At 47.7% G+C, this 144,179-nt stretch overlaps 1 long non-coding RNA gene across 3 annotated transcripts; it reads right to left on the minus strand.

Annotated features, from left to right (window-relative positions):
- Nucleotides 1–69,543: 69,543 nt before the first annotated feature.
- Nucleotides 69,544–72,877, minus strand: LOC119268192. Of its 3 annotated transcripts, none has more exons than XR_005132987.1 (4): nt 72,481–72,877; nt 70,657–72,358; nt 70,453–70,540; nt 69,544–69,722 (listed from the first exon to the last, which is right to left on the minus strand). It is a non-coding gene; the product is annotated as an uncharacterized LOC119268192 (long non-coding RNA). The 3 variants fall into 3 exon arrangements; XR_005132986.1 differs by having other exon boundaries at nt 70,453–70,905; nt 71,662–72,358; nt 72,481–72,876; XR_005132985.1 differs by having other exon boundaries at nt 70,453–72,358.
- Between the last annotated feature and the right edge of the window lie 71,302 nt (nt 72,878–144,179).

The raw sequence follows: 144,179 nt of genomic DNA on the forward strand, positions 1-144,179 counted from the left end.
CCGACTGGTGGGCCCCACCGACTGGTCTGGTACGGAGCCGCTAGGCCGTACCCGCCACTGGCGGGTCTTGCCGGCTGCCGATTACTGTAGCCATGCCTCTAACGACGTAGGCTTGGTCATGGGGTCGTGGCTACAGCTCTGCCACCTGGCGGGCGATTACTATAGCCAATCCCCGTCTCGTCTGGTTAATGGCGTGTTGGACCCGTGGGAGGAGCAGGCCGACTTCTGGGGGCCGGCTCCCTTCGGGTCCGACTGGTGGTGCTCTTGCCATCTTATGGACTCTCGCTGTCCGGTAGGGCCCATCATCCGTGGACCGTACCGACAGGACCGTCGTGGGTGCAGGACTCCACCCACTGTTGCTGATGTCAGGGATGGAACGACAATAGTGCCTCACCAGACGGAGATCTTCATTGGTACGGCGCACTGTGGCCTAACCATCCCATAAGAAGGGGAGAGAGTGGGCTTTACTGTTGCCACTCCCCATCCCATCCCCCCCTGATGAGGGCATGGGCTTTGTTGGTGTCGTGGGCCGACTCCCCATGGCCGGCTTCTCTGGGAGCCGCCAGGCGGGAGTCGGCCCGTCTTGACCTCGCCTACAGGACTCGGCCACATGCGGGCAGTCGACTGTTCCTTTAGCCGGCCTCTGGAAGGCGGCTCTCCATTCTGGTGTCTTGAGGGGCGCAGTCAGCCCCGATGTCTTGAAAGGTTCCGGGCCTCGGGATAGCCTACCCGTGGCCCATTACTCCGACACATGGGCATCATCCTTCATAGGCTTGGATTGGGGCATCTTCTTCCTAGGTTCAGACATGGGCATAGCTTGGAGAATGGGCTTGAAGCCATCCCTCTTAGCAGAACATGGAGTACAACGACGAAGAGTAGAATCAACAATTGGCGGGGCTGCATGCTTGGAAGCTCGCTTCTGCTTGGTACTAGGAGCAGAGAAAGAGAACTGCTTGATTACGTCATTGCCATTCAACAAAGCATTTTCATGCAAATACTCTTGCTGACTAGCAGGGAATAACACACGATCAACATCCGTTGGAGATGGCGAGTCGGACAAAGAAGCAGCCTACCTGTCAGAGTCCACAGTAATAACTTCAGAAAGCCAGTTAACATGGACCAAGATCGCTTGGAAAGGACAAGCGGCTCAAACGGAGACTAATCAATAGACTTGGGCACTTGGGTGGCATAATAGCTGCTGAGCAGGGTATCAAAAGTTTTCTTCCAAGCCATTTCCGGGGGCAGAGGTGGGCCATACACAACATGCACGCGTCCAACTAATAAATCCTGCTGAGGAACCACAATAGGCTGATAAGGTACAATAGCCAGAGCTTCATCATCTTCATGCAACGCATCCTCCTGGGGAACAACCAGCTGCTCAATAGCCATTGCCAGATCAGCAAAATTCTGAACTTCAAAAGCATGTAGGGCATCATCAGCTACTGTTAGAGCATCCTCCTGGAAAACAGCAACCTGCTAAATTGGCAATGTTGGGTTAGCATCAACCTCAGCTTTCAAAGCAGGCTTGACAATCACCTGGTGTAACACAATAGCCTCAACATGCAACTAAACATGCAGAGGAAAAGTAGGCTGAACATGACTGTCAGACTGGTTGATAGAGCCAGAGAAATCTTGCTGGTCAATGACCATTGACTCCTGATCTTGCACCACATCATTCTGAGGCGGATCATCCTGAGCAGCGTTATCATCAGCATGCCATCACCATCCGCCTCCCTACTCATCATTATTCGTAGGAGGTGGCAGTGGGGGGACATCATTTCACCTAAGAGCTGGGTATGGTGGGAGAGCAAAAATATTATCCTCATGGATCAACTGACTAGACATCGGGTGAGGATTGCCGTCAATTGGCATGGGATCTTCGTCTTGTGGCATCTGCTCAGCAAAGTTGGCATCTAAGATGTAACAAGGAGCTGTCCAAGAGACTTTTGCTCCACCCCAATCTGCATAGTCAGACAAAACCACATCCCTAGGAACAAGAATATCCTCTGGGGAGGAAGCAAAAACAATAGATCTTACAAGATACGGATCATCCCAAAAGTGTTGCCTCCTGATCTTCCCAAAAGTGTTAACAGCAGCCCGCAAATTCTCAGTATTGCGGAGGTCAAGAGGGACCCCCAAGAACATCAGACATCCCTCATGAAAACCTTGGACTCCATGGAAACCCTCACCATCACCATGCTTCATAAAATGAACAAATCTATCATGTCCTAGATCCTGTGGTGGCAACTGAATAAAAGCAAAGCCCTCCCCAGCATCTCGAACTTAAAATAAACCCACTCTAGAAATCCAAGGCTGAGCAGACCTATCATGAAAACCCATATGGTTGATGAGCTCGACCACTTGTTCACGTACCTGACCCATCTGAGCCAGAGGAGGGGCCGGCATGACTTCAGCTATCATGAAGCTCTCATGCAAGCGAACAATGGGGGACGCCGGTGTGATGAAGGTGTGGGGAAGACGATGAACTCCACCATTGATGATGTGGTGGCTGAGGCACATAGCGCTCTGGATCGAGAGCAAAGTTGGCCATGGGAGACGGCGAAGCTAGAAACGGGGGCGTCTGAGGAGGCAGACTAGTAGGGGTTTGCAGAGTAGAAATCAGAGAGCTGGTTAATGGTGATGTGATAGGGGAGGGTTGTGGAGGCGGCAGCGCGTGTTTCCTAATGCGGGTAGGAGAGACCGGTCTAACCGGGATAGCGGGACGCTTCCGTTTCCAACATAGACCTTTTTGAATCGCAATATACGCACAATCTTTCCTTGAATGACCACTATCCCCACAAGCCAAACAGCCAACATTAGACGGGCAGCTCACTAACAGGTGGCCCACCATAGAGCAGATGGGACACGTAAGAATTTGTTCCACCATGTCATCAACCATTGACTCAAAAGCATCATTAGCCTCCTGCATTGAAGGAATCTGCAGCAAGGGGGGCTAGCCAGTCCAACCAGAGGAGAGGCCACGGGGGGAATGACCCAGCAGAGTTTGGGCCATCCCGAGTGGGAGAAAAGCTGGGCCTGCGTAGGCGAGTGGGGGAGGGGCCGGTAATCACATATTCCGAGGGGCCCAACATCGCAGCATTTTAAACTCCAACAATCCCGCCAGATGACTACAGCGGAGATGGGTGTGGACGAGTGGGAGACAACTATCGAAGAGGAGCAACCATACCAAACGTGATCGACGGCGAGGTCGCCGTCCACTGGTGCTCCACTGGCGGCGGCAGGTGGATGACAACACGCTCCTTAGGAGGGAGATCATAACTAGACAAAAAAACTAGATCAATACAATTCTGAGAAGCCGGATACCGATAACCTTTACAAACTTCATAATTTTGGAATGTGGCAAAAGATAGCTTCTTCTGAGTAGAAAGATCAGATCTAATAGTAGATTTAGTGGGAGGCTTATGCATGGCCAACATGCCAAGAGCCGCCCGACGTTTACCAGGGCTAACAAGAATCCACTCAACATCGCCCTCCTTTTTCCAGATCTTAAACTCATGCCAGCAATTAGGCCTGCCATTACCCCAAATATGACAATAACACTTGAACTGAGGGCGGGCATAAGAACGTGAATCCACAATATGAAAACCAACCTCTTTGCAAGAAACAACAAAGGAATAGACTTTGTCCTTGACATGATTTACCATTAGATCAATAGCCGAGCCTCCAAGGGCAGCCTCAAGTGCCACAGCTATAGAGTCCACATCCGGACTGAATTCATATCGACTGAAGGAAACAACCAGAATGAAGAAACGAGATCCATCCATAGGATGGATTATCAAATTAGAAGATCTAAAAACCTTATCAGCAAAAGCTAGGTTGACAATGCATATGTATGTTACACCACACTTCAAGCCAATGACGGGGATTCATGCATGCATGCATGCATAGTATATGCGCTCAAACTTAAGGTCTGAATCTCACCATGACCTATACTACGATAACACGAACCAAATGAAGAATTCGTCATGGTAACCTATCTTGTTGTTGGTCAAGGTGATCATGGATGTCCACGTAGGCCCACAAATATATAGGCTTGTTGCCGATAACCACGCGAGGGACTGCACCGTTCGAAGGCAACCACTACATGCATATGTATGCAGGTGATGCATGCATGCATGTTTGAATACACAACATTGATGTGGCACGCGCGTCAAAAATCATACACTAGCTCCCCACACAGAGCGAGATCGGCTCATGATGTGTCATTATACTAGCCACTTTGACTCGACGGGAGGGATTCATGCGGACACATGCATGTGTGTGTGCTCAAATTGTATCATGCATGTCATACCAGAGCAAAAACAATAATCCCCTCCTAAGTCAAATTAACCTCTCTTGTTGTCAAGCAAAATGTAGTGATGGACCAAGCGGGCCCACAGATGGAAAGCATCGACATCGCTGATAACCGCTTAAGTGGGTGCGAAAGGACAACCACCACCGCTTTGCATGTGGGCCAAACATATATTTGTTGAATACCCAAAATGCACAACTTTGATGTGCCACAGAGTGAGGTTCATCAAGCGTACTACATATGATGGCCCCCTTCCCCCTCTTCACCGCATACTATATGATCCTGCCGCAACATATGTACAACCCAAAAGAATCCTCATCGATGGTGAAATTAATTAACCTCTCCCGATGTAGGTCAAAGTGATGCATGCATGCATCGACGATGGCCTCGTGGGCCCATAGATGGAAGTGTCACACGTGAGTGTCCTAGCTAGGCTATGCGTGTGGCCCAAAAGGTGTTGTGTGATGTCTGAAGAGCCAATTTCACAATTTTGATGTGGCAGGTGCCTCGGAAACCAAAAAGTCCCGACACTGAGTGAGGCGTACTTGTTCATGGACGCGCACATATAGTAAATATGCTAGTCCCCTCCCACCTCTTCGATGCATACTATATACCACCATAACACAAAAAAATGATTCTACCTTGCTGGTCAAATTAACCTCACTGTCGGCTGTTCGTCAAAGTGATGGACGACGACCTCATGGGCCCAGAGAAAGCGTCACACGCGAGTATCAAGTGTCGTGTAGGACAACTATCGACTGCATGTGGCCAAAACATGTATGTATGAAAGGGTTCTGTAATATTTTAAATAACGATTTCAGGACTCTGATGTGGCACCGGCTTGCCTAAAAAAAGGCCAACCCACACGGTGGCTCACAACTCGTAGTGTACTACGAGCCACCCGCCATCCCCAGACGCACACACCCACACACACACACACACCGTGAATCCACCACGACTACGATGCATGTTAAATTATTTATCCCGCGGTGAACATATATGTTACCAAAGGAGGGGCGTTTTAATTTCAAAAAAATCATAGAGATCATTAAGATGGTTTAGTACATTAATTTTTTGATTTTCTACGGGTATAATGTGCAAAAATCAAATTTGAGCTACATGCACACGTGACAGTGCACCAAAATGGATTGGAAAAACACATGTGTCTCACTGGGTGCATGCTTACTCCCCCTGCAACAAATTTCAAACATTGAAAATCTTGATTTTCAAATTCTAGTACACCCAAAACTTATTTGAAGTTCATGAAACTTATCGTGTTGTCATAGGGACACCAATACAAAAGTGGCATTATACATTTTTTTGTCGAATTTGAGATCAGTATTGATGTAATCTTTATCTAATTGCAGATGGGAGATTATTAATAATTGGGAACCAATATCCCAAACGGATTATTTATTTGAACCGTGAGTGTTAGACCAACAATGGATACGTGCCATGCTTCGGTTAAGCAATAAAGTGGCAGCATTATAATCATCCAAATAGAAAAACAATATACATGCCGCCGCGCGACCCGTCTACCATGCGAGCAGGCCTGAGTTGACGGGACGCATGCGAGTAGTCCGCTGCGCAGGCAGACGGGGAGGCGTGCGTGTAGGTGTGTGCATTGATGGAGGCGTGCTCACTGCGCAGTGTCATCAGGAGGCGTGCGAGTAGCTGTGTGAAACTTTGGTAGGCATGCTAGCAGTCCGATGCGCAGGCTCACCGGGAGGTGAGCCATTGGTTTGACCGCCACCTGCCTCTCTCCCACAACTCCATATTAATGGTGCGCCTGAGCGGCCGCACCCCCCATCCTCGTCACTGATAACCCACAAGTATAGGGGATCAATTGTAGCCTCTTTCGATAAGTAAGAGTGTCGAACCCAACGAGGTGCTAAAGGTAGAACAAATATTCCCTCAAGTTCTGTCGACCACCGATACAACTCTATGCACGCTTAACGTTCTCTTTACCTAGAACAAGTATGAAACTAGAAGTACTTTGCAGGGGTTGTTCGATAGGTTTGCAAGATCATAAACAGCACATAAATAAAAAGTAGGGGCGGTTTAGATGAAGACACAACTAAGTTAGTTTTAGTAGAGATCTTGTTGTCACACAAGAAAGTTATTTGTCCCTAGGCAATCGATAACTAGACCGGTAATCATTATTGCAATTTTATTTGAGGGAGAGGCATAAGCTAACATACTTTCTCTTCTTGGATCATATGCACTTATGATTGGAACTCCAGCAAGAATCTGCAACTACTAAAGATCATTAAGGTAAAACCCAACCATAGCATTAAAGTATCAAGTCCTCTTTATTCCCATACGCCATGACCCACTTATCCGTGTTTGTGTTTCAGTCACTCACGCAAGGCAGAAAATAAGCAAACCATGAACATATTGCAAACCCTACAACGGGGATCCCTCGCGCTTGCGTGACATGGAGAGCACCATAGGACAGCACCAATAATGAAACATGCAACTCAAAACCGTCACGATCATCAATTAACACATAGGACAAAACAGATCTACTCAAACATCATAGGATAGCCATACATCATTTGGAAATAACATATAGCGCTGAGCACCAAGTTTAAGTAGAGATTACTACGGCTGAAAGAGGGGTTACACTGCTGCATAGAGGGGGAGAGAGTTGGTGATGACGGCGGTGAAGTTGTTGGTGTAGATTGTTGTGATGATGATGGCCCCGACGGTGTTCTGGTGCCACCGGGAGAGAGGGGGAGAGAGCCCCCCTCCTTCTTCTTCTTCCTTGACCTTCTCCCTAGATGGGAGAAGGGTTTCCCCTCTGGTCCATGGTCTCCATGGCGTGGGAGGGGCGAGAGCCCCTCTGAGATCGTATCTGTCTCTCTGTCTCATTCTGTTTCTGCCTTCCCGATTCTGGCCTTTCACCATTTTTTAAATTCGTGGAGATCCGTAACTCCGATTGGGCTGAAATATTAACATGATCTCTATCCGGATATTGGATTTCTTGCGGCGAAAGAAGGGCACCAACTGCCTTATGGGGTGGCCACGAGGGCCCAGGGCACGCCTGACCCCCTTGGGCGCATCCCCTGCCTCGTGGCCCCCTTGGGCATCGTCTCGTGTTGATTCTTCTTCCCAAAAATCACATATATTCCAAAACAATCTTCATCAGTTTTTATCCCGTTTGGACTCCGTTTGATATGGATTTACTGCGAAACAAAAAACATGCAACGAACAGGAACTGGCACTGGGCACTGGATCAATATGTTAGTCCCAAAAAATAGTATAAAAGGTTGCCAAAAGTATATGAAAGTTGTATAATATTGGCATGGAACAATCAAAAATTATAGATACGACGGAGACATATCAGCCACACACACACACAATCGTCTCTCTCCTCTTGCATCCTCGACACCACTCTTAGTACTCAAAGACGCCAGTGTATGAGGATGTCGCCGAAGCGCCCCATCGGAGGGAGTGGTGACACCAGGGCTGCTAAAGCACCGGAGCATGGCATGGAGATGGAGACAGAGGTTGTCGTCACCGCCTGAGAGTTATCGCTGCACCCTCACATCGTCGACAATGTCGAGCTTCCACAGCCAGAGGCAGAGTTCCACACCGACTCCGACGACCACTCTGGCGACGACTCCGACGACCACTCCGGCAACGATTCCGATGACGACGGACAGCTGGTTAGTCATCTATACCCATTTATGTGTCAAATAGATCAGAGGGTTTCTCTGGTTACTCCTGCCTCCCCCTTTTTGGAATAGAAATCCTATGGTTATGTACTCCCAATCCATGAAATTTGAGTAAGTTTCATTAGATCCATGTAGTGTATTGATTGTTTGAATGGTACAGGTGATAAGTGATTAGTTGTTTCATCTGTGCAAATGATTTCTGCTAGTAATCTGACTAGGGTTAGGGTTCATGCAAATAATTCCTAGCCAGGACTTGACAATTGATTTTGAATGACCTACATATGTTTGTGCCATTATTTTCTTCAAAATTGGTCTGTACATAGACGACTGTGCTTAAAAATTGAACCATAATCTCTGGATATGTATAAATAAATAGCCATAAATTCCTAATCCTACTTCACGGCATGTAATCATTGATTTGATGCCAAATTTGTTGTACTATTTGTATAGGTGTGGTCTGGCGATGTGGACAGCGAGGATGAAGATGGCCAGAGGAGGTACAAGAGGTACATCTCAAGGGAGCTTTATGCAGGAATGCATAACAGGCGTATTAGGACCAGGAACGGCGACTATGGATGACCATTTTGCAACCAGAAGCTTCATGACGCGTATCTAATTGTTCTGGCACATGCAAGAGGATGGGCCGTTGTCTCCTTCAAGCAGATGTATTCTCGCAGGGTGGCACACGATGCGTACGCTGAGTACCTAGAGAATCTTCAGGATCGTGTCGGCATGTGAGATGAGATGTGGGATGGACCGAACTATGTACGCTTGAGTATGCTTAATGACGGTTGAACTATGTACTTATTGTTGAACTATGCTGATGTACGTGTACGCTTATGTTAAATATTTGGTCGAAATTTGGTAAAAATTACAAAGGGGGACCAATAAACCAGGACAGAGGTAGTACGTCAATCACACACGGTTGCCAAAATTGGAACCGTGTGCTATGACTTTCATTTTGCCTATTGCGTCAATCACACGCGGTTCGCTCTAGCAAACCGTCACCCCAAAAATTCTTTGTGGGACAGAAAACCCTCACCACCTAATTCAAAAAAGAAAAAAGAAAACCCTCACCATCCCCATGTAACAAAAACCCTCACCCCGCCCGCCACCCCCTCTGGTACGTTCCCCATTCACACCTGCACAAGCTCCTCCGCGTCTATGCCATGGCACCGCCTATCGCGGCGGTAAACACTTAGTTGGACGCCTGCCGCCGCTGCTAGGGTGCCGGCAAAGCCAACCGCATTTTGCCACTTCCACTTGCCGCCGCCTATCGCCATCGACTTTCTCAACACTGCTCGTCGTCGACCCAGCTCCGCTCGATTGAGGAATCTGCCGTACTAAGGGTTCTTTCTCATGGACGACAAGGTAACTAATTTAATGAGATATTATGTCATCTCTTATCCTAGTTCATCAACCTCCTTTAATCACCCGTCGGAAATCACCGTGAATTCATTTTTATTCGAGCTGATTTGAGGGTTTTCTTTCATTCATAGCATGTACAGTGCGCCGACACTTCAGGACTTTGCGACCTCCGCCAGAGATTCCATCTCACCATACCAGATAACTTGAGGACGCGCGTGGCATGTTCAATCTCACCCTAAATCGGTTGGCATGGCCTACTTTCCTGAACATATTCTAAATATTGCTACATTTGGATAAAAGGTGCCACATGCACCATATACGTCAAAGGGTATTTTCCACTCTTCTTTCTATATTAGGCAAATTAATGGTATATTGTTCTTTCGATTACTCTCATATTTCCATGACATCATGTTTACCCTATCTTTCTAATTATAGATTTTTGTCCTTTGATTTCAACTACTGTACAGTTCTTTCAATTTGGGCCCATATTTGCATGTTACCATATTTTCTTTAACAATCCTACCATTTTCTGCAGAACATCCCTTGCTATGCAACAGATTTTGTAGTGCACAATTTTTCCCTTTACATATATCAAGGCTCCACGGATGTCATAATTCACACAAACCTTACAATCATTGCTACTGTAAGACTTGATGAACATGGTGACTCCTATTTTGGCACTAGCTTTTGGAAAGAAATTGCAAAGTTTTATGTACTGAAAGTTGGCACTAAAATTGCACTGCACATAAAAGGGCCTGGTCATGAGATATATGCTAACTTCCCTGACAAAATCATCCGTCTAGACTTTGTTTGAAGTAAGTTTTCTTTTCAACTATCTGCATGTTGACTTACCTGGAGCAAGTTGTCAATTTCCTGAGATGCTTTGCGTGCCCGGAGAAGTTATATATCGAGGTGATGTTCATTTCCTATTAAATGTTAACCATAAGGGAGTTCAATTTATGACACCTTTTTCCATGTTTACAATGACAAATTACTATGATTTCTGAAGGTTCTTTTGGAGGATTTCAGTACATACATGTCCCCCCATATTGGTTGCTTGATCCATATGGTTACAATCAATAACCATTTCTCCTTTGGATTCATCTGTACTAGTTTTCTTAGGGAACTTTTCATCCACTCCAACCTCTTGTGAAGAAGGCTAAAATTTTCTAGAATGTAATCAAATGCCCATGTTAATCATGTCAGATCGAAGATGGCATGTTAGTGCATTTTACAAATCCTGCAAACCAAATAGGCCTGTAGTAATGTTCAAAAATGCATGCAGGCACTAACACATTTTCTTTTTTTGCAGATAAGATTAGGCCTAGTGGTGGATAATGTGATTCAATATAACAATCACGTCAAATGCCTAGATCTGCATCTCTCAAAAATTACTTTGAACTCCTACCGAGGGACCTTACCGGATATTATATTCACCAGGTTCTTTATTCTCGGAGCAAGGGTGCTGAAGGAAATGAGGTTTTCCCTACATTTATTTTGCAAAAATGAATGGTTTGTTGATCAGCGCCGGCACCTGTGGCAGAATGGAGTAGGCTCCAAAAATGCTGAATTTTATTGTGGAACTTCAGATGATAGAGTAATCGGAAGTCATCGTGTCAACCCCATACATGACTTCTCAGTGGCTGAGCCCTTTGCAAAAATTGTGAGGTTTCGAAACCAGACATAGAAGCGATGATAATAGTTTGAACCTCTCTGATATCCATTTTCAATGGATCAGTGCGAGCGTTTGCAGCTGATGAGCTAAATTTCCTTTCTAATATCAGTTTGAACCTTGTAATCTTCGAATTTGAGCCATATAACTCTGGAATTTGAACCTTGTAACATTTCGAGCTTTTGTGGTACAATCGTTGAAATGGCATCGTATGAGACTCGTATATTGCTAGCACTATTTTCACCTAAATACGCAATGGTCTTAGATTTTATTAACCATTCATAAATCAGTTTACCTTGTTGATCTCACAGCACACGATCTGTATAGCTAAATCGACTGCGACCTTTGACATTATTGCACACAGTTGGTTTCTTCCACCGTGTGCACTATAGAGCGCAAAATTAATTATCGCACTTGAGTGTCCATCATCACCCTTTTGTGTAACTTTGACCTCATCACCCATGGGTAAACTTATGATCGAAGTCATTCCACACACTTCATTTTTACAAAGCTTTTTGCCAATAAACGCCCATGATTTGTCGCTCTTCTAGCCGACGCATGGCCAAACTAGCCGGACGGGAAGCTTTCATGGTAAACAGCACGGTAGCGCGGGAACAGGCTCACTGACGATACATTTGACGCCTCTTCGAGCCCACGCATGTGGTGCGGTGTTGTCAAGCGTGTACTGGAATCCGCCGCTATGAACACTGTGACAAGACGTGACGATTACAGGCCGGTCGACCCCCATTTATTACAGCATGCATTTAACCCTTGTGTCTCTTCAACATTTTGATCGCTCCCCACCATTGCAAGAAGCACCCACCACGAGAAATTCTTAGAGGGTACCCTACGCGGCTCCATAGGCGTTCCGAGCGGCTGCCAATGACGAGCAGCAGTTCACCATGCATTACGTGGTGGACACCCACAGAAGGTTCATGGACCTCTCGGTGGTGTACACCAACGACGCGGTCTGGGTGGAGCACTCCATCCACATCATGGAGTTATTGCTTACTGCGGAGAAGTACAAGGTGGTCAGGTTCGACCTCGAGTACACCCGCGCCCGTGCCGGATCTCGTCCCAAGGTCACCGTCTCCCAAATGTGCGTGCGCCACCACGTCCTCGTCTACCACTACTGCCTGGCCACAAGGCCTTGCGAGCATTTCGCCAGGTTTGTCAACAACCCCCACTACATGTGTGCTATGGTGGACATCACCAATGATGTAAAGGCGCTTGAGAATTCGGGAGCCGCGTGCCAGAATCTTGTCGACGTCCAGGGCCAATACAAGATCTAGGGCAACAAGGAGCATGAGAAGGACTCACTAGTTCACCTTGCCGAGGCCATCATCTACCCCTACCACAGAGACATGAAGGATTTGTGCAACAAGGACAAGCGTGCCTGGCACTCGGCCTAGATGGAGAAACTCGACAAAGCTCATGTCGTGTACGTGACCAAGGAGACGTACATGAGTAACGACATGTACAGGCGGATCCTTGACATGAGGAAGTGCCTCCTTCCCCAAAACGGCCAGGGATCCAGCCGGAAGCAGAGCAATGCCAAGCATCATCGCAACAATAAGTAGATGATTAGATCCTCGTTTCTACTACTATAGTATGCATGTAATTGCTTACTTTGGTGTGTGGAAATGTTATGTGTGTAGTCACTTGTGTAATTGTATGCTTAATTTGGTTATGCAATGCTGTCTTTTTAAGTATATATGTTGATTCTCTGTAGATAGAGCATAGATGTTGTGCGGACAAAGAAAATCACATCGCACATGGAATAAACAATGGAACCCGTCAGTGATATTTTCATCAATCACTCACAATTGTATACCAACAATCGTTTGCTCACAACACACACGGATTGTTAGCAGTAATCGTCTATGTTGTTATCGGTCTTCGCACAAATTTCCAATTACAAACCTGTTGGCCTCGTGTCACACACATCTTGTTCATTTGAACCGTTTCTGCTCTCATGTCTCAACGCAAACATTTCAACCAAGTGAACCGCATGCCGTATATCGCACACACCATTCATCTGGTTAGCCATTTCTTTTGTGTTCCCTAATGACAAATAGTTCATCCGAGTGAACCATATGCTGTACATCGCACACACCTTCATCTGGCTGCCCGTTTCTTTTGTTCATCCTCATCGCAAACAGTTAATTGAGCTGAACCGTATGCCCTGCATCGCGCACACAACTAAAATCTGAACCATGTTTGATGCATCCTCCATCGCAAATGTTTTGCACCTTTTTTGATGGGTTTTTTACACCACCGTTTGTGATTATGGCATCGCACACTGTTTTGTCGAAGGGTCTCTGATCGTAGTGTCGCGTTAGCAGCATCCTGTAGTAGTGCCAGTTCAGCACTCGAAGACTCAGCACATCCAGATTCGTCATCATTTTCTTTGAAATCATGTGTTGAAGGGCGACATCTCCATCGACCACGTGAAAACTAAATAACAGCTGGCAGATATCTTTACAAATCCCTTGGATGACAAGAGATTTAGCAAGTTGTGGTGTGAGCTAAATATCTTAGAATCTTTGAATGCTCTTTGAAAGGACGTACATCCTAACACATATGCAAAATTGATGACTTAGATGTGCACAACACAAAGTAACATTTTTCTTCAATCAATGAACATTAACCCTCTAAGTGTGAAGAAATTAATAAAGAAATTGATTCTCAGAGCCCGACGACAACTCTACACGGTCTCTGAAATCATCATTCTTATAGGATGGGTCAGGCCACCGACAAAAGTTGAAATCTTAAAAAAAATGAGTTTTTCTTTATTTTGCAAATTCTTCAAATTTTCAAATTCCTCAAATTTGCAATTTGTTCAACTATTTTGTCTGGTGTTCTTCATTGACTATATATATTTGAGTTTTTCAATGTCCTCAACAATATTCACTTATTGCTAATTCTTCAAGTTGATTTTCATCTAAGTGAATGTGACCGGACCTGTTCCTCCTCCATGCTAAACTCAACCAGTCTGTTCACAAATTCTTCATGTGCATTCTATTTGAAACCCGTTAAAAGTCTTCACTGTGTCCTTGACAGCTGAAGAATTTGCGAACGAAACTTTAATATTTTTTCTATCCAAATTTTGGTTGTTGCCGCTCAAACCGTTCCAATCCCCACGATGGATTAAAATACTCAACCACAATCTCCACCTCTCAGTACATGGGTTACACATGTCGATAGGATAGCAAGGGTTAGGGGCATGTTCGTCCAAAATCTTTGGGCGTGCAGTTTTTCACTGCGGCTATAAATACCCCTTCCCTTCCTCAGACCTCATTTACTCCGCTTGACCTGTAATGCCCACGACGCGGCTATATCTCCCACGTGTCGAGGCATGACTTAGAGGCATAACTGCATTGTGGTTTTGTCACAAGAAGGGTCATCTTAACACAATCCTATGTAATGAACAAGGAAGGGATAAAGAGAGTTGGCTTACAATCGCCACTTCACACAATACTTAAATAAATCATACATCATCCAAAATACACACATAGACCGACTACGGTCAAATCCAAATGAAAAGAAGATAACCCCAAATGCTAGATCCTCGATCGTTCCAACTGGGCTCGACTACTGATCATCAGCAAATGGCACATAGTAACAACCAAGGTCCTCGTCGAAGTCCCACTTGAGTTCGGTAGCATCACCTGCACTGGTCATCGGCACCTGCAACTGTTTTGGAAGTATCCGCGAGTCACAAGGACTCAACAATCTCACACCCGCGATATCAAGACTATTTAAGCTTATGGGTAGGATAACGTAAAGAGGCGGTGCTGCAGCAAGCGCCAAGCAAATATGGTGGCTAACATAGGCACATAAGAGTAAGATGAGAAGCTACGCAACGGTCGTGAAGCTAGAAGTGATCAAGAAGTGGTCCTGAAACTACTTACATTCATACATAACCCAAATCGTGTTCACTTCCCGGACTCCACCGATGTCAGGACCCCGATTCCAAGTCACATCGATCTAGCTGGTAACTCCTCATATCACATTGCGGCATCACACACGGTATCCCCACGGGTGTCGCCTTACCATGGCCCGGGACCGTTTGCGCCTTTTGGCTCAGGTATATGAGAGTGTCGCTAGCATCCATATGACAGAGAACCTGAGCCGACATGGATAGTCGTGAGCCCAAAGCGGCGAAGACCTATGGAGACAGGCATAAATAAATCACATCGAGCATGTCGGTCATCAGCGAGTGAATCCGGGCTGTAGCACCGGGCTAACAGGACTCTGGGAAAACCGGGCTGTAGTAGGCTAGGCAGGACTCCGGATGTCACCGCGTGACATTTCCCCGAAGGGACAGACATAGGAACGAAGTGAAACACATGCCGGCCAGTCAAGTGTCCTGAGCAGTAGTGCTGGGCTAGCAGGACTCCAGTGAACCGGGCTGTAGCGGACTACTATGGCTCGAGGAACACTAGACTACATTTCCCCATAAGAAAGGCTGCCAAGGATAAACAACTAGATTGTCGGATCCCACTCATACCAAGCATTTCAATCATACACACAATATGCCCGATATGAGTACATACAACATGGCATCACAACAAAACTCTACAACTCAAGTACTTTATTTAAAAGCTCCAGAGAGCCATACATAACATGTTCATATAGATAGGGGTCACATGACCCGACACTCAAGTCATACAAGCATACAAGCACATATGGAAGCAAATAGTCTAAGTACAGACACTAGAAAGCAAGAAGGCTTCTCGAAGCCTGTCTATCTACATAGGGCCCTCCATGGCCAGGATCACCACCTGGGTGGCTAGTCACTCGTCGACATCAAGGTCTACATAAAACCCATCGGAGGGGGCGGTGTTGTCGTCTGAAAACAGTAATTAAGCAAACATGAGTACAAAGGTACTCAGCAAGTCTTACATCAAAACCTACTATAAATGCTCATTCTCAAGAAGGTGGTGGAGTTATTGCAGCAAGCCAGCTTTGACTCTTGGCTAAGCTATCCTACGGAACTCCACTAGTAAAATAGTTTTCGCACACGAGTCCACTACTCACCAACACAATACTCCACCAGGGATCCTCCCTCGTCATCCTACGAGAGGCCATCCTCGGTACTCACACTTATCTTGAGTCTTTTAGTAGTATCCATTAGCTTGTCTATGAACTATATAAGCAACCAAGTAGTCCTTTACCGCGAACGCGGCTATTCGAATAGTTTTATACCCTGCAGGGGTGTACTTCTTCATACACGCTTGCACCACTTACCGCCGTTTACACGACATGTACTCGGCAACCTTCAAGCGGAAGCCCAACGAGGGTGTCAGCCACGGCCTACCTAAACACTCAAGCCTCTAGTCCAGGTTTATCGCCTATTCAGGTTCCATCCGTAGGGAGTCCGGACGAGGTTTCCACATAAGGCCCCGAACGATGTGAACAGGGTTCCCGAGACACCAAATGGGTGACTCGGTACACCGTGCCACGGTGTATCTACCGCAACATAGCCCACCCCTAGGGTCAGCGCTACGCACGGCCGCCAACACATAACCTACAAACACTAGACACTAATTGCAACTCCTGGACAGAGTACTAGGGTAAGCCGAGAGGGTCCATTGGTTTCGGGCCCAATTTATGGTAGTAACTGAATCTTAAATCACACATACAAATCTTAGTTCTTATGGACGGCCTCAATGAAACAACCCACCATGTACTCCTACATGGCCTCTCATCGATACCTTTACCAAATCATGTTCAACACACCCCTCACATTACCGACATAATCATTTCACTCTAGCCCATCACCCAGATGAACCAGACCTGACACAACTCTAAGCATAGCAGGCATAGCAAGGTAGGAAACACAAACATGGCTCAATCAACTCCTACACATGCTAGTGGGTTTCATCTAGTTACTGTGGCAATGACAGGTCATGCAGAGGATAAGGGTTCAACTACCGTAGCACACAGCAGTTTGAATCGTGTTGTCTTAATGCAGTAAACAAGAGCAGAAGCGAGAACATGGGTTTGTATCAGAATGATCAATGGGTTGCTTGCCTGTTGTAGTGGTAGTAGGGTACTGCCCTTCAGACGGATACTCGGGGTTATCCTCGGAGGCAGAACCTACCACGAAAGACACACCGAACATAATCAACACATGACAATATGCAACAATATGATGCATGCTATGACATGGCAAAATGAAAGTGTCTTGGCCTAATGCAAGCTAAAACAGAAAGGAATGAGCTCATTTGAATCAAAGATTCAAATGTTAGCTCATTTAACATGGCCTTATTAGTGCATTCTCTTATTCTACTTAAACAGCAAGGTTAACTTGTTTTGTCATGCATGAAACCATTACAGATGGATAGGTTGAATTTTTCTGATCATTTTTCATATATAAATTTTTTGATTTGGAGCTATGGTTGATTTTCTATGATTTTTAGAAGTTTTGGCTATTTTATGGAATTTCCTATTCAAGAATAAATCCAGAAAAGGATTTACCGCGTCAGCCTGACGTCAGTGTGACGTCAGCGGTCAACTGAGACGGTCCAGGGCAACCCTGACCTGTGGGTCCCATCTGTCAGTGTCAACTAACTAACTAAATTTAGTTAGTGTTAAACTAATACTAATCTAGTTTAATTAGTGGCCTCGGGCCCACACGTCAGTGAGTCATGGGAATTCAAACTGGGGTCAACCCGGGTCAAACTCGCCGGAGTTGACCCAGAGACACACAAGTTGATCCACATGATCATATTCTTAGCCGTGTGCGGCGCCCCCTTCCACCATAGTCCTCGATAATATTGTAGCGGTGCTTAGGCGAAGCCCTGCGACAGTAGTACATCAAGATCGTCACCACGCTGTCGTGCTGACGGAACTCTTCCCCGACACTTTGCTGGATCGGAGTCTGGGGATCGTCATCGAGCTGAACGTGTGCTAGAACTCGGAGGTGCCGTAGTTTCGGTGCTTGATCGGTCGGGCCATGGAGACGTACTACTACATCAACCAAACGCTTTCGCTATCGATCGACAAGGTATGTAGATCACACTCTCCCCTCGTTGCTATGCATCATCATGATCTTGCGTGTGCGTAGGAATTTTTTTGAAATTACTACGTTCCCCAACAGTGGCATCCGAGCCTAGGTTTTATATGTTGATGTTATATGCACGAGTAGAACACAAGTGAGTTGTGGGCGATATAAGTCATACATCTTACCAGCATGTCATACTTTGGTTCGGCGGTATTGTTGGACGAAGCGGCCCAGACTAACATTACGCGTACGCTTACGCGAGACCGGTTCTCCCGATGTGCTTTGCACAGAGGTGGCTTGCGGGTGACAGTTTCTCCAACTTTAGTTGAACCAAGTGTGGCTACGCCCGGTCCTTGCGAAGGTTAAAACAGCACCAACTTGACAAACTATCGTTGTGGTTTTGATGCGTAGGTAAGATTAGTTCTTGCTTAAGCCCGTAGCAGCCACGTAAAACTTGCAACAACAAAGTAGAGGACGTCTAACTTGTTTTTGCAGGGCATGTTGTGATGTGATATGGTCAAGACATGATGCTGAATTTTATTGTATGAGATGATCATGTTTTGTAACCGAGTTATCAGCAACTGGCAGGAGCCATATGGTTGTCGCTTTATTGTATGCAATGCAATCGTGATGTAATGCTTTACTTTATCACTAAGCGGTAGCGATAGTTGTGGAAGCACAAGCTTGGCAAGACGACAACGATGCTACGATGGAGATCAAGGTGTCATGCCGGTGATGATGGTGATCACGACGGTGCTTCGGAGATGGAGGCCACAAGCACAAGATGATGATGGCCATATCATATCACTTATATTGATTGCATGTGATGTTTATCTTTTATGCATCTTATCTTGCTTTGATTGACGGTAGCATTATAAGATGATCTCTCACTAAATATCAAGAAGTGTTCTCCCTGAGTATGCACCATTGCGAAAGTTCTTCGTGCTGAGACACCATGTGATGATCGGGTGTGATAGGCTCTACGTTCAAATACAACGGGTGCAAAACAGTTGCACACGCGGAATACTCAGGTTATACTTGATGAGCCAAGCATATACAGATATGGCCTCGGAACACGAAGATCGAAAGGTCGAGCGTGAATCATATAGTAGATATGATCAACATAGTGATGTTCACCAATGAAACTACTCCATCTCACGTGATGATCGGACATGGTTTAGTTGATTTGGATCACGTAATCACTTAGAGGATTAGAGGGATGTCTATCTAAGTGGGAGTTCTTTAAGTAAATTAAATGAACTTAAATTTATCATGAAACTTAGTACCGGATAAGTATCTTGCTTGTTTATGCTTGATTGTAGATAGATGGCTCGTGCTGTTGTTTCTTTGAATTTTAATGTGTTCCTTGAGAAAGCAAAGTTGAAAGATGATGGTAGCAATTACACGGACTGGGTCCGTAACTTGAGGATTATCCTCATTGCTGCACAGAAGAATTACGTCCTGGAAGCGCCGCTGGGTGCCAGGCCTGCTGCTGGAGAAACACCAGATGTTGTGAACGTCTAGCAGAGCAAAGCTGATGACTACTCGATAGTTCAGTGTGCCATGCTTTACGGCTTAGAACCGGGACTTCAACGACGTTTTGAACGTCATGGAGCATATGAGATGTTCCAGGAGTTGAAGTTAATATTTCAAGCAAATGCCCGGATTGAGAGATATGAAGTCTCCAATAAGTTCTATAGCTGCAAAATGGAGGAGAACAATTCTGTCAGTGAGCATATACTCAAAATGTCTGGGTATAATAATCACTTGATTCAAATGGGAGTTAATCTTCCAGATGATTGCGTCATTGACAGAATTCTCCAATCACTGCCATCAAGCTACAAGAGCTTTGTGATGAACTATAATATGCAAGGGATTAATAAGACTATTCCCGAGCTCTTCGCAATGCTGAAAGCTGCGGAGGTAGAAATCAAGAAGGAGCATCAAGTGTTGATGGTCAACAAGACCACTAGTTTCAAGAAAAAAGGCAAATGGAAGAAGAAGGGAAACTTCAAAAAGAACAGCAAGCAAGTTGCTACTCAAGAGAAGAAACCCAAACCTGGACCTAAGCCTGAAACTGAGTGCTTCTACTGCAAGCAGACTGGTCACTGGAAGCGGAACTGCCCCTAGTATTTGGCGGATAAGAAGGATGGCAAGGTGAACAAAGGTATATGTGATATACATGTTATTGATGTGTACCTTACTAATGCTTGCAGTAGCACCTGGGTATTTGATACTGGTTCTGTTGCTAATATTTGCAACTCGAAACAGGGACTATGGATTAAGCGAAGATTGGCTAAGGACGAGGTGACGATGCGCGTGGGAAACGATTCCAAAGTCGATGTGATCGCAGTCGGCACGCTACCTCTACATCTACCTTCGGGATTAATATTAGACCTAAATAATTGTTATTTGGTGCCAGCGTTAATCATGAACATTATATCTGGATCTTGTTTGATGCGAGACGGTTATTCGTTTAAATCAGAGAATAATGGTTGTTCTATTTATATGAGTAATATCTTTTATGGTCATGCACCCTTGAAGAGTGGTCTATTCTTATTGAATCTCGATAGTAGTAACACACATATTCATAATGTGAAACCAAAAGATGCAGAGTTGATAATGATAGTACAACATATTTGTGGCACTGCCGTTTAGGTCATATCGGTGTAAAGCGCATGAAGAAACTCCATACTGATGGATTTTTGGAACCACTTGATTATGAATCACTTGGTACTTGCGAACCGTGCCTCATGGGCAAGATGACAAAAACACCGTTCTCCGGTACTATGGAGAGAGCAACAGATTTGTTGGAAATCATACATACAGATGTATGTGGTCCTATGAATATTGAGGCTCGTGGCGGATATCGTTATTTTCTCACCTTCACAGATGACTTAAGCAGATATGGGTATATCTACTTAATGAAACATAAGTCTGAAACGTTTGAAAAGTTCAAAGAATTTCAGAGTGAAGTTGAAAATCATCATAACAAGAAAATAAAGTTTCTACGATCTGATCGTGGAGGAGAATATTTGAGTTACGAGTTTGGTGTACATTTGAAAAATTGTGGAATAGTTTCGCAACTCACGCCACCCGGAACACCACAGCGTAATGGTGTGTCCGAACGTCGTTATCGTACTTTACTAGATATGGTGCGATCTATGATGTCTTTTACTGATTTACCGCTATCGTTTTGGGGATACGCTCTAGAGACGGCCGCATTCACGTTAAATAGGGCACCATCAAAATCCGTTGAGACGACGCCTTATGAACTGTGGTTTGGAAAGAAACCAAAGTTGTCGTTTCTGAAAGTTTGGGGCTGCCATGCTTATGTGAAAAAGCTTCAACCTGATAAGCTCGAACCCAAATCGGAGAAATGTGTCTTCATAGGATATCCAAAGGAGACTATTGGATACACCTTCTATCATAGATCTGAAGGCAAGACTTTTGTTGCTAAATTCGGAAACTTTCTGGAGAAGGAGTTTCTCTCGAAAGAAGTGAGTGGGAGGAAAGTAGAACTTGACGAGGTAACTGTACCTGCTCCCTTATTGGAAAGTAGTACATCACAGAAAACTGTTTCTGTGACACCTACACCAGTTAGTGAGGAAGCTAATGATGATGATCATGAAACTTCAGAACAAGATACTACTGAACCTCATAGATCAACCAGAGTAAGATCTGCGCCAGAGTGGTACGGTAATCCCGTTCTGCAAGTCATGCTACTAGATCATGATGAACCTACGAACTATGAAGAAGCGATGGTGAGCCCAGATTCCGCAAAATGGCTTGAGGCCATGAAATCTGAGATGGGATCCATGTATGAGAACAAAGTATGGACTTTGGTTGACTTGCCCGATGATCGGCAAGCAATTGAGAATAAATGGATCTTCAAGAAGAAGACTGACGCTGACGGTAATATTACTGTCTACAAAGCTCGACTTGTCGCAAAAGGTTTTCGGCAAGTTCAAGGGATTGACTACGATGAGACCTTCTCACCCGTAGCGATGCTTAAGTCTGTCCAAATCATGTTAGCAATTGCCGCATTTTATGATTATGAAATTTGGCAGATGGATGTCAAAACTGCATTCCTGAATGGATTTCTGGAAGAAGAGTTGTATATGATGCAACCAGAAGGTTTTGTTGATCCAAAGGGAGCTAACAAAGTGTGCAAGCTCCAGCGATCCATTTATGGACTAGTGCAAGCCTCTCGGAGTTGGAATAAACGCTTTGATAGTGTGATCAAAGCATTTGGTTTTATACAGACTTTTGGAGAAGCATGTATTTACAAGAAAGTGAGTGGGAGCTCTATAGCATTTCTGATATTATATGTAGATGACATATTACTAATTGGGAATGATATAGAATTTCTAGATAGCATAAAGGGATACTTGAATAAAAGTTTTTCAATGAAAGACCTCGGTGAAGCTGCTTACATATTAGGCATTAAGATCTATAGAGATAGATCAAGACGCTTAATTGGACTTTCACAAAGCACATACCTTGACAAAGTTTTGAAGAAGTTCAAAATGGATCAAGCAAAGAAAGGGTTCTTGCCTGTGTTACAAGGTGTGAAGTTGAGTAAGACTCAATGCCCGACCACTGCAGAAGATAGAGAGAATATGAAAGATGTTCCCTATGCTTCAGCCATAGGCTCTATCATGTATGCAATGCTGTGTACCAGACCTGATGTGTGGCTTGCTATAAGTCTAGCAGGGAGGTACCAAAGTAATCCAGGAGTGGATCACTGGACAGCGGTCAAGAACATCCTGAAGTACCTGAAAAGGAGTAAGGATATGTTTCTCGTATATGGAGGTGACAAAGAGCTCATCGTAAATGGTTACGTTGATGCAAGCTTTGACACTGATCCGGACGATTCTAAATCGCAAACCGGATACGTGTTTACATTAAACGGTGGAGCTGTCAGTTGGTGCAGTTCTAAACAAAGCGTCGTGGCGGGATCTACGTGTGAAGCGGAATACATAGCTGCTTCGGAAGCAGCAAATGAAGGAGTCTGGATGAAGGAGTTCATATCCGATCTAGGTGTCATACGTAGTGCATCGGGTCCAATGAAAATCTTTTGTGACAATACTGGTGCAATTGCCTTGGCAAAGGAATCCAGATTTCACAAGAGAACCAAGCACATCAAGAGACGCTTCAATTCCATCCGGGATCTAGTCCAGGTGGGAGACATAGAGATTTGCAAGATACATACGGATCTGAATGTTGCAGACCCATTGACTAAGCCTGTTCCACGAGCAAAACATGATCAGCACCAAGGCTCCATGGGTGTTAGAATCATTACTGTGTAATCTAGATTATTGACTCTAGTGCAAGTGGGAGACTGAAGGAAATATGCCCTAGAGGCAATAATAAAGTTATTATTTATTTCCTTATATCATGATAAATGTTTATTATTCATGCTAGAATTGTATTAACCGAAAACATAATACATGTGTGAATACATAGACAAACAAAGTGTCACTAGTGTGCCTCTACTTGACTAGCTCGTTAATCAAAGATGGTTATGTTTCCTAACCATGAACAATGAGTTGTTATTTGATTAACGGGATCACATCATTAAGTGAATGATCTGATTGACATGACCCATTCCATTAGCTTAGCACCCGATCGTTTAGTATGTTGCTATTGCTTTCTTCATGACTTATACATGTTCCTATGACTATGAGATCATGCAACTCCCGTTTGCCGGAGGAACACTTTGTGTGCTACCAAACGTCACAACATAACTGGGTGATTATAAAGGAGCTCTACAAGCGTCTCCAAAGGTACATGTTGGGTTGGCGTATTTCGAGATTAGGATTTGTCACTCCGATTGTCGGAGAGGTATCTCTGGGCCCTCTCGGTAATGCACATCACTTAAGCCTTGCAAGCATTGCAACTAATGAGTTAGTTGCGGGATGATGTATTACAGAACGAGTAAAGAGACTTGCCGGTAACGAGATTGAACTAGGTATTGAGATACCGACGATCGAATCTCGGGTAAGTAACATACCGATGACAAAGGGAACAACGTATGTTGTTATGTGGTCTGACCGATAAAGATCTTCGTAGAATATGTAGGAGCCAATATGAGCATCCAGGTTCCGCTATTGGTTATTGACCGGAGACATGTCTTGGTCATGTCTACATTGTTCTCGAACCCGTAGGGTCCGCACGCTTAAGGTTACGATGACAATTATATTATGAGTTTATGCATTTTGATGTACCGAAGGTTGTTCGGAGTCCCGGATGTGATCACGGACATGACGAGGAGTCTCGAAATGGTCGAGACATAAAGATTTACATATTGGAAGCCTATTTTTGGATATCGGAAGTGTTCCGGGTGAAATCGGGATTTTACCGGAGTACCGGGAGGTTACCGGAACCCCCCGGGAGCTATATGGGCCATAGTGGGCCTTGGTGGAAAAGAGAAGGGGCAGCCCAAGATGGGCCGCGTGCCCCTCCCCTCCCTTGGTCCGAATAGGACAAGGAGAGGGGCCGGGCCCCCTCTCTCTTTTCCCCCCTCCGCTAATCCTATTCCAACTAGGATTGGGGGGGGATCCTACTCCCAGAGGGAGTAGGACTCTCCTGGCGCGCCTCTCCTAGGCCGGCCGCACCCCCCCCCCCTTTAGTCCTTTATATACGGAGGCAGGGGCACCCCAGAGACACACAAGTTGATCCACGTGATCATATTCTTAGCCGTGTGCGGCGCCCCCTTCCACCATAGTCCTTGATAATATTGTAGCGGTGCTTAGGCGAAGCCCTGCGACAGTAGTACATCAAGATCGTCACCACGCCGTCGTGCTGACGGAACTCTTCCCCGACACTTTGCTGGATCGGAGTCCGGGGATCGTCATCGAGCTGAACGTGTGCTAGAACTCGGAGGTTTCCGTAGTTTTGGTGCTTGATCGGTCGGGCCATGGAGACGTACGACTACATCAACCAAACACTTCCGTTATCGATCTACAAGGTATGTAGATCACACTCTCCCCTCGTTGCTATGCATCATCATGATCTTGCGTGTGTGTAGGAAATTTTTTGAAATTACTACGTTCCCCAATAGTTTAAACTTGTGTTTGGCGTCGTGAAACAATCTATGGCTTGTAATACTTGCTTTGAATTTCCTGGAATTTGCATTTTTCTCTCCTACTTGCTCGCGCTCTACATCGGCAGGGCCTGGCCCCGCGCATGCCTCACCCAGCGTTAGCCCCGACCAGAAACTAGGACGGGACTAAGGGGTGAGGGGCTACGTGGCAAGTTAGGCTCCTGAGTCGCGATGCTCAAGAGTCCCCCTTGACGCGCAAGCAACAAGTAGGAAAGGGGGGAACAAGGAGTGGATTCGTCATTCTGCATCGGCAGGGCCCGGCCCCGCGCATACCTCACCCAGCGTTAGCCCCGACCGGAAACCAGGACGGGACTAAGGAGTGAGGGGCTACGTGGCAAGTTAGGCTCCTGAGTCGCGATGCTTAGGAGTCCCCCTTGACGTTCATATGGGTTTCCATACCTTGGCTCCGCTCAGGGGGGCACGTGACGACCAGATCCGAGGGACCTGGTTGGGTGGTGTGCGCTCGGGCAAGGCCCGGGTGTAGCCCCCGTGTCTAGCCCCCTCGCACGGCGCTCCCGAGGGGAGGCGTTGCGATGGTGCCCGACACTGAGCTCTGAGCTCCCTGAGATTGGTACGGCCGTAGGCCGCCCTCAGTTGTTTATCACCAGCGCGAAGCATAGCGCTGCTGTATGTGTATGGGCATATCCGCTCCTCGGCAATGTCGTCAGCCAGCGTGGAGCATGGTGCTTCCACTGGTACGTGGGAGGGGGCTCCCCTCCGGGAGGAGGCCCCGGGGCATGTACAGCCCCGCCCTGACACGTGGCTGGCATGGTAGGGCTAGGAGAGGTGTATCTGGGCACTCGTGAGCCAGCGCAGGACTCACGAGGCCCTACATCGAGGCGGGTTGCGCCTGGCTGTGGGCCTTTATCAATGGTGTGTTCCCGCAGGGTGGTTAGAATGCAAATGCTCTGCGTCCTCAGGTCCCGGCCCTCGAGCGAGCTCAGCCGCCGCTGGTATGACAGGTCGCGATGCCGTGGGTCAAGGCCAGGGGGTGAGGGCTAGAGAGCCAGTAGGAGCCCATGAGTCGCGATGCTCAGGTACCCCCCCCCCTTTTAACGTGCAAGCGCTTTGCATGAAAGCGGAGAAGTCCACGATAAGCAGCAGGTGACGATTAAGCGCGAAAGAGCAAATTCATTTTAAGTAGACGCGAGAAAAGCAAACGCCGCCGGGCCAGGCCCGAGCAGCTCGGGGACGATGCAGCCCGAGGGGCGCCCCGAACAAGTTAAGTAAAGAGCATAAGCAAAACGGATACATGCCGCAGGGACAAACCCATGTGACCTGGGAACGATGCGGCCTTGTGGGCGCTCCCAGCTAAAAACGGAACTTAGAAAGATGTTACCTGGTGCCGTTGAAGATGAAGTGATGTTGAAGAAGCGGGCGATGCGCGATGAAGACGTCGACCCTCACGAGCCCCTAGGCCTAGGAGCCTCGGGAGGCTCCAGGGGCACAGGTGGGTCTCCGAGGGCCATCTTCATCCCCGCCAGGACTGCACAATGCCTGACCTCTTGGGCCTCCAGAATGCTCCTCGGCAGGCGCTGATGAGCAGCTACCGCATTCGGCTGGCCGAAAGGCATGCGAACATTGTTGTGAGGTGGACCCTCACAACACCCCACGCGCGAAGGCCAGAGGCACTCCTGAGATGCGGCTCGGTTGAGCCCTGGCACGTCAACGTAGACACGCAGCCCACCATCCTCGCCTGGATGTGGGGCTATGGTGGGCAAGCGGCGGCTGCCACGCATGACTCTCGACTCCTGTAGCTCCTAGGTGTTTCTTGCGATGAACTCCTGAGGGTTTGGTCTTCCTTGCCTTGTACCTTCCTGAGGGAAATGTGCCTGGAAGCACCCCTCCAACTGGTGCCCGAGCGCCTCCCTCGTGACCTTGGCAAAGTCGGTGGCTCCCCAAGAAAGAGACCCCGAGCCCTGCCTGAGGAGGGCGCCAGGCACGCCTTCCTATGCGAGAGAGGGTGGCGCTCCCTGATTGGGCGCAGATCCTGACGCAACACCTCCGGAGGCGCATGCCTCCTTATGGCTTGGGCCAGACGAAACCTTCTTCTTCTTAAGGGTCGCCTCGGGAAGTCTTCCGTTCCTGTGGTCCGGGTCTTCGATTGCTGCGGCTTGGAACGCGCGCTCAAGTGAGCACACTGCGTCCCTTTCTTCACAAGGGACGGTGATGACTCCACCGCTTCCTGGCATCTTGAGGACATTGTATCCATGGTGAGTCACTGTCATGAACTTGGCCAGGGCTGGGTACCCGAGGATGGCGTTGTATGGCAGACGGATGTGGGCGACGTCAAAGTCGATGAGCTCGGTGCGGTAGTTGTTGCGCTGCCTGAAGGTGACTGGAAGGCGAACCTGCCCTATTGGAACAGTGGAACCATCAGTGACTCCTGAGAAGGGCTTGGTCGGCTGAAGCTGATCGTATGCCACCTGGAGATTGTCGAACGTCTCGACGGACAGGACGTTGAGTCCTGCTCTGCCATCAATGAGGGTCCTGGTGACCTACACGTTGCTGATGACTAGGGAGCAAACCATCGGGAGGACTCCGGCCGTTGCCGCGCACTTGAGCTGATCCGCTGAGCTGAACGTGATAGCGCACCAGACCACCTGAGAGGACACGTGGCCTCAAGCTTGGGGAGGACTGCATTCACCTCGTGAGCAAACTACTTGAAGATGCGTTGTGTGGCTGGGGCTGCGCGCCACCCAAGATGCAAGCGATTGCGCGCAGCTCCTGGAAGCCCTGAGCCCCCTCGTCTTGATGTTGGCCGTTGTTCCTCCTTGGCGGTGGCGGCAGAGGAGGAAGGCATGTGTTGCCGCGCGGGCGATCCTCATGAGGCTGATCTCTCCAGCCTTCCTCGCGAGGCTGGTCCTGCCAGCGATCTTCGCGAGGTCGGTCATGCCACCCTTAGTGAGGGCCACTGTCTTCCCATCATCCGCCACCTCTTCCTCCTCCTCGGCCATAGCCCCTGTCGTTGCGCTCGGGGCGTCGGCCGACATGTCCATCTCTCACGGCCCTGAGCTCTTGACATTCGTTGGTGTTGTGGGTGTGGAGGTCATGGTAGACGCAGTAACGGCTGCCCTTGGATGACTCAGGCTGATCCCTGCCTCGCTTGGTGTCCGGTTCCGCTGCAACCACGGCAGCCTCCTTGCGCTTCACGTCCTTGGCCTTGGACTTCTTCTCTTCTGGGTCGACACTCGGGGGTTCGAGGAGGGAAAGGCGCCCTTCCTCAGCCCTGGCGCACTTGGTCGCCAAGTTGAACAGCTCTAGGGATGTGCACAAGTCTTCATGGATTGCTAGCTCCTCCTTCATCTTGATGTCGCGTACGCCATCGGAGAAGGCCGAGATGATGGATTCTTCAGTCACCTTGGGGATCTTGAGGCGAGCGTTGTTGAAGCGCTGGATGTATTTCTGCAGGGTTTCCCCTTGCTGCTGCTTGATGCGGCGCAGATCGCTCACGGCCGGGGGCCGGTCGCGAGTTCCCTGGAAGTTGGCGATGAAGCGAGTGCGCATCTCGTCCCAGGAGGAGATCGTGGCAGGAGCCAGGTGCGGGCCCCGTCCTTGAGCGCCATGGGAAACCAGTTCGCCATCACCCTTTCGTCTCTGTTGGCAGCTTTGATGCATAGCTCGTAGAGCTGTAGGAACTCCGCGGGGTCCGCCGTGCCATCGTAGCGAGGGGGCAGGTCAGGCTTGAACTTGCCTGGCCATGCGACGCCGCGTGGCTTGGGGGTGAGGGCGCGGCAGCCTGCTGTGGCCACCGGTGCCTTTTGCTGGTGCTGGGCTTGTTCCTGGGGTTACCGCGTGCCGCCGCTTGGAGCAGCGCAGGGTCTTGGCATGGAGGTGCAGGGACGCGATCATGGTGCGCCGATGCTGGGAGCGCGCGAGCACCTTCTTGGGGACGGGGGATCTCTTGGCAGCTCCTTTCTTGCTGCGCAAGCGCCGGACGCGGAGTGTCTCGCCCTGGGGCTACGCGCCTTGGAGCCAGGGCGCCTTCTTGGGGAGGAGGTGGCGGAGGCACCTCCTGATCCCCGCCTCCTGCGCGGAATGGTGGGTGAGGAAGTGAGAGGGACGGTAAGGGGGAGCCCCCTGCGGCGCTGACGAGCTCGGTGATGCGGGTGAGCCAGTCCTCGTGGAGGTCATCGACGGGGTGGTAGTGCAAGAGCTCTCTTGCCAGGAGCAGCGCGGCGTGCGCGTTCGTGGGGGCGCGACGGGCGTGGGACGACGAAGCGGCTGGAGTTAGTGACGGTGTGGCGGTGCGGCCCTCCTGCCGCGCCGAAGGATGCTGGGACAAGGCCTGCTGCTTGTTCCCCGCAGAGACGGTGGCGGTGTTGGCGGCAGGCGACGGGGAACGACGAGGGCGTCCGCCGACGGGCGCTGTCTAGGCGACGCGGGTGGCGAGAGCAGCCCGGCGCTCGGTGCAAGCCCGACGAGCTTCAGCCATGGACACGACAGAAGAACACACGCGAACAGCGAAAGAAAGATCCCGGCGCACCCCTACCTGGCGTGCCAAATGTCGGATTTCGGGTTCCGGCAGACCCTTGAGGTTCGAACACTGGGGTGCGCGCGGAGATCTCTCCCCTACCGATCTACGTCCAATCTCCTCGCGTGATCTAAGCTGGAAACATTGAACAACACAAGGGACACGAGGTTTATACTGGTTCGGGCCACCGTTGTGGTGTAACACAAGGGACACGAGGTTTATACTGGTTCGGGCCACCATTGTGGTGTAACACAAGGGACACGAGGTTTATACTAGTTCGGGCCACCATTCTAGGTTTATACTGTTGGTCTTGGTCTCGTTGCACCGGAATGGTAACCTTTGCCAGATGCATTGGCATGTTCTTGCCCCCTTTGCACCAAAGGGGAAACAAGGACACTGCCCAGGCCGGCGCTCGCCTGGCGCCCGCCTGGTCTCGATCGTCATGGCTTGCGTCATGGGCTCCTCGCGAGGTACCCCTGCCTTGATCTCTCTACCTCCTCGCGAGCCTGCCTGATGAGGCTGCCTCTAAGGAAGCTTTCTGTCGTCCTCACCACGAGGCTTGGCCCCTCGCGAGGGTCTTGAGCTTGAGCTGATGAAGATGGGCCACACTGGGCCCCAACTTGAGCCACGCCGTAGGCCGCAGGCAGGCAAGTCTGGGGACACCCGTTCCCAGAATGCCGACACATAACTCCAACACCGTGTTCACTTCCCGGACTCCACCGAGAAGATACCATCACGGCGACACACGCGGTTGATGCATTTTAGTTAAGTTAAGTTTCAGGTTTTCTACAACCGGACATTAACAAATTCCCATCTGCCCATAACTGCGGGCACAGCTTTCGAAAGTTCAAATCCCTGCAGGGGTGTCCCAACTTAGCCCATCACAAGCTCTCACGGTCAACGAAGGATATTCCTTCTCCCAGGAAGACCCGATCAGGCTCGGAATCCCGGTTACAAGACATTTCGACAATGGTAAAACAAGACCAGCAAAGCCACCCGAATGTGCGACAAATCCCGATAGGAGCTGCACATATCTCGTTCTCAGGGCACACCGGATTGTCCAAGGTTCCGGTAGGCCAGCCCAGAGTTGCCCCTGGTGGCCACCAGCAGCTGACAGGTTGGACCAACACTCAGAGGAGCACTGGCCCGGGGGGTTTAATAAAGATGACCCTTGAGTCCGCGGAACCCAAGGGAAAAAGAGGCTAGGTGGTAAATGGTAACACCAATGTTGGGCATTGTTGGAGGAGTTTTATTCCAGGCGAACTGTCAAGGGGTTCCTATTATAACCCAACCGTGTAAGGAACGCAAAATCAAGGAACATAACACCATTATGATGGAAACTAGGGCGACAAGAGTGGAACAAAACACCAGGCATAAGGCCGAGCCTTCCACCCGTTACCAAGTATATAGGTGCATTAAGATAAACAAGATAATATTATGATATCCCAACAATAAACATGTTCCAAACAATGAATGATCTCCAATCTTCACATGCAACTAGCAACGCTATAAGAGGGGCTGAGCAAAGCGGTAACATAGCCAAACAACGGTTTGCTAGCACAAGGTGGGTTAGAGGTTTGACATGGCAATATGGGAGGCATGATAAGCAAGTGGTAGGAATCATAGCATAGGCATAGCAAAAGAGCGAGCATCCAGCAAGCAAAGATAGAAGTGATTTCGAGGGTATGGTCATCTTGCCTGAGATCCCGCAAGGAAGAAGAATGAGTCCATCAAGAGGACAAACAGACGTAGTCGAACGGATCCTCACAAACGCGATGTTATCGGAACTAACCCAAAGAAGAAACACCGGAAAGAAGCAAACAACATAGTAAACAACCATCACATAACATGGCATGATGCACAGCCAAGTATGATGCATGTCCGCTTTAAATATGCATGGCATGGCAAAGTGCACAAACAATACTACAAATTAAGTGGAGCTCAATATGCAAAGAGTTGCATGTTGAAGAAACACCACATTCAAGTTATTTAGTTTGATCTCGTTTATGTACCCAACAATATTAAATGTTGATTAACATGGAAACGGGTGAAGCACAACAAAACTACCTAACTAGGCAAGTTTAAATGAGCCCGGAACAATAAGCAACAAGTCCGGAAAATCCTCATGTGCATATTTATGGATTTGGTACTGTTCTGCCCTAAACCAAATTTTATACTTGTTAAACATGCAAGATGAGTGCACCATGTTAAACTAGGCATTTTTCCACCCCATTTACATATAAAGTTTATTAAATTCGGAGTTACGGTTATTTAGTTATGAATTAAAGCATTCCAACATGGCATAGGAGTAAATTTAACCAAACAGCATTTTAAGCATTTCAAACATGGATAAAAGTGGCATATTATGAAACTACACAAAATTCTAGGCATTTTACATATATAAGTTGTTTTAATCCGATGCACGGCTGTGGAGATATTAAATGCATGAAGTTTAGGGGCTTTTCTGTAAAACTGTAATCTCTGGAAAAATGACTAAATTCGTCCAGGAAAAAAACACGTCCATGGGCTGAAACTACCTAGCCCAACAAACACAGGATAGGGGCTTGGCGCTGCTCACATGGGCCAAGGCCCGTTCAGTGGAAAAGAGGCCTCGCAAGGGGCTCCTGGGCCTTGGATGGATCTGGCCCACGGCGGGGCCTACGAGCGGAGCGAGCAGCTCCTTCTCGTCGTCCTCGTGCCTCCGCACAAGCAGGGAGGAGGACGCAACAGTGGAGGCGGACGACGGCGGCTCGCCGACGGGGAGGCGCGGAGGAGGACCTGGAACGGGGCGAAGAAGGCCGGGATCCGCCAGATCCGGTGATGTGGGGGTCGCTGGAGCTTCCAGGGTCGCGACGGGACAATCCTGCGGGAGAGAGAGAGAGAGGAAGCTCATGAGGGAGAGGGAGCAGAGAGGAATCGAGGGCGAAACGGCAGCGCTGATGACCTGGGGCGGCAGCAGATGGCAGGGAAGAAGGACGAGGAGAGCGCGGGGTCGCCTGATCCGAGGTGGTCGCCGGAAGCGACTCCGGCGAGCCGGCGGGAAGGATCGGATGGTGTGGCTGGGGTCGAGGGGCTCCTCCCCTCGATCCAATCGAGAGCGAGGGAGTAGAGAGTGCGGGCCAGCGACCGTCCAGGCCTGGGTGGTGCTGGTTGGCTTGGTGGGTGGATCGAGAAGGCAGGGGGCTTCGGCTTTGCAGTGGTTGGGCGGGCACGGAAATGGAGATGGTGGTTGGATTGGGTGGAGATGGATCCCGAGGTGGGAGATGCTGGCGGCGGGGATTGGACAGGGAGGATCCCTAGAAAATAGGGTTTTGTCCAGATTTAGACTAGGGACTATATATAAGGAAAGAGGGAGAGTTTAGGGGCTAATCCGTCTCTCCAATTAAAATCGAGCGGTCGAGAAAAATACACTAGGAAGTCAAAAAAAGAAAATGGTGATGTTTTGTAGATGTTTGGGGATGATCCGGAACCAAAGGTGACGACTCCACGGTCGGGTTCGGGACAACTTCCGGACGTGCGCGAGGGGTTCGATGCACTGAGCATAGAGGGGTAGGATGGGTCTAGGTGGACTGTGGAGAGCGGGTTGGTCTGAGAGAAGAGGGGAGAGATGCAGCCCGGCACGGTTTCCAGAGACCGAAAACGTCCAACGTTTTGACCCACTATAATGCCGCTATAGTTATCCGTTGGGGCGTCAAACAGACTCCAAATGCAATGAAACTCGATAGGCGGTCTATCTACACTATAATAAGACCACACGCCAACTTTCAACCCAATCCGAGAACATTTTCCGGCCACTTATAAAATACTATTACGGACATGCCGCGGGCGCGTGCAAGTGTGTTTGGGCTCAGAACGGACAACAAAGAGAACTGGAAGATCCGGAAAGATGCAAGTTTTGAAAACATGATGATGCAATGTGGATGATGACATGGCAAGATGCAACACGCAAGCAAAAGACACGACAACAACGGCGAATAACTGGAAGACACCTCGCGCATCGGTCTCGGGGCGTCACATAAGTGGAGCTCAACATGTAACAAGATGCATGTTGACGAAACACCACATTCGATTATTTAGTTCACTCCTGGTTAGGTACTCAACAATATTAAATGTTGGTTAACATGGCAAGAGGTGAGGTATATGCAAACTACACATCCATACAAGTTTAAATGAGGCCGGAACAAGAAACAACAATTTTGGAAGATCCCCATATGCATATTTTAGAGTTGGTATTGTTCTGCCCCAAACCATACTTTAGAGTTGTTAAACGTACAAAATAATTTCACCATGTTAAACTATGCATTTCTACCCCATTTACATAACAAGTTTATTAAATTCGGAGCTACAGTTATTTAGTTATGAAATAAATCATTTTAACATGGCAATATGCAAATTAAATGCAAAAGCATTTTAAACATGGATGAAAATTGCATATTATGAAACTAGATGAAATTCTAAGCATATCACATATAAAGTTTAATTAATTCCGATGCATGGTTATTTAATTATGAGCAATGCAAGAAAATGGCATTTTTCTATAATTATGCAATTCAGTGGAAGAAGACAAATTCACATAGATGGGAAAAACATAGCGGGCCAAATCTGGTGCAAGTTGGGCCAACTAAAAAAAGAAAGGAGGCGTCGTTGGGGGTCTCACCATGGGCCAAGGCCCAGGTCGGTGGGGAGGAGGCGCGTTGGGCCTCGCGATCTGGCATGGGAGGCCGAGTTGACGAAGCGGTCAACATGGGCGACCGGGCGCGTAGTCTACCTCCTTCGAAAGAAGCAGAGGCAAGGCAGAGGGACATGGTACGGAGGCTTCAGGCGAGGGAACGGTAAGGAGGTGGCTCCGGTCAGTGATTTGAGGGACTTGGCCGGCGGCGCGGCTTGTCGTTCGATCTGGAGCAGGGAAGACAAGGGGCAGCGCGATGCAGAGGATGCAGGGTAGGTAGCAGCAGGGACTTGCACGGGGTCTCCGGCGACAAGGGCCATGGGGACGCCGAGCTCCAGGGTGCAGGAGATGGATCCGATGAGGCTCGCCGGATCTAGCATGGGAGGAGCTCGGGCAGCGCTGCAGCGACATTGTTCCTGTCTACAGAGAGAGCCCGAGGTGAGTTGAGAGAGAGAGGGGGGGAAAAGAAGGACGGAGAAGGAGAGTTGTGCGCGACACAACTGCCTGGTGTCGTCGGGTTGGTGGCCGACGTGAGGAGACAGGGAGTTGGGAGCCTTGGGTGCTGATGTTGTTGTCACCGACGGCGGTGGGCTCCAGCTCGAGGAGAAGGCCGAGGCGCCAGTGCTCCTGTGGACGTGAGGAGGCAGAGGGAATTGGGGGAGTGAGAGGAAAAGAGGGAAGGCAGGGGCGCAGGAGAGAGCAGTGGGCGGCCTGGTCCTACGGCGGTGCTGGAGCGGAGCCCCGGCGAGGTGGCTGTGGCGATGAGCGATGGTGGGGACAAGGTGCTTGGGAAAGAAGAGGGTGGAGGAAGGAGCTCTGGTGGCTTTGCTTGCTACTGGTGGTGGTAGCCGGTGGAGCTCCGGCGAGGTCCGTCGAGGCGGCTAGGTGGTGTTGCGATCGATGGAGGTGAATCGGGAGGGGAGTTGGAGGCTGCCATTTGGGTGGATGGGGAAAAATTAGGTGGATCTGGCGATGATCCCGAGAGGATTTGGAGTGGCAGCGGCGAGGAGGAGGATGGGACTGCTCCCCTAAAATTTAGGGTTGCTCTCTTTATATATGTTATTGGATTAGGTTAGGGGGTATTCGGTCCATCCGATCGTAATCGGGCGGTCGAGAATAAATAGGCTAGGGCATCCAATTATGAAAACGAAGATGTTTTAGGGATGTTTGGGGATGATCCGGACCCAACGGTGATGACGGAGCGGGTCGGGTTCAGGCGAGTTTCGGACACACACGCGAGGGGGTTTGTGCACTGTGCAGAAAGACTCCGGTTTAGGCAAGACGGAAAACGAAAAACAAGGGTGGTCTCGGAACAGTCACGAAAGCAAGGGGAGAATAGCTCATGCTCGAAGAAATTGATGGGTTTAACTATCTCATTCTTGACAACTGTTGAATCATGACACACGAAGGGAAATTGTGAGGAGTGACATAACACCACCTCAAAAGATAAGAGAGAAATAATTGCACTTTGAAATGCAAGATGAAGAATGCTTGAACTCCTCAAAACAAAACATGTGTTGAGCACCCTATTTAATTTTTGAGAATAGCTCGGCGGATCATAACTTCGAGAGAAATCTTCAATAACAATTGAAGAATGAAAGGAACCCTTGGCGACCCACCATGTAGAGCCTCCATGAAGAACTCCGATAATAAAGGATGATAGAAAGAAAGAGAAGTTGAAAACACAAGGTGAATCCTCGTAATGATTTAGATGGATCTTCGCGACGAGATAATGCGAAAAACTTGGAACTTCGGATAAGAAAAGATGAAGCATCTCGAACTGAGAATGTGACATAATGAACAACTCTGGAAAGAAGACATTAGATCACTTGGATGAAACCATAAGAATTAAGTTATGTATATCCTTCACCAATTTAGATTGATGGCAAGTAACGGATTTGGCATACTACTTATTCTCGTAGAAAGGATTAAGATAGATATAGCGCAAACTTGAGAAGGTATTGATGGAACCACCGGTGGGATTTGGAAACAACGAATGAGTGGATATGATAAAGAAGGAAGAAGAATCTTGAACAAACCACCATAAGAATTGAAAACAATTGAAGAAAAGAGAATGGCTCTTCGGGAAGCATTAAAAATGCACGAAGATACTTGAGTGAATTTAGATACAAGATGACGAATAGATCACGAACTGATTAGAGAGTACTTGAATAATGCACTGGAAGAAATTGGAGATTAATGAAGAAATAACATTTTAGGAGAATTGGGGAACAAGAGCTGAACGTTGAGAGCAATTAAATCTTTGGAATGATGGCCTCCAGAGAATCAAAATGAAAACACTCTCGAATTGCTTCGGATGGATGAAAAGAATATCTCACAATTAAAATAATTGCGAGGATGGCACGAAGCTTGAACTAGGCATCTTCAAGAGAAATGATAAGATTTGGAGGAAACTCTTCCTCGGTCTTTAAAATCTGACAATGACGATGAGATACGCCACCATGAATTGTTGAGGCACTCCGGAATGAAGAATAGAAAGGTTGCAACAACGATGAAAAGAATTTGAAAGCGATCTTGGAGAAGTCATCTATCTGATGATGATTTATTCTTACGTCAAACTTTGAAAAGATTTTGAGATTAACTCTGAAAAAATTTGAAGAGTCAGGTAAGATCCTGGGAAAAGACTTGTGGGTTAGGGCCCACTCAAAAGATACACCATTGAACGATTTAAAAGAGAGATTGCGCCGGTTGAATTAAATGGCTCAAAGAGATTACAACCTCGAGATATCTTGAACGGATTAGGAATGGAAACACAAATCTCCTGAGATATCTTCAGTACTCCAAAACAAATGAATGGCGAGAAGTGGATGATTAAGAGGTGCACCGGCATGAGAAAACATTTGAAACGAGGAGAAGATATGATCAATAAAGCTTGAATAGAATACACCGGAGAAGAAAAGAGAACGCAGAATGATAAACATGAAGCTCCGTTAGTATCTTCTTGAGAATCACCAGATAAGAATATTGAAAGAAAAAGAATGAAGAGAGTTCACATCAATAAAAAGGATATTTGGCTAAGAAATTTGAGTCCTTGAAGAAAAGGGTGGGAGGGCAAGAACAACAAAGACAACTTGGGACGGACGAAACAAACACCGTTGAGAAAACTTAGAATTGATCCTGCGTATGGGGAGAATGATGGGATCATCTCGAACAGAAGTGCACCAGATGGAAATAGAATTGGGATGACAATCTCGATAGATAAGAAGGATTAGTACTCACATAGGAATATGAGAACACCGTTTAGGAAAAGGTATGGAATCAACACTTGACTTCGAAGCAACTCGAATACCACAACTCCAAACAAAACAAATATTGGAACAAACATATGATAGACCCCATATCGTATCAGGTCTCTGTTGGAAGGATATCCTACGTGATACTTGAATTCCCACCTATAAATTCTCGAAACTTTTCTGGTTATGCAATCTGCTGTTGGGGATATAGGGAGGCACAATATATTTCACACAACTAACAAGCCGTACGCTCCAACTGTATCCATCCGTCAACACATAACCAAGAAAACTCTGAAAATCGTGTACCTCATCCTTTCAAAAGCATCTGTTATACGAGTTATGGCAATTCTCCCGAACTCCCGCCCCAGTACTGGGTGGCGTCGAGGTTATCTCACCAACAAATGCATAAAAGATATTTTCGATGTTGGCGAACTCAGGTATTCCAGAAACTGCAACTATAAAATTGCGACGACAACACCTCAGAGCTCAACTCCCCGGGACACTGCCACAACCCCTAAATGTCAGGAGGCACCAAGAACATTGTTCTCGTCACAAGAATATCGGAACAATCCCAAGATAGCCGCGTGATCCTAAATTTTTTTCGTGAAATTTGAGGAGAGGAAAGTCAAAACATCTACCTCAGGAGGCCTCACCAGAGCGACGAAGGGACCAAGAAGTAAAAAGAATCCTACTCTCCGCTATATATATATAATCCTAAGATTCAAAACTTTTTTGTTTTAGACTCAACAACGTCAGCGATTCGATCAAGCAGGGGGCTCCAAAGTCGGGGATGGCTCTGATACCAACTTGTAGCACCCACGATGCGGCTATATCTCCCACATGTCGAGGCATGACTTAGAGGCATAATCGCATTGTGGTTTCGTCGCAAGAAGGGTCATCTTCACACAATCCAATGTAATGAACAAGAAAGGGATAAAGAGAGAGTTGGCTTACAATCGCCACTTCACACAATACTTAAATAAATCATACATCATCCAAAATACACACATAGACCGACTACGGTCAAATCCAAATGAAAAGAAGATAACCTCAAATGCTAGATCCCCGATCATTCCAACTGGGCTCCACTACTGATCATCAGGAAACTGCACATAGTAACGACCAAGGTCCTCGTCGAACTCCCACTTGACTTCGATAACATCACCCGCACTGTTATTATTGACACCTGCAACAGTTTTGGAAGTATCCGTGAGTCACGAGGACTCAGCAATCTCGCACCCACGAGATCAAGACTATTTAAGATTATGATTACGATAGGATAATGAGGTGGAGCTGCAGCAAGCACTAAGAATATATGATGGCTAACATATGCAAATGAGAGTGAGAAGAGAAGCAACGCAGCGGTCGAGAAGCTAGAAATGATCAAGAAGTCATCCTGAAACTACTTGCACACAAACATAACACAAGAACCGTGTTCACTTCCCGGACTCCGCCGAAAAGAGACCATCACAGCTACACACGCGGTTGATGCATTTTAATTATGTCGAGTGTCAAGTTCTCTACAACCGAATATTAACAAATTCCTGTCTGCCACATAAACGCAGGCACGGCTCTCGAAAGTTTATACCCTACACGGGTGTCCCAACTTAGCCCACCAAAAGCTCTCACGATCAATGAAGGATATTCCTTCTCCCAAAAGACCCGATCAGTCTCGGAATCCCGGTTACAAGACATTTCGACAATGGTAAAACAAGAATAGCAGGACCGCCCGAATGTGCCGACAAATCTTGATAGGAGCTGCACATATCTCGTCCTTAGGGCACACCGGATGGGCAAGTTGTCGGGTTGGCATAGACCCTGGTTTCCCAGAGGGCGCCGGACATCGCCCAGTTCGGACCAACACTCAGAGGAGCACTGGCCTGGGGGGGTTAGAAGAAAGATGACCCTTGGGTTTGCAACCCCGAGGGAAAGGTTATAGGTTGTTAGGCAAATGTAAAACCAAGGTTGGGCCTTGCTGGAGGAGTTTTATTCAAAGCAAACTGTCAAGGAGGTCCCATAACCCCAACTGCATAAGGAACGCAAAATCAAGGAACATAACACCGGTATGACGGAAACTAAGGAGGCAAGAGTGGAACAAAACACCGAGTAAAGGGCCAAGCCTTCCACCCTTTGCCAAGTATATTGTGATATCCCGACATATCCATGATCCAACATGGACCAACCTGCAAGGCACCTGCAACTAGCAACGCTATAAGAGGGGCTGAGCAAAAGTGGTAACTTAGTCAAACAATGGTTTGCTAGGAAGGTGGGTTAGAGGCTTGACATGGCAATATGGGAGGCATGTTAAACAAGTGTAGGTAATACGACATAGCGATATAACGAACAACTAGCAAGCAAAGATAGAAGTGATATCGGGGGTACTGGTCATCTTGCTTGAGATCCCGCAAGGAAGAAGAACGAGTCCATGAAGAAGACAAACAGACGTAGTCGAACGAATCCTCACAACTCCGGAAGGAAATCGAAGCTAACGAGAGAAGCAAACCGGAAAGAAGCAAGCAACATGGTAAACACACAAGCATAAACATGGCATGATGCACAACCAAGGATGATGCTTGTCTGGTTTAAATATGCATGGCATGGAAGAGTGCACAAACAAAAGTACAAGTTAAGTGGAGCCTCAACGTGTAACAAGATGCATGTTGATGAAACACCAAATTTGATTATTTAGTTCACTTCCGGTTAGGTACTCAACAGTATTAAATGTTGGTTAACATGGCAAGAGGTGAGGCATATGCAAACTACACATCTAGGAAAGTTTAAATGACGCTGGAATAACAAACAACAATTCCGGAACATCCCCATATGCATATTTTAGAGTTGATACTGTTCTGCCAAAAACCATATTTTAGAGTTGTTAAACATGCAAAATAATGTCACCATGTTAAACTATGCATTTCTACCCCATTTATATAACAACTTTATTAAATTCGGAGCTATGGTTATCTACTTATGAAATAAATCAGTTTAACATGGCAATATACAATTTAAATGCAAACAGCATTTTAAACATTTTAAACATCGATGAAAATTGCATATTATGAAACTAGATGAAATTCTAAGTGTATTACATATAAAGTTTAATTAATTCCGATGCATGGTAATTTAATTATGAGCAATGCAAGAAAATGGCATTTTTCTGTAATTATGCGTTTCAGTGGAAAAAGACAAATTCGCACAGATGGAAAAATAACGTAGCGGGCCGAATCTAGTGCAAGTTTGGCCAACTGAAAAAAACAAAGGAGTTGCCGCTGGGGGTCTCACCATGGGCCAAGGCCCAGTTCGGTGGGGAGGAGGCGCGCTGGCCCTCACGATCTGGCACGAGAGGCCGAGTTGACGAAGCGGTCAACGTGGGCGACCGGGCGCGTCATCTACCTCCTTCGAAAGACGCAAAGGCGAGGCAGAGGGACATGGCACGACGTCTTCAGGTGAGGGAACGACAAGGAGGTGGCTCCGGTCGGTGAGTTGAAGGACTTGGCCGGCGGTGCGGCTTGGCGTTCGATCTGGAGCAGGGAAGACAGGGGGCGCAATGCAGAGGACGCAGGGGAGGCAGCGGCAGGGACTTGCACGGGGTCTCTGGCGACAAGGGGCACGGGGATGCCAAGTTCTAGTGTGAAGGAGATGGATCCGGTGAGGCCCGCCCGATCTAGTGCTGGAGGAGCTCGGGCAGCGCTGCAGCAACATCATTCCTGTCCACAGAGAGAGACCGAGGTGAGTTGAGAGAGAGAGAGAGGGAAAAGAGAGGACAGAGAAGGAGAGCTGGGGCGCAACAGAGCAGCCTGGTGTCATCGGGTCGGTCGCCGACGTGAGGAGACATGGAGCGGGGAGCCTCGGGTGTTGTTGCTATTGACACCGACGGTGGCGAGCTCTAGCTCGAGGAGAAGGCCGAGGCGCTGGTGCTCCTGTGGACGCGAGGAGGCAGAGGGAATTAGGGAGAGTGAGAGGAAAAGAGGGAAGGCAGGGGCGCAGGAGAGAGCAGTGGGCGGCCTGGTCCTGCAGCGGCATGCTGGAGCTGAGCCCTGGCGAGGTGGTTCTGGCGACGAGCAGCGATGGGGACGAGGTTCTCGAGGAAGAAGAGGGTGGAGGAAGGAGGTCCGGTGGCTCTGCTTGCTGCTGTTGGTGGTAGCCGGTGGAGCTCCAGCGAGGTCCATCGAGGTGGCTAGGTGGTGTTGGGATCGATGGAGGTGACTCGGGAGGGGAGGTGGAGGATGCCATTTGGGTGAATGGGGTAAATGAGGTGGATCTGGTGATGATCCCGAGAGGATTTGGAGTGGCGGCGGCGAGGAGGAGGATGGGACAGCTCCTCTAAAATTTAGGGTTGCTATCTTTATATATGTTATTGGATTAGGTTAGGGGGTATTCGTCCGTCCGATTGTAATCGGGCGGTCAAGAATAAATAGGCTAGGGCGCCCAATTAAGAAAACGGAGATGTTTTAAGGATGTTTGTGGATGATCCGGACCCAACGGTGATGACGGAGCGGGTCGGGTTTGGATGAGTTTCGGACACGCACGCAAGGGGTTTGTGCACTATGCAGAAAGACTCTGCTTTAGGCAAGAGGGAAAAGAAGAACAAGGGTGGTCTCTGAACGGTTACGAAAGCAAGGGGGGACGTGACAACTACGAGCAGATGCAAGTTTTAAAAACAATGACGGCAACGAGTGCCGATGCAATGCAAATGATGACATGATGAATGCAACAAACAAATAAATCACACAACAACAATGAAATAACTGGAAGGCGTCTGGAGCATCGGTCTCGGGGTGTCACATGACCTCAACTCCCCTCACTCAAGCTCTGACCTAGTGCCGCCACTACGCTCCATCATCACTGGTGAGGAAGAGCTTCACTACCTCGAGCTCGTCGCCATCTTACTCTAGACATATATGGTCAAGAGTAATTAAAATATGATTTTACTGCCCCACTTTGATTCTTATGATTTTCACAAAATCCTCAAAAGGTGTTTATTCTTCAACAATCTACTCCTTAAAACACCTCAATGCTTCTTTCCCTTGATTTGTTTCTCTAAGCCATGATTTTCTTCAAGATTCCTCAATTGTGTAGATTTTATAATCTTTACAACTCTGGCACCGGAGTCAAGAACACTTAGTGAAATTCCTCTAGACATATATGGTCAAATTCCTCAAACTTGATACTTTTTGAAAAAAATCTGAGAACGCATATGGCCTCTCCAAGTTCTTCGCACCTATACTCTATTCACAGTTACAAAATGTCCACTGATGAATCACTAGGTTCTCATCAACATAACTCATTTGCAGCGTTCCTTGAAGAAAAATTGTATACTTCCTCAGAATCATCAAAAGTTCAAAATCCTTAAGTGAGGAAAATGGCAAATGGGAAGAGACCTCAGGAAGGAGGAAAGAGACCAGAGACAAACACTGCATTTGAAATACTTGAGGATATCTATGCTGAATATTGCACACCAGATGAAGAAACTTATGGGAAAGAAAACAAGAATCAGCGCAAGGTGCATATTTAGAGGATTGAAAGGAGATGGGCAAAGGAATGGAGGGAATATCGCTATGTTAGTCCGAAGTACATGACAAATTTTGCTGTAAACCCTCCTTGCTCAAGACCACCACTAGCTGCTGGCCAACATGCTGATCCTACCAGCATCAGGCGTGGTGAGGAATTTATTTTTTAGAGAAGAGGCTAGAGCCTGACTTTATAAATAAAGCCACCAGGCAGAGTTAAAACAAACAACACAGGCTAACAACACATCAAGATCAGAGTATCAACAGCAACAAGACCAAGCTAAAGTATAACGTACATGGCTCCTAGGCAAGTACACGACGCGCATGCCGGAAATCGAAAAGATAGCAAAATCAGGGCCAACAACTCCTAACCGCCCGCTTGAGCCGAAGAAAGGGAGATAGCAGTATCCCGAATCTTGGACATCCTGACATCAAAAGCATCCCGGCCCTCCTCCTTAGTCAATAATCTAAATGGCTGCAAGAATATGCAAATTTTAAATAAGCAATCAGCATGTTTAACAAGAAAGACATGTTCAATGGTAAACTTGTTCCTTGTCATCCATAGAGTCCAACACACCGCTGCCAATCCCACCCAAAATAATCTTCTCTGGGCCCCAACCAGGATGGAGGCCAAAAGACGAAGGTCTGGGAAGGAAGTGGGTCTCCAAGAAACATGCAACCACGATCTGCTACAATGTCATAAAAGTTTAGCCAAAATAGAGTTAAAGAAGATATGGGTCATGTCCTCACGCTGCCCGGAAAGGGAGCAGCAGTCAAAGCCAGGACCATTACGTTTGCGAATCTGGTCACCAGCTGGCAACCTCCCACGGGAGGCCTGCCATAAGAAAATCTTGATTTTAGGAGGAATGTTGGCCCTCCAAATCCACTTGAATTTGGAAGTGTTCGATCCAGAGATCAGCTTTCCATACTGGGATTTAATAGAGAAACGACCAAACGAGTAGTGGGGTCAGGCCACCGAGTCCTCCTCCTCCAAGAGCGTAGGGAAGAAGGCAACGAGGCGCTGCCAGTCGACCAACTCTTCAGGAGATAGAGAACGCCGTAGCTGAAGGTCCGAGTTATTGGCAGAGAGCTCAGAGATCAAGATCTCGGGGTCAGGACAGTAAGAGAAAAGGACAGGAAAATAAGCTGCAAGTGTGGTCATACCGCACCACCAGTCGAGGCAAAACCTAGTGGATTTTCCATTATGCACAATAAATTTGACTAGGCCATGGAAAATAGGCCTAAGTTTGACAAGGTCTCTCCAGAACTGAGAGGCGCCTGTGGCATGGGCAAACATGGGGCTAGAGGAAGGGAAGTATTTGGCTTTGAGAATATTGTACCAGAGGGGCTTGTCCGTGGTAGTGGACATGATCTTCCACCACCATTTGATTATTAGGCACTTGTTCATGTCTAGAGTATTAATAATGGCTAGCCCCCCAAGGCTTTTGGGTCTGCAAATGTGTTCCCATTTGACCATGCGATACTTTCGCTTGTTATCAACCGCATTCCAATAGAAGGAACCTCTATGTTTATCAAAACCAGTCACAAACATAGGGAGGGATGAGAAACAAGCGTTAATCGGAGCAACTTTTCCAGCTTGAGTATTGTATCTGCCCCTCCAGGGCATGACACGATTGCCAACTTTGGCCACCGTAGGTGCAGAACTCTTTTGCCAGAAGTTTGTTAGCAGAGATAGGAAGGCCAAGGTACTTGAGGGGAAGTAGCCTACAGAGTAGTTAAGCAAGTGGGCTACACGCAAGGCCTCGGTCTCCAAAACACCAGTGACGATCACTTCACTTTTGGAAAAGTTAATTTTCAAGCATGACAGAGCCTCGAAGTAGAGAAGAAGAAACTTGAGATGGGAGAGGCAAGCATAATTAAGTTCCACCATAATAATCATATCATCGGCATACTGTAGATGAGTGATCCCTTCAGGGATGAGAAGTGGGCTCACCAGCGAGATGTGTCCAGCCACCACGGCTGTCGGTGTCAAAACTGGCGGATCTCGGGTAGTGGGTCCCGAACTGTGCGTCTAGGGCGGATGGTAACAGGAGGCAGGGAACACGATGTTTTACCGAGGTTCGGGCCCTCTTGATGGAGGTAAAACCCTACGTCCTGCTTGATTAATATTGATGATATGGGTAGTACAAGAGTAGATCTACCACGAGATCAAGGAGGCTAAACCCTAGAAGCTAGCCTATGGTATGATTGTTGTATATGGAGTTGATTGCCTACGGACTACAACCCTCTGGTTTATATAGACACCAGATAGGGTTAGGGTTACATAGAGTCGGTTACAATGGTAGGAGATCTTGAATATCCGCATCGCCAAGCTTGCTTTCCACGCCAAGGAAAGTCCCATCCGGACATGGGACGAAGTCTTCAATCTTGTATCTTCATAGTACAGGAGTCCGGCTGAAGGTATAGTCCGGCTACCCGAACACCCCCTAATCCAGGACTCCCTCAGTAGCCCCTGAACCAGGATTCAATGACGACGAGTCCAGCGCGCAAATTGTCTTCGGCATTGCAAGGCGGGTTCCTCCTCCAAGTCCTTCATAGAAGATTCTAAACACCAAGAGTAGTGTTCGGCTCTGCAAAATAAGCTTCCACATATTGCCATAGAGAGAATAATATTAACACAAATCAAATCTGCTGACGTATTCCGCAATGCGTCATCACACTACAGCCAAGACCTTTACTCGAATCGTTTTCACTTTTCCACCTCAGCGTGTTTTGCGAGGCGGTTTCCTTGGCACGTCTTGTCAAAGCAGAGATCGTGTACCCCCCTTTTACGGGATTCTCATCAATACGGACGTGGGTAACCCAACCGCGCCACTTATCACGGCGCTCGGGAGGCAAGCGAGTTTTACTAGGCAGGTGGGGACGCACAACCGCATCCGCCCATATAAGGGGACAAGGATCCACCTTTTTACCTACGCCTTCTTCCTCCTTTGCCTATCCATCTCCTGCGCACCCGAGCTCTAGCGCCCAAGCCCGCACTTCCCACCTCAACCTTCTCCAGCAATGTCCGGAGCGGGAGGCAAGTGGATGGTCTCCTCCGCCACGGAGGGCCAAGTCAAGAAGCTAAGGAAGGCCGGATACCTGTCCAAGGACATCGTGCACCGGCTTCCCGAAAAGGGGCAGCTTCTCCCCACCCCGAGGCTCCATGAGAGGGTAGTATTTCTCCCCCACTTCCTCCGCGGACTGGGTTTTCCACTCCACCCATTTGTCTGGGGGCTCATGTTCTACTACGGCCTGGATTTCCACGATCTAGCCCCGAACTTCATCCTCAACATCTCGGCGTTTATCGACGTGTACGAGGCTTTTCTCCGCGTCCGCCCTCATTTCGGCCTCTGGCTCAAGACCTTCAACGTCAAGCCCAAGGTGGTGCGCGGCAGCCAGGTGGAGTGCGGAGGCGCCATGGCGGGCAAGATGGCCAACGTCCTATGGTTCGAGGGCTCTTTCGTGGAGATCCTAAAGGGATGGCAATCCGGGTGGTTTTATATCACCGAGCCGCGCGATCCGAAATGGACCGCAGCCCCCGAGTTCCGATCCGGACCCCCCACGCGGCTTATGTCCTGGAAAGAGACGGGCCTGTCATGGGGTGACGAAAAAGAGGTGACCGGATTGCGAACATGCATCCAGTCCCTGGTGAACAAGCCAGTCCGGCTTGTTAATGTAATCCAGGTTATGCTCGTCCACCGGATCCTCCCGTGCCAACAACGGGATTTTAATCTGTGGGAGTTCGACCCGGCGCAGCATCAAACCCTCAGCAGGCTCTTCGACACGACGTACGAAGACGCCTGGAAGATGCTATTCAAGGGCGCCGAGGCTCCCGCATCCGCTTCCGAGGACCGCGGATACAGCTCACAGCGTCATGCTAGCAAGGTAAGCCATCTACACCTTTTACAGGATGTTAAGCTTTTTTTCATAGTTTGACTCTATGCGGGATCTAAACTCCCTTACCTTTGACAGGCTTGGCGGGTGATATCCGGACCGATTAACTGTCCGGCTCCGCTGCCCGAAGACCCAGCGCCAGCTCTACTAGTGAAGTTGCTGGTTCCGGCGCCTTATGTGGTGCCGGAGAAGAAGGCCAAGAAGAAGAAGACCACGGGGACTCGAAAGAGTTCCCGCAATGTGGTGGTGTCGGACTCGTCATCTGACCAGTCCGAGACGCCCTCCTCCCGCAAAAACGAGGAGGAGGAAGAAGAAAACTCCCCCCCCCAGCGGAGGGAGGAGAGAAGAGGAAGGTCGCCCCAACGGGGGAGGCCGAGGGGTCTAGGAAAAGGAAGACACCTCCGCCAGACTACGCCCCCAACGCCGAAGAGGGCAAAGAGGAGTGGCCAAACAGGGCCAAGCGTCTGGCGAAATCGTAAGTTCGGATATTAGAGTAACTCATGATGTTCCTTTGTTGCACAGCTTTCCCTAATGTCGAATGTAATTATGCAGTCCGCCCCGGGCCGAATTCGACGAATCGTCGGGTGGCTCCCTGGACACATCGGACGTGAACTCAGTTCCACCCGCTGTCTCCCCCCGCACTGCAGACAACACCGAAGTGGCGCCACAACAAGCTCCGGGGAAGGAGGAGGTGGTCCCGGAGGAGCCGCAAGGCAACCTCCCGGACTCCAGGAGTGAAGGGGATAAGGCTCCCCAGGGTTCTAAGTCCGGCTTTGTGCCGGACACCGCGCTGGAATCAGTTCCGGACCACGGGAGGCGAACTCCTTCCAAGAGGAGCAAGCCTTCTGAGTCGGCGGCCTCCGTCCAACAGGAGGTGCCGGACAATCTGCTGGAGGTGCTTGACGACGCCTCCATCGACGAGGGGCACCGTACTATTATGAGTACGGTGATCCAGAAGGTTCAGTCCGCCAAGAGAGGACTGACTGAAGCTTGCGCTAGCCTTCTAACAGGCTTCGAGGTAAGTAAAAATATGTAAAAATATTACCGCATAGACAGTAGCCCCCGATGCTCTGTGGCGTTCGGTAAGAAAAGCCGAATAGAGGATCTATTAAATTTCGCAGGAGTCTAAAAAAAGAGTCAATATGCGTATGCAGGCTTCGCTGCTATCCACCGCCGCACTGACTGCGGAGGTGGGTGTCCTGAAGCAGGACCTCGAGCGGACCGAGCAAGAGCTCGGCCTTGCCAAGCGGCGGCTCGAGGAGGAAGAAGGTAAGAAATACCTTACAGAAAAAGTGCCTATAAAAAGGCTTGATTGCAAAAAGAGTAACAGGATTGACTGCTTATTGTAGGGGCCACGACTGAGGTGGCGACCCTTAAGCAGGCGCTGTCTGAGGCCGAAAAGAAAACGGCCGCGGAGCGCACCGAGCGAGACAGACTTGGGGCTCAGGTCGGCGAGGTGCAACAAGAGCTTCAGGCTCTCATGAAAAAACATGAGAGTTTGGAGCTGGAGTCGAAGGCGCAAGCATCCGAGCTTGCAACGGCCCTAGAGGCTGCCAAGTCTGCCAAGGTCGAAGCCCAAAAGGCCCTCCAAGAGTTGGAGGAGATGAGAAAGATAGCAGCGGGTAAGGCATTCTTTATGCAAAGCAGAAATATAAAAGTGAACTACCTGTTACTTACCCGAATCCGGAGCTCTCCAGGGGCATTCGCAGATCTTCCCCGCAGCGTATCCGACGCTTCCGCATTCTACCGAGCTGAAGAGGGTAGCTCGACAGAGAAGGTGTTCTGGTCTCAGTATTCTGAGGCCGGATACCCTGTGCCCTTGAGCGACCAGCTGAAACAGTTGGTCGAGCTCCACAAGGCGTCCGAGCAGGCCATGAAGGGCTTCATAGTTCGGCTGTGGCCCGGAGAGGCCCTGCCTGGGAGCTATTTTGGGCTGGTGCGGCGGCTGGTGGAGGCCTGTCCGAGGCTCGAGGTCATCAAGCGCTCCGTCTGCATCGAAGGTGCCCGTCGGGCCCTTGCCCGTGCAAAGGTGCACTGGGGTAAGCTGGACGGTGAGAAGCTTGTGAAGGACGGGCCGCCGCCGGGGAAGGAGCATCGCAAGCCCGAGAACTACTACAAGGATGTTCTTGCAGGTGCCCGCCTTGTGGCGGATGAATGTACCAAGGATGTGATTTTTGAATGAACTCGCTCGTGTTTATCCTGTGCGCTGAAAACTTGTTCATATGCGCTAAGCAATGCTTATTGAATTTAAAATATTACTTTCTGTGCGGCCATTTATCAAAAATTGAGAGATGGCCAGTCGTCGGCTTCTGCCCCCATGCCACTAGTGCTGGGGTGTTCGGGATAAACCTGAGCGCTCTTTTTCCCATAGTTGGGTCCTTCGAGGGAGGCGCTCAGGACAACGAACCAGGCAATCGGACTATAATGCTTGAACACTCTCACTTAGCCATAGAACTCTATAATTTTAAATTTCGGCGAAGCCCCTAGTTCGGAAGACCGAGTTTGGGGCACTATCCACGCCTTGGCCGGACAAAGCCAGCTCGAACAACGACCGGTCTCTCGCCACATCATGACAGTCAGTTTTAGCTTTCTCCACTGAGGTGCTTAACCCAGCTGAACTGGGGCACAATCGTAGTGGTTCTCCTAGTGCTACCTTAGCCGATAGAGCGGAACGTAAGGCACCAAAACATAGGAGCCGGGCAAACCCAACTATTGACCCAAATCATGATTCGGAGCCAATGCATATAGTGCTATAAGTTCGGGGTGCCGCACTTGTGAAAGTGTACGGACTTCTCACACCATTATGAGGGGTATTGAAACCCCTGGCATGTTTGCCGTACCATGGTGTACGGGTGCAATCATGTCATTTAATAAACATAAATGTGAAAAGAAGATAATGCAAAAAATAGACAAGAAGCTAAGCATTGTTTATAGAGAGGCTATTTATCAAAGCCGAACGATACAAATAGTGCGGTAAGCAAAAGATATTGGACTATTTAGTATGTCCTGACTAGGGGCAGGCCGCGGAATTGTATTTAAAATAGGTATACCGCTCGTAACAGAGACCACCTGGGAGTTCCATAATGCGGCATGGCTTGTCTACCTCCCTGGAGCTTGCATCATTTGTGCGGCAGTCAAATTGCCGAACAGGTCGTCCGAAGTATGGAGTCCTGAAAGTAAGAAAAAATTAAAAAAAAGAATCCGGCAGCCCCTAGTACGTTTTAAGCCGTATTTTGGGCATGCCGTTATTGTGCCCCTTCCCCTGTGCCCATGGTATTTCAAGGGCGTAGTTATGTACGCGAGGTACTGGTTTCGTTATGTCGCGAGATCTGGGGTTGGGGCCGCATTGCTACGCTTGCTCAGAGTGTGCCAGGCGGTCCTGCTGTGGGTTACTCCGGGCGCGCTTGGCAATGTCTGGCTTTTTGATGGCCGGAGTGGAGAATTTCCTGAGAAGGCTACTTTGTACCTCCGCTGCAAGAGCCGCCGTGTGCTCCTCCGTACGGAGGGAGCGTTCGGTGTTTTCGTTGACCGTGATTACTCCTCGAGGGCCTGGCATCTTGAGCTTGAGATATGCATAGTGCGGCACCGCATTGAACTTTGCGAATGCGGTTCGTCCGAGCAGGGCGTGATAGCCACTGCGAAATAGGACTATACCGAAGATTAACTCTTCGCTTCGGAAATTGTCCGGGGATCCGAAGACCACGTCAAGTGTTACTGAGCCTGTACAGTTGGCTTCTACACCTGGTATAATGCCTTTAAAGGTCGTTCTTGTGGGCTCAATCCTTGAGGGGTCTATGCCCATTTTCCGCATTGTATCCTGATAAAGCAGGTTCAGGCTACTACCGCCGTCCATGAGGACTCTTGTGAGATGAGATCCGTCGATAATTGGGTCGAGAACCAATGCGGCGAAGCCTCTATGACGGATTATAGTGGGATGGTCCCTTCGATCAAAAGTGATCGGACAGGAGGACCATGGGTTGAACTTTGGGGCGACTGGCTCCATCGCGTATACGTCCCGTAGCGCACGCTTCCGCTCCCGCTTGGGAATGTGGGTTGCGTATATCATGTTCACCGTCCGCACTTGTGGGGGAAAGCCCTTCTGTCCATTGTTGTTCGGCGGCTTGGGCTCCTCGTCGTCGCTGTGCAGCCCCTTGTCTCTGTTTTCGGCCCTTAACTTGCTTGCCTGCTTGAACACCCAACAATCCCTGTTAGTGTGATTGGCTAGCCTTTTGGGGGTGCCATGTATCTGGCACAAGCGATCGAGTATTCGGTCCAAACTGGACGGGCCCTGAGTATTCGGTCCAAACTAGACGGGCCCTGAGTATTCGGTCAAAACCGGCGGATCTCGGGTAGTGGGTCCCGAACTGTGCGTCTAGGCCGGATGGTAACAGGAGGCAGGGAACACGATGTTTTACCCAGGTTCGGGCATCTTGATGGAGGTAAAACCCTACGTCCTGCTTGATTAATATTGATGATATGGGTAGTACAAGAGTAGATCTACCACGAGATCAAGGAGGCTAAACCCTAGAAGCTAGCCTATGGTATGATTGTTGTATATGGAGTTGATTGCCTACGGATTACAACCCTCCGGTTTATATAGACACCGGGTAGGGTTAGGGTTACATAGAGTCGGTTACAATGGTAGGAGATCTTGAATATCCGCATCGCCAAGCTTGCCTTCCACGCCAAGGAAAGTCCCATCCGGACAGGGACGAAGTCTTCAAACTTGTATCTTCATAGTCCAGGAGTCCGGCTGAAGGTATAGTCCGGCTACCCGAACACCCCCTAATCCAGGACTCCCTCAACGGCTCTATACAAAATATTAGAGAGAGCATCCGCAACAAAGTTAAAAAGGATGGGAGAGGCCTGGTCTCCTTGCCTGAGGCCTCTGGGGTTCTTGAAGAAGTTACTAACCCTCCCATTGACAGAAATAGCAGTGTGCCCCCCCCTCCCGAGACCATATGCATAATTCTATGGACAATGCAACCATCAAAACCCTTGGACAAAAGAACTTGCCTTAAGAAGCCCCAACTCGCGGAATCATACGCCTTCTCAAAATCCAACTTAAGGATAACTGCCTTGCTGCCAGATTTATGGATATCATGAATGATCTCATGCAAGCAGAGAACCCCATCAATTATAAAGCGGCCTTTGACAAAGGCGGATTGAGTAGAAGAAAGGGTGCGATGGGGAACTGGTGTGAGGCGAGTGGCCAAACATTTGGCACGAAATTTGGCAAAATTATTAACCAAGGAAATAGGCCTAAACTAGGAGATAATGTCTGCGCCCTTGACTTTAGGAATGAGGGAAATAATAGCATAACTGAGTCTAGAAATGTGCACCATCCCCAAACAGAATCCTTGGATAATCGCACAAATAAGAGCTTTAAGTTGAGGCCAAAAGGTCCTGAAGAAAGGAACTGAGAAGCCATCCAGGCCAGAAGCAGAATTAGCATTAGCTTTAGTGATAGAAGTGAGGATTCCTCTTCAGAGAAAGGAAGTGTAAGAGCATCATTTTCATCCGAAGAGACCCGGTCGCAGTTGTTCCAGAAAGAAGAGGAAATTCTAAAGCCTAGGTCTAGTTTGGCAGAAAGAAGGGAAGATAAGAAATCGACCACATGTTCCATGATAATACCTTGGTCTGAGATTTTTAACCCATTGATCATCAGGCTGTCAATCATGCATCTTCGACGCCTCCCATTGACAATAGCAAAAAAGTAGGCAGCGGGAGAATCTCCTTTAAGCAACCAATTGATAGTACCCCTTTGGCGCCAATAAATTTTAGCATGACGATGCAACTGCACAAGGTCTCCTCAATAAAGAAACGCAAAACCCATTCAGAATCAGAGAGGCCGCACGTATCAGCATGTAGGTCTAAATTACTAATTTGATTCATAAGAAGGGCCTTCTCCCTGCGCTCCTGCATCGCGTGATTATGAGACCAGCCACACCGGAATTTACGTAAGGAATAGGAGCAATGATGCCAGTCATCCATAGGACCGAAGGAGCGACGAGCCATCGAGAGAGTGTCTGAAATTTTAGACGAGTGGAGGTCGCAAAAACCATCAATTAGCAGTCAGGAAGTGTCAAACTGGAACCGAGGAGGGGTGGGAGAGCGCTGCCGCCCCGCATCAAGAATGAGTGGGGCGTGGTCTGAGCCCACAATGGCCTTAGCCTTGAGAGTGGATAACGGAAAAAGGGAGTCCCAATTAGGGCACACAAAAACATGGTCCAGGACAGAACGAATAGGGGAGACTTGATGGTTAGTCCATGTGAATCTAGATCCCATCCTGGGTGTCTCACGATAAGTGCAACTACTAATGAACTCATTGAAAGCGTCTGCAAGCGGCCAGGAGAAGTTGTTGGTGTTCTTATCGGTCAGGTAGTGACGCAAATTAAATTCACCACCCATGAGGAGGGTAAGAGTACAAGATTCAACCTTAATAGAAATCTCATCCAGGAACACGGTGGAGAGGGAATGATCGGCCGGTCCATACACCATCATGGCCTCCCAAAGGACATTTAATTGAAGGTGATACAGAATAGTGTTGGCCCAAAAACTCCCATGATTGAAAGCTACAAAGTCAAAAACTTCACATTTAGAACCGATAAGGACGCCACCTGAATGGCCCGAGGAAGGCAGAAAATTCCAATCAAATCTATCCGCTCCTGCAACTACAGAAAGCTCGTGGGGAGAGAAAGAAGTCTTGAAGGTCTCTACAAGGCCCACCAGGTCATTATTATCGCCCCTCACGACATCTTTTAGTTGATCCCGGTACCCCCGAGCACCGAATCCCCTCACATTCCAAAATAAGGCTTTCATTTGAAAGAAAGGTTTTTGATACGGAGACTCGACCTGCAGGGTGCCAAGTAGGATTTAGCGCGTTTAGGGGCACCCTTCTTCACAGAAACACAAGGAGCAGCATCCCAGTCTGCCCCCCCCCCTCCCATGAGCCCACTTCGGCCATAACCGAAGGGGTGGGAGGAGCCGCATCATGCTCTTTTGCTTTGGCAATGGCAGCCTGGGCCACCTCGTTGGCCCTAATCAACGCAAGAATAGAGGAGGGGGAACCAACATTTTGATCAAGTGATATACCAACATCTGAGAGAACCTTTGTCAAGTGATCGTCCGAGTAAGAGGGGAGAACAAGTCTAATAGGGGAGGAGGGAGAGTTCATAGCAATCAACGGGGATGGTGTTGTGGAAATACCTCAAGCCGGGAGGTCACGGGCCTCCCACGACGAGCAGCTTTGTCCGCCACCCAAACCCCACTATCACAGATCTAGCCACTCTTGCACGCTGTGGATGAGGGGGAGTGCCGGAGTAGAGCGAGGAGCCACCGAAGAAGCCTGGCCCGCCACGTCGACCATATCAGCATCCAGGCAATGGAAAAGCCCTGCCGTGGAGAGCTTGGTGCTCGAGGAAGCACAACTGCGTGTCGAGAATTTCCGCACAAAAGATTTCCACTTGGTGAGAGCACCAACACAGCCACGTGGAGGTGAGACAGGGAGATCCATGATTCCAGACAGTGATGGCGAGCCCAGACAAGCCGGCATGTTGGAGCAGACACCGGAAGCGGGATTGCTAGCCAGAGTATAGGCCGGGGTAGCCTGAGCCGTTAGTTTCTCAGCAACCGCATCCTCCGCCAAGTTCTTGCTCTTTGGGGCATTATCCTTGAAAAGTTCCGGGGACTCAGATCCCATGCCATCCCACTCCGAAGTCGTGAAGTGTGGGTGAGAGCCCCCAAAGGAATGGGCCAAGCGCCAAGCCAAGCTTCAGAAAATTGCCGCAGAAGCAGTGAGAAAATTCAATGAAGACAGTCAAGCTGCTGCTGCTAAGGCTTTTGCCAGTAGAACTGCGCCAAAGAAGGCCATCTTGAAGAAATCAGCTATGAAGACAAAGCCTTCAAGCTCAATGCCCTCACGGCCAAGTTCCTCAACAGCAAAGCCCTTAGAGAAGAATCCTCAAGCAACTTCCTCAAGCGCAGCGCAAATTCCCTCAGTTGCTACAAAATCCTTAGTTGCTACTGCAAAGTCCTCAACACCGGTGCATCTTGCAACGTGTTAGCGGACTGCTGGATTTTTGAATAGCCTCACGGGCATCTGCAACTTCCTCGGCTCAACAGCAATCCTCAAGTGGTCCATCTTTGTTGAAGGTCAAGTCCACTCTTGGACATGGAAAGAGGCCAATTCCTCATAAGAAGCATGTGGCTTTCCATGTTCAATCTTATGATGATGAAGCTAATGATGAAGAACTTGTTGAAATCATCAAAGATAGACTGCAAAGGGCTACAAGAGTCAAAGGCAGCTATGTGCCTCTTATGCTGGATCCGAAGAACGTCCTCAGTTTCATTGACATATGGCACAAGGATCCAAACACTCCACTCCCCGACCTGAATCTAACTCCTGGTCAAAGTCACATGTTGAATGCCTTCATAGGCGAAGAAAAATTGAAATTTGAGAAGGCCACACGCGCCAAGAAGGACCAATACAAGAAGGAGCAATTTCTGAGGAACAACGTTCTTACTCTGGCTCCTAAAGAACTTGTCACTATTCAAAAGGAAATAAAAGGCCTAAGTGATGAATTTGATAGATACCATGTTGATTGGCTAGGAGCCAAGATCAGATTTGTCAAGATTGCCAAGGACCTCAAGACAAATGTTGCAGCTCCATCGCAACAACCAATTCCAGAGGCTGAAGCTTATGTTCAACTATTGAAGAAAATGAAAGAGAAGCTAGAGAAACTCAGGCTGCTGAAGAAACTACTAGGGAAGCTAAAGAAACTGCTGCTCCTGAAGACAATGCTAGGGCAACCACCAATGTTGTGCCTGAAGAACAACCTAGGCGAGCTGAAGAATCTGATGTGCCTGAAGAAACTAAGAATGCAAGGGCGACTGCAATAGTCATGCCTAAAGAAAATGCACCACCTTCACCTGCTCCTCCTGCAACATCTTCAAAGATGAAGAAAACCATCCTTCCTTCTGCATTAGAAGTGAAGAAAACAAAGGCTGCGGAGAAGGAAGCCACGAAGAAGAGGAAAGCATCAACCTTTGCAGAGTCCTCAGCTCCCAAGAAAGTGAGGACTTTGATGAGCTCCTTTAGTAAACCAATTGATGTTGTTCCAATCTCTATTGTGCCATCAAAGGAACTAGTTCTGTTTGGCGAAGAATATGTCATTCCTAATGATGATACTGCTGAAGAAATCCTTCTGTTGCTTCCTCGGAGTAGTTGGATGAAGAAATCAAAGTGGAAGCTACTGCTTCAACTCTGCTGGTATCATCGCATGTGCCTTAGTTCATTGCTAAAGAGGCAGGCGTTGAAGAAATTGACAAAGATGTGGATATTGGCTTAATCACTCCTGGTCTGAATGATGATTATTGGGAAAATCTTCACCCCAATTCACTAATCGCCACACATCTACATCAAATTCCTTAGTCCCTATGCAAACTGATGAAATATTGATAGGGTATGAAGAACGTCCAACTTCTCTCCAATCTATTCTTGAAGAAATACCAGCTGCAACAGCTGAAGAAAATGGAGAACCAGACTGCTGATGAAACTGCTGCCTCAATTCCTCATTCCGAAGTACCTAAAGTTGTAAATCAAGAGGTTGTGAGGCTTGCGACTGCAAATCTTCAGCCCAAGCCTCAAAATGCTCATTCTGGCACAAAGAGGCCGAAATTCAAGAATGCAAATTTCTTTGCTGAGCATCATTTCTTCACTGATGAGAATCCTTATGACTCAGCAAGACTAAGGCGTAAGAGGTTTTAGACTGCCAGTCAAATGAATTTTTATGCCCTAGTTCTATTGGACAAGGAAAAAAGTCTTCCAACGCAGGTAGATTCCTCATGTAGATATGGAGTCCATTCCATGCTTTCTACAAGTTCTGAATGTTCTTCACGAAGTTGGAATCCTCAATTTCTGAGATGACATATGTGATTGGAATGAAGAGCTAATTCTTCAGTTCTATGAAACTCCGCACCTCACTAGAAATGTCACTGATGTGAATTCATGGATTCTGGACCGGATGATTAAAAACACTCACTACAAAGCTCCAGCAACTGAATTTCTTCATGCCATCCCAGTAAGCTCTCCAGCTGAAGGTGCACGGCTCATATATGAAGAACATGAACTTCAAAATCATCTCATGCAAGTGTTGATGAAGCCTTTGCGACCAGGCCAAGCTCCAAGAACCACCTTCCGAGTGAAGGATTTGCTCTATGTGCCTAGAACCATCTATCGCATCTTGACCAAAACCCTCAGTCCTATCACAGGCCACAATTTTGAAGAAGAAGAAGAAGTCATTGGCATCATGAAAAATCTGCTGTTCAATATCATTCATGGTATTCCCATTAACTATCACGATTTATTCGTGAGGACTTTGGCCAATGTTGCGCTGTCGCCATTTGAATTGAAGCCCTATGCTCCTTGGATAATGAAATTCATCAGAACCAGGTCTTCAATTCCATACAAGGCTGACTTTCAGAATCACCTTAGCTTTCTGCCTCCTATTGAAGTCATAAAAAGGACAATTTCCTTGGTTGATGAAAAAGGCAAAGATGCTGTTATTGATAAAGGCACTCATCCATTGTATGGCCAATTCTGTAAGGCTGCATCTTACTCCACCAATGTTGACTCTGCAACCCAGGACTCTGTTGCTAAAGCCACCGAGAAAAATCCTCAAGCCATTGCCCCTCGTGTGATGACTGATCGGGAGCTTCTTCTAAGTCTTCACTACAAAGTCGATCGCAATGACAAGTGGGTCAAGAGTCAATTGGCTCAATTCTTCAAAACATGACTATTACTCAAAACACTCTCAAGAAGAATCACTATTATGTGCATGAAATCTTTGATCGCACTTGGGCTATACTTTCTCATCTTTACAGTGATGAAGACCTCAAGCAGATGGACTTTCAATAGAACTTTGACTGGTCTCAACCTCCCTCGAAGAAATTAAAGAAGGTCAAAGTTCCTCACCTGGTCACTAGTTCATATTCTATATCGTGTGAGGCAAATGAAGCTGAGGATCTCGATGACACTGCAGCAGGCCCTACATCGACAAACGACCAGGACAATGCTGGCGCTCCTCCATTGACCTCATGATGATATTCTTCAGGGGCGTTAGCCCTCAAGTTTCATCCCTTTTGGTCATTTGATGACAAAGGGGGAGAAATTTGAGTTAGTCTTCAAGCGGGTCTTATATATGGGTTGTTTTTTCGTTTAGTTACAACTCTTGCTCTTCTAAAGTTTTTTTGGTTGAGTTGTAAACCTAAGTCCGATGGTGGTCTGATACTTTTAAACTGCCTTCTGCATGCTTATTTCCTCAAGCACCTTAATGCACGCATGCTGAATTTCATCAGTCACCATTTTCCATCATGCATTTCAAATTCTTCATATTATATGTTAAATGCGTGTATGGATTACAAGATATAGGGGGAGATCATCAGTCACCATGATTTTATACTACAATGTGCATTTGCAATCCAAAGAGAATTCCTCAAATATGAACATCTTTAGGTGGAGTTCTTCTATGTCTTGCAATCAAATTCCTCAATATCAGTATTTAGACTTCATATGTTTAACCCCGTTGAAAACTTAAACTACTTGTCATCAATCACCAAAAAGGGGGAGATTGTAAGTGCATCTAGTGCCCCTTAGTGATTTCGGTGTATTGAAGACTTATAGGTTAAGGGACTAATGTGTTTGTGAGTGTACACAGGTCTTATAAGTATTTTAGGAGTTTGATATATTTGAAGAAAGTCGACCCCTAAAAATGAATGTCTTCATCTGAAGACTTTGAAAATGAGGAAATTGGTATGAGCTTGAAGATAATGATATTGATGCGAGGACTATGAAGTGTGAAGACTTTGTTTTTGTAGTTTCATTTTCCTTTCTTGAGTCATAGGAAACGTCGTACTGTTAAAGGGGGTCAAGGTAATACTAAGGAAAAAATTCCAAGTGACGCTCATCTCAAAGACTACAGATACCCAATCCTTCGAGTGAAGCCTTTGGAAATCTCACATAGTTCAGTCAATTTCTTTAGTGGCAGAGACGAAGATCTTCTGGTCTCCGAGGAATTTGTTTTGACTGAGGAGTTAGGAATTCGCCAGTGCGGATTGCCTACAAGTGAGGAACATGATAGCCCTGAGGAATTTGAGAGCTCAAGTTTCTGACCGTTGTTGTGCTACGCGCCAGCTGTCCGAAATATCTTATCCACCTAATGGTCATATCATTAGGGCATTTATGTCTTATCATGTCAGGCTGCTCCCCGGCTGTAAATAGCCGCCCCTCAACCACTAGCTGGTTGACTGCTCTGAGAGAAACTGACACTTGTCATTTAGAGCATCCCGTCCTTTGAGGACTTCGATAGAAAATAATCAGTGAGGAAAACCGAAATCCCTAACTCCTAAAACCAAAAGTGATTGAGCATCACTAAAGATATTGTTCTTGTGTGGAACCAACGCTTGTTAATTTTGAAGATTGTGCATCTTCCAGATGGTTAGAGCGACTCTAGCAGACCCCGCAAAAACTTGACCCGCAAAATGCGTTTGCGGTTTCATGAAGATCGCGTTTGCGGGTCAAAAAATAGCGCGGCCGAATAGAAACCGTATCTAAACCTGCATAATTTGAAAAAACACTTTTGTGGGAGAAATTGCACAAACATAGTTCATCACATACTACATAGATTTTACATGATCAACACACTACAAACATAGTTCATAGTACATACTACGTTAACTAGTACTAGAGGGGGCAGATCTGATGGCAGCGAGGTCGCGGCAAATGGATGACGCCGTGGAGGAGAAGGACGCTCAATCCTCCTTGCCGGAGCTGCAGAGCTCGACGTACTTCGCCCTCTGCTCCTCGCGGATGCGGCGCCACTCCTCGGCCTTCTCCTTGCCGGTGAGGTTGGCGGCGACCGCCTGCCGCCACTGGAGGTCTTCGAGCTCCTCGGTGTGGCGTGGCGCTCCGCCTCCTCGCGCATGCTCCGCTCAACGATGGCGGCTGCAATGGCATCGACATTTGTGACGTAGTCTTCCGGCCCAACGACTGCTCGGCGGCCGAGTGGAGCGGACTCCTCAGGCTCCTCCGTTATGGGGAGGAAGTCGGACTCCTCTGGCTCCTCTGGCTCCTTCTCGTCCTCCGACCAGTCCCTCTTCACGGGGAGAAGGCCCACGCCGGAGGAGGATTGGCTCCCGGTGTACGAAGATCTCACAAAGGAGAAGGACGCGCGCCGGCGGTCATACTCCTCCGTCTCGCTCCGCCGATGCTCGCCGGCGGCAACAGGCCGCGGTTGGTCCACTTCCAGGCCCCACGCTTCCTCGTGCCATCCGGCCGGGTGCGCCGCTCGCGCTTCGGGTTGCTTCATCTGCCAGATCTGCTGCCGGAGCCACGTCCGAAGCTCCACATGCGGCCCCACATGGCGGCTAGAGGCACGGAGGATGGTCGCCAGCGGCGAGAAATGTGTAGGAGAGGGTGGGAATCGCGTGGCTCGGCGGCGGCGGGGGATAGAGTTTCGACCCGCAAACTAGTCGCGGAACCATAGATATAGCGGTCGGGGCATGCAGTTTGCGGGCCGCGGCAAATTTTTTTGCGGTCTGGAGAGTATGCAGGCTCTGCTTTGGCCGAAAATTGGGCCGAGCCCGCATACTCGCCGGAAATTTGCGGGTCTGCGTGTTTTGCATGGTCTGCTAGAGTTGCTCTTAGGCGTCATGCTCTGGAGCATACAACAGGAATTGCAGATCGCCAGGTGACCAAGTCTATGATGGTATGGAAGTCACCTTGAAGGCTTACCACGAGTGATTGGGCGAGGTCTGTGTGACCTTACCTCATGGAGAATACGGTAAGGATTGTGTGTCCCGGGACTGTGCCTCCTTTGGTTTAAATACTAAGCCGCTCCAACGAAGACGTACAACTGTCACAACAGTTGGAACTGGTCTATCAAATCATTGTCTTCACCAAGCTACTAGTTCTATTTCCTCAACCCTTTCATTTCCTCGCTTATGTGTTGAAGAAATTGATCATTACTGTGTGAAGACTTTGACTGAAGACTTTCTCAATTTCTTCAATCCTATTTCTTCAATCATCTTGTCATCTGCCTGCTTATCTTGTTTACACGCTACCTCTGCTCTATGTATGTTTCATTTCATCATGATGACAATGATACTGTCTTGTTATGCATGCACCTTGGTACTTATTTTGCTGCATGTAGTTCGTCACTTAGCAAATTCCTCAAGTTGTATTTCCTCAGTGACGAATTTGTAAAAATCGCTTATTCACCCCCTTCTAGTCAATATAACACACTTTCATGGATCATCTAGCCCTAATTCTTCTTCTATAAATACCAAAATATCCCCGTAGACCAGGGGGACACCAAAAATACTTTTCCGCCGCCGCAAGTTCTAGAACCACGAGATCCCTTTTGGAGGCCTTTTCCGGTACTCTGCTGGATGGGGATTCGACCATGGACGGCTTCTACATCAACCTTCCTGCCCTTCCGATGATGTGTGAGTAGTTTACCACATACCTACGGGTCCATAGCTAGTAGCTAGATGGCTTCTTCTCTCTCTTTGATCTTCAATACAATGTTTCTCCTCGATGTTCTTGGAGATCTATTCGATTTAATCTTCTTTTGCGGTGCCTTTGTTGAGATCCGGTGAATTGTGGGTTTATGATTAGATTATCTTTGAATATTATTTGAGTCTTCTCTGGACTCTTTTATGCATGATTAAGATAGCTTTGTTTTTCTTTCCGATATATCCATTTGGTTTGGCCAACTAGATTGATTTTTCTTGCCATGGGAGGGGTGCTTTGTAATGGGTTCAATCTTGCGGTGCCATTAAGGACAAAAAGATGGGGTTTGTTCATATTGATTGGATCTATCCTTGTATATTATGTCATCTTGCTTAAGCGTCACTCCGTTCTTGTTAACTTAATACACTAGATGCATGCTGGATAGCAGTCAATGTGTGGAGTAATAGTAGTAGATGATGGCAGGAGTCGGTCTACTTGTCATGGACATGATGCCTATATTCATGATCATTGCCTTAGATATCATCATAACTATATGCTTTTCTATTAATTGTTCAACAGTAATATGTTTACCCACCGTATGCTTTCTTTCAAGAGGGAAGCCTCTTGTGAAAACTATGGCCCCTGGGTCTATTTTTATCATATTATTTCCAGATCTAAAGAATCAAAAACACAAAAATACCTTGTTGCAATTTATTTACTTTTATTTGGTTTTACACTTTTACTTATCTTTTATATCTATCACTATCATATCTCATCCTCGCAAGTAACCGTGAAGGGATTGACAACCCCTTTATCGCGCTGGGTGCAAGTATATGTTTGTTTGTGTATGTGCAGTCATTGGTGACTTGTGTGTTCCTCCTAATTTATTTATTCCTTGGTTCTCAATTGAGGGAAATAATTATCTCTACTTTGCTGCATCACCCTTTCCACTTTAAGGAAAAAACCAACGCAAGCTCAAGAAGTAGAACTCCTCCATATGCATCCACGTACCCATGGAACAGTGTGAGCGAACATCCTCTATAGTCGAGACTCCAAGCATGGAGTCTAAGGTCCGAAATAAGGTAGTGTAGAAAATGACTTCGGCCTATGATTCAACATCATAGGAGTCTCCTTCGACCGTAGAAAAGCCTCCTCCTCTTTGGCAGCAAGCACAAGGACAACGGTGTCTAAGAGAAGAGGAGTGTAGGATCAAAAGTATGTCTTGAGGGGGGTGATTAGACTACTTGACCAAATAAAAATCTATCCTTTTCCCAATTTTAGTCATGGGTAGATTTCAGCAATTAGCACAAGTCAAGCAATCAACCTACACATGCAATTCTAAGCGTATAGTAGGGAAAGTAAAACATTGCATATGAAGGTAAAGCGAAGGGTTTGGAAAAGGCAAACACAATGGAGACATGGAGATTTTGGGCATGGTTCCGACACGTGGTGCTATCGTATGTCCATGTTGATGGATAATTCAACCCACGAAGGGTAATGGCTGCGTGAGTCCACGGAGGGCTCCACCCACGAAGGGTCCATTAAGAAGCAACCTTGTCTATCACACCAGGGCCATCGCCCATGAAGGACTTGCCTCACTCGGGTAGATCTTCACGAAGTAGGAGATCTCCTTGCCCTTACAAACTTCTTCGTTCAACTCCACATCACAATGGAGGCTCCCAAGCGACACCTAAGCACTCTAGGAGACATCACTCTCCAAAAGGTAATAGATGGCGTATAGATGATGAAGTCCTTGCTCTTGTGCTTCAAATGATAGTCGCACCAACACTGAACTCTCTCACACATATTTGGCTATGGTGGAACAGGGATTTGAGTGGAAAGCAACTTGGGGAATGGAATATCTTGATCTCAACACATGAGTAGATGTCTCTCTCTCAGAAAATGGATGGTGGAAGTGTAGGTATGTTTTGATGGCTCTCTCTCTCTGATGGAGAAGGGGGTGGATGGGTATATATAGCCTCCATACAAAATCCAACCGTTACACACTTTTGACTCATCTCGGTGGCATTGATTAGAAAACTCTGTGGAACCGATCTATTCAAAAATATGAACATTAGGAATCTCGGTGGGATGGACTGGAACAACTCAATGGGCCCGATGTGCTAGGGCTTAGGGCAAACATCATCTCGATGGTGCCGATTGCGTCAACTTGGTGGGACCGAAGTGAAGAAATAAGCAATAGAGAATCTATGAAGACAACCCGGTGAGACCGAAGCGAATGCAATAGATCACTGAGTGCTAGCAAGGCCATCTCAGTGAGACCGACATCCGTATCGGTGTGACCGAATCGTTAGGGTTTCCGTTAGTGGCTATGTCATATGAACCCGGTGGCTCTGGGTAGAAAGAATCAGTGGGTCCAAGTTTGAGTTTCGGGTTTGGACATATTTGGATGGAGAAAGTGGCTGAGTGTTTTGGAGCAATATCCACTACAAAAAAATACACTTCGGTGATGATATGTGTTTGTCACAGTAGGTCGCATTTTTTCATGCATGTACATCGATGACGATTTATGACATAATCAAGATAGTCATAACTGTGCTGTCGTAGAAGTGTTCCATGACATTACCAAAATTATCATCACGGAAGTGTCCACTTCCATGATGATAAATCGCGCGTCACAGAAGTGCTTTCATCAAGGGTGACCGACATGTGGCATCCACCATAACGGAACGCCGTTAAGCTATCGGGTCCGGTTTTGGATCCGGTAACCCATTAACAACCCCGACCAATGGGGATTTTCCACATGTAAAATCATCATTGACTGGAGGAAACACGTGACGGCTCACCGTTGGGACAGATGTCATCCACTCATTGGACCCAAGGCGCCTATGATACGTCGACACGTGTCACGGCTCAACAAAGGCCCATTCTTGTGAAAAGGCCGGCCCATTTGACATGGTCAAAAGGTGGCGGGCCGGCCCACGGAAAGCCTTTTAATGACATGTTCGCATATAGCACATTTACAGCCCGCTAACTCACGCCCAGTTACGGCCTACCGGAATTAGGCCAAGTAGCGTCATCTGGGCCGTCCAATATGATTCCAGCCAGTTGTAACTTCTGACCCATGTATGGCCCATGACGTATTTCGGCCCATATGAGTCCCTTTGTAAATCTTGGCCCATTAACGGCCTGTGGTGAAACCGGCCCGTAATGAATAGTGTATCGCTTTATACCCATTAGCGGCCCATTATTCCATTGGGTCATTTCTAGCTCGTGTTACCTTTCGGCCTTCTCAGGGCCCATTTATTCTTGGGCTCATTTCCAGCATTCGGTTACTTATGGCCCGTTACTGGCCTTTTCTGCTTATGGGCCAAATTCAGCCCGTGGGTACAGTCGGCCCATTTGTGGCCCTTTAATCTGTTGGGCCATTTTCATAGCATCATCAAATACGGCCTATTAACGGCCCGTTATGGTATGGCCATAAAACGTACGATTTCCACACTAGCCCATTTACGGCCCCTTATACGGCCCGTACAAGGCCCATAGATGAGACGGCCCGTAGAAGGCCCATTGATCCGACGACCCATAGAAGGCCTATCGATCCGACGGCCCATAGAAGGCCCATGGATCTGACGGCCCATAGAAGGCCCATGGATCCGACAGCCGATAGAAGGCCCATGGATCCGACAGCCCACAGAAGGCCCACAGATCTGACGGCCATGGATCGTCCATCTCATAGATGGCCCATGGATCGTACGGCCTATGGAGGGCCATGGTCACTACAACGTTTGGGCGAGTTGGCCCCCGTTTGAATGATATAGCATATTCAAAGAATTATTCTACTCTATACTATCACCTCTAAAAACATACACTATACAATAAAGAGACTAAGGCATATAAACGTAGAATAATCCTACACTATACAATAAAGAAATTACAGCCGATTATACCCACTGGGCATTATGGTTCGACACCAGTGATAATAAAGCATACACAAACAGCAAATTACATACACTGGGCAAATACAGCTCCTATATCATGGACACGCATCAACATAACTTACCATTTGAACTATAATCTCTTCAGAAAATAGGATCGACCGGATTTAGATAGCACAAATTTCAGTCTGCAAAATCTCCAATTCCTTCATTGTTACCTCAGTGTCTTGTTTCATTTTTTGACTCCTGCATCTAATACCTGCATGTCCAGTCTCAACTTGTTGATTGTACGTTGAGAATCATGTACACGTTGTCTTTCCACCTCTAGTTGATGCTCGAGAACATCATCACATTCCAATTCCAATCCATAATCATTCGATAATGGCCATGCCGCACTGCTCGCATATCTTTGTGTTGATGTCATTTCATCCTAAAATGTTTCTGTAAGTACACATGACTAGGGCAAAAATATAGTTACAACAGTGAAGTGAGCAAGACATACTATTTTGTACATGGCAAAAGAGGACTAACAATAATGTTACACGTCATGAAGCATAAGGAGGTGATATTTTAAAAACTATAAAAAAGGTAGTATGTGCAGCCTACATACAGAAATCTGTCTTAGCTCACTAGAGGAATATGATGTCGGGGCCCAATCCAAAACACAGACAAGTTACAAATTTAGACAACATGTTGCGTAGAAGTAAGCAAGCAGTTGGCCATTTTGTAGCTTAATTAAAGTCTTAGGGAGCATAATGAACAACAGAGGGTTTCATACAAGCATACTACAGCAAGCAAAACTATGCAATCATTAGCCTAGTATAAACTAGATTGTGAGCCTCATGCAATAATAGTTCATTAATAGACTTCAAAGCTTCAGGAACACTTCGGCAGAGTAATTAAATGGTAAGGCCTTTAATTATGTCAACTAATAGTTATACAAGTACCCAACATCAGGCATCATTCTTTGGGCATCTCATTAACTGAGGACAAATAAAGCAATTGAAAAGAGCAAATTAACTATTCCTGAAACAAACAAGGAATTAAACTGTTGAGTTGGATACAGTGACTTACCTTAACAGGTTGAAGAGGCTCAGCGCAGCTCCTACTTCTCTTGCAAGGCTCCTTCCTAACATCTTGTACTTGAAAATCCTCAATTTTATCTTCATTGCACCCCCTCTGCAAGGTGACACAAACTAGTTACTCGTCTCCTTGGAAGATAAATATGCATACTTTCCTGTCTGTGAACACAAAAGGATGACATTATAACAAAACAACACCACATAATGAAACATGCCGCATCTCTTGCACTTGCACACAATGAAATGAGCATTTACTATGTCGGCACTGTAAAACTAGGCATACCTTCGAACTGGATCTCCAGGTACTCTTGGAGAGCCTACTTTAGTGTACAGCCAAACCTTTACGTCACCTATGAGTTAGAAAAGGCCCCACTACAGCAGCCCTTAGTGTTTAAATCATTGACAAGCTCTGTTAGATTGTTAGATCACTACACCACAACACGGTTGTAAGGGCAGGAAAACTACCGGGATAAGGCACTTACAAGGGCAGTGATATTGCCGGGAATGTTTTTGTCCCGGCAGATAGAACTGCCATGAGAACGGTTGCTGGGAATTGTAATTCCCGACAGATAGGGATGTGCCGGCAGTTTTTATGCCATCATGTTCAAACTTCTCCCGGTAGTTCCTGTTCTCCCGGCAGATATTTTTTGCCAGCAATCAATAGGTTTCCTGGCAGATGATGGGCCAGTGGTGCCAAGTATCCCAATTAATAAGGCTATTACACTCTGGTGTTACATTTATTTCACATTTACATACACCCCGATTCAAAAGATGACACATCCATTCAAATAAAGCAAAAAGATTATGTAGATGCACATCGCATATATATTATAAAGTCTGATCATCAAACATTTTACAATGTAAGCAATTCATTGATTACACATGAAGACCCGACGCCCGTCATGGACGGAGCTGCACGCGTGCCATGGAAAACAGGGCAAAAGCACAGAGGATGCCACGATCCGTACACGGACCAGTACACGTACCCAGAACGGGCCGTATGGGGACATGGGAAAAAAAGTTTTCCGAGAAGTCACCCCCTATCCCTACCGGGCCGCTCGCGCGGGCGGCTCCGGAGGCGAACCCTAGCCCCCGAGCGCACCCCCTTCTCTGTGCCCCCCTGGCCGCCGCCATCGCCGGCGCCGGCGGTGGTGGCGGCGCCCGGCCGTCAAAGGCGGCGGGCGAGTTCCGCAAGCCCTGACGGGCCTTCTTCGCGCGGAGAAGGGCGTCTCGCGGGCGGCGCGGTGGCGGTTGGATTCCGGTGAGGTGACACACGGCGGGGAGCGCGGTGGAGAGGCGGAGCGCGGTCGCAAGGCGGTGCGGGCGGCTGTCTTCTTCGGGTGACGTGTTGGGAGCCGGAGGTTGCGGTGCGGGGTCCTGGTGGAGGTGGATCTCAGCCAGGTGCGGCGGCCGGGATTTGCGGCGGTGGCTGGGACGCGCGGCGCGCCTCCTGCTTTCGGCGGGCGTGGCTCAAGGAAGGCGCCCCCTTTTGGGGTGTTGGGGGCGGCGTGGTCTAGATCTTGCTGGAGGCCGGAGCGGGGTCTCGTGCAGGGCCGCTCCAGTGGGCACGCGCGGTCGTGGTGGGCAGCTCGGCGCGCCTGCTCCTTCCCTGCTGGGCCCTGAGCTGCAGCAGCGGCATTGATGGCGGCCAGGTGATGGTGTGGCCAGCCCATGCCTATGGGTGCAGTGGATCTGGGCGGCGCTGGAGGTCTGAAGCTGGAGCAGTGTTCCTTCGACCGTGCAGGTGCTGGTTGGTGGTACGCGTGCTCTCGGCCGTGTGAGGGTCGGTGTTCCGCGGCGGTTTGATCACGTTGGCGAGGTGTTGCGGCAGCGGCGGTGTGACCCCAACAGTTGGGCCTAATCTGTTGACAGAGGGTGGAGGTGCGCGACGGTTCGGATGAAAATCCTGCTCATCTTCGGTCGAAGCTGGCGGTGACGGCGCCCGTGGGTGTCGTTTCCCTCCTTGGAGGCGTCGCCGTGGCGTGTTGGCATCTCCCTTTCTTGATCGGGTTGTGGTCTTCGGGCGAAAGCCTTTGGTCCGTTGCAGGACCAACGATGGCGGCGGTGTGGCATGGTTCCTCTGTTGAGAGCATCACAGGTGAAGACTTGGCTTGGGTACTGTTTGTGGTTCTCTGGTGCTTGCCGCTGTTCGAGCTGATCTTCATGGGCGCTATGCACGCAGCCACCGGCATATGCAAGACAATGGCTTTCACGGGTCCGACCGAGTCCGGCTATCCACTCGCCGTCTCCTCTTAGGCATCCAAGGGTGGGTAGTGTGCCTATGGGTGCAGTGGATCTGGGCGGCGCTGGAGGTCTGAAGCTGGAGCAGTGTTCCTTCGACCGTGCAGGTGCTGGTTGGTGGTACGCGTGCTCTCGGCCGTGTGAGGGTCGGTGTTCCGCGGCGGTTTGATCACGTTGGCGAGGTGTTGCGGCAGCGGCGGTGTGACCCCAACAGTTGGGCCTAATCTGTTGACAGAGGGTGGAGGTGCGCGACGGTTCGGATGAAAATCCTGCTCATCTTCGGTCGAAGCTGGCGGTGACGGCGCCCGTGGGTGTCGTTTCCCTCCTTGGAGGCGTCGCCGTGGCGTGTTGGCATCTCCCTTTCTTGATCGGGTTGTGGTCTTCGGGCGAAAGCCTTTGGTCCGTTGCAGGACCAACGATGGCGGCGGTGTGGCATGGTTCCTCTGTTGAGAGCATCACAGGTGAAGACTTGGCTTGGGTACTGTTTGTGGTTCTCTGGTGCTTGCCGCTGTTCGAGCTGATCTTCATGGGCGCTATGCACGCAGCCACCGGCATATGCAAGACAATGGCTTTCACGGGTCCGACCGAGTCCGGCTATCCACTCGCCGTCTCCTCTTAGGCATCCAAGGGTGGGTAGTGCGTTGGCAAGGAGTTTCCGGTTAAAGCTGTTGCTTCGGGGAGGCCAGCATTTGTTGTGACGCGGCTAGATGATTGGTCTAGGACAGGCATTTTGTGTTGTGTTTGTATTTGTCGCGATGGAGTGTGGAGTTCGAGCTACACTTGTTGTTCGCAACAAGTTGTAGTTTCTTGTACAATATTTCTGCCTTCTATAAAAATATGGTACGCCTAGGCGTACTCTCGAAAAAAAAACACATGAAGACTTCCCTCATAATTTAGCATCTGTAGTTTCTAGACATTTGAGCAGTACAAGATGAAACAAACACAAAGAGTAAAGCCTGTAAGTTCTGCGTGAGCTCACGGCATATGGTTAAGGCAAGGTATCTTGACGAATCTTACAGGAACATTTTCAACCTGGACAGGAAAAACCAAATGTCAAGTCATGTAGTATTAGAAAACATTATATCCATTACATTTATTACGATACTCAGAATCTACAAAAGTGCACCACCCCAACTTTTAGAAGAAAAATGGCTACATCATCAAGAAAATTTATCGACAAATTTCCCATCAAGGCATCAAGTGAATATTCGATTTAATAAGAAGCTAAAAAATGTCCGCAGTTTCAAGCCTGGGCACATGAATTAAGCACATCTAGTTGCCCTTCCTAGAAAGCATGACAACAGTTTCAGGTCTGGACAAATAATTAAACCCATAATGGCATGGTGAGATTGTCTCTGATATTAAGTTTAGTTTTCTGAAAGTGAAGACTCATCGAAATCTGTTTGAAAACACTACACATAAGACAAAATGGGAACAACGTTCAAGAAAAAGGAAGTGTCATCCACAACCTGTATGAATTTTTGACATCATAGGATCTAGTATTTTTGTATGAGCAGACAAAGGCAACTAGTACAGCAAATAAAATTCAAACGTTTTTCCAGCATTAACTAAGAATTATAGAAACTAAAATGTTTGGTGTTAGGCTTAACTCAAAAGAACATACAGAGCTTTCTTACATGCATATATCATGATATTCAGGTGTGAGCTTCTGAGATGTCAAAGGAAATACAAGGACATTTTCAATGCTACTTTATATAGAGAGAAAAAGACAAGTCGGACACAAGAGAACCGTACAAAATACCTCTTTCACCAATCAGATCATAAAGTAGTATCATGATTCCTGAAGAACACACACCAACATGCAAATTAGATTGCAAGTAAAGATCAACCTGTAACCATTGCAGTGATAGATACAGAAAATTAATCAAGAAATTCCAATGTTTAGTAGATACAACTCTACTGCAGATTAAAAGTTTACTTCTCAAATAATGATATAGATCTGTACCGAAGTGTAGTATCTTCGACCTTCAAATCTTACAACATTGTAAGAGCAGTATACTGTAAGTTTAAAAGCTAAATCATGTCCAGACTATCATCTTACAACACCGTTATGTATGGCCTTGTTAGAGTGTAAGAACTAGACAAGACATTCAGGATGTTTTGTCAGATGGAAATGGTACGGCCTTGCTCCAGTTTACGCAGCAATACAATAGCCTTCCCAATTTTGTGAAAAAATGAATTAATGAGGAAAGCTCTGCAGAATGTACAATAAAATAAACTAAATAACCATCATAAATTCACATTGTTGGCTGCTATACACTATCAGTTGAAGACAACAGACAAGAGCTCAAAATGTCACCGAAGGCCGCTTATCTAGTACACTATAATTAGAATCCACCATTATAAGTTGGTACAATTTATATTAAAACTTTGACATCTTTGTACTGGAGCCTGTTAATTGTAAAGCTCTTATCATTATTAAGCAAAGAACACGAGCTTGTTATTTGATTATAATTTGACATATTGTATACAAGCTTGTTGTTTATACTTTGATATCTAGTTAAGCAAAGAACAGCAAACACTTCGACATATAGTTTATTCACGTGAGATCCAACACCATGAAACTAAGTTGTTAAATAATCATATCATTTGCGCAAGGCCTATAAATGAAGACCTTAATTAAGTAGGACATGAACCAGAATGATCAGAATATCTACACACATACGTTTTGACTAGTACAGAATTAGCAAATATCCCAATTTCCTTCCATTCACAAGACTTCGAGTTAGCTACTCGGTTTGTCTCGATGGTGTCCCCTTTTATTTCATCATTCTTTTCTGGAAAACCTTATAAGTGGTTAGCTACTCAGTCTGTCTCAATGGTGTTAACTATGTACGCAGTTTAAGTTCAATCAAAATGGACCCTGAGAGTGGCCCTGTTTTTCTAAAATGAACCAAAACAATAGGGCTTTAGAACAACAGAAAATAACATACTTTACATATATTATTACCTTAATTTAGGTTCAGTTTAAATGTCCCGATGCTCCAATTTCTCCTTTGGATTGAAGATCTAACACAAGGTTACCTTTCTTGTATTGACATCTCAAACTGAAAACAATTTAACACATCAATATGCCTTGTTGAACATTTATCTAGTTGCATTAAGCCTAGCACATTAAGGATAAATTTCTATACTTCATATGTGTGCGACTCTCCTGTTCCTAAAAAAACTCCCATGTCAGGATAATCTTCCTAGTACAACAGCTTGCTGCATTTCCTTGAAAGATTAAATACCAACCATCATTATGAAGTTTCAGAGATGAACACAAAATCCTTAATTTGGTTTGTTATAAACTATAACCGAAGGATATAAGCATAAACACAGCAGTCAGTTAGCATATGCTAAATAATAACGGGAGAGGGATAAGTGATATTCAGATTCTTCCATGCTTGTCAAATTCGAAGGGATAAGTGAATGTACCAAAGACTGTAATTCGTACAGTAGGAATGTCAACTGAAAACAGAAATAGATGAGTATGGCAGGTAGGAATCATCAATTTTATCCTTCCCTAGATCACAGGAAGCAAACATTAGTTGGGCTCATATAACCAGCAACATGGAGAGACAACATAACCCTTACGACTGCTCAACCATGGGAGGCGGAACCTTGCTCAATTTTCCTTCGCATCTGCGAGTCGCTTGGGGATCCTGCAAGCCGAGAATACAATGTTGGTAGCCATGTGCTACAGCGAGGGCGGATGGGAAAGAGGCCAAGACTGCTGTACGGGGAGGTAAGATAGCCAAATCAAAACTAAACCTAACTGGATTACCTCTTTATGCCAGATCTGGTGGAAGTTAGACGTCATCCTTGTGGACATCCTCACTCGAATAGATCCTTCCGCTGAAACACTTGAGCAACTCGAGCCTGGAGGAGCTTGGCGGAGGACCATGTAGGAGGCTTGGCTGCTTGGGCGTTGCTGGAGGTCCGGCAAATGGTGGTCGGGGCGGCGGAGGGTGCTCGGCGGCATGGTCCGGGAGGAGTTGCAGTGGTGTGGCGGACGGTGGTCGGCGCGTGGTCGGGGAGGAAGCTGGCACTGGAGTGTGGCGGAGGGCGGTTGGCAGCCGCGCAGGGTGGGGGCGGCGGCGTGTGCTCGGGGAGGAGGCTAGGTTAGGGTGGTCGATTTGGGGATTTTGGTCTGAGTTGGAGTTTGGGGATTTTGCTTATTTGGAGCGAAAAGTTCCGCATCTCGCGCGCTCCCCCGTGTTATCCCGCGCCAATACGTATTATATTGGTTTGGCCCCACAAGTAGTCCCTGGCAGATAATATGTCATTGTTTAGGTGTGCCGACAGATATTGTATCCTTGGAAATGGGTATTTGTGCCGGTAGTTTGAATGCCCTTATTGTTTGAGTTCTATCAGCAGTTTATTTGTCATTGGATACTTCTGCCGGTAGTAGAATAATCCCCGGCAAATGATTTGCCTCTATGACGGTACTTCTCCCGACAGTTAATTGCCCCCAATCAAGGGTTGTGGTGTAGTGGATCAAGAACAACAAGTAATCAAAGCAAACAATCCTAGTATGGCTGGCTGATGCAAACAAGCAATTGAACAGATGTGTGAGCAAATCTTATATATCAAGAAAAGAAGCAAAGAATGAGGCTTAAAGACCATCACTTGACTGACCAGATTTAAGGGCCATTTAAACATCATGTGCAACGTATGAACTAACATAAACATTGCATATTCCATATTTTACAATGGAATGCACATGTATTAGGTTATGACATGTATGATGATGCCTAAATGTACACTATAGCAGGCAGGAGTGATTCATCATTGCACGCACAATTGAATTGCAGGTTAAGGGCCAGTTCTATTCCGCCTTTTCAGGGCTTATTGTCAAAATAAGCCATAAAAGATGTAAAGAAGTCATTTTTGAGTTATGGGCTTGGGATTAACTAATTTCGCTTTGGAGGGGGGTGTTTGGGGTAGAACCTCCCTAAAAATTGAAGGGAAGGGGAATGGTGAAATGACTCTGTTGTCTGCCTATATTACACTCAAAATGCAACTGCTGACACTCGAGTCACACCTCACCCTCAAGTAAAAACAAACACGCAAGCGTTCATTGCCCTGCCCGCTTGCATCTCCTCTCCCCTTTCCCTCTACCTCAATCCCCTGCCTGCAGCACTAGGGTTCCTCTAGCGAGCCGTCGCCACTGGTCCCATCTTGCTTGTCCTCGATGATGCTCTGTCCAGCTAGGCTACATGGCCGGCGGTAGGGAAAAATCTCCCTGGCTGCTCCTCCCTCTGGCGCCGCCCCTCATTCTCATGGTGTCCAGCAGCTGCTCCGCCCGTGGTTCGTCCAACGCACTATATCGGCAGGCGCTACACAACTACGGCTGATGCTACACTACGGTAGAAGGAACCTAATTCCCCCTCCGCACCTCCCAGGCCGTGGCCTTGACGTGCTGTTGAAGGATGAGCTCATCCAACAAGGTGAGGATCTCCTCTGATTTTTTGCCAAATTTTCATTCTGATCCACTATACGATGAATTGCTATGAGTTGATTCTGTTGCTGCTATATGATGCATTGCTATGAGCTGCTCCTGCTGCTGCTATATGATGAATTGCTAGGAGCTGCTGCTGCTATATGATGAATTTCTATGAGCTGCTGCTGCTATATGATGAATTGCTATGAGTTGTTGCTGCTGCTATATGATGAGTTGTTGCTGCTGCTATATGACGAGTTGCTATAAGTTGCTCCTGCTACTGCTGTATGATGAATTGCTATGAGCTGCTCCTGCTAATGCTATATCATGAATTGCTATGAGCTGCTCCTGCTGCTGCTATATGATGAATTGCTATGAGCTGCTCCTGCTGCTGCTGTATGATGAATTGCTATGAGCTGCTCCTGCTGCTGCTATATGATGAATTGCTATGAGCTGCTCCTGCTGCTACTATATGATGTTGCTGGTATATGATGAATTGCACACTGTTGCTGCTGATGTATGATGAGTTGCTATGAGCTACTGTTGCTGCTATATGATGGTTTCAGGTGGTGCTGCTATATGATGATAACCAGCCACTTGGACCATCGAATTTCAATAAATAATTGTTATTCATTGAAATGTGGGTCATGCATTCTTCGTTTAAATTAGGCAATGGTATCTCTATGGAAAACATTGACCAAAGTAGATTGTGCCAAGTAGATGGTATCTTTGTATTTGCATTTTGAGCAAATAGTGATGGTCTGTTTTCTTATCATATTAATTACTGCACTGGGTTTAATTTGTGATGTTTGTAAGTTAAATTAATTTTCATATGGGCAGCAAAATGAAAAAATTATAATGCAATCTAGACTTTTCACTGATCATACCAAAGATAAGCTGAAAACGCAATGAAAAAAATTGGTTGGCTTATTACATGGAGCTTATATTCACAGGTTCTTATTTTCTTAGGATAACTCGTAATAACTGTCCCTAAGAAAATTGGCCAATAGAACTGACATACAAATAACATTTCATGATGTTTGCAATGGAGGAGTGACGTACCATAGCACACTGTATAGGCTCACCACTGCCTCTCCTTTTTTTGCGATGTTCCATGAAATTGCCACATACATCTTGTACTTTCTCATTGTGTAACCCTATCTGCAAGTTGACACTGCTAATTCCAGACATCTCTACATGATAATACATTGCATATCCCTTGCGCATATTTAAACCACCAATTAATAACTATGTGCGTAGCATAAACTAGCCATTACTTTGTGTGCTGGACTAGCAGGCACTCTAAGGGAGCCTAATGTAGTGCACTGGAATTCCTACATGCCACCTACGATTTTGTGTAATGTAGTGCCTCTGTTCCTAAATATATGTCTTTGTAGAGATTCTAGTATGGACCACATACAAATGTACATAGATGCATTTTCGAGTGTTGATTCACTCATTTTGCTCCGTATGTAGCCTATAGTGGAATCTCTAGAAAGACTTATACTTAGGAACAGAGGTACGAGGTAGTATCAAGTATGACATCTACATATCTAATTTAGCAGCCAGTAGTATAAATCATTGTCTGCACAAAGGGATTACTGGTCGAAAATCCTAGCAAAGCACGCCGGCAGGCACAGAACAATACAAGAGAGAGAGACACACTTACAAGATCATAGCAATGCCTCAGTCCAGGATCTTGATTGGCCAAGCTGTTAGATCCAGAAGAAACATCATCCTTGTAGTTTTTGACAGCTATATAACAGGTAACAGCGACCTGTTAGTATATTTGAAGTACATTGGGCAGGTGATGCTGGACGGGTTTAAAGGTGACAAGTACCTAGGCCATGGCGGGTGCTTGCCATCTTGCCAGACGGTGGGAATCAGGTTAGAAACATCAAGGGTGATGATGCTGCACTGACTGTCGGGGTCCGGTAAGGAGATCTAGAACCGTCGATTAGGGTCTTTGTGGAGTGGCTACGTGTCACATCCCTAGCTTCTGGTACTGTCTGGTGTGTGCATCATGTTTAAATTCAAATGAAATTTGAATTGAGGAATTTTCAAAAGCCTCAGGAAACCTCTAAAAATAACCAACAATTAAATCTTCTCAAATGTGTCCAAGAAAATGTTCCTGTTATTCCATGGAAATATTGGTAAGAGGTAAAATTTAAACCAATATTTTTGGAGTCACAGAGATAATTATTTTGGCCATTTGAATTAATCCAATAACTATTTGCTTTGGATTTATATTTAATATATATTAAATATGACTCCAATAATTCTGGAAGTTTGTGAGTGGCTTTGTATATATTTTAGCAAGCCACATAAAAATCTACAGAATTTATTTAAATGATTTAGTTGCTAAACTAAATCAAAACAAACTACAGAAAATAGAAAAAAAAAGTAAAAGAGAGAGAGCAGAAGGACTTACCTGGCGCCACTTACCTGGCCCAACACTGTGCAGCCAGCAGCGGCCCAGCCCACCACTTCCCCCCCCCCCTTGTCGCCTTCCTCCTCGCGCCAGTAGGCGCAGGCGCGTGGCCGGAGCGCGCGGGCACACGCCCAGGCCACCTCCTGCCTCCCTGCTTGCCTCCGCTACTCCCTGGAGACGCCACGCGGCTCCCTCGACCCTCCCTCACTCTCCCGCGTCTCTCCCTCCGTCCCTATCCCCCTCTGCTCCCTCTCCCTCTCTGCCCGAGCGGAGCCCGTCGCCACCGACGCCGTTCGCCACGGCCACCAGCCACCCCCTCGCTCCCTCTATGCATCCCTGAGCTCCGCCCTGACCCCGTGGAGCTACACACGCGACGCACGCGACCAGAGGAGGCCGCAGTCGACCGGAGCGTCGTCGTCTTCATCTCCGGTGCCCGGAGATCGCCGTCGTCAATTCGCCGTTGCAGAGGCGTCCCCGAGCCCACTCAGCGTCTCATCCGACTCCCCGTGAGCTTCTCTTCTCTTCCCCTCACTCCCCGCACCTGATTTCGTCCCCTAGCTCCATCTTCCACCACGGCCGAAGCTCGCCGCCGCCGTGCCTCGTCGCCGTCGTGGCCAGAGCTACTGTGGCTCGAAGCCGGGCACACCATCGTGCTCCACACCTCACCAGGAGCACGTAGCACGCACCAACGCCTCCCCTAGCGCCCTGCATCGCCTAACCCGCCGTTGGCCGAACTCCGGCCGCCGCTCACGAGCTCGCCGTCGTCGGTACCGGCCACCACAGGCACGGCCACCACCACCATTCGATGCGCACCAGCAAGGGCTCTCCAACGAGCCCAAGCACAGCCTCGCCCGTGCCCTGTAGCGCGTTTCCGGCTCGCGCCGCCGTCTCGGGCCTCGCCGGCGTCATGTCGCCGGTGGGTTTGACCCCACTGACCCGGGATTTGACCCTGCTAATTAACCCTGTGACACTGACAGCAGGGCCCCACCTGCTAATTAATCCTAGATTAGTTTCTGTTTAGTTTTTAACTAATCCTAGTGGCCCCACGCGTCAGCTTTGACTAAGCTGACGTGGCTGTTGACTGGGCCCACATGTCAGCTACACTAATCAGCCCCAGTCACTGACCAGTGGACCCCACTAGTCAGGTTTGACCACCAGCAGCGTCTGTTGACCTGCTGACGTCATAGTGACGCAATGCTGACGCAATAAGTATTTTCTGGATTTATTAATATTCAGGAAATTCCAGAAAATGCCCAAAACTTCTAAAAATCATAGAAATTCAACCGTAACTCCAAATTAAATAATTTATATATGAAAAATTATCAGAAAAATTCAAGGAATCCATCTGTACCATTTTCATGCATGTTAGAACAACTTATAGCTGCTGTTTAGCACAAATCAATTAAAGGGCATTTAAATAATCACATATGGAGTTTGAATTTGAATCTTGGATTCAAACCAACTTCATTTAATCTGGTTTTAGTTGCATTAGCTCAAAACACATTCATTTTGCCATGTCATGATCATGCATCATATTGTGCATTGCATTGATTGTGTTTCCTTCTGTGTTGCCGGTATTTGTCCCCTCTCGATAGACGTGATACCGATGATGTGGTCGTTGACACTGATGAAGACTCAATGTTATCTTCAGAAGTGCCAGGCAAGCAAAACCCCCTTGTTCATTCCGATACAATCCCACTCTCTCGCTCCTGCTCTCTTTTACTGCATTAGGACAACACCGATTCAAGTGTTACATGCTGCGGTAGTTGAACCCCTTTATCCTCTGCATGACCTGTCATTGCCACAGTAAATAGATGAAACCCACTAGCATGAGTAGGAGTTGTTTGAGCCCTGTTGTGCCTACTCATTCATGTTTGTTTGTCATGCCTGCTACTGCTTAGAGTTGAGTCAGGTCTGATTCATCGGGGATGAATTAGAGGTGTGTGATCATGTCCTACTGTGTGTGAGCTAAGTGTGTGAACACGATTTGGTAAAGGTAGCAGTGAGAGGCCATGTAGGAGTACATGGTGGGTTGTCTCATTGAAGCCGTCCTCAGGAACTGAGTTCTGTGTTTGTGATCCATGATTCAGCTACTACCATACATTGGGCCCTAAAATATGACCCCGCTCGACTTCTTATTCACCCTTGTCCTCTGTCCAGGAGTTGCAAGTAGTTTCTGGTGCTTGTAGTATGCTGGAGGCCGTGGACAGCGCTGACCGTAGGGGTGGGCTGTGATGCGGTAGGCACGTGGCCGGGTAAACCGGGCACCCGTTTGGTGTCACGGAACCCTGTTCACATCGTTTGGGGCTGTGAGTGAAACTCCGGCCGGATCTCCTCATGGATGGAACCCGAATAGGCGATAAACCTGGACTAGAGACTTAGGTGTTTAGGTAGGTCGTGGTCTACACCCACGTCGGCTTTCGCTTGAAGTCTGCCGAGCACATGTCGTGTGCAGACGCTAAGTGGTGGAAACATGTATGAAGAAGTACACCCCTGCAGGGTTAATATCATCTATTCGAATAGCCGTGTCCGCGGAAAAGGACTTCTGGGTTGCTTATATCAGTTCATAGACAAGTGAAAGTGGATACTTTAAAATGCGCAAGATAAGTGTGAGTGCTATGGATGGCGTTCTCGTAGGGAGACGGGAGTGGATCCATAGTGGTGTATTGATATGGTGAATATGTGGACTCGTGTGCGCCACCTCAAAAGAGTCGCTTGCAGTCGTAGTTCAGGATAGCCACCGAGTCAAAGCTGGCTTGCTGCAGTTAAACCCCACCATACCTTTGTTGATAATGATGCATATGTAGTTAGTTCTGATGTAAGTCTTGCTGGGTACATTTGTACTCACGTTTGCCTATTTTATGTTTTTGCAGAGAGACTTCGGTCTCACTAGTAGTTTCGCGTGGACTTCGACGTTTAGCTTGTTACCTCAGCTACGATCTTGTGCCCCGGCAGGATCTGGTAGATAGTCAGGCTTCTCAGCCCTTTTCAGTTATAGATGTCTGTACCCAGACATGATAGCTTCCGCTTGTGCTTTGATTTGTATGCTCTGATTGTTGGGTCATGAGACCCATGTTTGTAATATCTCGCTCCTCGGAGCCTAATGAATAAACTATTTGAGTCGTAGAGTCATGTTGTGATGCCATGTTGTATTTGCACATATCGAGCATATTGTGTGTATGCTATTGAAATGCTTGGTATGTGTGGGATCTGACCATCTAGTTGTTTATCTTTAGTAGCCTCTCTTACCGGGAAATGTCTCCTAGTGTTTCCACCGAGCCATGGTAGCTTGCTACTGCTCCGGAACACTTAGGCTGGCCGGCATGTGTCCTTCTTTGTTCCTGTGTCTGTCCCTACGGGGAAATGTCACGCGATGAATACCGGAGTCCTGTTAGCCCGCTACAGCCCGATTCACCGGAGTCCTGCTAGCCCAGTGCTACAGCCTGGATTCACTCGCTGATGACCGACACGTTCGATGCTGGGTCATGGATGCCTGTCCCTGTAAGTTTGTGCCACTTTGGGTTTACGACTAGCCATGTCAGCCCGGGCTCCTTATCATATGGATGCTAGCGACACTGTCATATACGTGTGCCAAAAGGCGCAAACGGTCCCGGGTAAAGGTAAGGCGACACCCGTGGAATACCGTGCGTGAGGCCGCAAAGTGATATGAAGTGTTACATGCTAGATCTATGTGGCATTGAGTCGGGGTCCTGACACTACGGTAGGGTGGACTACGGTGTGGGCGAAGCGGATCTGTGCCCATGGACGAGGGTGTAGGTGAAGCTACTCCGATGGTTGGGTTAAGGATGGTGTCGACGATGCAGATTTGCGGCCGTGGACGGGGTGTCAGAAGCTGCTCCGGTAGGTTGGATGAGGGTGCGAGGAAGCGGATATGAGGCTGTGGACTTGTGAGTTGGCAAAGCGGCCCCGGTATGGTTGAGAATGGTATAGGCGAAGCTACTCTGGTGGGTTTGACAATGGTGTCGGCGAAGCGGCTCCGGTAGGGTTGAGGAACGTGTCGGTGAAGAGGATCAGAGGCTGTCGACGGGGGCGTCGGTGGGGCAGCTCTGAGGTGGTGTGGACGAAGCGTCTCCGGTGGGGAGTATGAACGAGCCGCTGCAGATGCGCTGCGGTTGACGAGAGTACTGGCGAAGCAGATCCGGCGCCGTGGACAAGGCCGGCACCGAATGGCCTGTGGTACAGTGGTGGATGAGCAGTGTACTTGTTTCTAGGGGAGGTGGGAGGGGTAGATGCGGCCGCAGAAGTAGATCCGGCGAGGTGGACGCCGCTGGCAATGAATGGGCTCTGGTACGCCGGTGGATGAGAAGTCTAGGGTTTCGAGAGGGGAGGGGAGAAAGGTCGATGAAGTATGGATGGCGTGATGTAAGATGCTCTGGAGCTATGGAGTTAGTCATTTTTGCGGGAGGGGGAGAGGAAATGGGGGTGCCGTGTAGTGGGGGGAACTGGAAGTTACCAAAGCAGCCTCGACCTATTATGTAGATGAGGGCGGTATTGTAACTGTTGGTCTCCGTGCACAAGGACAAAAGGGGAATTTCACATGCTAAAGACTAAGGTGGCGGAAATTTTAGAAGGAGGCGGGAGATTTTGCCGCCAGCGGGATCGTTCGTATCCAATTTCAACTAATTTTGGACCGTGCTAGCGGGAAGGTCATGCGAGACTGTGTACACGGGGCACGGGGCACGCGTCAGCAGTTAATAACTGGTGTGAAGTCTACCCCAGAAAAAAGACAATAACTCGGGATGATGCGCCGATAACTTGGACGTTCACACGGGCGCGGCCAATCGTACGGGTGTAGTGGCGTGTTCACAAAAAAGGGATCAAACGCGCAGCCTATGTATTTCTCGTGTAAATAGATAATTCAGTGCAATTGATTATTTAATTTAAACATAATGCATTGACGTGTTAGTGTAGAGGTGCACAAAAAGAAATGGATATTGTAGTCTGCTACTTCAAAGTGTTACCTGATATGATTACATAGCCTCCATTTCTTAAATTGCGTACCCGTTGAATTCATATATGAATATTACACATATTACTTCATAATAGAACCTTATTACTTCATAATAGAACCTTAAATCATCCAAGACTAATGATTTTGAATGCAAGAGTAACAATGGTGCATGTACATGATAGCTACATTGGTTGTTTGAAGAAACATCAATGTAACTTTGGCATGCACAACTAAAAAGGTTTATTTAAATAGAAAAAAATGTGACACGTGAGTGTCCATTCTTTATAGCGTTGAATCGATATTGTACCTTTGGTCACGATACAAAGTAGATATTGATTTATGTTCAAGCGATGCACGTCCACGATCGCTAGTAGTGATACGTGAATGAATTGGGCAATCTCTCTCACACGCATACATATCTCATTTCCCTGTGAGCATCGGAATCACACACGTGCACTTCGTGTATTTCTCTCCCTCTGTCAAGGGTCAAATTCATCTTTCTACCCCGTCATACAAGTCTCTCACGTAGAAACACACACGCTCTCTCTGTCGAACACGCCCACCCCTTTAATTCCGCCCACCCACGGCCACTAATGTCTCAAAGTATAATAATGTCTCTCACACATATGCCTAAGGTTAACTCGAGTTCTAGAACCATATGAATACATACAATGGGATTCCAGCAGAGCACCTTTTGTTTTGAGATTTTGCTCTCTCTCTCTCCCTCTCTCTCTCATACACACACACACGCTTGCATTTGCATGCACACCATTTTGTTTATCTTCGTGATGCTTTAAGTATGCCTCGCACAAATGCTATCTACCTATCCCTTAATATAGCTAGATATGTGTCACACAAACTCCTTCTCCCTACTAGCAAGATGCCCATGTGTTGCACAGAACATCAAGATGCATGTGTATGAGTAGTTTATCTTGTGGGAGAAAATGATGAACGAGGGAATGACTTATTTGCAAATGCGGAGAGGGGTGTGGGTATATTTTTGCAAAATTGCCAAAGTTTCCTTCCTATCTGTCGGATATAAATCGGATGTCCTATATTGCAGGATGGCAGGAACACCATCATCACCAACTTTGTTTTTATAAGAGTAGAGATATGTAAGTGTCACTGCCCCCCCAACACACACACCCACACCCACACAACCACACACACACTTCCCAACACCTAAGGAGTAAGGTGACACCTCGATCTTGATACTAATCTATCGACTAGCTTCTCTCTCAAACACACACGCACACACACTACCCGACACCGAAGGAATAGGGTGGCACCTCGATCTTGATAGTAATCTATCTACTCCTCTTTCAAACACACACACACACACACTCGCTAGTTGTGCCTCTGTGCCTACCAGGAACACTCTTGATACGTATTTCTCTCCCTCCCCCTCCCCCCACCCCAACAATGATAGCAGAAGGGCGACAACTCGATCTAATCGTAATCTGTCAATTGGTTTCTCTCTCGAACATTGTGTCTCTATGCCTCGCTCAGTAGCCCCTCGATAGGTAGACTTCTCGCGCGCGCATAGCTGTAGTGACGATGATGCTGAACCCAGTGTGCCTCGTTTTTACCGGCCTCATGTGATAGTTTTCACCATGTTTTCTGTTAATTAACAAGGCAACCTTTTCTTTGTTGCTACTAGTGAATGTGAAATCATTCGGGGCAGACATAAAATATATCATTCAACCCAATTACACAGTAACTATTTTAAAAGAAACTAGCTAGATGCCCGTGCGTTGCACGGAACATCAAGATGCATTGTATGAGTAGTTTATCTTGTGAGAGAAAAGGATGAACGAGGGAAGGCCGTATTTGCGAACGTGGAGATTGGTGTGGGTATATTTTTGCAAAATTGCCGTAGTTTCCTTCCTATCCGTTAGATATAAATCTGACGGCCTATATTGCAGGAGGGCACGCATACCATCATCACCAACTCTGTTTTCTACTCCCTCCATTCCTAAATATTTATTTTTTTAGAGATTTCAACAAGTGACTACATATGGAGCAAAATGAGTGAATCTACACTCTAAAATATGTCTACATACACATCCGTATGTGGTAGTCCATTTGAAATCTGAAAAAGACAAATACTCCCTCGTTCCTAAATATAAGACCTTTTAGAGATTCTAATATAAACTACATACGGATGTATATAGACATACTTTAGAGTGTAGATTCACTCATTTTGCTCCGTATATAGTCTATAGTGGAATCCCTAAAAGGTCTTATATTTGGGAACGGAGGGAGTATTTAGGAACGGATGGAGTATAAGAGTAGACATGGAGATATATCTCCAGCATGGTCTACAATAAAAATGTGCTGGACTGGTTAGCGCCGGATGCTTGCAACGCGATGACATGAATTTGAATTTTGTCTTTAACTTTAGACTTTTATATTATATATTACTTAGTTAATATATATAATTCTTTCGCTACTGTACTGACAGTGTAACCCATGGAGTACATAGAATACAAGATTATGGATGGACTTGTTTCTTTTTAACTTTCTGTACGAAGTTGTTGCCACCATGCAAGTCACGTGTACACTGTACATGCAATTAACTTTTTATAGAGGGATGCTACCTCTTGAGCTTGCGTTGGATTTCCCTGAAGAGGAAAGGATTATGTAGCAGAGTAGTGTAAGTATTTCCCTCAGTTTTTGAGAACCAAGGTATCAATCCAGTAGGAGGCCACGCTCAAGTCCCTCGTACCTGCACAAAACAATAGCTACTCGCAACCAACGCGATTAGGGGTTGTCAATCCCTTCACGGTCACTTACGAGAGTGAGATCTGATAGATATAATATTTTTGGTATTTTTGGTATAGAGATGCAAAGTAAAAAAGTAAAAGGCAAAGTAAAAAAGCAAAGCAAGATTAAAGTGATGGAGATTGATATGATGAGACTAGACCCGGGGGCCATAGGTTTCACTAGTGGCTTCTCTCAAGAGCATAAGTATTCTACGGTGGGACAACAAATTACTGTTGAGCAATTGACAGAATTGAGCATAGTTATGAGAATATCTAGGCATGATCATGTATATAGGCATCACGTCCGTGACAAGTAGACCGAAACGATTCTGCATCTACTACTATTACTCCACTCATCGACCGCTATCCAGCATGCATCTAGACTATTAAGTTAAAAACAGAGTAACGCTTTAAGCAAGATGACATGATGTAGAGAGATAAATTCATGCAATATGAAATAAACCCCATCTTGTTACCCTCGATGGCAACGATACAATACGTGCCTTGCTGCCCCTTCTGTCACTGGAAAGGACACCGCAAGATCGAACCCAAAGCTAAGCACTTCTCCCATGGCAAGAACTACCAATCTAGTTGGCCAAACCAAACGGATAATTCGAAGAGACTTGCAAAGATAACCAATCATACATAAAAGAATTCAGAGAAGATTCAAATATTATTCATAGATAGACTTGATCATAAACCCACAATTCATCGGTCTCAACAAACACACCGCAAAAAGAAGATTACATCGAATAGATCTCCACGAGAGAGGGGGAGAACTTTGTATTGAGATCCAAAAAGAGAGAAGAAGCCATCTAGCTACTAACTATGGACCTGAAGGTCTGAGGTAAACTACTCACACTTCATCGGAGAGGCTATGATGATGTAGAAGCCCTCTGTGATGACGGCCTTCTCCGGCGGAGCTCCGGAATAGGCTCAAAGATGGGATCTCGTGGATACAGAAAGTTGCGACGGTGGAATTAGGTTTTTGGCTCCTGTTCTGTTCGTTTGGGGGTACGTAGGTATATATAGGAGGAAGAAGTACATCGGTGGAGCTCCGAGGGGCCCACGAGGCAGGGGGCGCGCCCTAGGGGGGGCGCCCCCACCCTCGTGACCGCCTCTCTGATGCCTTGGCGTAGGGTCCAAGTCTCCTGGATCACATTCGGTGAGAAAATCACGTTCCCGAAGGTTTCATTCTGTTTGGACTCCGTTTGATATTCCGTTTCTTCGAAACACTGAAATAGGCAAAAAACAACAATTCTGGGCTGGGCCTCCGGTTAATAGGTTAGTCCCAAAAATAATATAAAAGTGGAAAATAAAGCCCAATATAGTCCAAAACAGTAGATAATATAGCATGGAGCAATCAAAAATTATAGATACGTTGGAGATGTATCAGGCATCCCCAAGCTTAATTCCTGCTCGTCCTCGAGTAGGTAAATGATAAAAAGAGAATTTTTGATGCGGAGTGCTACTTGGCATAATTTCAATGCAAATCTTCTTAATTGTGATATGAATATTCAGATTAGAAAGATTCAAGACAAAAGTTTATATTGACATAAAAAATAATAATACTTCAAGCATACTAACAAAGCAATTATGTCTTCTCAAAATGACATGGCTAAAGAAAGTTATCCCTACAAAATCATATAGTCTGGCTATGCTCTATCTTCACCACACAAAATATTTAAATCATGCACAACCCCGATGACAAGCCAAGCAATTGTTTCATACTCTAACTTTTTCAAAACTTTTTCAATCTTCATGCAATACATGAGCTTGAGCCATGGATATAGCACTATATGTGGAATAGAATGGTGGTTGTGGAGAAGACAAAAAGAGGGGAAGATAGTCTCACATCAACTAGGCGTATCAACGGGCTATGGAGATGCCCATCAATGTGAGTGAGTAGGGATTGCCATGCAACGGATGCACTAGAGCTATAAGTATATGAAAGCTCAAAAAGAAACTAAGTGGGTGTGCATCCAACTTGCTTGCTCATGAAAACCTAGGGCAATTTGAGGAGGCCCATCATTGGAATATACAAGCCAAGTTCTATAATGAAAGATTCCCACTAGTATATGAAAGTGATAACATGACAGACTCTCTACTATGAAGATCATGGTGCTACTTTGAAGCACAAGTGTGGTAAAAGGATAGTAACATTGTCCCTTCTCTCTTTTTCTCTCATTTTTTATTTTTTATTTGGGCCTTTTCTCTTTTTTATGGCCTCTTTTCTTTCTCTTTTTTTGGGCTTCTTTGGCTTCTTTTATTTATTTTTCGTCCGGAGTCTCATCCCGACTTGTGGGGGAATCATAGTCTCCATCATCCTTTGCTCACCGGGACAATGCTCTAATGATGATGATCATCACACTTTTATTTTTCTTACAACTCAACAATTACAACTCGATACTTAGAACAAAATATGACTATATATGAATGCCTCCGGCGGTGTACCGGGATATGCAATATGACAATGATGGAGTGTGTCATAATAAACGGAACGGTGGAAAGTTGCATGGCAATATATCTCGGAATGGCTATGGAAATGCCATAACAGGTCTGTTTTGAGGAAGGTATATGGTGGGTGTATGATACCGGCGAAAGGTGCGCGGTATTAGAGAGGCTAGCAAAGGTGGAAGGGTGAGAGTGCGTATAATCCATGGACTCAACATTACTCATAAAGAACTCATATACTTATTGCAAAAATCTACAAGTTATCAAAGCAAAGTATTACGTGCATGCTCCTAGGGGGATAGATTGGTAGGAAAAGACCATCGCTCGTCCCCGACCGCCACTCATAAGTAAGAAATCAATAAACAAATCATGCTCCGACTTCATCACATAACAGTTCACCATACGTGCATGCTACGGGAATCACAAGCTTCAACACAAGTATTTCTCAAATTCACAACTACTCAACTAGCATGACTTTAATATTATCACCTCCATATCTCAAAACAATTATCATGCTTCAATCTTTTCTTAGTATTCAACACACTCAAAAGAAAGTTTCACAAATCTTGAATACCAAGCATATTATTATTAAGCAAATTACCATGCTATTAAGAGATTCTCAAAATAATTTAAGTGAAGCATGAGAGATCAATAGTTTCTTTAAAACAAATCCACCACCTGTCGGTGTACAAAAAGAGGGGTACACTTTTTGTACCCCTATAACTGTGCACGGGCAGTCTGAGCCGCGGATACCACCACACCAAGCAAGGCAAGGGAGGTGAGCCGAGTAAGACCGAAGCTCAAGAGAACTAGAACGACGCCAAGGCCAAGACCACGAAGAGCAAAGGGAACGAAGCGGACTCCCCCGGCAAGATCCTTGCCGGGAGACAGTTCTAGCAGCCCCGGCAAGACCCTTGCCGCGGCGACTCGTCCCGTGCCTATGGAGCAAATCACCCTTGAGTCCACTGCCCACAAAGGGCAAGGATTCGGGAGACATCCCCGTGGCGGCATGCAGATCTTTGTGAAGACATTCAAGATCAGATACGCACTAAGGAGACGACAACCCTTGGTGGGATCCCAGCCGAGGAAGACCACAAGGCCCCCGGCAAGCGCCTTGCCGGGGATGACAACAGGCGCCTCGGCAAGACCCTTGTCGGGGCCCCGGCAAGGCCCTTGCCGAGGACACCCGCAGGGCCACCATCAGGCCCATGCCGACTAAACCTCCACCATGGCATGCATGCAGCTGCCGAGCCAACCAGCTGGGCAGGCACCCGCGTGGCGGCATGCAGATCTTCGTGAAGACCCACCATTGTGCCACCTCAGCTGCCTGCCTACCTATATGGCATCACAGGCGTCGCTGACCAGGGCGCGTGTCGACACAAGAAGGAGCGGCGACGGACGAGACAGGTTTCTCCCCCGTCCCCGATAAAGCAAGGACACCTAAGCAAGACGCATTAAATGCGCCTTGTCATGTGATGTGAGGGATAACCTCGCAGCACTGTACCCTTTCCATCTCCTGTGTGCCACCGTGGCAACCCCTTTTTTCTATAAAAGGAGGCCCGAGGCGACCAGAGGAAGGATTCGGTTTTTTGGAGCTCCTCACGCCCCATAGCTAGCTCAAGAACACAGATACACAATCCACCAAAGCAGGAGTAGGGTTTTAGCCATCCTCGCGGCCCAAACCTGGATAAACGAACCGTGTGCTATCTGTTTGATCCGCTCTTCTCATGACCCCGCGCCCCGCTAACCACAGTAGGGATTCTTGTGATCCCATAGGTGTCGTCCCCACCAACACCAGCGTGCTCTAAAAGATCTAAGTGAAGCGAATAGAGAAAAATTATGGCGCTCAAAAGATATAAGTGAAGCACATAGAGCAAAACTACTTAGCTCAAAAGATATAAGTGAAGCACATAGAGCAAAATTATAACGCTCAAAAGATATAAGTGAAGCACATAGAGTATTCTATCAAATTCTAATTCATGTATGGCTCTCTCAAAAGGTGTGTACAGCAAGGATGATTGTGGCACACTAAGAAACAAAGACACAAATAATACAAGACACTCCAAGCAAAACACATATCATGTGGTGAATAAAAATATAGCTCCAAGTAAAGTTACCGATAGAAGTAGACGAAAGAGGGGATGCCTTCCAGGGCATCCCCAAGCTTTGGCTTTTAGGTGTCCTTAGATTATCTTGGGGGTGCCATGGGCATCCCCAAGCTTAGGCTCTTGCCACTCCTTGTTCCATAATCCATCAAATCCTTACCCAAAACTTGAAAACTTCACAACACAAAACTTAAGGTAGAAAACTCGTGAGCTCCGTTAGCGAAAGAAAACAAAAGACCACTTAAAGGTACTGTAATGAAATCATTATTTATTTATATTGGTGTTAAACCTACTGTATTCCAACTTCTCTATGGATTATAAACTATTTTACTAGCCATAGATTCATCAAAATAAGCAAACAAGACACGAAAAACAGAATCTGTCAAAAACAGAACAGTCTGTAGTAATCTGTAGCTAGCGCAAGATCTGGAACCCCAAAAATTCTAAAATAAATTTCTGGAGCTGAGGAATTTATCTATTAATCATCTGAAAAAATAATTAACTAAATATCACTCTCCAAATAAAAATGGCAGCAATTCTCGTGAGCGCTAAAGTTTCTGTTTTTTACAGCATGATCAACAAGACTTTCCCCAAGTCTTCCCAAAGGTTCTACTTGGCACAAACACTAATTAAAAGCATACAACCACATCTAAACAGAGGCTAGATGAATTATTTATTATTAAACAGGAGCAAAAAGCAAGGAACAAAAATAAAGTTGGGTTGCCTCCCAACAAGCGCTATCGTTTAATGCCCCTAGCTAGGCATGAAAGCGAGGATATATCTAGGTATTGCCATCTTTGGTATTAGGAAAGGAAAGAGAAAACTTGCTATCTATAGAATTAATCCTTCTATTTTGATAAAGCACATGGCTATTAATGGTAGAATAAAGATTAAGTATGTTACGGAAGTTTGTATCTAGGCTAGCCTTTATCTCTTTAATAGATTCATTTTGGTAAGAGAGCAAAAGAGATGTAGATTCAGCTTTCTCATTCATGGGGTGCCCAAATATAGTTATCATTTTTTCATAAGTGTCTATGACATCCCCTTCAAGGAAACCTTCTTCAAATATAGAATCTAAGACATGCTTAAAAGAAGAAGGAAGGGCAATATAAAAGCTTTTTAGGTAAACTTCAATTTGATATTGAGGAACATAGCTAGCCCTGATCCTTAATAGTCTATACCAAGCATCTTTCAAAGATTCATCAAGTAAATAACGAAAAATTCCAGAATCATCTTCATCAAAATTATTAAGACGCTCATTGATAACTCCGGTAGGTTTTTCCATAGTATCCTTATTTATAAGTTTAGCGAGGATAGAGGGGTTGTCCAAAGTACTAAAACTCTGGAGAGAAGCCCCAACCTTTTTTGATTCAGTCATAGCGGAAAGAAAGGGAGGATAGAGAGAGAGAGAGGGCGAATAAAACGACAAGGGTGAAGTGGGGGAGAGGAAAACGAGAGGCAAATGGCAACTAATGTAATGCGAGAGATAGGGATTGTGATGGGTACTTGGTATGTTGACTTTTTGCGTAGACTCCCCGGCAACGGCGCCATAAATTCTTCTTGCTACCTCTTGAGCTTGCAGTTGATTTCCCCGAAGAGGAAAGGATGATGCAGCAGAGCAGCGTAAGTATTTCCCTTAGTTTTTGAGAACTAAGGTATCAATCCAGTAGGAGGCCACGCTCAAGTCTCTCGTACCTGCAGAAAACGATAGCTACTCACAACCAACGTGATTAGGGGTTGTCAATCTCTTCACGGTCACTTATGAGAGTGAGATCTGATAGATATAATACTTTTGGTATTTTTGGTACAGAGATGCAAAGTAAAAAGTAAAAGGCAAAGTAAAAAGCAAAGCAAGATTAAAGTGATGGAGATTGATATGATGAGAATAGACCCGGGGGCCATAGGTTTCACTAGTGGCTTCTCTCAAGAGCATAAGTATTCTAAGGTGGGTGAATAAATTACTGTTGAGCAATTGACAGAATTGAGCATAGTTATGAGAATAGCTAGGCATGATCATTTATATAGGCATCACGTCCGTGACAAGTAGATCGAAACGATTCTGCATCTACTACTATTACTCCACTCATCGACCGCTATCCAGCATGCATCTAGAGTATTAAGTTAAAAACAGAGTAACGCTTTAAGCAAGATGACATGATGTAGAGAGATAAATTCATGCAATATGAAATAAACCCCATCTTGTTATCCCCGATGGCAACGATACAATACGTGCCTTGCTGCCCCTTCTGTCACTGGGAAAGGACACCGCAAGATCGAACCCAAAGCTAAGCACTTCTCCCATGGCAATAACTACCAATCTAGTTGGCCAAACCAAACGGATAATTCAAAGAGACTTGCAAAGATAACCAATCATACATAAAAGAATTCAGAGAAGATTCAAATATTATTCATGGATAGACTTGATCATAAACCCACAATTCATCGGTCTTAACAAACACACCACAAAAAGAAGATTACATCGAATAGATCTCCACGAGAGAGGGGGAGAACTTTGTATTGAGATCCAAAAAGAGAGAAGAAGCCATCTAGCTACTAACTATGGACCCGAAGGTCTGAGGTAAACTACTCACACTTCATCAGAGAGGCTATGATGATGTAGAAGCCCTCCATGATGATGGCCTTCTCCGGCGGAGCTCCGGAACAGGCCCCAAGATGGGATCTCGTGGATACAGAAAGTTGCGGCAGCGGAATTAGGTTTTTGGCTCCTGTTCTATTTGTTTGGGGGTACGTAGGTATATATAGGAGGAAGAAGCACGTCGGTGGAGCTCCGAGGGGCCCACGAGGCAGGGGGCGCGCCCTGGGGGGGGCGCCCCCCACCCTCGTGACCGCCTCTTTGATGCCTTGGCGTAGGGTCCAAGTCTCCCGGATCACGTTCGGTGAGAAAATCACGTTCCCGAAGGTTTCATTCCGTTTGGACTCCGTTTGATATTTCGTTTCTTCGAAACACTGAAATAGGCAAAAAAAAAGCAATTCTGGGTTGGGCATCCGGTTAATAGGTTAGTCCCAAAAATAATATAAAAGTGGAAAATAAAGCCCAATATAGTCCAAAACAGTAGATAATATAGCATGGAGCAATCAAAAATTATAGATACGTTGGAGACGTATCAAGGGACAATCATACACGCAATTGACTTAAATGGATTGGATGTCACTCTATTATTTCCAGCATAAGAGCATCTCCAACGGCAGCCGGCAAATTTCCTCCCGCTTCCTTCCGCGGAGGACGACATCAAACACCAGCGACATACATTTTCACAACTCTAACCAACCAGATGAAATTAGTGCAAACACAGACTGATTTCATATAAGCATGAAGGATTTCATATAAAAAAACTGGATCTTCATATAAACATGATGGATTTCATTACATTTACATAAACTAAGCGGTGCCAATCCGGCACTCTTGGTATAATTAATACTCCCTCCGTCCGTAAATACTTGTCCTAGAAATGGATGTATCTAGAATTATTTTAGTTATAGATACATACAATTTATCCATTCTTAGAACAAATATTTCCCGCCAGATGGAGAAGGAGTACATAATCTAAATGGCCGCCCGCGGATCCCTTTTTCTTCCTCATGTCCGGCAGACACTTGCGGGGTCGACGAAGGTCCTCGGAAGAGACGAAGAAGCAAAGAAACCATCTGAATGCGCAGTCGTCGCCTCGGCGGGGGCCTTCATGGGACCCATGTGACGGCGGCCTGCCTTGTTCTACTTCTCCTCGATGATGGCGGCAGACACGGAGAAGCTGGCCACCGACTCGTCGCTCTCCACGCACCTGGCTTATGTATCTGCCTACATGACGCTGCCGTAGGCACGGGAGGCGCGCCCACAAACACTCGTGGTGCGGTACGACGCGACAGTGACGCCACCTGTACCGGTGTGCTCGCCGTCGTGCTCGCGTGGAGCAACTCACCACTCCTCATCGAGTTGAACTAGAGCGGCGAGTTACTGAACCACGCGCCTGCTTGGGGCGGCAACTGGCTCCGTCGGGACAAGCAAGGTTGGTGAAGCACCAAGTGGCCTCGCCCGTACCCGGAGGGCTCGGCGGGCCACCCAACCGGGTAATATGCCGGAGAACGGCTCCTCGAAAGCCAGCGGAAGAGTGGAAAAAATGGTGAAGGAGGAGATGGGGGAGCGGCGGAGGGGTGCGATTCTTGCCCGCTGTCTGTCTGGCCTCATGTAAATAGAGGGCGGACGGTAGGAGCTTGGCCGGCATCTGGCCTCGTTTAAACTGAGGGCGAACGGGAGGAGCTCGGCCGGTGTTGCATTTAATTCCGGCCCGCTCATGAACGGATGTGTGGCCGGAGTAGGTTTCTAGGTTTGCATGCGGGCTTAATGGAGGCGAGGAGGCGTGTTCAGCTGGGCGTGCAGCGGGCGGTGCAGTACTATTCGATTTGACAGCGGGCGGTGCAGTTCCCGATACGACTATAATTCAGACGAGGGAGGGAGTAGCGGTTCCCGAAATGTTGAATGGCCAATGCATCCTCCTTTAATTAATGCATGAGGGAAGTAATGGGAGGAGGACCGGGAAAAGAGGCTGCACGATGCAAATGCAACGGAGTTTGCCCTCATATATAGGCGCCCCTCCATTCCAATGCATCTACCACATCATACGCACCTAAGCATTTTCCTAAGCACCTACACTAAGTGCAAAAGAGTTCACTACAAACCCATGGTGGCGATGTACGTGAGTGGACAGCGGCTGTGCCAGATGGTACACGACATCGGCATGCGGCATGGCGCCGAGGATCATCTCCAGACGGTGTTGGAGACCGGCTGGTGGATGGCCGCCATCGACACCAACTATGACTCTTAGTTGGACCAGACGATCGTTGCCACCACCAACAAGTTCACCATCCTCAAGAAGCCCGCACACGACATCGCCGTACTCCTCCAGCCCGCGCGCCCGGGCTCCTCATTGCCTGCCACCCTAATCGGCCTCCATGGACGGAACCTCTTTCAAGCACTGGTGGCCCTGCGATTGCCCGCCGACGCCGCGTAGAATGCCCATCTGGAGGTCGCGCTCGCCGTGAGGCGCCTCGCCCTACAAGAATTCCTCGACCTACACATCACGTGTACGAGCAAATCGTACATAGGTATCTACAAGGCCAGTGAGGATGCTACGACGTTGGCCTTCCTCAACCGGCTGGAAGCCTTGGATGCCTTTGCTGAGAAGCACCTCGACCTCGCCACAAAAGCCGCCGCTCCTTAGATGTCGGTCGATGGCCCGGCGCACTAAGTTGAGGAGGAGGAGGAGGTCGTACATTGATGGATGCATCTTTCTTCTTGCCTTCTGTAACCACCACTGCGATCGCATCATCATCGTGGCCTTAATTCTTATCGTGTTGTTGCATTCTCGTTCCAGTCAATACCGACATCTGCGATCCCTTTGATTAATTATATGCATCACTGTAACTAGTACTCCATCCGTCAATTTATAAGTTGTGCTTACCTTTTCCATCAACTTCGTGCAACGCGCGGGCATCTTGCTAGAAACACTAGAACATGTCAGACCGGGTGTGACCAAACCGACGATGCGCCAACCTAGCTACTACGTACCCTGCTTATCTGGCGGAAATAGCCCCGCCCTAGCGTTTCCAATCGTTATTTCAATCCATCGATCGTGCCAAGGAGCAGAACCAAAATGTTACAATTTATACATGTTTCACTACTCCTACTCCTATAAAAGACTCAGTTGGTGATGGTGGTGTGTCTGCCATCCGTCGTTTCTGACCATTAGATCTCCATCTAACGGCTATGAGGTAAGTTGTGGCATTTTTGCAACAATAGCCCACTTCTCTGCTCGAATTTGCAGAAAACCACTTATTATCTCGAAAGCAACCACATCCCTCCCTCACCTCATCAAAACAGCCTGAGAAATATATTTTGAGTGAAAAGTACTCTCTCCGTTCCTAAATATTTGTCTTTCTAGAGATTTCAATAAGTGGCTACATACGGAGCAAAATGAGTGAATCTACACTTCAAAATATGTCTATATAATTCGTATGTGATAGTCCATTTGAAATCTCTAAAAAGACAAATATTTAGGAACGGAGGGAGTAATATATTAGGAGTATATCAAAACAAGAGTGATTTCTTTCAAGTTTGTGAACAAGTACTACTATTCTCCTACTTTTGATCCGTCCCAACGCATGGGCACATTGCTAGTAAAAGGAAAAGGCCTGCCGCGTTCGCGTCGCACTCCCCCCCCCCCCACACGCCCGGGAATCGGGAGTACTCCACGGCCCGTCCTGCATGACACATAGCTTAGGGAAGGTGTGTTGCCTAGCATTTTAACTTTCATGTGGGATCGTGTTGAGAAAACCGACTATTGGCAAACCGCACCCCGCCCGTCGCTGGGTTGGAAAACAGAAACATGGGGAATATCTAGCTGTAGCACGGAAGCCAAGAAATTTGGTGTCGGATGGGGCTCGTTGATAGAGTAGGAGCATTTTGTACTACTCTACTCCCACTAGTACCAAGTTTGTACTATACAACTAATACTACCACTATACAACTAGTAGGTACGTGCACGGCACAGGATCGTAAGAACAAAAAACGGGAAGATCTTGTTTTGGGTGATTTATCTTTTTTCAGTCAACATAGTATGAATAATATGATGTGGAGGGCACCCATGAAGCTTATGTGGCTTGGTTTCGTGGCTACGAAAGGTTAGAGAAAAATAAATAGATAATGTGTTTAGAGTGCACTCCACTAAATAGATATACTTTGGATCCATTGCAACAGGCCGGCACATCTATATCGATACCCCCTGTATAGTGTGTGAATAACTTTGAAAGTTGGTCGTTGGATGAAGCCAATCCGATGGTACAAACATGGCAAATCCGAGCACTACTGGCCGTTGGATATCTAGAAGACTCCATGGTTGAACTTCATTCATGACTAACTTTGCCACAACTAAGCTTAGGCAAAGTGTGTCTGCCACAAAAATGTGGCTAACAAAATGGACACCACAAGTGTGGCAAGATTTGGCAAGAAGTTGAGTCTATGACATGTGGACCATGTAGCTAGAAAAGTGTGGCAAGCCACAAGTGTAGCAATGAACCAAACACATGCCTGGTGTGTTTGGTAGGGTGTATGAAGGGTGCATGATCCCAAGAGTTCCTTTCTCGACCCACTTTTGGGTGTTTGGTAGAGTGTATGGAGGGTGCATGAGTCCACACTAGCTTAGCACAAATACACTAGAAGCATGCATGAAGGTAGCATACATGAAGAGGGGTGTTGAGTTGAGCATGCATGAAGAGGGAACAACTATGCTGAGACGAGAACACAACCAAACACACTTGTGGCATGCCTAAGCTTAGGCGTGGCAACCCTAGGCTGCAAACCAAACATATATACCCCTATATAGTGTGCAATGCACGTGTACCTTACTAGTAGTTGGGAGTAGTAGTAAGAAACAAATTTCGGGTTTCCCACGAGCTCGTACTACGGGAGCACCACAAGGCCTGTCGCAGGAGTTACATTTCCCTCTCGGGGCCCATGAGACCGAACTTCAGTGGCTTAGTGCCCGGCCTATGAGTCAATGACATGCGGACCTTAAATGCGGCTGGCCCACATGTCATTCTCATAGTGGTGGTGTGGTTCGCGACTCGCTCGTTCGAGATGAACCGGCCGATGGTGGCGTGGCCATGGTGAGGGTGCCACAGCTGGGCGTCGGGGCGTATGAGGCGCAGATGGCCACACTGGCGGGTACTACCTGTAGTACATAAGTACTCCAGCTGAGGATTGATGCCCGGGACGAAATGTGTCACAGCCGCTGGATGAAAATTCGATGGTGCAGGAGTACGGATCGAAGCACAGCAGCGGAGCAGGAAAACCACGTCCAATCGGGTGTGGCTGTGGTAGAAAGTTGATGGTCGCCGCAGTTCAGCTGGCCCGCATGTCATGCACAGAAAAGCAAAGGAGCGGTGTGGCTGAGAGGGATGAGGCGCACGTCGGGGGATGAGGATCCCCTGACGTGAACAATCCTACCATTCTTTCACTGACATGTGGGACCCGCAAGTGTGGGTCCGACCTGTAAGCGAAGAGAAGGCATGGTAAGGCAGTGATAGCCATGTCAGAGGGTCCATGTCCACGTCGGCGGACATCGTGCTTACAGGTAGGGTTGGAGCGGCGTCGTGGGAATCGCGTGTGGGTGTGGCAGTGGTAGAAAACAAGAAACGTGATGGTCGCCGTGGTTCAACTTCCATGGACAAGCTGTCATGTCTGCTGGCACATGTATATCAAAACTAGAGTGTTTATATTTCAAGCACGTGAACAAGTATTATTCTACTACTTTGTATCAATTGCAACGCACGGGCCAGCACATTGGTAGTAGTAGTGTCTATCTCTATATCTAGAGGCCTTCCCTCGTTCATCCTTTTCTCTCACAAGATAAATTAATCAAACAAATGCATCTTGATGTTCCGTGGAACGCACGAGGATGTTCCCTTGGGGGTCTCTCCAGCGCAGCGTGGCCGTAGTTGCAAGTTGACGCCCCTTGAGATGCCAACGTTGAGGGGCACTCGGATTTCCTCCGATGAGCAGGTGAGATGAGTTTGATCACGTAGTAAATGCATTCTAAAGACTACTTCCATGTCCATTTCCTAATTCTCCCCCTGCCCACTGTTTCACAGGTTAGCCTCGGTGCGAGTGGAGATTGGCTTGCATATGTATGGGAGGGTACCAACATCAATTTGCATAACATTTACAACGGTGACACCGTTCCCGTAGAAACTTTGTCCAACATTGGGATCAGGCATGCAACGGGCCACCGCATGAATTGGTACGATGGAACCACGGTGAGATTGAACAAGATAGCACGAACCTTGCACATGGCGATCAAAGGTGGACCATGCTGCCTGGGGCCGATTTGTTGCCGTACGAGTACGAAGATGTTGTGCTCCTTTCTAACCGCATCTTCGCGGTGACTAACCAGGGGACTTGTTTCATATGGGACACATCCTACCATATACTCCCTCTCTCCCAGTTTATTTGTTTAGAATCTTTTCGTTTTATAAGTTTCAAATTCAAATTTAGAGCTCCCCATCACATGTTGAGATTGCAATGTCCATTAAATCGTTGCGTGCATGTATAGTAAAGAAACAAATCTCGAGTTTGGCACGAGTTCGTGCAGCGGTAGCACCAGCCTGGCACAGGAGTTACATTTCCCTCTCAGGGCCCTCGGGACTGAGCTTCAGCGCCTTACTACACCTACCTTTGAGTCAATAACATGTGGAACCGATAGGTGGCTGGTCCACATGTAATCCTCCCGAAGGCAGAGGGGCAGTGGGGCCAAGAGGGGTGAGCCGCAGGTCGGCGGATGTGTGGTGTCATGGGTTCGTGCGGCGTCGTGGGAATTGCATGTGGCTGTGGTAGAAACTTGATGCTAGCCGCATTTAAGGTGGCCCACATGTCATGCACTTAAGGGCAGAGGGGCAGTGCGGCCGAGAGGGGTGAGGCGCACGTCGGGGGGCGTACGTGGTGCTGTGGGTTCGAGCGGCATCGTGGGAATCGCGAGTGGCAGTGGATGAAACGTGATGGTCACCGTAGTTGCACTTCCATGGACAACCTTTCATGTCTACAAACACATGCATTTCATACTGATCACTGGAAGGAGTAGTAGAGAAAGCTAGGCAGATAAATACTTCCTTATAGTCAAGCGGACCCACGCTACTACTTGTTCCAAAGACATGCACACCATCGAAATAGTCCATCTATATTAATATACACCGAGAGGGAATAATTTTTTTGTATAAGAGAGGAAATAGTTCATCCATCCATAACGCCCTGCTGCTGGTGCAGCCTTATCTTCTTCTTCTTCTTCTTCTTCTTCTTCTTCTTCTTCTCATTTTCTGTGGGAGACAGCTTCACAACAAGCTCTTTGGACCTTGCAGCTATCGCAAAACTCACATGGGAATCGAGGGCAACATATTTTATCCAGTCGTACGTGAAGGGATAATTCTCCCATCCAGACGACCTTAAGGCCACCGTCTCATCACCCTTCTAAAGATTTGTACCGAGCACAAAATATGCTACGTCGAATAGGGATGGTGTCTGTTTATCACAATCTTCTACAGGAATTTTGATTTTGGTTTATAGGTCAACGATGCTTTTCAAATCGAGGTTGTACGGCTCCAGCTTCTGTTTGTCCCCTTTGATGGCTGCCCCACAGAATATATGTCCTCCCGAGACAAGAAATCATGAAGCTCACCTGGTATGGAGGGCGCGTGTATGATGTGGTACACCAAAACATCATCTTCGAGGCACAAGTGAAGGACGGCGGCGCGTTGGATCTTCCAAGTGGCAAGCTCCATGTACTCTGCATCGTGACCGATGACCCTCGTCTCTCCCTTTTCGAGGGAGTTGGATACATTGTTGATCCACTTGCGAACAACCCTTGGGTGGATGGTGACGGTGGCAACTATGCTCAACGAGCCTTCGACGAGAACATGTTGGACGCTAGAAACCTACATCTCGATCTCTTTCTCCATTTGGAACCGCTCGAACGGAGGGCTATGGTTTGGAGAATTAGGATTAGATGGCCAGTCTAACTAAAGCAGTAGATGATTATTTAAAGAGGTCAAAACAATGTGAACGTAGTGGGGTTTGGATGCAAATGAAGACGAAGGGGAGGTGAAGAAGCCGAGAAAAATCGGTTCCCGATGGAGAAGTAAATGGGAGAAGTGGCATCCAGGCAGTTGATTAGATGACTAGGTAGACTAAACGAAAAGTCTATGCGGCTAGACTGAGGAGTCGTACCTGTTCGTGTATGTGCCCATCCTTCCTGATAGGTGGGACCTATGCAAACAGATAAAAAAATGTGTCATAGCTGGTTCAGATGGATATTGGCGCATGCGTGGGAGACACAACATTCTCTGGTTAAGGAATACACGGTTATTCTCATCAAAAAAGAAAAGGCCCATCTTCACGCTTTCGCATGCGCGACAATTTGGTTATGCTCGCAATATGGATGATACCTGGAGGATGAAGTGAACATGCATGCTAGCACGGGAGACCTATTTCCGCTATACAGTACTAGAGTACTCATGTTCCTACTAGTAGTAGTAGTACAACTGTGGTACACTTGATGGTCAAAATACTATTCATTCGGTCCTCACAGTGAAGTGACAACACCCTGCTCCTGACACTAGTCCAGGTGGCGTGTTCGGGTTACCAAAGTCAGCCTCACCCTGTGCACTGTGCATCCTTTCACCGCCGCTGTACAACACATTAGCATGCCTCGCCTCGTCTCCCTCTCCCCTCCCATAGCACCACTCCATCTCCATCTCCATCTCCATCTCTGTCTCCATCTCACTATGCCCCCGTGTACCGTCGCCACGCTCGCACCGATAGCCTTCTCCCCCATAAATCAAGCCCCCAAAAAACCCCACCTTCCAAACTCCACCATGGCCGAACGCAAACCGCGCAGCATCCATATGAGCCGCGATTGGAGCAGTCTCCCCAGTGACATCCTCGACCTCTGTTGTTCATGTATGGATATGTTGAGCACCCTGCGGCTGGCTGCATGCTCGAGGGACATGCACACAGCCATCGTCGAAGCGAGGCCTAAGTTTTGTACCCCTGAATAATCAAACAATTATGAATATATGGATATTCTCCTTATTTTACAGTAATCTATATACTACTACCAAATATGAGTGTGTATCAATGGCCATGTTAGTTTCCTCATTTTCATGATGTAGGAACATGCACCACACTGTTGGTTTCATCTAACCATACATTAGGGAAGTAAATGTGCATATGGAGAACTCTATATTTGGAAGTAGTGAAATCCTGTAATGCTTACCATGTGTACATACCTATATTCGCCCTTCAGCAATCAATGGCTAGAATAATATCCTCACAAAAATTTTGCCCACAGAACACGAGTATATACCAATGCATGGTATGTTAGTTACCTTGAAGAATTTGTTTGTGAGGACAGAACATGATTACATAACATGCATGACATGGTAGTTTCCTGTGAAGAATCGATTGCGAGATAACATGAGTATAACCATGCATGGCACTTCTATATTTTAGAACCCAGTGTACATTTCCCTGTATTTTCCTCCCAGTTCCAACAGGGACATATCAATGCTATTTCTTGCATTATCCTACTCATACTCCGAACAATGTTGATCTTACATTATCAATCTCTGTCTTTTTGATATGATACAGTGTCCCTACAGTTACTTCCCTTTGTATTCACACCACCTTTGCCAAAAATAGGGAAGCACAACTGGTTCCTCGCTCGATCAAACGATGGCAAAAGATTGATGATCATTCAGAGACATGAGCCGGAAAAGTTATATTACAAAAAGGAGGCGGTTAAACAGGCTTTGTTCACACTCTTTGTTTCTCGGACTCAATTATCCGATTAACCAAGAGATCACCGTTGACAAGGACCTTGATGGCAGAGAGGCTCTGTTTGCTATGGAAAATTGTGTCTACACGGCGAGCCCTAGGAGTTCGGGAGCAAACTCCCCTGATTGTCAACGATACAGCCTGCAGCCAAAAGAAGGTGAGAATGACAAAGGCATCTGGATTAACTTTGATCCTTGGATGTTTCAATTACGACAGGCAGTGATGTGGTTCAAGCCTTCAGGTTGATAGGTAATTGGGCTGTTGCATCAAAAGCATGGAGTACTGGTTTCTCCAGATCATTGGTCGCTGAAGTGGGGCTGCAAATTATGATGGTGTTGGATCATCTCTTCGAATGACTTCGTTGTCTTTGCTGCTTGTTCTGGATGGGTAGTTCTTTCTTTTGTTATGCATATTCCTTGTCATTTGGCCATCCTCGTCTATGTCACTCTTACAATGTCATAGTTGCCTCTGTTTAGAATGTCATTCTCGTCTGGATCACGAGAGTCTGAGCGCTGTAGATGGGTGCGTTTTGGTGGTGTAGCAAGACTTCTTATGAACTATCATGTCTCGCTGTTTATGTCAGTGGTAGTCACTAGTCAATGTTTGAATGTTGTATATATTGTTGTTTCGAACTGTTTATTGTCTCGAACTACTGGTGGGCTAAATGAGGGCATCACCATCCAGTGTTCAGAGTGTATCTCCTTTTTTCAAGTTATATAATTTGAGCTCAGTGTCTTTTCGATGATGTACACTTGTTTGGGCCAGTGAGGTGTCGTTGAATATGGGCGGAGTAGTAACGCGATGCCAAACAGGTGAATTATGACTTTTAGGCCGGGCTCTCAAAAGATCCTCAAAAAAAGGCCGGGCTCTCCAAAAAAGAAAGAATAAGGACTCTTAGGCCGACATGTGGGCGCCATCGGTGTTTTCGTGCACTTGCGCGCCGAGAGTATATTGGCGCGTGTTCGAACTTCATGCTACCTTTTCGTCCCCAATCTCCCGCCCCTCCCCCACCTCTGGAATCTCGATTACTACTCCAGTTCCCCCAAATCCCCCTCATGTACTCCATGTACTCAAGCGCACTGTCATGTCACCGGTCAACGCAGATCTCCGAGTCGGAGATCCTGAGGTCTGTCCTGCCTTCAGTCGTTGCGTGCTATCGCTCAATAGTGGCATGGTGGCGCTTGACGACCAGTTTGCTGGCAAATTGCTGAAGGTAACCATCAACGGCGACCGGCCTCCCGTCTCGCCGGACGACCTTGTCAAAGCTCTTGGCATTGCGCACGGCATCCAAATAAGTGACTTGCTTGTCGAAGTCTGTCCGCCACCGGCTGATTTCTTCGTCAGGTTCCGGACAACTTTCGACTGCAGTCGTGTGCTCGAATCTTCTCGACGGTTGTTCTGCGATGGCATGCTGGTGTGCTTTGATCTGTGGCACCCAGGATGGGGCTCGGTGCCCTCTGAGCTTGAGTTTTTAACAAAGCTTACCTTCCACGGCATGCCTCGACGTGCTTGGAATAGCGAGTCCATGAATGAGCTTATCAACGACCTTGGAGGTGAGCTCGTAAGTATGTTGGTTCCTCTAGACAGCTGGGCTCTGATGGTTATGGCATGGATGAAGAAGCCGTCCACCATACCGAAGGTGATTGGTGTTGAGATACCGGTGCAGGAACCGGGGTTGTACTATTCGTCGCCACCAAGGCCGCCGTGGACCACATGAGGGATGTACCTGTATCGAGTGTTCGTGCATGTCAAAGAAGTGGCCAATCCATCAATCGAAGTCCTGCCGCCGCCGCTGGTGCCAGGGTCCGTCGATGACGTCCATTATAGGAGTCAACGTCAGACTTTCCCCGTGTTGCTTGGAATGATGGATGGCACAGGGCCTACTCCAACGCGCGGCGGAGGCCACTGCTTCTTTGGGAGAAGAGGCATGGCTGGCTGCCTGGATGTGCTCTAATTTGAGGTAACAACTGAATCTTGTCAGATACTAGTTAAATCCGAGCTATGGGTGTGAAGCACTGATGTGCTAGTACATTTGATTGTGACCTGTTCTAATTTTGTACCTGAACTTTTTTTAGAAAGGGATGTACATCAACTTAATGTGCTAGCAGAACTTATTGTGTTGTCTGTCTGTTTTCTTTGCGCAACATTCAAGATATTTCCCCGTCATTGATAAAGACGATGAACCGTTATGTACGAGTTCGTTGGTTTCGACATAGCCCTACCCGTAGCGATCCACTGCTTCCATCCTGATTGTGCCGCCTGCGTGAAATTTTTGTATGCAAGTTCAGTGTGCTATGATGTTCTATATGATTGTGTCAACTATATAAGTTTTTACTGAGCATTAGCAATGCATATGGCTGAAAGATGTATTTACGAGCATCGACCGATGGCTCTCTCTCTCTCTCACACACACACACACAGGCACACACGCACACACGCACAAGTGGGACCCGTTGAATCATTTCTTTGCGCGTGATAACTTTTAATTAGGTTCCACTGTAATCTAACTTTCTTTTAAGTTATTAATTGAGCCCAGTGACTTCAAAAAGTTGTACAAAAGCCTTGTTTGGGCCTTTCCGGTGTCGCTGAATGTGGGGTGAGTAGGCATGTTGGGTTGTACTATACTACACAGGCCTTTGTTTTCAACATCAGCAATGCAACTGGGCCGACAGTTGTACACAATATCCGGGTCAACTTGTTATTCTCCGCCCCGCTGGGCTGAAACTTTCCTAGGAGGTATGCATTAGGCTTAACAAGAAAATGGACTTTAAGAAATAATAAATGGGATGTAATAACTAGGCAGTAAGTATAAAAAATGCACCAAACGCGTAATTAGTTTAAAAAATATATTATTTTTGCAATTTGAAAATTTTAATTTCATTATTTGTTGCGCGCGCAATATTTAGTTGGATTTTAACGTAATACAACTTCATTTTGAAATTATATTTAATCTGACTAGAAATTTTGGATAAAAATATTTCGGATCCCATAAAAATGTGGGAATTTTTTTGAATTCTGTTTTGAGCGGTTGGTTGAAATTATTAATCTTTTTTTTGAGGAATGGTTGAAATTATATATCATTGTCCTAGCTAGAAAATGGGTTGTACTTTTAACAAACTCTAGATGGGCTGTAGTAAATTCCATTAAAATTATAAAATGGGCTGTACATTCTTACAAATCGCAAATGGGCTAGATGTTCTCTGCCACACACTTGTTGGCCTTCTAAGTTGATGCGTCCCCTAAAAAACTAAGTAGACGCATATGCAAGGATTTGTCAACAACACACGGTTCTGGCAGCTGTGGCCGTTGGATGTCCATCCAACGGATGTCGTGCTTCTTCTTCAATCTCGGATATTCTTGCTTCAGCCGCCCAAAAAATGATTCCTCCCCCTGACATCTGGGCACACCGTTTTGGAGGCTGACCTGTGGGCCTACTAAGTAGACGCATACCAAGGGCTTTGTCAACTTAGTCAATATAAACGATTCTAGCTGCAGTGACCGTACGATGTCCATCCAACGGCCGTAGTGCTTCTTCAACCTCTGGTCTTCTTGCTCCAGCTACCCAAAGCAGCGCCGGTCGTGCCGCGTGCTCCTGCCTCCCATGGCCGGCTGTGATGCCGCGGAGGTCTCACCGCCCCTACTACTCCCACCGCTGGCCAGGCCATCCCTATGCTCACCGAGACCCCCTGCTATTCTGCGGCGACGGCAGCCTCACACCACAGCGAACCAGTGAACCCTCATACTCCTCTACGCGTGGGCATCCACTGCCACATCGTCCCCGGCTCCACGTCGTCCCCTTCCTAGGCCTCGACATCGTCCACCACCCTCGTGCTCTTGGCGCGGCGTGGTCAACATGGTCAAGGAACGACTTCCATCGGACATGTCCTGTACGTGGAGAGGCTGACAACTGGGTCCATGGCCGCAGCAAGGAAGTGCATCCTTATTACGGGGAAAATAATGATTCCTCCACCTGACAGTAGGGACCCACCGGACGGGCAACCGTATTTCGCAAAAAAAACATTTCTCCCCTGACTAGTGGGACCTACCATCTACATATTCACACGCAAGAAAGTGCGTCCGGGCAAAAAGAAACGATTCGCCCCCCTAACTGCTCGGACCCACCAGCTACATCTTCGCACACAAGGAAGTTCCTGGCAATCGGGACCCACCTAGTCGAAGCGTACATAGTCGCAAACGTGTACGTACATACTGGTCGATGTAGAGGTGCGCACGTAGCATGTACACATGCGTACAACGGCCAGTGTGCATGAAAAAAAATACGGCCACGTACATACATACGGGTGGGGTATCAAACGCCTACTCGCGCATACGTACGACCAGGGCTCGTGTACATGGCTGGGTCGGAACGGAGAAACTATGTCGTTGTCGTGTTCATGGGGAGGCAACGGAATGCGTCGTGTTCATCGAGAGGCAACGGAACGCGTGGGAGCCAACCGGCTTGCACGGAATAGCCGATGGAAACGAGGCCTGTCATACCGCACAACGGAGGAAACAGCCTTGTGTTCGACCGGCCACGTTCGAAACGGGATCCTGTTCATCGGGAGGGGTTTGACATACCGCAAAACAGAGGAAACGAACCTCCTATGGTCGAAATGAGGTCCTGTTGATCGGGAGGGGTGTGGCGTACTGCAAAACGGAGGAAACGGACTTGTGTTGGAGTGCTACGGCCGAAACTGGGGTCCTGTTCATCGGGAGGGGTGTGGCGTACCACAAAACGGGACTCCACGAGATACTGTCCATCTCCACCGTCGACCCCTCCAGCCTCGACGGGCTACTGTTCATCCACCGTCGACCTCCTCCAGCCTCCACCGATGACTGTTCATCCACGGGCTCCTGTTCATCCAGCCTCCACCACGCTCTACTCCACCGGCTACTGTTCAACCAACCCTCTCCATGGGCTCCTATTCAACAACCCCTCCATGGGCTACTGTTCATCCAGCCCTCCACCGTCTACTCTTCATCCAGCCCTCCACGGGGTCGTCCTATTCATCAAGCCCTCCACGGCGTCCTGTTCATCCAGCCCCAACCGGCTCGATCTTTCAGGGTCCTGTTCATCCAGAGGCAACACTAGGGGGTCCTGTTCATCCACCCCCACCGGGAACTGTTCATCCAAACCCCCCAGCAACGATCACTGTTCATCCGGAGGCAGCATCGGTCGGCTTCAATTAGTAGTAGTAGCGGAGGAATCGCTCGATCGGGTTCAGTTTACAGCCATAGATCGATCGCTCGGGTTCAGTAACGCATAACGTGCAGTGCAATCACTTGGGTTCAGTAGGCGAATGCCTCTCTCGGTTTCAGTTGGAGCCCAACGCCTCGCACCCAGATGCGTGCGTGTACGAGAGAAATGCGCAAACCTCCGTGCATCGCTCGGCCCCGACCACCCACCGTAACCGGGAACACCCCGATATTTTCCTCGCCCTCTCTTCTACCACGGTTTTTTCCGTCATGGATGGCCCAAAGAATGTCATGCAGCTGTGTCTCCGGCCCGCCCAGGACGAAAAGCCCATTTTTTGACATGATTTTTTGTCATAGAAGTAGGAGCCCACCACATCTATGATGATACCGGATTTTGTCAGAATTATCGTCATAGAAGTGTCATAAGTATGACAGAAAAAAAATTAGTTCAGCCCAAAATGTCACGGATGTGTCTTTCTTTTGTAGTGATCACTAAGCACTCGAGCAAGTAGACATTTAAGCAACACCTCATGCCATTTTAATAGTATTGGCTTTCCTATGGACTCAATGTGATCTTGGATCACTTACATAGAAATGAAGAGTCTTGAGCTTTTGCCAATATTTGTCCATATCATTTTGAGGGGTCCACATATCTACTTCGTGCCATGCCAATCATTGAACATCCTGAAATATTTATCTTGAATGGATATTAGTTCAATGAGCTATATGTTCTTATGAATTACCAAAACCACTCGGGGATTAATTGCACTTTCAATCTCCCCCTTTTTGGTAATTGATGACAACATATAGAGCAAAACTTCGACAAATGATAAAATGAATGAAATACTTCCTGGCTTTGAGAAGTATGTGATAAGCAAGAGCTCCCCCTAAATTTGTGCATTATTTAAAAAAATTCGTTAGAATGCAAATGCATAATCCATTAGGATCATGGGTCACTCTTCCATGTCACATACATCTTGGTGGAGGGCTGAAAAATATATGAGTGCAATAACATGCATGCATCACCAAATACGTAAGTGAATGGTTATACACAAATGATCGTAGAGATAGGCACAAATCACACACTAAGCATAGTATGATCAACCACATAATGAAACGTAGTATCTCACGAGCATAAGACAACCAAACAGCATGAAACAGACGAACATTGTAGCAACAGGCAATAAAAAACCAACGAGCAAAAGAATGAGACACTCTCTCTTGAAGCCTGTGATCTATACATTTTCTCCCCCTTTGGCAACAAGCTACCAAAAAGCTCGGAAAAGTAGTGCTATACGTCTCTCTAGGCACGATGCTATGGAGCTCCTGAAGGGGTCTTCTGGCTTGTGGCTCTGGTGTTCGTAGATGACATTGAGAGAACTCCTTCCGCAAATGCTTCTACTGAGGTCTGTTGAGCTGATAGTGTAGATACTGGAGGTGGCACTGTAGCAATGGCGGCACATGCAGAGTGAGTAGGTCTCATATCTTCAACATCATCTCTAAGCTAATCCACAATAGATTGTATCTCTGTGACCTTGACATCTAGGTTGTACATCTTGTCCTGCACAATCCACTCTAAGCTCTCCAGGTTCTTGGCTAAGTTGGCCAGACTTCGCTCAATCCTCAGTGTTTCTTCTAGCAGATATGTCATCTAGTCTTTCTTGGACTTGAGATTTGCTATCGGGGCATTTGGTACACTGGCTTCCATTGCTGCCCTTGCTGTTGCTACTGCCTGAGCCTTCTCTTAAGCCTCAACTGAAGAAGGGTGTGAAGGATCCATCACCACTACATTGTCCTTGAACTCTGGCTGAAGAGGAAGGTGCTCACAATCAAGCATATATGTATCTGTACCAACCTTGGAGTTGATAAGCATCTAAATGTTAGGGGCATATCCACAAGACCTTTTCTGGTCAGCAGCAGTCCTCTTGACTGTCTCAACAATTAAGCTTATAAATTTGAATTTTTAAGGTAGGGAGTCAAACAAGTGAAGCACATTTATGGAATGACCATAGATCATCCTCTCATGTCCAAATTTGGGAAAAAGAGTGAATCTTAGAATGATGTTTTTTGTGGCCAACCCTTCTAGCAAATGCTTGACTGACCCAAGCTTATGAATTTCCAAATCATCATCAGGAATGGTCTTATACATGTTAGCCATTGAGTTGTGATCCATCCTGGGCTTCCCATAGACATCAACATCATCTTCTACAGGGGCATTCAGAAGAGTAGCCCACTCACAGACTCGTGACTGGGACCTATGGCCCTTAGTCATCCATGTGATCCTCCCATCTGGTTAGAAATGTTATGTGGAGTACAATTGCATGACCATCTCATCATTACATTTTGTGATTTTTCAACCAACAAACAAATCAACTCTAGAAAGTCTGAAGCTCTCATGAACGTGGGGGAGTAGTCTTCATTTGCATCAATATACTTCCAGTCCACCCACTTCATCTAACTCACAATGGGCTCCTTATCAAGGAGCACTGTCTCATAGAAGTCCTGTTGTTCCCTAGTGTGGAAATGGTAATCACAGGCTATCCTCCTTCTTAATGAATATGGATCCACTTTCCTCCATTCCCTTAGACCTTTGTCCTTCCTAAGCATCATGTTCTCAGCAACTGGATGAGCATCATCATGATCTGGGATCTTAGGCTTCAATTTCTTGAGCACTAGTGGGTCATCATCATCTTGAACTTCAGGCACCGGGGCCTTGTGAAAGGATTGAGAAGAGGTGTCTAGAGGGGGGGTCATTAGACACCAAGTACCAAAAGTTACAGTTTTTAATTTCTTTAAGTTGAAGTGGAGATTTGGCACAAGTTTCACAAACACAATACATATCAAGCAAGCATGCAAAGAGTATATGAGCAGCGGAAAGTAAAGCATGCAACTTGCAAGAATGTAAATGGATGGGATTGAAGTGTGCAAACGCAATTGGAGACACAGAGATTTTTGGGACATGGTTCCGATAGGTGGTGCTATTGTACATCCACGTTGATGGAGACTTCAACCCACGAAGGGTAATGGCTGCGCGAGTCCATGGAGGGCTCCACCCACGAAGGGTCCACGAAGAAGCAACCTTGTCTATCCCACCATGGCCATCACCCACGAAGGACTTGCCTCACTAGCGGTAGATCTTCACAAAGTAGGCGATCTCCTTGCGCTTACAAACTCCTTGGTTCAACTCCACAATCTTGTTGGAGGCTCCCAAGTGACACCTAGCCAATCTAGGAGACACCACTCTCCAAGAACTAACAAATGGTGTGTTGATGATGAACTCCTTGCTCTTGTGCTTCAAATGGTAGTCTCCCCAACACTCAACTCTCTCTCTCATAGGATATGAATTTTGTGGAAAGAAGATTTGAGTGGAAAGCAACTTGGGAAGGCTAGAGATCAAGATTCATATGGTAAGAATGGAATATCTTGGCCTCAACACAAGCGTAGGTGGTTCTCTCTCAGAAAAGGTAAGTTGGAAGTGTAGGTTCGTTCTGATGGCTCTCTCCACAAATGAAGAGGAGGTGGAAGGGTATTTATAGCCTCCACACAAAATCTAACCGTTACACACAAATCACCAAACTCGGTGGGATCGATTCAGAGAACTAGGTCAGACCGATTTGATTCATAATGTGACCGTTAGGTGTTTCGATGGGACCGACTGGATCAACTCGGTGGGGCTGATGTGCTAGGGTCAGGGTAAATACAAAACTCGGTTTGACCGATTACTCAAACTTGGTGGGACCGATTTGGGTAATAAGCGAAACCGAGAGTTGGCCAAGCAAACTTGGTGGGGCCGATTGCATATCTCGGTGGGACCGAAAATATTGCAATAGGTAACAGAGAGTTTGCAAGCCCATCTCGGTGAGATCGAACTAATTAGGGTTTCTGGCAGTGGCTATGTCAACTGAACTCAGTGGCTTCGGATAGAAAGAATTGGTGGGGCCGAGTTGGATATTTGGTGTGGGACATATTTGGAAGTGAGAAAGTGGTTGAGGGCTTTGGAGCATATCACTAAGCACTTTGAGCAAGCAAGCCATTAAGCAACACCTCATCCCTTCTTAATAGTATTGGTTTTCCTATGGACTCAATGTGATCTTGGATCACTAAAATAGAAAATGTAGAGTCCTGAGCTTTGAACTTGAGCCAATCCTTTGTCCTTAGCATTTTGAAGGGGTTCCTCATCCTCTAGTCCATGCCACTTCATTGTTGAACTTATCTGAAACATACTAGGTAAAAGTGTTAGTCCAACAAGATATATGCTGGCATTAATTACCACAACCACCTAGGGAGAACTTGTGCTTTCACCTTGTTCTTCTCAGCAGCTGGGATGTTTCTAGTTGACCTCTTGGGTGCAGCAGCTTTGGGTTTTGGCTTAGTCTTGGAGGGAGCAGCAACTGACTTCATGGCATCAGCCATGAGATTCTATGTTTTGACTGGAGGTGCAACTATTTCCTCCTCTTCCTCTTCTTCCCTCATGCAAGGCTTGCCAAGCACTGTGGCAGTGGTGTTCCAAGCCCTCTTCTTTTTCTTACCAACATCAGCCTCATGATGATCTGATTGCTCAAGAGTGAATGTCATTGTTTCTTGTGGAGTTGTGGTTTTCCTAGGTTTTTGACATTGAAACTCTTTTGGAAGGAGCTTTCTTCCTAAGACTAGGCTTGGTGGTGGCTGCAGAGCCATATTCTTTCCTAAGAGCTACTCTCTTCTTGGAAGTGACCTCTTCATCTGCAACAAAGTCCTCATCCTCACTCTCTGAGGTTCTCTTCTTCCTTGTTCTGGTGGTAGCCTTTGTCCAGTTACTTGGAGTGCTTCTACTGCCCTCATCATAGCTGTCACTAGGGCTTGAACCCTCACTAAGATTCACATTCTGTTCAGACCTATTCTGGCTGTCATAGGCATCTGACATCTTGCAAAGCTGACCCTGTGAATAGGTGGGTATAGGCAGAGTAGATGAGTATCACAAAAAATAGATAGTTATTCAAAAAAATTGAGTCCAAACTTTAGTTTTAGTTTTCCATAGAAAGCATTACAGAGCTATCGATTTGATCATCTCAGTGACACCAAAGCACTCATAGAACCTAAATGTACAAAGTCGGCCAGACCGAGTTGTGGTTCGGTGGCTCCGAGATAATAGGGTTTCACTGAGATTTTACTTTCGGTCTCACCAATTAGTACATTTTGGTGGCACAGAGTTGTACTTTGTGTAATGGCCTGAGCCAATTGATGTGACCAAAAATTTCATTTTGGTTGATCCGAGATGATTTCAGCGGAACATAACCTTAAATTTGTTCTTCAAATCTATTCTAATAGAACTTTCTGGTGGATAGAAGTACTGCAATCATGTCAAGATACTAGGCATTGTCCTTGTGCATTGAATCGGAAGGGGATATCACGAGGAGATCGAATCATACCCTAACATGGTGACGATGCTCTACGGCGGCAACGCCAGAGGAGATTTCTGTTGACAGTGGCGGATTCCTGCGGCGGGGATGCATAGGAGACGACGACAACAATCCATAGACCAAGGGGGCAGTAGCAATGGGTGTGAGCGCGTGATGTTTGAAGATTTTTTTCAATCGTATGGGTCTGCTGGAATATATACCCATGTGTTGTCGGTAGCACCGAGTGGAACAAATCGGTGGTACCGAAATGCGAAACTACATGCAGTTACAACAACTCGATGGGACCGAGTCGGTCTAATCGGTAGCACCGATATCGAAAACCTAGATCACTCTAATGCTTTCGGTGTGACTGAGTTTGAGTAGATGATGGAGACTATGATTTCCCCACAAGTCAGGATGGGACTCCGAATGAAAAATAAAAAAATAGGCCAAAAATAGCCCACAAAAAAAGAGGCCAAAAGGAGACCAACAAAAAAGGAGAAAAGAAAAGAAATGAGAGAAAAAGAGAGAAGGGGCAATGTTACTATCCTTTCCACACTTGTGTTTCAAAGTAGCACCATGTTTTTCATATAGAGAGTCTCCTATGCTTTGTTTTCATGTAAGTAGTGGGAATTTTTCATTATAGAACATGGACTTACTCAAATGCCTGAGGTCTGCATGAGCAAGCAAGTTGGATGCACACCCACTTAATTTTATTTTTGAGCTTTCCTATTCTTATAGCTCTTAGTGCATCCATTGCATGGCAATCCCTACTCCTTGCATTGACATCAATTGATGGGCATCTCCATAGCCCGTTGATTAGCTTTGTCAATGTGAGACTTTATTCTTTTTTTGTCTTCTCCACACAACCTCCAACATCATACTCTATTCCACCTATAGTGCCATATACATGGCTTGCGCTCATGTATTGCTTGAGAGCTAAAAAAGTTGAAGTGCATTAAAAAGTATAAATCGATTTCTCGGCTTGTGATTGGCGTTGTGCATGATGAATACATTGTGTTATAAGAATATGGAGCATGAAAGACTATATGATTTTGTAGGGATAACTTTATTTAGCGTTGATATTTTGAAAGACATGACTATTTGTTGGTATGCCATATTATTATTGTTTTTATCTCAAACTATAGAGTATTGCTTTGAATCATCCAGATCTTTATATTCATGCCACAAAGAGAAATTACATAATGAACATGATAGGTAGCATTCCACATCAAAATTTCTGTCTTTATCATTTACCTACTCGAGGACGAGCGGGAATTAAGCTTGGGGATGCTTGATAACTCTCCAACATATCTATAATTTTTTATTGTTCCATGCTATTATAGTATCAATCTTGGAAGTTTTATATGCAATTATATATCATTTTTGGGACAAACCTATTAACCTAGTGCCTAGTGTTAGTTGTTGTTTTTTGCCTGTTTTTGGCTTTTCAGGAAATCAATATCAAACACAGTACAAACGGAGAAGGTTCGAGAGAAGACCTGAAGAGCCATGAGGAGCGACAAGCTCAAAAGGCGCGCCCCAGGGGGGCACCCCCAGGCTTGTGAGCCCCTCGTGGCACCTCTTGACCTAATTCCGCCTATATAATTTCTCAAATATTCCCCTGACATCAGAGATCCACCCGAAATACTTTTTCCACCGCTACAAGTTGTTGTTCCCACAAGATCCCATCTGGAGGCCTACTCTAGTACTCTGCTGTAGGGGGAATCTATCATGGAGGGGCTCTACATCAACCTTGTTGCCCTTTCGATGATGCGTGAATAGACTACTACGAGACTTATAGATAGAACCTTAGTAGTAGCGCGGGGTAGGGGAGAAACTCCACTTCTACTTAGTAGTAGTGCATTGTACTTATCGGTGCTAAAGGTAGGGACGTGGTAGTAGCGCGGGGCAGCGGACCGACGCTACTGGTAAGTGGTCCCATCGTCACCCACCGGGGCTGCCCATAATAGTAGCATTTGGCCAAAAATAGCTACTACTATTCCCGTAGCAGTAGCGCATGTCGGTGGCCCGCTACTACCGCTATGTGTGCATGGTGCCAGCAGGTGGGCCTCACCTAGCAGTAGCGTTGGGCCCCGACATGGGCTACTGCTTTGGAGCTTAGTATTAGTGCAGTTAACCATCCCGCGCTACTACTACGGAGCCACCTTTTGTCCCACCCTCCCTCTCCCCTCCCCTCCCCCTTTCCCGTCTCCCTCCTCTATCTCCCTCACTTAGTTCTTCCTTCTCCTACCTCTCTTCTCTCCCCACTAATGCCCCCATCCACTATCTCCTCCATTAATGACTTCTCTTTCTCTTGGTATTCTTCCTCAATTTATTTGTCTGTCCCTCCCTCCCTTTCCCCACTCCAACCTTTGTCTCACTAGTTAGCTCTTCCTCCCTCTCCACTAGTTAGGTAGAACATCTTCTTTCAACTAGATCTACCCATTTTAGAAGTAATCCATGCATCTTTGTCCACTACTTTTGATCCCTAGATAGCGGCACCGGCCATCTACCATGTGCTTGATCCCTCTCTTAGGACAATAGGTGAGTAAAACGTTGTGCTTTTGAAGAATGGAAATATGTCTGTTTGCGCTATGATGGTGGGAATGTGTGTGTGACATGAGTTGCCACCTATGTTTATTTTTCGGATCGTCCATTGTAGGATTTTGGGTTCTGGCAAAACACTTGAGGTTCGAACACGAAGATCTCTCCTCCCTCTAGCTCATGCCTTCACTGCGATCTCAAGGCTCAGCGCGTCGAACTCGTAGAACAAAGGGATACAAGATTTATACTAGTTCGGGCCACCGATGTGGTGTAATACCATACTCCAGTGGTGTGTGGTGGATTGCCTCTTGGGCTAACGATGAACAGTTACAAGGGAAGAACAGCCTCCTGAGTAGAGGTGCTCTTGTGCCTGGAGAGTTTGTGTGGTTGCCTTAGTGGAATGGATCCAGTCCTAGATGAGATGCCTCCCTCCGATGGTGGCTAGTCCTATATATAGAGGCCCGGGTCCTCTTCCCAAATATTAGGCGGGAAGGGATCCCACAACGGCCAATTTGAAGGGGGACAGCTAGTACAGGCTATCCTGACAAAAGATGGTCTTCGCCTGCCAAAGGCTCTGGTGATGAAGATGTCCTGTTCTCCACGGTGACCTCTGTCCTGCTGGTCTTGCTCTCATTGCACTGATATTCTAACCCTTGCTTGACGCCTCGGGACACCGCGCCTGCGCTTGCCTCTTTAGCACCAAACAGGAAACAAGGACACTGTCCGCACTGGCGCCCGCCTGGCCCTGGTCGTCATGGCTTGCGTCACAGGAACCTTGCGAGGTGCCCCTTGCCTTGATCTCTCCACCCCTCGTGAGCCAGCTTGGTGAGGCCGCCACCGAGGAGGTCTTGCATCACCCGCCTTGCGAGGCTCGGCCCCTCGCGAGGGTCTTGAGTGTTTGCTGGTGAAGTTGGGCTGGACGGGGCCGCTAACAGAGCCACGCCATGGGCCGCAAGCAGGCAAGTCTGGGGACCCCCATTCCCAGGCCGCCGACAGTAGCCCCCGGGCCGAAGGCGTGCTCAGACTTGGCTTCGAGGCGAAGCCAAAGGGCAAGTGCGGAGTGCCGCGGGCCCCAATAGCCTGCGGCCTCGGTTGACCTGTGGCGATTGATGGGACGTGGGCGTCTCCGCTTGCCCACGCCGCCTCGGCAACTGCCCGACTTGGTGAGTCCCTGCTGCATGCAGAAAAAAGGTCATTATTAACTTAGATCATGGAGGCCAACAGTTGGCCTCCTCTTGTCTATAACTGGGAAGGGGGCAGATTCCTCGTCACCCATCTCTTCCTCCACTCCTCCTGCTTCTTCCTCTCCCTTGCTTCATCGCTAGCAGCGACACTCATGGCGCCGGTGAAGAGGTTCTCAACTGCAGAAAAGGGGAAGGCCCGCCCGCAGGGGCCCGGCTCGCCGCCACCCAAAGGGGGGCATGGTCGCCCTCGTAAGCAAGCCACGACCCCCACCGTGGCCCCTCGTAGCTGCGGCGGCGCCTCCTCGCGCGGTGGGAGTCGCCCAAGTCGTGGCAGTCCTGTCACTGAAGTGAGGCACACCATGGTTCCGCTGCCTCCTCAGCCGCGCTTCCACTCGGCGGAGGTGATGCCGGAGTTCATCGTGTGGTCGGAGAACCCGACTGGCACCTGGCTTCGGCTCCTGCGGTTCTTTGTCGGCGAACTGCCTTCTATAGGCCTAGGTGGTCTCTGGCTGCAGGAGGACGGTTGCTGCAGCAAGGCTTCGTGGGTCGCGGTGGAAGTCTCCGCCGCGGGCAACGTAGCCCTGGCCCGTGGCTGGCAGATGTTTGCCCGCGCGCACGGCCTAGGCAGTTGGTGTGCCCTCCACTTCAAGTACGACGGCAATGCGACCCTCTATGTGAGGGTATTTGTGGAAAATGGTTGCCGCGTTGGGTGCTGCCCCGAGGACAATGACGACGACGAGGTGCTCGGCCTTGGCAACGATCATGACGAGGATGAAGGTGGCCTCGTCCTCGGTGCTGGCCGCGGCTCGTCCAGCTATGGCGGCTCCTCCTCCGGTGACAGCTCTAGCAGCAACGGCTATGACCAGCCGCCGTGCCCGCTTCGAGGGTGGCAGCGGGTCGTCTCGTTGCCGCGCTCTAGTGAAGGACGAGGAGGGGTCTGGTTGAGCCCAGGAGAGTGCCATGGACACATCCTTGCGAACTGCTATGGGGGCAGGTGTCACTTTTGTTTTGTTCTTTCCTTACTGCATTTGAGAAAAAACAAGTATGGGCCCTGCAGGGGCATGTAATGAACCGTGATTTCCAAGTCGCCATGTTATGTTTATCGTTCCTACGTCGTGTTGCAGTACCAGCGATTTACATGGGCGTGTAGAGATAACTTAGCTTGATGTGTCTGAAGTAGTTTCCGCCTCGTGAGGGGCGCATTTCCCAGTGCCTGGCGAGGCCTCCTTTGCTCGGGAGGCGTCTAGGAACTGCAAAAATTTGTTAGGAAGCTCTTATTCTTCCAAACCCTGGTCGCGGGTGCAGCCGGCCACGGCCTAGCTCTTCGCATCGCAGTACCCAAGGGGCACGAATTGAGATAGGCACGCCAGCTTGCGAGCTCGGGCGAGGGTGCCTCGCGAAGAAGAGGAAAAACGCTAACGAGGGCACCTGTCCAGCCCCCTCGCGAGGCATGCGAGGGAGAGCACGGGCCAAAACAAGGAGCCGACGGCAGAAACGGAGGCAAAAGGTGATGGAACCAAGTCGGCAAGGAACATCAGAAAGCGAATTTTCAGTAAAGAGGGGAAAGACAACTATGGAAAGCAAATGAAAAGCCGCGTCCGGCACCTAGTCTAGTCTTCTCACCAGCGTGGAGCTAAGTGATGCCACTAGGACATGGGAGGGAGACCCCGAGGCCCGAGGGCGGCACTCCTGAGACTTTGGGGCGTGTACAGCCCCACTCATTATTATGTGAGAGTGTCACGAGCGAAGACCTTCACAGGCACGGGGCCTTGCTTCACAGGCGCTAGGCCTTGCTTCATGGTTAGAACTTCCGGAGGTGCTGGATGTTCCAGGCATTCTGGATGGGTATCCCGTCCTGTGTCTCCAAGCTCGCGGCGCCATGCCTGGAGACACGGGCGATCCTAAACGGGCCCTCCCACATGGGCGAGAGCTTGTATAGCCCTTCTCTAGAGAGCACCCGCCTCAGGACGAGATCGCCCACCTCGAGCATCCTGGAGCGAACACTGTGACAGTGGTACCGTTGCAGCTCCTGCTGGTACCTTACCGCTCGGAGCGAGGCTTGACGGTGGCGTTCCTCCCCTAGCACAAGGTCCGTCCCCCGCATGGTGTCCTGCTGCATCTCATCAAACGCCAGGACCCACGTGGAGCGATGCTTGACCTCGTGAGGGAGAACCACTTCTGCTCCGTAGATGAGGAAGAATGGGGTCCCGCCTGTTGGCTTGGTGGTGGTGGTGCGGATGGAACATAGCACAGACTGGAGCTCATCGTGCCAGCCCTTGCCGCAGGCCTCAAGCTTCTTCTTGAAGGTCCTGGTCTTGAGGCATCTGAGGACCTCCGCGTTGGCGCGTTCAGCTTGACCATTGCTCCTGGGGTGTGCCACTGAAGCGTAGTAGATCTGCGTTCCAAGGTTAGCATAGTATGCCTTGAAAAGATTGCTAGTGAACTGTGAGCCATTATCGGTGATGATGCGATTAGAGACCCCAAACCAGCTCACGAGACCTTTGATGAACTTGACCGCAGATTCGGCCGGGATGGTGTAGAGGGCTTCTACCTCCGCCCATTCGACGTAGAGGTAGCGGTAGCCCCCAGGCGCTCGAGGGAATGGGCCTAAGATATCCAGCCCACAAACTGCGAATGGCCACAAGAGTGGGATGGTCTGGAGGCCCTGAGCTGGCTAGTGGATCTGCTTGGTGTGGAATTGGCAGGCCTCGCAAGACTTCACCAGTTCGGTTGCGTCGTTGAGCACCGTAGGCCAGTAGAACCTGATGTGGAACGCCTTGCCCACAAGGGTTCGTGATGATGAGTGGTGCCCGCTGCCAGTGTCAAAACCGGCGGATCTCAGGTAGGGGGTCCCGAACTGTGCATCTAAGGTCGACGGTAACAGGAGACAAGGGACACAATGTTTTACCTAGGTTCAGGCACTCTGTATGGAGGTAATACCCTACGTCCTGCTTGATTGATATTGATGAGTATGAGTATTACAAGAGTTGATCTACCTCGAGATCGTAAAGGCTAAACCCTAGAGGTCTAGCTTGTATGGCTATGATAGTGAATCCTCTCCTCCGGACTAAGTCCACCGGTTTATATAAGCACCGGGAGGATCTAGGGTTACACAAGGTCGTTACAAAGAAAGGAATCTACATATTTGGTCGCCAAGCTTGCCTTCCACGCCAAGGAGAGTCCCCTACAGACACGGGTACAGTCTTCGGTCTTCGTATCTTCACAACCCATCAGTCCGGCCCATGGCTAACAGGCCGGACGCCCGAGGACCCCTTAGTCCAGGAGTCCTTCAGTAGCCCCTGAACCTGGCTTCAATGACAAAGTATCCGGCGCGTAGATCTATCTTTGGCCTTGCAAGGCGGGTTCCTCCTTCCGAACTCCCAAACAGTCTTCGGATGTACCGATGTGTCCGGACCTGTAACTCACACCACACACAACCGTAGAGAGAATATAATATTTCACAAATCCAATCCGCTGACAAATTTTTTATGACATCACGTCTGCTCGGTCACTATATCGAACCGTTTTATCTGCCATCCCATATTTCGAGATGCAGTTTCCATTGGCACGTCTTGTCAAAGCAGAGATCGTGTCCCCTTATTGCAGGATTCTCATCAATACAGGAGTGGGTAACCCAACCGTGCCGTTTACACAGCCCTCGGGAATAGGCGAGGTTTAAGGTGAGTGGGGAGGCGTTCAATATTCACTGCCTTTATAAAGAGATAAGAATCCCCTTTCTTCTCCCACGCCTTCTCTCTTCCTCTGCCCTTCCACTCTCGAGCTCCAGCGCCCAAGTTCTCGTCTTTTTCCTACACGAGCAAGTACTCAACCATGTCCAGATCCGGAGGTCAAGGCAAATGGATGGTCTCCTTCATCAGGGGGGAGGACATCACTGAGCACCATCTTCCAGCCCAGGGGCAAGTCGTCCCCACACCGAAGCCCAATGAGAGGGTGGTATTCATCCCTCACTTCCTCCGTGGGCTAGGGTTTCCACTCCACCCTTTCGTCCGCAGGCTAAAGTACTATTACGGGAAAGACTTCCACGATCTATCCCCGAACTCCTACCTCAACATCTCGATGTTCATCATCATGTGTGAGGCATTCCTCCGCATCCAGCCCCACTTCGGGCTGTGGCCCAAGGTCTTCAATGTGAAGCCGAAGGTGGTGGATGGCCAGCACGCGGAGTGCAGAGGTGCCATGGTGAGCAAGCTGACTAATGTCTCCTGGCCGAAAGGCACTTTCGTGGAGACTGTCAAGGAATTGCAGAAACAATGGTTCTACATCACATAACCCCGCGACGCAAATTGGGCCACCGCTGCCGAATTCAACCCCAGCGCTCCAATGCGGCTCACCTACTGGGTTGAGAAGAGCCCAAACTGGTCATCTTTAGATGAGCTGATAGCGCTGCAAATGTGCGCTCAAAGCATGGTGGACAAGGATATCAAGCTTGTCGATATAATCTAGGTGATGCTAGTTCGCCGGGTTCTCCCGTGCCAAAGCTGAAGCCGCCCTATATGGGAGTCTAATCCGAAGAAGCACCATACCCTGAAGATGCTCTTCGAAACTTCTCACAAAGACGCCTGGAAGTTGCTCTTCAAGAGCAACGAGACACCGGCGGCCACAGATTCGGATTGTGGGCACGACATCAATCACCTCGCCAATGAGGTATGTTATTATTAACGCATTCCTTACTTGCTTGTTTCGAGGATGATATCTAAGCTATTATTACCATAGCTTCTGCAAGACTGGATGGAGAGGGCGAAGCAGATCCGGTGTCCGTCTCCGCTGCCTGAAGAACCAGTCATCCCGCGTTTAGCTAAGATGCTGGTGCCGGCGCCCTATACGACGCCGGCGAAGAAAGCCATGCAGAAGGCCAAGGGGGTCCAGAGTGGCCCCTGCTGCAAGGGCGCTTCGGACGTGATGACCGAAGACAAGACCCGTTCATCCGTCGCCGAAGACGACGAGGAGGAGGAGGAGAACTCTCCCTCTAATGGAGGGAGGAAGAAGAGGGCGTCCTCCACAATTCTGGAGGCGGAGGCGCCCAAGAAGGGGAAAGGCCCGCGCGGGGGCAGCTCCGCATGGGACGCCGACAGCAGTCCGAAGTGACGCCGCCGTACCAAGCCTCAGGCCGCATCGTAAGTGCTAAGACTCGTACATGCCCATAAATCTAACCTCTCCTCTTTGATGTATTGTCATGATTAATTATTCTATTACGGTCCGGCCCATGACAGCTCCCAGCGATCCTCGTCAAGAGGCTCGCTGGACTCAAAGGAGATGGCCAACAAGACACCACCAACCGCTTAGTCTCCCAAGGCCAAGGGAGACAATGAGGCACTCTCCCAACGGACCTTCCAAGCCGGGGAGAAGTTCAGGAGGCGCTAGAAGGCAAAGCCTTCGTCGCCAAACACCAGGGGAAGCAAATCCCCATGGAGACTCGGGGTGAGGGCCGTATTCAGTTCGGCCGTCAACCGGAATCGATTCTAGGGATCGACGCGGCTCCGGAATCCGGCACACAACCTCCTTCGAAAGAAGGGGGTATGCCTATTCCACCGGTGACCCCTGTCCAACCAGGGGTACCAGATAATCTAATGGAAGCACTGCGAGGTGCTTCCATTGTGGATGAGCACCGTGTTCTTATGGGCCCGGTGATTGAGAGGGTTCAGTCTGCCAAGAGCGTACCAACCGAAGCCTGCAGCAACCTACTGATAGGTTTTGAGGTAAGCGACACAGAAAGAGAAAATCCCAATATAGACAGTAGCCCCTAAGACAATGTCCAATGTTTGGAAATAAAAGCCATACATGGCAGCGGAGAAGGGGCCGTACACGAAGGGGAAGAAGCTATACATGGTGGAGCAGAGGCCGGACACAGCAGAGAAGAAGCAGATACATCACAGTCTTCGACAAGACTAAGTTTAGTCATGCAGGACCCTCATGTTCGAGACCTGCTTCGCAAGAATACGACTAGCGACATAGCTGCTTCTAGAGAGGAGGCCAAGCTGGCGCAATTGGGGGTAGACTCGAAGACTCCATTTTATGATGGTTCCGATCCTGAGGACACCCGCTTGAGTTTCATGCTCGAACTTCTAAAGACGAAGGCCAATAACAAAGGGACAGATGCAAGCCTTGATGAGCATTTGAGTTATCTACATAATGAAGTTCGTCCCACCGGGAACCTATGTCCTACTAGTCTCTATGAGGCCAAGAAGATCGTGTGCCCTCTTGATATGCCCTACATTAGATATCATGCATGCATCAATGATTGCATCATTTATCAGAAGGAGCCGTGGAAAAAATTAGTTGTCCGGTGTGCAATAATTCTCCATACAAGAAATTTGGGAAGAAATCTTCTCAGAAAGTTGTATGGTGCTTACCAATCGCTCCCCATCTGCAATGTTATTCTGTAGATCCTAAGGAAGCAAAGCTCATGCGATGGCACGCGGAGTGGGTGAAGCCCAACCACGGAGATGATCCGAAGCTATGACACCTCGTGGATGCTAGCAAGTGGTGAGCATTCAACGCCGAATATGGATATTACGCAAATGGTGCAAGGAACATCGTGCTTGGCGCGAGTACCATGGCATGAATCCATTTGGCAACCAGAAACACCAACGATAGCACATGGACCGTGTTTGTATGGACGTACAACCTCCCCCTGGTTGTGCATGAAGTTAAAGTACATACATATGAGCATGCTGATTCAAGGGCCAGAACAACCAGGAAATAATATTAATCTGTATCTTGGGCTACTGAAAAGGAGTTAGACACATTATGGAAAACACCGGCCCAGACATGGGACGCCAGCAAAGGTGAATATTTCTATATGAGGGCCGCACTGATGATGATGGTGCACAACTATCTCGGTTACAAATATGTTGTAGGCCAGATGTGCCATGGATATTGGGGATGCACCCGGTGCATGGATGATACAACGTCTCAGCAGCTAACAAAAGATGGAGCGGGTTTGGGAAAATCGTGTAGATGGGGCATCGAAGATGGCTCGAGAAGGATGACCCGTGGAGAAACCATGGAGATCTATTCAATGGTGAGGTTGAGCATCGAGGACCTCCACGTAAGAGGAGCGGCACCGAAATCGATGAGTTGTTGAAAACTGGGAATAGTGCCCTATGTTGGGAAATATGAAAAAGGTGCCGGAGCCGCTGCTGAAGGTATGGAAGACGAGGTCTATTTCTTGGGACTTGGAGTACTGGCCCAAACTCGACACACCTCATTGCCTTAATCAAATGCATATCACGAAGAATGTCCTTGAGAGCTTGCTTGCAACAGTGATGAACATGCCACATGGGACCGAGGATGAGCTGAAGGCAAGAAGAGACATGGAAGATTTGAACATCAGGGCAGATCTCCACATGCCGCCCCGTAGAAAGTCGAAGGAGGCGGAGACAGAGGCAGGGGAAAGGGGTAAAAAGGTCAACTAGAAGGAAGAGAATTATTACCCACTCCCTGCTTCACCTTAAGTCCTAAGGAGATTGATCAATTCTTCAAGTGCCTTACTGGAATTAAAGTTAGTTCCGATTACTGTGGGAAGATTAGAAAATTTCTAGACACCAGGAAGAAAAGTTTCGGCTGTATGAAATCTCATGACTGTCACGTGATGATGACGTAGATCCTTCCAGTTGCCCTTAGTGGGATAATGGACAAGCACGTCCGTGATATGCTTACTGGTATCTGCAATTTTTTCGATGTTATCTCTTGAAAGTCGATCAGTGTGAAGCAGCTCCGAAGGCTATAGGAAAAGATCGTTCGCATACTAAATGAGCTTGAGATGTACTTCCCACCCGCATTCTTTAACGTCATGGTGCAGCTTTGTGTCCACATTGTGGATGACATCATCGACCTCGAGTCATCATTCCTTCACAATATGATGTCGGTCGAGAGGATGAATGGGGTCATCAAAGGATTCCTTAGTAACTTGTCCCGTCTAGATGGAAGCATTGTGTAGGGATATCTGACCAAAGAGTGCATCTCCTTTTGCGAAAATTATCTACATGGAAAAAACCTTGTTTTTGGTTTACCCGTTAACAAGCACCTTGGGAGGCTTGAAGGAGAAGGTCATCGACTCCGAGGGGAGTTCTATCACATCCAGCATGAACTTGCCCAAGTCATCATGAAGGAGGTCGTCCAAAAACAGGGATGTTCTACGAAGAAGGGCAAATGTCATGGGAAGTCGTCCAAATACACGTAGCTGCTCAACGGCTCGACCTGAAGCCTTTCACGAAGCCTGGGCCCTTTCTCCCTGAATTGGAAGGATGGCATGCCATGTTGGAGTGATTGACAATGACAATGTGTCTGTTTAGTCACTACTTTCTCTACGATGAAACTTTGAATTTATGCACGATGAAACTTTGTGAGGTAAATTAACCGTCCTCCTCAACTAGCGTAGATCACTCTAGTTAATAAGTTTGGGTATGATGAACTTTGCTATTCATGTTTATGATATGTTTCTTCTATTTTTTCTAACTATGCCTCTTCGTGTTGCTCAACTATATTATGTTGCATATTATCGATGAATTCATCATGTGATGATGCAGGTATATAGATCATCGATGGTGAATAAGTGCTACGTCATGTACGTAGGGAAGGTTCCATGAGTGTCCGGCGAGTGGCCAGAGTGTCATGCCCAGGTTTCGGTGTTCTTGGGTGGTAGCGAGAGGGCGTTCACTAGCAGAGCCTAAGCGGAAGATAGTTACTTGAGGTTCACGCTAGCGTGAGAGAGGGATCAAAACCATCCTCAAGAAGTACTACATTATCGCACTCTTGCTCGTAGTGATCGCTCTTATCTTCTATATCTTAATTAAGATATAGATGATGAAACATGTGTATCTGATGAACATGCAATTGCTTGTATTCGAGACATGTCACTTAACTTGTATCGCTATATCGAGATTATGATGAGATATGACATCATTTGTGTTCGATGATGTGATGATATCACGAGACTATTATGTGTATAATATGATGAGCATATTGTATGTTTATGATATGATTAGACAACTATATAAAATATGTATTACAACACAAATATGCAGCAGACAAAAAATACAGGTAATGTTACTAGTAGCGCTGGTCAATAAGAAGAAGCAGTGCCAGTTTATCAACAGCGCTGGCTAGAGGCCAGCGCTACAATTAGCTGGCAGTAGCACTGGTCCAACCCACGCTACTGCTAGGTAAGGATAGCAGTAACGCGGGCAGACCAGCGCTACTGCTACAAGTTAGATGTAGCACCGTAGCAGTAGCACGTGCACCCGAGCTACTGCTAGCCCAAAAACCAGCGCTACTGCTAGGCTTTTCCCTACTAGTGGTAGTTTACCTTAGACTTATGGTCCATACCTAGTAGCTAGATGGCTTCTTCTCTCTCTTTGATCTTAAATACAATGTTCTCCTCGATGTTCTTGGAGATCTATTCGATGTTATGACTTTTGCGGTGTGTTTGTTGGGATCCGATGAATTGTGAGTTTATGATCAGATTTATCCATGAATATTATTTGAGTTTTCTCTAAATTATTTTATGCATGATTGTCATAGCTTTGTATTTCTCTCCGATCTATTGGTTTGGTTTGGCCAACTAGATTGATTTTTCTTGCAATGGGAGAGGTGCTTTATGATGGGTTCAATCTTGTGGTGCTCAATCCCAGTGACAGAAGGGGACATGACACGTATTTGTATCGTTGCCATTAAGGATAAAAAGATGGGGTTTATTCATACGTGAGTTCTCTTTGTCTACATCATGTCATCTTGCTTAAGGTGTTACTCCATTCTTTATGAACTTAATACTATAGATGCATGTTGGATAACAATCAATGTGTGGAGTAACAGTAATAGATGCACGATCGTTTTGGTCTACTTGTCTCAGATGTGATGCCTACATACATGATCATTGCCTTGGATATCGTCATGATTATTTGCTTTTCTATTAATTGCCCAAGAGTAATTTGTTTACCCACGGTATGCTATTTTCAAGAGAGAAGCCTCTAGGTAAAACTATCCCCCCCCCCGAGAGTCTATTTTCTATCATATTAAAACCAAAAATACCTTGCTGCAACTTTTCTTTATTTATTTCATTTTTTGTATTTTTTGATTTATCTATCTATCACCCTACAATTTAATCTTGCAAGTCACTGTCGAGTGATTGAAAACCCCTTGTTTGCGTTGGGTGCAAGGATTTGTTATCTTGTGTGTAGGTACTGCTAACGAGGTGTTGCGTGGTTCTCCTATTGGATTGATAAACTTGGTTCTTAACCGAGGTAAATACTTATCTCTACTATACTACATCATGCTCTCCTCTTCGAGAAATCCCAATGAAGCTCACAAGTAGCACTCATGCCGAGGTGTGAGCCTGTCATGCTTTAATTTGTTGTCAAATATCAAATCTTTCTTTTTTTCGTGCTAGCCAGGCGTCTTTGATGTTGCAGAATCTTCATGGGAAACCATGGCCACCTATGGCGCCATCAGCCCCTGGTGGTTCGGCATGGGGGATGAATGCATTGCACAAAGATCAGAGGGTGCAGCACAGCACGACAGAGATCACACAGGTAGTTTTACCAAGGTTCGTGCTGCCGTGGGGCATAAAACCCTACTCCTGCTTTGGTGGATTGATGAGGGACTGTGGCGGAGATGCGGCGCTTGATACGTCTCCAATGTATCTATAATTTATGAAGTATTCATGTTGTTTTATTATCATTCTTGGATGTTTTACAATCATTTTATGGCAACTTTATATCATTTTTTGGGACTAACCTCTTGACCCAGTGCACAGTGCTAGTTGCTATTTTTTGCTTGTTTTTTACATCGCAGGAAATTAATATCATACAGAGTCCAAACACCGCAAAACTTTTTGTGGATTTTTTATGGACCAGAAGACCACCAATGGGCCAGAGCAGCACCTGGGGGGTGCCCCGAGGGGGACACAACCCACCAGGGCGCGCCTGGGGGCCCAGGCGCGCCCAGGTGGGTTGTGCCCACCTCGGTCTCCTCCCGCACCCCCTCTTTAACCTATAAATTCCCAAATATTCCGATAACCCTAGGGGATAACCTAGATCAGAAGTTCCGCTGCACAGGCCTCTGTAGCCACGAAAAACCAATCTAGACCCAGTTTCGGCACCCTGTCAGAGGGGGGAATCATCTCTGGTGGCCATCTTCATCATACCGGCAGCCACCACGATGCGGACGGAGTAGCCCACCCTCGGGGTTGATGGTTTGCACCAGTAGCTATGTGTTTAATATCTCTCTCTCTCTATCGTGTTCTTGAGATGTCACGATCTTGATGTATCGCATACTTTGTTAATATTGTCGGATCATATGGTGTTTTCCCATCTCTATATTGTTATGATGAATTGAGTTTTTCCCTTTGAGATTTCGTTGTTATCGGATTGAATAACTTTATGGATTTGAGAGCAGTTGATATATGTCTTGCATATGAATACTCGTGGTGACAATGGGGTATCATATTGATTCACTTGATATGTGTTTTGGCATTCAACTTGCGGATTCCTGCGATGACATTGGGGTAATCTATGCATAGGGGTTGATGCATGTTCTCGTCTTTTGTTTCTCCGGTAGAAATCTTGGGGCACTCTTTAAGTTTCTTTGTGTTGTATTGACTATTATGAGTCTGAAATTATTTTGTGTTATTTTAGTATGAACTCTTGGATGGATCGATCGGAAAAATAGCTTCGAGGTGGTTTCGCACCCTACAAACGATTTCTTCGTATGTTCTCTGCTAGATAGGAACTTTGGAGTAATTCTTCATTGCACTTTGAGGGGTGGTTGTATGATCCAATTATATTAGCATTGTTGAGAGATTGCACTAGGGAAAGTACGGACCCTAGGCCTCATTTTCAAGCACCGCAATACCATTTTTCTTCCTATTTACTATTTGCAACCTTGTTGTTTTTATTTATTCAGATTATAAACATATATTCTACCATCCATATTACACTTATATCACCATAGCTTTGCCAAACTAGTGCACCTATACAATTTGCCATTGTATTGGGTGCGTTGGGGACACAAGAGATTTCTTGTATTTGGTTGCAGGGTTGTGTGAGAGAGACTATCTTAATCCTACGCCTCCCACTGATTGGTAAACCTTAGGTCATCCACTTGAGGGAAAATTGCTGTTGTCCTACAAAACTCTGCCCTCGGAGGCCCAACACGTGTCTACAAGAATAAAGTTGCGCAGTTGACATCAGTGCTCTAGCCCGGCATGGTCGCGTCGGGGCGAGAGAAGCTACGCACGTATGAGTGTACATGGGTCTGAACCTTTCTAAGGTTGCCATGGACCTCCTTTTATAGATCAATGGGGTCACCATAATGGCAAATCAGTAATTGTATACTGATTAGATAGCAAATAGTGCTATCATACCTAACTCTACAGACAGGGCAGAGCGCATTAAATGTGCCTCCCAGTGTCACATCATGGCATGCCCGGCAATTCTTGCCAGGCTGTTCGGCCACCTTCTTGTCTGTCTTCTTGACATGTCTCTGGACGGGTGTCATTTGGAGGTGATTTCCTTTGGAAGTGGCTGCTATGTGTCAAATAATAGTCACTTAGTCACTTGGGGGTTCGACACCGCACAAATCGATGACCTGCATCGCTGTGAGGTGGAGCGGTGGAGCCTTGGCAGGGTAGTTTGCTCTTGGTGACCCCGACAAGGTTGCCAGGGCAGTCTTGAGAATTGTCTCCGGAGCAACTTCGACCTCGCCAGGCTCACCTACCCAGCAAGGGAAGCTTTCCGTTGGTGGTGTCTTACTCCTTTGGCTTGTCTTGGTCTTCTCGATCTGCCCTTTCATTCCACAAAGAGCTGATTTCTTCTGCTTGGTCTTGTGTTGGACACAGAGGATTGCTGGACCGGTGGTTTATTGTCCATGCACAAGTCAGGGGAAAACATACACCCATGTTTGTGTACCCCGATAGAATCCCCCAGGCCAGAGCCATATGTGTCGCTGGGCACATTGGGTTAGGCCCAGAGTAGTGTAGGGACACGTGGCAAGAGAATGTTGTGCATGCAGCGGTGTCATGATGACCAGTCAATCCAACGTCCACTTCGTGTAATTACCGTGGGTCGTGGGGTCGTGGGACTGCTACAGTTAATGTAAAACGGTAACTTCTGAAGAGTCGCGCCCTCCCCCGCATCTTTTTCTCTTAAGAGAGAAAAACACAAAGGGGCATTACTCATTCATCGCCCGCTTCGCTCTCCATCCAACATCTTCTTCCGCAAGCCAAGCAACCGCTCTCCTTCCTCACCCACATTTTCCACTGTTCCCTTTCTAGCTTCCTCCCCCTTCCCCGCTGTAGCTCGAACAGATGAGGAAGAAGGTCGACGCCCCAAAGGGAAGAGGGTGACTGCCACGAAGGAGGCGGCCGCCGCGGGGAGCAAGAAGAGAGTGGCAGAGCTGGACAAGAAGCGACGGGGAGACGTAGTCTTCTCTCGTTGACTCTAGACAGTGATGTTTTGAAGGTAAGGTACGGATATCTATGGGGGAGGGAGGTTCCGAAGGGGCATGGCGCACCCAAAGTTCTGGCGGAGGGGAAAGAGGACCCGCTAGATTCATATCGATTCTTCTGTGTGTACTTCATCTATAGCCTCTGTCCCCCCTTCTCGAATTTCTTCAAGGCGATGATGGTGATCTATGGGTTCCATCTTCTGGACTTCACGCCAAATGCAATGCCGTGCATGGCAATTTTTGCCCAATTGTGCGAGAACTTTGTCGGGGTTGCCCCCAATGTCGACTTGTTCAGGCACTATTTCATCCCGAGGGTGGAGTATAAAGCCCACCATTTCGGGAACATAAGTTGGATGCCTCGGATGGCAAGGGAGAACTGGGGTTACCTCACTGGACAGTAGTGCAACAAATGGGAGGAATTGAGGGGAGATTGGTGCTGTATCCAAGATGAGAAAACCCCAAAATTCTACCAGGCATGGGAAGAGTGCGTTGTGCGGGACAACGAGTGGAAATAATTTGGCCTCACCGATGATAGGCGTCGCCGCGCAATAAACAGGTTCACCCGCGTAAAGGCTGTCGGGCTGACAATCGGGCATGTGGGGGGCGACTTCCTCCGATGCTGCATTACCCCTCTGCAGAAGGGATGAGGTTGTATCCTGGTTTGACCAACAATCTGCCAGTTTACGACCATTCTTGGCTGCGCGAACAATTGTTCAACAGCCTTGGGCAATTCAAGTTGCCGGCAAATGTCATCCCTCTGAACATCTACTCTGCCCGGGATCAGATCCTGAAATGGATGCCTGATTGCAACGCTCATGGAGTTTCGGGTGACTGGGAGTTACCCAAGCTCAACGAAGAGCTGGCGTGGTCCTCCAACCTGGTGGAAAGGGCTACCAGGGTAGAGACCAATATGTATAAGCGTACCTCCAAGGTGGAGGAGGTGTACATAGAGAGACAGATCGAAGAGGACAAGGCACTCCATGGGGCGACAGAGGAGAAGGCCGGGAAGGCAGTGGAGGAAGAGGAGGAGGCCGAGGATAAAGGTTCCTCCCACGGCACAGACTAGGCGCACACCATAGAAGAGACTGTTGGGGATGATCCTGATGGAGCCAAGCTTGCCAGGGACGAGCCTGCCGGGATCGAGGCTCTATATGCTGTGGCAATAGAGGCTCAGGAGGAGGAGGGGGTCGAGGGAGCAGAGTAGCCCGAGGAGGAGTGGCTCGCGGAAGGCCCTCAAGACCCCAAGAGCTAGTCTTGGACCAGCGCCCTCGCAGGCGTGTGGCTAGCTGGGGAGCGGGGGTTCCCGATCCTGCCCCTGCCATGAAGAAGGTGAAGAATACCACCTCCAAGGATGGCAAGCCGGATGCAGTGCGCCGGCAGTCCTCTCGTCTTTCCGGGGCTAAGACCCCTCCCGCCAAGCAATTGACGGTTACTGGAGTCAACTCCAGCTCTCAGTCCAGCTCGAGCTCCTTGCACAGTTCGTCCTCGTCGGAGCCCCTGTAGCTCAGCAGGGCTTGAAGCTACCGGGAAGCTCCGTCCCTCTGCCCCAGAAGAGAAGTAGGGTGCCTTCGCCGCCCATGGAGTTCGAGCTGAGTTCCATGCTCATTGACGAAGAGTAAGAATGAATACTCTCCATTCTTTGCTGCATCTCCCAGTGTGTCTTCTTGCTCTTGTTCGATGATCTTGCTTGCCGTCGTTGATAGGGAGGAGGAGGAGGAGACAGAGACTCTCATCCACCGGTCCAAACGGCCCAGGCGCACGAAGCTGCCGAAGATTGTGAAGGGTGCGGGCCTGGCGACGAGTTGCATGAACAACCCAACACCAAGCCCCTAGCCCAGCCCTCGGCACGAAAGCACATGATTGGCCCCTCCTATGGGGAGTGATGCAGGAGAGCTCCTGTGACGCCCCAAGACCGATGCTCCAGATGCCTTCCATGTTTTTCCGAGTTCCGTCGGGTGATTTGTTTTGTCTCTTGCATCCATGTTTGCATCATGTGCATTGCATCATGTCATCATGCCATCATGTCATTAATCTTTGCAACTCAAATAAATAAATTGTATGGATCTTCGGTCCATTTAAACTGAGGGAATTCACATGGTGATTCTCTTTACAACATATCCTCTCGATATTTAGAGAGCAACAATACATATTCCATTCTTTTGGAATTAACCATAACACACGTGCAAAATATTTCCCATGCCTATTCCTCTTCGAGTTTGACCTCGAAACCTTGCCCACAATTCTCTTACCTTTTACCGATGTTCCTCCAAAAATCTGAACATATTTGGGCACTGTGAAATCCAAGTCCTAGTTCAAACCCATTTGAATTAAATTCAAATGAGTTTGAATTACATATTTCAATCATGCCTATACTATTTTTCATGGACCGTGCACATTTTTACGAGTCCGTGAAAATTATCCCCATGCCCAGATTCCACCCCTACCCTCCACTTTCTTTTCTTTCTATTTTTATGTTTTGTTTTAATATGGGAAAAGAGAAATTGAGAGATGAGAGAGGGAGTGGAGAGCCCAGCAGCCTTCCTCTCCTCTGGATCGGCCAGCCAGGCCGCCCTACTCCCCTCAGCCCACCAGAGGCCCATCTGTAGGCCCAGTCGACCCCCCTCCTAATCCTAACCCTAGGCCCAGCCGAACCATCTCCCCTCTCCCATCGAACTCCCTCGCGCCGCTAGGAGCTGCCTCGCTCGATCTCCCCTTCCCCTCCTTCCACCAGTGCTGCTGTGACGCCCTCGATTCAATCGTACACTAATCATACACGCAAATGTGTACGATCAAGATCAAGGACTCACGGGAAGATATCACAACACAACTCTAGACACAAATTAAAATAATACAAGCTTTATATTACAAGCTAGGGGCCTCGAGGGCTCGAATACATCAGCTTGAATACAAATAGTCAGCGGAAGCAACAATATCTGAGTACAGACATGAGTTAAACAAGTTTGCCTTAAGAAGGCTAGCACAAAAGCATCTACGATCGAAAAGGCAAGGCCTCCTGCCTGGGAGCCTCCTAACTACTCCTGGTCATCGGCGGCCTTCGTCACGTGGTAGTAGACGCCCTCGGTGTAGTAGCAGTCGTCAAAGGTGTCATCTGGCTCCTGGACTCCGTCATCTGGTTGCGTCGTCCGAGAAGAAAGGAAAAGGGGAAAAAGAGGGAGCAAAGCAACCGTGAGTACTCATCCAAAGTACTCGCAAGCAAGGATCTACACTACAGATGCAACATTATCAAAGAGGGGGTTGTATATGTGGACTGGGCTGCAAAAATGCCAGAATAGAGAGAAGGCCTAGTCCTATCGAAGACTAGCATCTTCTGGAAACCACCATCTTGCAGCAAACAAGAGGGAGTAGAGTAGCATAAAGTAAAGTGGTAGTAGTGTTATCAACCTCGGCCAGAGACCCTTTCTCGACTCCCCGCGAGAAAGCAATCCCAGAGCCATACTATCCAGTTATCATCACAATCCAATTCTCATCATCAGTATCCAGTTCTAGTTGTATCGATCGGGATACAACTCCAAGTGTCCGTTACCATAGGACAGGCTATGCATAGATTAGTTCTTCCCTGCAGGGGTGCACCAACTTACCCACCACGCTCGCTTAACTCCGGCCGGACACACTTTCCTGGGTCATGCCCGGCCTCGGCCAAACAATACGCCGCAACCCGACCTAGACCTAACAGAGAGGTCAGCACGCCGGACTAAACCTATGCCCCCAGGGGTCATGGGCCATCTCCCCGGAAACTCCTGCACGTTGCGAACGCGGCCGGTGAGCAGACCTAGCTACCTCCTTAAAAAGGTAGGTGCTTACCAGTCCAACCCGGCGCGCGCCACTCAGTCGCTGACGTCTATTAAGCTTCGGCTGATGCATATGACGCAGAACGCCCATACTATGCCCACGTGATGGTTAGTGCTATCAGGCCAGAGGCCCCTCGGATCAAATATCCAAATCATAGTGGATTAGGAATGCGCGGTAACAAGCAGAGACTCACGAAAGATGTGACCCCGTTGCCCCGTCTCGAGGACTTGCGGCAAGGGCTAAGAATGCCCGGCCACACCTCGTAATTATCTCACGGGCACCTTCCAGGTCAACCCGACTCCTCATCACTCGCAATTATGCTCGCGCGGGCACCCCTCAGGGTCGACCCGTCTTTAGTAACATGGTTCAGTGTAAAGTCATAGTAACCATAGTAACTGTGTGTTTAAACATCAAGGGGAAAACCCGAGGAATCACCCCCGGTGAATTCCACTCAATGTAATCACCAAGGTGAACGTAAGAGGAATCACCCCCGAGGTTCACACTTGAGGGGTTGCACGACAGAGTCATATCGGAAGTGGTTAAGGTGGAATCACCCTCGATGACCACGACCGAATAGCTACACTACAGGGTTAACATCAGAAGTGCTGTAGAGGTCTCACCCTCGGCACTCGATAGTAACCCAGCAGTGTCGAGCAACTAAGGGGAAAGTGATGTGCGGTGCCGGGGCCTGGTCTTCGGTCCCGTTGATCGGGTCTTCAATGATGAAGCAGGGGCAACAAGGACAAGGTGGGGGTCACTGATGGATCACTAACCAACCTATAGTAAGCAGTTTAGGATAATCAGATAAGGTACAACAGCAGATACAAAAGCAGGCTATGCATCAGAATAGGAGCAATCAATAACAGTAGCAAAATCTAATGCAAGCATGAGAGAATGGAATGGGCGATATCGGGATGATCAAAGGGGGGGCTTGCCTGGTTGCTCTGGCAAGGAGGGGTCGTCGTCGACGTAGTCGATCACAGGGGCGGCATCGGTCTCGGGGTCTACCGGAGAGAAGAGGGGGAAGAAACAGTAAATAAAAAGCAAACATAGCATCACAAAGCATAACGTGGCAATATGTTGTGCCGGGAGTGACCTAACGTATGGCTACACGATAAAGGTGAAGGGAGAATTCAACCGGGAATGTTTTCCCGGTTCCGGACCTGTGTCAGACAGATGACCGGAGGGGGAAAGTTCCATTTTCAGCATGCTAGGGGCATGCGACACATGAACAGACCGCGTTTTCAGATTCGTTGGATTTTTCTGAGCAACTTTCATATAGAAAACATTTTCATCCGAGTTACGGTTTATTTTCTATTAATTTTCAAAGTTTAAACAATTTTCTGGAATTATTTAAAATTAACAGAAATGGAATTATGACGCCAGCATGACGTCACTACAGCGTCAGCAAGTCAAATCGCCTGGCCCAGGTCAAACCTGACCTCCGGGACCCACTTGTCATAGACAGTGGTTTAAACAGAGTTAGTTTTAAATCTATACAGAGTTAATTAACTAGTGGGCCCGGCCTGCTAGTGGGTATTTAGCTAATCTAATTAAGTTTTAATTAAAAGCCTTCTAGTTAAATTAGTTAAACGAGCGGGCCCACACGTTAGTGGCCCACGGGTGTCCAGTTAGCAGTTGACTGGGTCAACCCATTCATCTGGGGCCCGTGGGGCCCGCGGTCAGTGACTGTGAGGTGGGGCCCGAAGGGCCACGTCGACGGGCGGCATCGGAGATGCGCCGGTGACCATTTCCATGGCAGAGCTCGCCGGATTTCGCCGGAAAACGCGTACAGGGCTTGGGGAGGAGCGAGGCTAGGCTCATTCGAATGAGCTCTCAGCGCCACGTCCAGTGGTGGCCGTAGCATCGCCGGTCTTGGCCGGAATCGGCGCTGGCGAGCGGCGGAGACGGCGGCTGGTCACGGGTTCAACGGGAACGGTGACAGGGGGCACGAGCAGAGGCGCAGGCGGTCGCGTTGGACTCCTGGGAGACCCAGGAGCACGTCGTTGTGCTCGGACGCGAGCGCGGGCAGCGATGGCCGCGGCGGTGATGCAGCAGGGCGACGGTGAGCTACGGCGGTTGCGGCGAGCGAGCTAGAGAGGGAGGCGGCCTACGTGAGAGAAGGGAGAGGGGGAGGAGCTCACCTTGCGGCACGCACGGTGGCCCTCGGAGGCTTAGTAGCAGCAGAGACGTCGCCGGAGTCGAAGGAGATCGACGGCAGCCGGAGATGGGGACGAGGGCGAACGGCGGCTGCGGTGCTTCCCGGTTCCAGCGGAGGGCGCCAGTCGAAGGAGTCGAGCCTGGCGAAGCTCACCGACAGGGTTGGCGGGCGCGGGGCCGCCGGTGGCCGCGAGGACGGGCGAGGCACGGCGGCGACCGCGTCGGCCTCCTCTCCAGAACGAAGGAGTGGGAAAGGGAGAGGCGGAGAGGGCGAGGGGGGTTCGAGGCATGGGTGGAGGTAGGTGGGGAGGAGGTCGAGGCGTCAAGGGGAGGGGCCCTTATCCACCCGCGGCGTTGCCGGCGAGGTGGTCGGGCGGCGACGCGCCCCTGTAGCGGTGCGCACCGGGGGAACAAGAGGGAGGGGAGAGCGATGCGGGGAGCTGGGCCGGCTGGTTGAGGTGGGCCGAGGCCCATGGGGGGGCGCGGTGGCCAGCTAGGCCAGTCGACCCAGTTGAGGGGGGGGGCTTTTCCTTTTTTTTGTTTTTTTCTTTTCCAGCAGCTTTTGCATTTTCTTTTTGCCACAATTGACTTTGCAAAATTATGCCACTGGCCAAAACAATCTCAAAGAATTAAAGTGCACTGCCCCAAAAAGGTTGGGAGGCTTTTGGAATTGTTGCCAATTTTATAAATTAAAAAGGGCATTTAATTTATTGCTTAGGTCACTATTTTAAGTAGTTTAGGCCACTTAAACCCTTTGCAAAAATGTTGGTTCACCACCAATATTAGTTGTGGATTATTTGGCACATGATGAACATTTTTGTGTTCATGTCTGAGCATTTTGAATTTCACTCATAACTTTAAATTGAATTCAACTGGAATGTGAAAGAGTATGAGACAAAAATGAACAGGCACATGTTTAGCAAAACAATTAACTTAACCCCAGGGGTTACTGTAGCATCATTACACCGGGGTGTTACAACTCTCCTCCTCTAAAAGAAATTCTCGTCCCGAGAATTAAGAGGTAGAAGGAAACAGGTCGGGGTATTCATCACGGAGGTTATCCTCGCGTTCCCAAGTGGCTTCATCGTTAGAATGATTTGACCATTGCACCTTGAGGAACTTGGTAACCTTCTGGCGTGTTCGATGTTCAGCTTCTTCAAGAATGCAGATCGGATGCTCCTTGTATGTGAGATCATCTTGGATTTTAATCAATTCCGGATCCACTTCACGTTCCGGATCCTTGAAGCATCGACGAAGTTGCGACACGTGAAAGACGTCATGAACATGAGAGAACTGAGGTGGCAACTCCAGTTGATAAGCCACCAGCCCACGACGGGCCAGAATGCGGAAAGGACCAATGTAGCGCGGAGCTAGCTTTCCCTTGACTCCGAACCGATGAGTGCCTCTCAAAGGAGTGATACGCAGATAAGCTTGTTCACCAGGTTGATAAGTTGAACCCTAGTGTTTCCAGTCATAGTTGCTCTTCTGGCGGGACTGGGCCGCCTTGAGATTATCCCGGACAATGCGAACCTGCTCTTCAGCTTGTTGAATAATGTCTGGACCAATGAGTGCCCGTTCCCCAGTTTCTGACCAATTCAGAGGGGTTCGGCACTTACGTCCATAGAGCACTTCGAAGGGTGCCATCTTCAAGCTGGCTTGATAGCTGTTGTTATAAGAGAACTCCGCATAAGGGAGAGATTCTTCCCACTTCTTGCCAAAAGAAATAACACAAGCTCGAAGCATGTCTTCAAGAATTTGATTGACTCGCTCGACTTGGCCTTGGGATTGGGGATGATAAGCAGTGCTCCAGGTAATATGAGTTCCCATTGCCTCTTGGAAACTATCCCAGAACTTTAAAGTGAATAAACTGCCACGGTCTGAACTGATCTCCTTCGGAATGCCATGGAGTGACACAATTCTGGAGATATACAAGCTTGCTAATTGACTAGCAGTGATTGTCTCCTTGACTGGCAGAAAGTGAGCAACTTTCGAGAATTGGTCGATGACAACAAAGATAGCATCGTTACCTTTCTGAGACTTGGGAAGTCCAGTGACGAAGTCCATTTGAATCTTATCCCACTTCCATTCAGGAATCGGAAGCGGTTGTAGAAGTCCAGCCGGTTTCTGATGTTCTGCTTTGACGCGACGGCAAACGTCACATTCTTCGATATATCGAGCAATGTCTTGCTTCATCTTAGACCACCAGTACTTCTGACGGATGTCAAGATACATCTTGGTACTTCCCAGATGAATAGAGAGAGGGGTGTCATGCGCTTCTTTCATCACCTTCTCTGTCATAAGCTCGAACCGGGGTACTACAATGCGATCTCTGAAGTATAAGGTTCCATCTTCACCAAGTGAGAAATCTCTGGATTTCTCTAAGGCAAGATCCTTTTTCATCAAATCAACGTGAGCATCTTTGACTTGAGCAGACTTAATTGCTTTCAGCAGAGTTGGTTCCAGTACAAGGTTATTCAGAGAACCCTGTGGAACTAGTTGAAGGTTTAGCTTGCATAGCTCTTCATAAAGGCGGGGTTGAGCTTTGTAGACCTGGTGATTATTGCAATAAGACTTTCGGCTCAGGGCATCGACCATTACATTAGCCTTACCAGGGGTATAAGATATACCGCAGTTGTAGTCAGCAATAGCTTCCATCCATCGCTGCTGACGGAGGTTCAGATCTGGCTGAGTAAACAGGTATTTCAGACTCTGATGATCGGTGAAGATCTCACAACGATTACCGAGAAGGTATTGTCGCCATAGCTTCAATGCAAAGATAACCGCTGCAAGCTCAAGGTCATGAACCGGGTAGTTTTCCTCGTGAGGACGCACTTGACGGGAAGCATAAGCAATCATCCTGCGCTCTTGCATTAGAACACAGCCTAATCCTTGACGTGAAGCGTCACAATAGATGACAAAGTCCTTGCGAGAATCAGGGGGAGCAAGCACTGGGGCAGAAGTTAGTTTGTCCTTGAGTGTCTAGAAACTTTCCTAACATTTGTCTGTCCAATCGAACTTAACGCCTTTGTGAAGCAGATTAGTCAGTGGCTTGGCGATCTTGGAGAAGTTCTCGACAAAGCGGCGACAATAGCTGGCCAGTCTGAGAAAGCTTCTGACTTGCTTGACAGTCTTCGGAGGGGTCCAGTCAAGAATAGCCTGAACGCGCTCTGGGTTGACGGCAATACCATCCTTGGAGATGACATGACCAAGGTAGGTGACTTCGGGCAACCAGAATTCACACTTGGAATACTTGGCATAAAGTTGATGCTCTCGAAGCTTCTCCAGAACAAGATGAAGATGTTCAGCATGTTCTTCTTTATTCTTCGAATATACCAGGATATCATCCAAATAGACTACGACGAACTTGTCGAGGTAATCCATGAATATATAGTTCATCAGATGAGAGAATGTAGCTGGAGCATTGGTTAAACCGAATGCCATGACGGTGTACTCGTAAGAACCATAACGAGTCACAAATGCGGTCTTTGGAATATCCTCTTCACGAACACGGATCTGGTGGTAACCCAACCTCAAGTCGAGTTTAGAGAATATCGATGAACCAGCCAGTTGATCATACAGATCATTGATCCGAGGAAGGGGATATTTGTTTTGAATTGTAGCTTGGTTTATAGGACGATAGTCTTGGACCAAACGGTTCGTACCATCCTTCTTCTTGACGAAGAGAGAAGGTGCTCCCCAAGCAGAGGAACTTGGACGAATGAAACCCTTGTGAAGAGATTTGTCGATTTCCTCCTTAAGCTCAAGGAGTTCATGAGGTGGCATCTTGTAGGGTCGTTTTGCAATAGGAACGGTGCCTGGTTTCAAGTCGATGACGAACTCGACAGCCCGGGCAGGGGGTATTCCTGGAAGTTCTTCTGGAAATACGTCTTGGAAGTCGCGGACGACTGGAATCTTTTCAATTCCCTCAAGAGGTGCCGCGTTCAACGCATTCAGCACATAAAGTCGTGCTTCAGCGTTTCGAACCAGACGAGCATTGTAGCTTACTATCTCATCTGAAGGGTGTAGAAGATGGACGGTTTTAGTGGCACAAACGATAGAAGCCGTATGTGCTTTCAACCAATCCATTCCCAGAATTAGGTCAATATTGGAAGACTTTAGAATAATGGGGGATGCAAAGAATTCCAACCCTTCGATTTCAACTGAAACGTTGTGGCCAATCATGGAGGTTTGGCATTGGCCCGCAGGGGTTTTTACCACTAGTGGAGTGTGCATCTCTTCATATTTAATGCCATGCATGAATGCAAAATCTTCTGATATGAAAGAATGCGATGCTCCTGTATCGAATAAAACAGCAGCTGGTACTGAATTAACGAGAAGAGTACCCATCACAGTGGCAGGCTGGTCTTGAGCTTCATTCAGATCAACATGATTAGCATGACCACGACCATAAGGTCTGGCATTGTTGTTATAGGGCTGATTGTTACGGCCAGTTGAAGGTAGAGCCAGCTGGCTCTTTTTCTGAGTGCACTCTTTAGCAAGGTGGCCGGGGCGGCCACATCTGAAGCACAGACCATCATTGGGATCGGGAGCAGGAGCTTGGGATGGTACATCTCGAAGAGGCTGCCTCTCTGGTGGAGGAGGCAGACGAGGTGCAGCATAGGACTGTCTTGGTGTAGGTGCAGTTGGACGATACATGCTGTGGGGAATCCATATCTGACACTTCTGCGCTGACGGGCCCGAAGATGGGCCAGCATCACGGCTATGCCTGAGGGATCCCTGGTGTTCCTGAAGACCAGTCTCAACCTGAATAGCCTTGTTCACCAAGGTGGCGAAGTCGGCAAAGTCATGAATGAGCAGTGCTAGCTTGATATCGGGGTGAAGTCCATCACGAAACTTCTCTTGTCTACGAGCATCAGTAGCAATGTCTTCTTCAGCGTAACGGGACAATTCCAAGAATTCCCGCTGATAAGCATCTACAGACTTGTTGCCTTGGGTGAGGTTACGGAACTCGCGCTTCTTCCTGTCCATGATTCCCTGAGGAATGAAGCGGGCACAGAAAGCGGCTTGGAAATCTGGCCAAGTGATGAGCGTTCCAGCAGGTAGGGTACGCCTGTGGCTGTCCCACCATTGAGCAGCGGGACCCTTGAGGAAGAAGGATGCGAAGGTGACATAGCTGGCAGGGGCAACACTAGCAGACTCCATTTCATACGTGATGTCTTGAAGCCAGTCATCAGCATCAAGGGGCTGAGTTGAGCTGCGGTAGATTGTCGGGTTGAGGCCCATGAAGTCCTGCAGAGTAACTGGGGTTGGCTGTTGATTCATGTTCGGACGAGGAAACTGAGCCATCATTCCTTCCATGAACTGGCGATTCAACTCAAACTATTGCATCATTCCAGCAAAGAATTCAGGCGGTGGTGGATCGTTGGCACCATGACCACGACCAGCCGGTCTAACCATCCCGCTAACATGTAACAGGGGGTAGTTCAGCATTGAGCATTTGTAAAGGCAAGGATCATTCATGACGAAACATGCATAATGAAGGAGGTACGATGGATTCCACTTCGTAGTCAACACGACAGGTGTGTGTACTATTCAAGAGGCTAGTCTAAGGAATAACTATGGCTTTATCCAACTTCCGGGTGAATGTGGTCACGGGATCCTAATGTTAGTAAATTCGTTTAACCCGAGTAGAAGAGAGTTCAGAGTCCCAGAGTATAGACGAGGAATAAAAGATCCTAATACCACCCAATAGCGACGTGGGCCCGTAAGCCACACAACCAATGTTAGTAAAAGTTTTTCAGTGACTAGACTCAACTTCGGCCAAGGAGTTGGAAAGGGGGCTACCTACAGGCAGTCAGCTCTGATACCAACTTGTGACGCCCTCGATTCAATCGTACACTAATCATACACGCAAATGTGTACAATCAAGATCAAGGACTCACGGGAAGATATCACAACACAACTCTAGACACAAATTAAAATAATACAAGCTTTATATTACAAGCCAGGGGCCTCGAGGGCTCGAATACATCAGCTTGAATACAAACGAGTCAGCGGAAGCAACAATATCTGAGTACAGACATGAGTTAAACAAGTTTGCCTTAAGAAGGCTAGCACAAAAGCATCTACGATCGAAAAGGCAAGGCCTCCTGCCTGGGAGCCTCCTAACTACTCCTGGTCATCGGCGGTCTTCGTCACGTGGTAGTAGACGCCCTCGGTGTAGTAGCAGTCATCAAAGGTGTCATCTGGCTCCTGGACTCCGTCATCTGGTTGCTCGTCCGAGAAGAAAGGAAAAGGGGAAAAAGAGGGAGCAAAGCAACCGTGAGTACTCATCCAAAGTACTCGCAAGCAAGGATCTACACTACAGATGCAACATTATCAAAGAGGGGGTTGTATATGTGGACTGGGCTGCAGAAATGCCAAAATAGAGAGAAGGCCTAGTCCTATCGAAGACTAGCATCTTCTGGAAACCACCATCTTGCAGCAAACAAGAGGGAGTAGAGTAGCATAAAGTAAAGTGGTAGTAGTGTTATCAACCTCGGCCAGAGATCCTTTCTCGACTCCCCGCGAGAAAGCAATCCCAGAGCCATACTATCCAGTTATCATCACAATCCAATTCTCATCATCAGTATCCAGTCCTAGTTGTATCGATCGGGATACAACTCCAAGTGTCCGTTACCGTAGGATAGGCTATGCATAGATTAGTTCTTCCCTGCAGGGGTGCACCAACTTACCCACCACGCTCGCTTAACTCCGGCCCGACACACTTTCCTGGGTCATGCCCGGCCTCGGCCAGACAATACGCCGCAACCCGACCTAGACCTAACAGAGAGGTCAGCATGCCGGACTAAACCTATGCCCCCAGGGGTCATGGGCCATCTCCCCGGAAACTCCTGCACGTTGCGAACGCGGCCGGTGAGCAGACCTAGCTACCTCCTTAAAAAGGTAGGTGCTTACCAGTCCAACCCGGTGCACGCCGCTCAGTCGCTGACGTCTATTAAGCTTCGGCTGATGCATACGACGCAGAACGCCCATACTATGCCCACGTGATGGTTAGTGCTATCAGGCCAGAGGCCCCTCGGATCAAATATCCAAATCGTAGTGGATTAGGAACGCGCGGTAACAAGCAGAGACTCACGAAAGATGTGACCCCGTTGCCCCGTCTCGAGGACTTGTGGCAAGGGCTAAGAATGCCCGGCCACACCTCGTAATTATCTCACGGGCACCTTCCAGGTCAACCCGACTCCTCATCACTCGCAATTATGCTCGCGCGGGCACCCCTCAGGGTCGACCCGTCTTTAGTAACATGGTTCAGTGTAAAGTCATAGTAACCATAGTAACTGTGTGTTTAAACATCAAGGGGAAAACCCGAGGAATCACCCCCGGTGAATTCCACTCAATGTAATCACCAAGGTGAACGTAAGAGGAATCACCCCCGAGGTTCACACTTGAGGGGTTGCACGACAGAGTCATATCGGAAGTGGTTAAGGTGGAATCACCCTCGATGACCACGACTGAATAGCTACACTACAGGGTTAACATCAGAAGTGCTGTAGAGGTCTCACCCTCGGCACTCGATAGTAACCCAGCAGTGTCGAGCAACTAAGGGGAAAGTGATGTGCGGTGCCGGGGCCTGGTCTTCGGTCCCGTTGATCGGGTCTTCAATGATGAAGCAGGGGCAACAAGGACAAGGTGGGGGTCACTGATGGATCACTAACCAACCTATACTAAGCAGTTTAGGATAATCAGATAAGGTACAACAGCAGATACAAAAGCAGGCTATGCATCAGAATAGGAGCAATCAATAACAGTAGCAAAATCTAATGCAAGCATGAGAGAATGGAATGGGCGATATCGTGATGATCAAAGGGGGGGCTTGCCTGGTTGCTCTGGCAAGGAGGGGTCGTCGTCGACGTAGTCGATCACAGGGGCGGCATCGGTCTTGGGGTCTACCGGAGAGAAGAGGGGGAAGAAACAGTAAATAAAAAGCAAACATAGCATCACAAAGCATAACGTGGCAATATGTTGTGCCGGGAGTGACCTAACGTATGGCTACACGATAAAGGTGAAGGGAGAATTCAACCGGGAATGTTTTCCCGGTTCCGGACCTGTGTCAGACAGATGACCGGAGGGGGAAAGTTCCATGTTCAGCATGCTAGGGGCATGTGACAGATGAACAGACCGCGTATTCGGATTCGTTGGATTTTTCTGAGCAACTTTCATATAGAAAACATTTTCATCCGAGTTACGGTTTATTTTCTATTAATTTTCAAAGTTTAAACAATTTTCTGGAATTATTTAAAATTAACAGAAAATGGAATTATGATGCCAGCATGACGTCACTACAGCGTCAGCAAGTCAAATCGCCTGGCCCAGGTCAAACCTGACTGCGGGACCCACTTGTCATAGACAGTGGTTTAAACAGAGTTAGTTTTAAATCTATACAGAGTTAATTAACTAGTGGGCCCGGCCTGCTAGTGGGTATTTAGCTAATCTAATTAAGTTTTAATTAAAAGCCTTTTAGTTAAATTAGTTAAACGAGCGGGCCCACACGTCAATGGCCCACGGGTGTCCAGTCAGCAGTTGACTGGGTCAACCCATTCATCTGGGGCCCGTGGGGCCCGCAGTCAGTGGCTGTGAGGTGGGGCCCGAAGGGCCACGTCGACGGGCGGCGTCGGAGATGCGCCGGTGACCATTTCCGCGGCAGAGCTCGCCGGATTTCGCCGGAAAACGCGTACAGGGCTTGGGGAGGAGCGAGGCTAGGCTCATTTGAATGAGCTCTCAGCGCCACGTCCAGTGGTGGCCGTAGCATCGCCGGTCTTGGCCGGAATCGGCGCTGGCGAGCGGCGGAGACGGCGGCTGGTCACGGGTTCAACGGGAACGGCGACAGGGGGCACGAGCAGAGGCGCAGGCGGTCACGTTGGACTCCTGGGAGACCCAGGAGCACGTCGTTGTGCTCGGACGCGAGCGCGGGCAGCGATGGCCGCGGCGGTGATGCAGCAGGGCGACGGTGAGCTACGGCGGTTGCGGCGAGCGAGCTAGAGAGGGAGGCGGCCTACGTGAGAGAAGGGAGAGGGGGAGGAGCTCACCTTGCGGCACGCACGGTGGCCCTCGGAGGCTTAGTAGCAGCAGAGACGTCGCCGGAGTCGAAGGAGATTGACGGCAGCCGGAGATGGGGACGAGGGCAACCGGCGGCTGCGGTGCTTCCCGGTTCCA

Source organism: Triticum dicoccoides, chromosome 3A, assembly GCF_002162155.2.
Source record: "Triticum dicoccoides isolate Atlit2015 ecotype Zavitan chromosome 3A, WEW_v2.0, whole genome shotgun sequence".
Taxonomy (NCBI): Eukaryota; Viridiplantae; Streptophyta; class Magnoliopsida; order Poales; family Poaceae; genus Triticum; species Triticum dicoccoides.